Source organism: Phyllobates terribilis, unplaced genomic scaffold (genome assembly GCF_046119375.1).
Source record: "Phyllobates terribilis strain yellow unplaced genomic scaffold, ASM4611937v1 Scaffold_14__1_contigs__length_39327217, whole genome shotgun sequence".
Lineage (NCBI taxonomy): Eukaryota > Metazoa > Chordata > Amphibia > Anura > Dendrobatidae > Phyllobates > Phyllobates terribilis.
Window position 1 is genome coordinate 13,671,899 of NW_027362774.1, and position 115,826 is coordinate 13,787,724.

The following is a 115,826-nucleotide window of genomic DNA, read 5'->3' on the forward strand; positions in this document are numbered from 1 at the left end:
ATGCACCTGAGCCTGCAGGAAAGTTTGAATATCTTTAGACCTTGATTGCGGCTGCTTATCCACCATCCGGACTATCCTGCGTTGCAACCTATCATCAATATTTCTCTGCCATCCACATCCAGGGAGATTAGCTACAGTGCCATGGGTTGTAAATTTCTTGATTTTGTTGGACACCATGGACAAAGGAACATCAAGATCTCTGGAGATGGACTTGTAACCTTGAGATTATTCAACAACTTTGGTTCTCAAGTCCTCAGACAGTTCTCTTGTCCTCTTTCTGTTCTTCATGCTTAGTGTGAGACACACAGACACACGATGCAAAGATTGAGGCAACTTCTCCCCTTTTTATCTTTTTCAGGTGTGATTTTCATATTGTTACTTGCCACAGGTGAGTCTGAACGAGCATCACATGCTTTAAACCAAGTTTACCCACAATTTTGTAAATGTTCCAACAATTTTATTGGCCCATTTTTGGGATTTAGTGTGAAATTATACCCAATCTGCCTTTTTTTTTTCTCTGTTTTTGTTGGTGTTGTTCCAATACACAGAAAGAAAATAAACACGTGTATAACAAAACATGTGTAAGTGCAATCATTTTCTGAGAAATACTTCATTTTCTGGAACAATTTTAAGGGTGCCAACACTTTCGGCCATGACTGTATATGCCTATGAAGCTGTAAGATCCGGTCTGTAGACCCAGAACCGGTCCGTACATGCATTGGGTTTCACGGACTTCTGAACTTGGCCTTATTCCAACATTTGGTAATTAAAAAAAAAGCTGGAAAACCTGCATAAGAGGGGGTTTAGTGGTTGGACCCCCACCAGTTCGCCATTTATCTTAACAACTCCCTTGAGAGCTGAAAGCACGAAATGTAAAAGATTTTTTGCTCTGAATATTGTGGAAGCAGTGGAAAATTTTCTTCGAAGTCTAATTACGTTGAAGTATTTACTACTGAAGTCGTGTTTGCGAGATGCAAATAAATCTCAGATCTTTGGCAGCATTAAGGCGTAAAGCAGATGTGCGATGCTATCAGGCGGAGAAAGAAGGGGGATTCTGCCAGAAACCGGGGCTCGCTGAATCACTAATGCTGGCCATACACATTAGATGGCCGTCAGCGGAACGATACACCAGCCGATCATTCAGCCATCTCTCCCCTACACAGGAACGCTCATCTCCAGTCACCCTCTTTCATAACGAAGGACGGATGAAGAATTTTGCTCGGCCACTTTTCACCTTCTGGATGTAGATATTAATATCCACTGACAGCAAGCGGAGATCTGGAAAATAGTGACGGCTGTGGGCAGATGACCCACCCAAAAGTGGATGACATACTCCGCCCTGCTGCAAGGATCTCGCTACAAAATATGGGCGAGATCTCAAGAACATCACATACCCACGTTACCAAGTATCTGTCAAATGTCTCTGTAGATTGTGAGAAATTCTTATCATATCCTATGGACATTTGTAGAGACTCGCAGACTTTCCTTTATGGACTATTATCAAAATGATTTCTACGTCCTGCAACCTAAGCCTTTCTCTAGGGTGCGTATAATCTATCCGTGTGCGCCAAGGACCTATTTTATCCAGTGCACAAGGCCGATATTCCATGTAGACCAATGGTTTGCATGGAAAAAAGATCACAGCGTTCACCTTTCTGGTCTATTTCAGAAAATCGGCCTATTTTCCAATACAGCTGTCTGAGCCCGGCCTTATTCTACTCTGCCTGTTCGTCAGTGTTCACTGTAGTTCTTATTCTCTTCATGAACCAGGAAGATCAGGTTGAAAATGTGACTGTCACGGGTGTGTCAGAAGTGACAGACAGTCACCCTGCAGTTGGTTGTAGGAGATCTCTACATTTGGCATTACAGACACCTTCTTAGAGGCTGTCTCTAGGAACCAGCTGCTACCTTCCTCTGTCTAATTAACACCCTGGCCTGGGTGTATAAATACCTGCTGTGTGTCAGAGGGAGATGCTGGCAATATTCATTACTCTTTGTGAAGGCTTGAGCGAGAGTAGCACTTCTTCCTCTCTGGAGCTTGAGGACATGTGTGCATTTGTCTGGAGTCATCTAAAGCCAAGCAATTTTCCCTTGTTTGTCCTCCCTTGTTGTCTTTAGTGTTCAGTGCGGATTGACTAGTGCCCATCCCTTTCCTTCCCTAGACAGGGCCAAACGCCAGGGAAAGACAGGGCGAGGCATGCGTGCGGCGATTGGTGAAGAGCCAATATATGGACGTTAGGGAAGACAGGCTGATATTCTATCAGCCTGGAGGTCTCCCCTTCCCCCTGTTCCTAGAGTCTGGGCTTTCTTCCTCTCTTCCCTTTGTCTTGCACTAAGTCTTTCCCACACCTTGCGTGACAGTTACACTTATTTATGGACATCCATCAGTTCAGTTACATTATGGCCGGTGGTTAATTGGAGCTCAGCCTTGCTGACCACACGCAGAGGAGTCAGGCATGTCCCATCATAGCACCAGCTCCTAAGCAAACACAATACCTGATTAGGAAAAACACAATGGTATCTGATTAATCAATAGAAATGATTCCTTATATCAGACATGGATGATAACAGGTTACAACTTGTCTGCAGAAGGCTCTGCTGTCACCTCGCCAATAAGGTTGCTATTCATTATTTTGCAATTATCTGCAATAATAGAGAAGACCCTGGATGGGGTCGCACAATGTCCCTCACTAAAGTTGGTCATACACCTTAGATATGTCGGCCATGAACCCTTTTGGCTGCCCTTGCAACCTCTGTGTTTTTTTTTCTTTAACAGCCTTCTGCTCAACCTCGAGCCATGATGACTTAATGGATCTGTAGGAAGATCGGTCTTTTAGAAGCCTAGATTGGTCCACCAGGGTCTTCTCCAACGTTATCTTAATCGTATCAAGCCATTGGATTGCTGGTCTTCCTCTTCACCTTGTTTCTTTGATTCTTCTGTCCATGAAGTCCTTCAACCTACCTGTAAATTTGCACTTTGATCTTGATTTATTTAGCTTGTTTTCTTATCAGAGATGCTCCCAGACGCCTCTGACAACAGCTTATCTCCAAACCCAATATCCTGATCCTTATCTTCGCCAACATTTTCAGTATCCCTTGGAGGGTTTAGTTGACAATGTAACACTGCAACCATAAGAGAGGTGCAAACTTCTCCTTCCACTCCATATTATCCTCCACATTAGCAAACAATGGAGGAGGGAACGCGATTGTTCCTCTACCTTTCTCCCCCAGGGTCGGTGTATTTTACACTTATATGTTAGCTGCACGTTTCCTTTTTTTTCCACTATTGTGCTTGTACCTGGAAAGTTTAGCTGACATGTATCATTAGAGGCTGACAAGACAATTAGGAGCTTTCGTCTTCCCGCTTCCTATTCAGCGTTGACAACAGTTACTCTTGTATTGTGAGACAATCTACATGGATTGTGTGTGAGGACGTCAGGCCTCGGGCAGCAGCTGATCTTATCTGTATGGGATTATATTTCTCAGCAATGGAGGAGGAGGAGAATAAGCAAAGCGCTCCATACATTAGACATTTTAGAATTACAATGTCACGGGTGTGTCAGAGGTAATAGACAGTTGCCCTGCAGTTGGTTGCAGGAGATCTCTTTGTTTGGCATTAGACACCTTCTTAGAAGCTGTCTCTCTAGGACCCAGCGGCAACCTTCCTCTGGCTAATTAACACCCTGGCCTGGGAGTATAAATGCCTGCTGTTTGCTAGAGGGAGGTGCCGACGATACTCACATTACCCTTTGTGAAGGCTCGGAGCAAGTGCATTACTTCTTCCTCTCTGGTGCTAAGAGGATGTGTGTTCATCTCTCTGAAGTCGACTAAAGCTAAGCTATCTTCCCTTGTTTGTTCCCCCTCATTGTATTTTGTTGTCAGTGGGGATTGACTAGCGTTCATCACCTCCCTTTCCTAGCCAGGGCCAAGCACCAGGGAAAGACAGGGCGAGGTTCCTGTGCGACGATTGGTGTGGAACCAATATAGGGATGTCAGGGGAGACAGCGTGATATAAGGTCAGCCTAGGAGGTCTCCACTATCCCCTTTCCCACTTCCCTTTGTGTTGCACTTAGTCTTTCCAACACCTTGTGTGACATACAAAAAGGCAGATTTGGACCCTTTTCTCCAGCTTTTTGAGCATCGACCGTCAGAGACTGAAGTGACAAGTTGTTGTCAGAAATCCCAAATGTTTGGTCAATTTAGGGCTCTATTCACGTTAGTGTTCCTCTGATAAAGGCCGATGTATAGACAACATCTATGCGAAGATCTGGTAAAAACAACAACAAAAAAAAACGAACAACCCCAAAGCCAGGAGAATCGGATGATATGCCCCCCCTATTTTTGGCCAGGTCCAGTATCGAGAAGAATACCATGTGTTGATCCAAAGCACCATCTACATCAATGTTCACACCCATATACTTATAACTTACTAGTCAAGGGAGGATGTATATATTGATTTGGATGTAAAGGAGAAAATATTATTCTGGAGCTCTTTATACGTTTTTGAGCTTCAGTTCTTAGAAGTCCTCGTTCACAGAAAAGCAAGGACAGAAAAACTGACGCCGTGACACAATCTCACAGCGCATAATTAGCTCAGCTGCTCCGCCAATATAAACATACAGAGGAGAGGATTCCTCCTCGGGTTTTGTTACGGCACCACAGGCGGCGGTGAGGTACAATTTTCCCTTTTGCAAAATCCAGTGACATTATAACTACATGTAATTAAGACTCTGCTGAGAGTCAGCGGAAACGCAGATCAGTTTTTGTATTTATGGTTTTTCAGACTTAGAAAAGGAAGAAAACTATGGTGTGTCTGTGAGACTAAGCTCACACGAGCAAAAAAAAGTCAGAAAAAAACAGGCAATTTTTCATCTCACTTGTCATCCGTATGGCTTCCGTTTTTATACATCTGCGGTTCTAAAGATTTACAAGACAGTGATGTGCGGCTGATGACATGACTGTACTGCCGATCATTCTGTTCCTGTCATCCAGTGCCGATGGTCTTGTAGATGATCAAATGTCACTCATTATTAGGTCAATATCATCTATATGAAAGCAGCTTCTGGAGTTTAATTAATTGCATTTAACCCGCGTTCATGTGAGACTACAACAGACTTAATCTTTCACATGTTTAATACCGTCATGGCCGAAAGTGTTGGCACCTTTGAAATTGTTCCAGAAAATGAAGTATTTCTCCCAGAAAATGATTGCAATTGCACGTTTTGTTGGTGTGTATTGGAACAACAACAAAAAAATGAGAGAGAGGCAAATTGGACATAATTTCACATAAAAAATAACAAAATGGGCCAAACAAAATTGTTGACACCTTTCCAAAATTCTGGGTTAACAACTTTGTTGCAAGCATGTGTTGCTCGTTCACACTCACCTGTGGAAAGTAACAGGTGTGGGAAATATGAAAATCACAGCTGAAACCAGATAAAAAGGGGAGAATCTGTGCATTGTGTGTATGTGTGTCTCACACTAAGCATGGAGAACAGAAAGAGGAGAAGAGAACTGTCTGAGGACTTGAGACCCAAAATGGTTGACAAATATCAACAATCTCAAGATTACAAGTTCATCTCCAGAGATCTTGATGTTCCTTTGTCCACGTTGCGCAACGTAATGAAGAAGTTTACAACCCATGGCACTGTAGCTAATCTCCCTGGATGTGAACGGGAGAGAAAAATTGATGAAAGGTTGTAATGCAGGATAGTCCGGATGGAGGATAAGCCCTAATCAAGGTCTAAAGAAATTCAAGCTGTCCTGCAGGGTCAGGGTGCATCAGTGTCAGCACGAACTATCTGTCCACATGTGAATTAAATGAAACGCTATGGCAGGAGACCCAGGAGGACCTCACTGCTCACACCGAGACATAAAAAACTAGACTGCAGTTTGCTAAAATGTACATGAGTAAGCCAAAATCCTTCCGGGAAAGCGTCTTGTTGACAGAAGAGACCAAGATAGAGCTTTGTGGTAAAGCACATTATTCTACTGTTTAACGAAAACGGAATGAGGTGTACAAAGAAAAGACCACAATACCTACAGTCAAATATGGTGGAGGGTCACATAAGTTTTGAGGTTGTTTTACTACCTCTGGCACTGTGTGCCTTGACTGTGTGCAAGGCATCATGAAATCTAAAGATTACCAAAGGATTTTTTGTCACAATGTAGTGCCCAGTGTCATGAAGGGGGGTAGGGACTTTGGGCGTTAACCAGGTCCCTAGAACTAGGGGCCCCCAGATTACTCCTGAAGATGGAAACGCCAGGTTCTCATGCCTTGCTATACTCCTATGTCTACCCTGATCTTTCCCCTGCCCCACCCAGAGTAGTGGGGAGCTGAAGAGTATAGGAACACACTAACCAGACAAACAAGGGAAGACGGACAGGGATAAATGAAAATACAAACCAAACTAAATACAGACATCAAACAACAGAGTGGGACACAGAGGAGTTAGAGGAAGGAGAAACCAAATAAGAGAGGATGAGGATGTGCACACAGACAAAACTCCAAGCAACAATCTCCTGAACACTCTCCAAACACCTACTCCAACCACGAACAACACCTCCAACTCCAGAACCAGTCTGCAAGAACTAACACTGGCAATCCCTAAGTACCAGTGGCGAGCATATATAGTAGAAGGGAGTGGCCAACACAGAACAGCTCAGACAATCCAAGTAGGAAAGCTCCAGGAGATTCCACTGAACAGATTAACTCTTGCACTACTAGCAAAGAAAAAAACTGCACTATTTAATATGATGGTAAAGTATTTCTAACCAGTGCAGGAGTTCGTGAAACCAGACACGGCGATCTTCTGGCCCCTCTCTGTCGCGGTATCCCCATGACAGCTGGGTTTTCATCCTAGGTCAATGGTCTTCCAGCAGGACAATGATGTCAAACATACTTCAAGAAGCCCCCAGGAATGGATGGAAACAAAGCGCTGGAGAGATCTGAAGAGACAGCAATGAGTCGGGATCTAAAACTAATTGATCACCTGTGGAGAGATCTTACAATTGCTGTTGGAAGAAGACGCCTTCACGTATGAGAGACCTGGAGCAGATAGTAGGAAGAGTCCAAGATCCCAGCTGAGAGGAGTAAGAAGCTGATGGTTATAGGAAGTGATTGAATGCAGTTATTTATTCCAAATGGTGCAACCAAATATTGAGGAGGGGGACAACAATTTTGTCCAGCCCATGTTCAGGGTTTTGTGTGAAATTATAAAAAAATTAGCTTTTTTTCTCATTTGTTTTTGGGTTGTTCCAATACACACAAAGGAAATAAACCTGTGTATAAGAAAACATGTAACTGCTAGAAATTTCTGGGAGAAATACATTAAGATTTGAGAGTCCTCAGTGGTTGATACCTTTTAATGGCTAACTGAAAAGATGGTAACAAGTTGCAAGCTTTTGAGACTACTCAGGCCTCTTCATCAGGAATAGTATAAGGCAAAATCTGAAGAGTCACATATTTATACACAATAGGACACAGAAATAATACAATAGATGAGACAGGTAACGTAAAGCAGAACCATTACTGTGGGAGAAAGATAAACAGTCTGCTGGGAGAAATACTTCATTTTTCTGGAACAATTTCAAGGGTTCCAACACTTTCAGCCATGACTGTATATGCTTGGGGCTGCACCAGTTACACTAGTGGTGGTCATCACCCTCCTTTACGCAGATCACACATGCCGTATTGTGTCTTGCAAAATCTTCTGTGCTGATGTGGGTAAAAATGAAATGTTCAATTTTTATAGGGGTTGGTATCAAAGACATTTATGGCAGTCTGTTTGCTGGATAGGAGCCCTGCGAACCTCCTCAAACCTGCTGGCATGTCCAGCACCTTTTCTGATTATCAGTCCTGGCCTGGCGCGTGTCATGCCGGGCTAAATAGGCGGCACGGTGGCACAGTGGTTAGCACTGCATTCTTGCAGCCCTGGGTTCATATCCCACCAAGGACAACATCTGCAAGGAGTTTGTATGTTCTCCCCGTGTTTGCGTGGGTTTCCTCGTGGGTTTGCCACAGCCCCACTATCAGTATTCGGTCAGTATTTTTCTCAGGAGTGGGAGCCAAAACCAGAAGTGGGTGATAAATGCAGAATTGGTGACTTGTTTCTATTATACCTTTTCTCTGATTGTTCCTCAACTGGTTTTGAATAAGTGAATACATAATGTATTATATATATGCAGTGCATTATTTTCATTGTTTATAGTTATAATGCAAAGCGGTGAGAAATAAAAGCCACCAGTGAGATATATATAAATAGTCAACAATTAAAACAAAATAAAAATGAATAAATCTGTGGAAAATACGTCTACAAAAAGGATGCAAAACGATGTGCCTCATTCATAAGTAGGACCTCTGGATCCAAAAGGATTGAAATGGTCGTGGTGAATAGCAAACTATGAGGTCTATATTACAGACAGACCCCCTTCCTAGCCGCACATCTATCGGATGTCCCATTGATGACACCAAAACGTTGCAAAAATCGTAAAGATCTACTTGTTACAAGTCACTACAATCCTTTTTTCATACCCAATAGCTGAATCAGCATTGTAAAAAATGTCCCCGGCAGATTTGTTTAGCAATCGTAGCCTTGTGTAAGCTCGCAGCGGTTGCACCATCAATGAGAATCTGCATGTTGGGTCTGAGAGACGAAAAATAATCGTTGGACTACGTTTTATTCCAAAGGTAAACAACAGGTATCTACTAATAGCTATGGGACGCAATAGGCGGAAACACCTTGAAAGTGATTGATACTCCGATAAAACAAACTACTGGTGGATATAAACGTTTCTAACTCATTATTACCAGTTTATCTTCACGTCTAAGGTGGCCTTAGGTTGTTAGGAGCAGAACAGGTGGGGAATCATATAGCGTGCCCATCAAGATTGAGATAGCGTTTCAGCGATGGAAGGAGGAATGGACTTAAGACGACGGCTTCTTCTCATCTAAGGGACACTCCCCGAGAGGGTGGGGAATGTTGAATTTAATAAGGCCGGGTTTGCACCGGTGATCGTGGACTGTACTTCTGATGAGCACAGATCTGTTTACATTGCATATTATTGGGAAAGGAGCAATCCTAGGGCAATCATCGTGCGGTGCATGGGTAGGCTAATCATGGGCTTGACGTGACTCTTTCTCAACATTGCCGGTCGTCAAGGTGGGGCTGTTGTGACAGGACCTGCATTCTTCGGGGATAGCTTTGTTTTGTTTGCATGTTTTCGTCAAGTCATTTGCGAGAAGCTGTCAAGACGATGAAACATAATAAAATGCAGATTTTTTACCCTGAGGATGTGATAAAAGCTACTGCACAGAGACACGAAAACAAGATCATTTGTAGCCTTGATTCATCCCCGATTACTTCACATCCCCCCCCTCCTCCATACACAGATGGGAGCCATTTAGTAATAGTAAAATTGGTAACACGACCCGAGAGAGTGTCGAGCCATCTAGGTGGATGTGGAGACCCTCGTTTCGTGGCAAGCGCAATGCTTTCATCATGGATTCTGTTTGGGTCTTGGGTTTCCAGCTCAGGTTTCACAACTTAAATGGTCGAAATTCAGTGAGTGACGAGGTGAAAGTGGAGGTTTTCGGTCTGTGACACATTACAGAGTGGCCTCCAACGCTACAGTCTACGTTGGATATTATGTTACGCTGAACTGCAGCTCAGAGGTCTGAGGTTAAGGAGCCGATTTGCTTGACATCAGCAGACATGTGATAATTGTAACCGAAAATATGCAGTGATGTCACCCAGAGGGGGAGAATTTGGAGTGAGGGGGGTGACGGAGGCAAATGTGGACGACTAGAAGACAGGTGTGAATGGAAATAAAAATGTATGAAGACGGTACAACGTTATGAAGGTCGTGTATAATTAAAGAGCCGTCATTCAATTCTTTCAAAACTCCACTGTAAAAACCCGATTGCTAAACCGTGACTTATTAATAAAGCTGTTCCTAGAAAGAGTCCTACGGGAAATCGGGGTTAAGGATTCAGCCTTTCTATTTAGGGGTAACAACTGGGTTTGGAGATGAATCCTTCATATAGACACCGCAGAACTTTATCTGTCTCGTATCTGGGATAAAAGCATGGCATTGAGGGTTAATGGTCAATGCATCAGGTCCTATTGCTTCCGACAGGAGAAGGAGCCCGAGGCCAAAAGGATCCTTCATTCTAATCTCAATGGCGCACTGCTAGTGACCAACCTCTGACAAGAGGAGCAAAGCCGGACCCCTGTGCATGACCTGAGACATTGAGGGTGGAAGGTAAGGAAACTTTTGAAAAAGAATATTTCTGAGTTCTTTATATTCCTATTATAAACACATCTTACAATACTCTACTCATACCGCCCCTCCCCCACAAAAGATACTAGAATAGTGCACACACCGGACCTGTCAATTCTTCATCTGTCATTACTTCTATATCGCCTGAACCTGAAAATTCAGTAAAAAAGTATAACCTTAGGTAGAAAGACCGTCCTAGAATATCAGGTGTCCGCAGAGGATAGGGGCCCAGACGGGCGGAGGACGGGGGCCCAGACGGGCGGAGGACAGGGGCCCAGACGCGAGGAGGACGGGGGCCCAGACGCGAGGAGGACGGGGGCCCACAAGCGAGGAGGACTGGGGCCCACAAGCGAGGAGGACGGGGCCCAGACGGGAGGAGGACGGGGGCCCAGACGCGAGGAGGACAGGGCCCAGACGGGAGGAGGACAGGGCCCAGAAAGGGAGGAGGACGGGGGCCCAGACGGGAGGAGGACGGGGGCCCAGACGGGAGGAGGACGGGGGCCCAGACGAAAGGAGGACGGAGGCCCAGACGCGAGGAGGACGGGGCCCAGACGAAAGGAGGACTGGGGCCCAGACGGGCAGAGAACGGGGCCCAGACGCGAGGAGGACCGGGGGCCCAGACGCGAGGAGGACCGGGGGCCCAGACGCGAGGAGGACCGGGGGCCCACACGCGAGGAGGACGGGGGCCCACACGCGAGGAGGACGGGGGCCCACATGCGAGGAGGACGGGGGCCCACATGCGAGGAGGACGGGGCCCAGACGGGAGGAGGACAGGGCCCAGACGGGCGGAGGACGGGGGCCCAGACGCGAGGAGGACGGGGCCCAGACGGGAGGAGGACGGGGCCCAGACGGGAGGAGGAGGGGGGCCCAGACGAAAGGAGGACGGAGGCCCAGACGCGAGGAGGACTGGGGCCCAGACGGGCAGAGGACCGGGGGCCCAGACGCGAGGAGGACCGGGGGCCCAGACGCGAGGAGGACCGGGGGCCCAGACGCGAGGAGGACCGGGGGCCCAGACGCGAGGAGGACCGGGGGCCCAGAAGGGAGGAGGACGGGGCCCAGACGGGAGGAGGATGGGGGCCAAGACAGGAGGACGGAGGCCCAGATGCGAGGAGGACGGGGGCCCAGACGCGAGGAGGACGGGGGCCCAGACGCGAGATGGACGGGGGCCCAGACGGGCAGAGAATGGGGCCCAGACGCGAGGAGGACCGGGGGCCCAGACGGGCAGAGGACGAGGCCCAGACGCGAGGAGAACCGGGGTCCAGACGCAAGGCGGACGAGGGCCCAGACGCGAGGAGGACCGGGGGCCCAGACGCGAGGACCTTGTGAGGTCTAGCTTTGACAGCTCAGAATTACCCTTATGGATAACATCCGTGAGATGATGGGGAGTGCAGGTCATTACCGCCTGTTACCAAAGGCCCCATGTACCACGGGAACTGTCACAAAGGGACAGTTGCACTCTCACACTGACGGTCTCTATGGCTCTCCCCTTCGGGGCCGTCTCTACATGTCTCTCCTCAGTGGCATTATATCACGGTTTCTCCTCAGCCCTCCCTTCAGTGACGATCTCTCCATCCCTCTCTCCTCAGTACACCTGTCTCGTTCCAATGAGTCTCTCACCGTCTCCCCCTCAGTCTCTCTGTCTCCCTCTCTCTCTCTCTCTCTCGGTCCCCCTCGCTCTCTGTCTGTCCCCCTCTCTCTTTGTCCCCCTCTCTCGCTGTCCCTCTCTCTCTCTGTCCGTCTGTCTCTCTGTCTGTCCCTCTCTCCGTCCCCCTCTCTCTCTCCGTCCCTCTCTCTCTGTCCCCCTTTCATTCTTTCTGTACCCCTCTCTGTCTCCCCCCTCAGTCTCTCTCTGTGTCCCCCTCATTCTCCTCAGCCGCTCTGTCCCTCTCTCTAACATTCTCCTCAGCCTCTCTGTCCCTCTCTCTAACATTCTCCTCAGCCTCTCTGTCCCTCTCTCTGTGACATTCTCCTCAGCCTCTCTGTGACATTCTCCTCAGCCTCTGTCCCTCTCTCTGTGACATTCTCTTCAGCCTTCACTGTCCCTCTCTCTGTGACATTCTCCTCAGCCTCTCTGTGACATTCTCCTCAGACTCTCTGCCCCTCTCTCTGACATTCTCCTCAGCCTCTCTCTGTCCCTCTCTCTGTGACATTCTCCTCAGCCTCTCTCTGTCCCTCTCTCTGTGACATTCTCCTCAGCCTCTCTCTGTGACATTCTCCTCAGGCTCTCTCTGTCCCTCTCTCTGTGACATTCTCCTCAGCCTCTCTCTGTGACATTCTCCTCAGCCTCTCTCTGTCCCTCTCTCTGTGACATTCTCCTCAGCCTCTCTGTGACATTCTCCTCAGCCTCTCAGTCCCTCTCGCTAACATTCTCCTCAGCCTCTCTGTCCCTCTCTCTGTGACATTCTCCTCAGCCTCTGTCCCTCTCTGTGACATTCTCCTCAGCCTCTGTCCCTCTCTGTGACATTCTCCTCAGCCTCTCTGTCTCTCTCTGTGACATTCTCCTCAGCCTCTCTGTCCCTCTCTCTGTGACATTCTCCTCAGCCTCTCTCAGTCCCTCTCTCTGACATTCTCCTCAGCCTCTCAGTCCCTCTCTCTGACATTCTCCTCAGCCTCTCTCAGTCCCTCTCTCTGACATTCTCCTCAGCCTCTCTGTCCGTCTCTGTGACATTCTCCTCAGCCTCTCTGTCCCTCTCTCTGTGACATTCTCCTCAGCCTCTCTCTGTCCCTCTCTCTCTGACATTCTCCTCAGCCTCTCTCTGTCCCTCTCTCTGACATTCTCCTCAGCCTCTCAGTCCCTCTCTCTCTGACATTCTCCTCAGCCTCTCTCTGTGACATTCTCCTCAGCCTCTCTGTCCCTCTCTCTCTGACATTCTCCTCAGCCTCTCTGTCTCTCTCTGTGACATTCTACTCAGCCTCTCTCTGTGACATTCTCCTCAGCCTCTCTCTGTCCCTCTCTCTGTGACATTCTCCTCAGCCTCTCTCAGTCCCTCTCTGACATTCTCCTCAGCCTCTCTCAGTCCCTCTCTGACATTCTCCTCAGCCTCTCTGTCCCTCTCTCTGTGACATTCTCCTCAGCCTCTCTGTCCCTCTCTCTCTGACATTCTCCTCAGCCTCTCTGTCCCTCTCTCTGACATTCTCCTCAGGCTCTCAGTCCCTCTCTCTCTGACATTCTCCTCAGCCTCTCTCTGTGACATTCTCCTCAGCCTCTCTGTCTCTCTCTGTGACATTCTCCTCAGCCTCTCTGTCTCTCTCTCTGTGACATTCTCCTCAGCCTCTGTCCCTCTGTGACATTCTCCTCAGCCTCTCTGTCTCTCTCTGTGACATTCTCCTCAGCCTCTCTCTGTGACATTCTCCTCAGCCTCTCTCTGTCCCTCTCTCTGTGACATTCTCCTCAGCCTCTCTCAGTCCCTCTCTGACATTCTCCTCAGCCTCTCTGTCCGTCTCTGTGACATTCTCCTCAGCCTCTCTGTCCCTCTCTCTGTGACATTCTCCTCAGCCTCTCTCTGTCCCTCTCTCTCTGACATTCTCCTCAGCCTCTCTCTGTCCCTCTCTCTGACATTCTCCTCAGCCTCTTTCTGTGACATTCTCCTCAGCCTCTCTGTTCCTCTCTCTGACATTCTCCTCAGCCTCTCTGTCCCTCTCTCTGACATTCTCCTCAGCCTCTCAGTCCCTCTCTCTCTGACATTCTCCTTAGCCTCTCTCTGTGACATTCTCCTCAGCCTCTCTGTCCCTCTCTGTGACATTCTCCTCAGCCTCTCTGTCCCTCTCTCTCTGACATTCTCCTCAGCCTCTCTGTCCCTCTCTCTGACATTCTCCTCAGCCTCTTTCTGTGACATTCTCCTCAGCCTCTCTGTTCCTCTCTCTGACATTCTCCTCAGCCTCTCTGTCCCTCTCTCTGACATTCTCCTCAGCCTCTCAGTCCCTCTCTCTCTGACATTCTCCTTAGCCTCTCTCTGTGACATTCTCCTCAGCCTCTCTGTCCCTCTCTGTGACATTCTCCTCAGCCTCTCTGTCCCTCTCTCTCTGACATTCTCCTCAGCCTCTCTGTCCCTCTCTCTGACATTCTCCTCAGCCTCTCAGTCCCTCTCTCTCTGACATTCTCCTCAGCCTCTCTCTCTGACATTCTCCTCAGCCTCTCTCTCTGACATTCTCCTCAGCCTCTCTCAGTGACATTCTCCTCAGCCTCTCTGTCCCTCTCTCTGTGCCATTCACCTCAGTCTCTCTGTCCCTCTCTCTGTGACATTCTCCTCAGCCTCTGTCCCTCTCTCTGTGACATTCTCCTCAGCCTCCCTCCCTCTCTCTGTGACATTCTCCTCAGCCTCTCTGTCCCTCTCTGTGACATTCTCCTCAGCCTCTCTGTCCCTCTCTCTGTGACATTCTCCTCAGCCTCTCTGTCCCTCTCTCTGTGACATTCTCCTCAGCCTCTGTCCCTCTGTGACATTCTCCTCAGCCTCTCTGTCTCTCTCTGTGACATTCTCCTCAGCCTCTCTCTGTGACATTCTCCTCAGCCTCTCTCTGTCCCTCTCTCTGTGACATTCTCCTCAGCCTCTCTCAGTCCCTCTCTCTGACATTCTCCTCAGCCTCTCTCAGTCCCTCTCTGACATTCTCCTCAGCCTCTCTGTCCGTCTCTGTGACATTCTCCTCAGCCTCTCTGTGACATTCTCCTCAGCCTCTCTCTGTCCCTCTCTCTCTGACATTCTCCTCAGCCTCTCTCTGTCCCTCTCTCTGACATTCTCCTCAGCCTCTTTCTGTGACATTCTCCTCAGTGTTATGTTCTGCTACCAGAGCTAAGGAAAGAGAGGAGATCTGTCCCTACAATAGAACTCAGCTTTATCCCTACGATGTAACAGGGGACCTGATCCTGCGATCAGACCTGCTAAAGTCCTAAGCTAGTCTGTACGGAGACCTATAGATGTGGGGAAGGAATCCCTACAAGTACTAAGGACTGGGAGGAAAATGGGACACCTCCTAACAGAAATAGTAGCAGACAGACAAACAAACAAAATATATAGAACACTGAGGTCCGTAGACCAAGCAAACTAACAGAGTTAGATACAGAGCACAGGCTAGCTAGAAAGTAGTTATACAATGTAGTCCAGCAAAGCCAGAAGGGCGGAGCAGGATTAAATAGGCCAACAAGGTCATGTGACCAGCAAAGGAAAAAAACTAAGAGCAAGGTTCTAACAGTACCCCCCCTTCTAAGAGGATCCTCCGGATCCCCTAGGACCAGGCTTATCAGGAAATCTCCTGTGAAACGCTCTGATAAGTCTGGACGCGGAAACATCATCTGACCTCACCCAAGAGTTATCCTCGGGTCCGAAACCTTTCCAGGCCACAAGATACTGCAAACTACCTCTATACCGTCTAGAGTTAAGGATGCGAGAAATTTCATATTCCCCGTCCTCCACCACCGGAGGAACAGAGGCAGAGGCGTCACCATCCGACACAACAGCTTTTTTAACAGAGAGACATGAAATACCGGATTAATTCTCCAGGAGGTAGGAACCTCCAACCTAACAGCAGATTGGTTGACAACCTGAAGCACCTTAAAGGGCCCTACAAACTTGGGACCCAATTTCTTAGAAGGAATCCTCAACCGCAGATTCCTAGAGGACAACCAAACCATGTCACCAACAGCGAACAAAACCTCCTGTCGTTTCCTATCAAAGTAGTCTTTAGATTTTCTGTTGGCCTCCTGAAGATTACCACGCACATCCGTCCAAACTCTCTCCAAATCACCGGAAAAATTCTCCTCCTCAGGCACGGCAGATCCCAACTTGGAGAACGACCCAAACGACGGATGTCTCCCAGAACAACAAAAAAAAGGCGAACAACCAGCAGAAGAAGATGTATGATTGTTCAGAGCAAATTCAGCAAGTGGCAGAAACTCAGACCACCCCTCTTGATTGTCTGCCACAAAACAACGCAAGAACTGCTCAACATCCTGGTTTTTCCTTTCTGTCTGGCCATTAGATTCAGGATGATATCCGGACGAGAACGATAAATGAACTCCCAACCTGTCACAAAAGGCACGCCAAAAACGAGCCACGAACTGAGGACCCCTATCAGAAACAATGTCAGTAGGAACGCCATGAAGTCTGACAATTTCCTTGACAAAGGCCTTAGCGAGAGTTTTAGCGCAGGGCAGTTTGACGAAGGGAACCAAGTGACACATCTTGCTAAAACGGTCCACGACCACCCAGATGACAGTAAAACCCTCAGAGGGGGGAAGGTCAGTTATAAAGTCCATAGCCAAATGTGTCCAAGGAGCACTGGGAACCTCCAAAGGACAAAGCAACCCCGCAGCAGGAGTATGTGAGGACTTAGATCTAGCACATATAGTACATTGACGCACCCACTTAATGACTTCCATCTGCCATCCAGGCCACCAAAAACTGCGACCCACCAGTCTCTTGGTCTCAGAGATTCCGGGATGACCTGCCAACCGAGATTCGTGACACTCAACAAACAAATCTCTCCTAAAGATCCCAGGCACAAACAACCTCCCATGAGGAGTGTTAGATGGGGCATTCTCCTGTGCTTTAAGAATCTCATCTTCCAAAATGGAGTCCAAAGCAGCTATCACAACACCTTCTTGTAAAATGTTCTCCTCTTTCTCAGCACCGACTATGGGAGAAAAACTGCGAGATAAGGCATCCGCCTTAACATTCTTAGTACCAGGGATGTAAGTAACGGAGAAATTAAACCGCGAGAAAAACAGTGCCCACCTAGCCTGACGGGCATTCAGGCGCTTGGCAGCATCAAGATATATCAGATTTTTATGATCCGTAAGAACCTGAACGGGAAATTCCGCACCTTCCAAGAAGTGGCGCCAGTGTTCAAATGCGAGTTTAATAGCCAATAATTCCCGATTACCAATATCGTAATTCAGTTCAGTCTCCGAAAATTTTTTTGAAAAAAAGGCACAGGGATGTAATCCATCCCCGTTATCCTGAGACAATACTGCGCCAACCCCCACAGAGGAAGCATCAACCTCAACCAAAAACGGCTTAGTCACATCAGGCTGCATAAGGATGGGAGCAGAGGTGAACCTCTCCTTGAGATACACAAAAGCTTCAATAGCCTCAGAAGACCACTGAACCGCATCAGCACCTTTCCTGGTGAGATCGGTCAGAGGTTTGACAATACTAGAAAAATTTTTTATGAATTTTCTGTAATAATTGGCGAAACCTAAAAACCTCTGTATCGATTTCAAACCAATAGGCCTAGGCCATTCCTGTACAGCTTGAACTTTAACCGGGTCCATCTCAAAACCTTCGCTGGAGATAATGTAACCCAAAAAACTAATTCTCTGTACAGCGAACTCACATTTCTCCAGCTTAGCAAAAAGCGAATTGTCCATTAACAACTGTAATACCTCACGTACGCTCCGCCAATGAGACTCCAGATCCGGCGAATAAATCAAAATGTCATCCAAATACACAACCACATTTTTGCCGATCAAAGGTCTAAGGATGTCATTAATAAGATTCTGAAAAAATGCAGGAGCATTAGTAAGACCAAAAGGCATAACCAGATTCTCAAAATGACCCACAGGAGTGTTAAAAGCAGTCTTCCATTCGTCACCCTCCTTCATGCGCAACAGATTGTATGCCCACTTAAGGTCAATTTTAGAGAACCACTTGGCCCCCATTAACTGGTTAAATAAATCAGGAATCAATGGCAGTGGGTAAGGATTGCGTACAGTAATTTTGTTAATCTCACGAAAATCCAGACAAGGACGTAAACCGCCGTCCTTTTTTTTTTACAAAAAAAAAATCCAACCGCCACAGGAGACTTAGAGGGCCTAATGTGACCGGCGGCCAAACTTGTCTGTATGTATTCCTCCAAAGCCTTCCTCTCAGGAATAGTAAGGTTAAATAAACGACTTTTAGGAAGAGTCGCTCCAGGGACAAATTCAATAGAACAATCATAGTCTCTATGGGGAGGCAAAACCTGCGATTCCTTCTCAGAAAAAACTCTCCAAAAATCCTGAATAGGAACAGGCAATTCTCCCCTATCCAAAGCTGCAATACGCCCGTTACAACACTTGTCATAACATTTATGGCTCCAGGATTTAATTTCACTGGTAGACCAATCCAGTACAGGATTGTGAAATTTTAACCAGGGCAATCCCAATATTACTGGAGAAGGCAAGTTATTCAAAACTACCAAATCCAATTTCTCATGGTGAACACCATTAATAGTGAGAGGAAATTCACAGACCTTGAGAGTAATATTCTTCAAAGGGGAACCATCCACAGAAACCACAGCAATGGGGGATGATAAAGGTTCAGGTTTTAAATTGAGTCTTTCCAAGAATCCCCCATCAATTACATTCAGAGTAGACCCACAATCGACAAACACCCGAAATTCCATTAATTTTTCCTGAGCAATCGTGGAAGCAGCTAAAAATACACCCTTGGAATTTAAACAGGCAATACGGGCATGACTGACCATTTTTTTTTCTTTCTTCATACGAAGCTCACAGCCTTTAATCAAATGACCAGATTTTCCGCAATAGAAACACAAGTCTTCAAAAAATCTGCGGTCCTTTTCCTGAGAGCGAGGTGCCACCGCTCCAATCTCACCACTGTTAGTACACACATTCTCATAACCAGAAACTGACATAGCAGAGGATTTGCTCTCATTAACCCTTGCACGCAGTCTCCTATCCACCCGTATAGCTAATTGCATAGCCTGTTGCAAATCTTCAGGTGTAGGATAAGCAATTAGCAGGTCTTTAACCCTTTCATTGAGCCCAGCAAGAAATAGACTTTTCAGAGCAGAATCGTTCCACCCTGTTTGAGTAGACCATCGACGGAAATGAGTACAATATTTTTCCACATTACCTGATCCCTGTCTCAAACGTCTTAACTCAGTCTCAGCTGATGCGACACGGTCAGGATCATCATATAATAGCCCCAAAGCAGAAAAAAAACTATCCACTGATCTGAAGCATGTATCACTAGGTTGCAAAGAAAAGGCCCACTCCTGAGGCTCTTTGCGCAAAAGTGACATTATGAACCCTATGCGCTGGGATTCATCCCCAGAGGACTTGGGTCTCAAACGAAAATACAATAAGCAAGCATTTTTAAATGAAAAAAATTCTCGGTGTTCACCAAAAAATAAATCCGGCAAACATACCTTAGGCTCCAAGAAATGTGCTCCAGGACAGTTACTCACGTGCTGACGGAGCTCGGCCACCTCCAGAGAGAGTCCCTGCAGGCGATGAGCCAAATCCTGAACCGACACCATGATGGAACAGAAAAATCTTTCCTTAGAGAATTTGCAGGCTGGACTTACTGTTATGTTCTGCTACCAGAGCTAAGGAAAGAGAGGAGATCTGTCCCTACAATAGAACTCAGCTTTATCCCTACGATGTAACAGGGGACCTGATCCTGCGATCAGACCTGCTAAAGTCCTAAGCTAGTCTGTACGGAGACCTATAGATGTGGGGAAGGAATCCCTACAAGTACTAAGGACTGGGAGGAAAATGGGACACCTCCTAACAGAAATAGTAGCAGACAGACAAACAAACAAAATATATAGAACACTGAGGTCCGTAGACCAAGCAAACTAACAGAGTTAGATACAGAGCACAGGCTAGCTAGAAAGTAGTTATACAATGTAGTCCAGCAAAGCCAGAAGGGCGGAGCAGGATTAAATAGGCCAACAAGGTCATGTGACCAGCAAAGGAAAAAAACTAAGAGCAAGGTTCTAACACTCAGCCTCTCTGTTCCTCTCTCTGACATTCTCCTCAGCCTCTCTGTCCCTCTCTCTGACATTCTCCTCAGCCTCTCAGTCCCTCTCTCTCTGACATTCTCCTTAGCCTCTCTCTGTGACATTCTCCTCAGCCTCTCTCAGTCCCTCTCTGTGACATTCTCCTCAGCCTCTCTGTCCCTCTCTGGGACATTCTCCTCAGCCTCTCTGTCCCTCTCTCTCTGACATTCTCCTCAGCCTCTCTGTCCCTCTCTCTGACATTCTCCTCAGCCTCTCAGTCCCTCTCTCTCTGACATTCTCCTCAGCCTCTCAGTCCCTCTCTCTCTGACATTCTCCTCAGCCTCTCTCTCTGACATTCTCCTCAGCCTCTCTCAGTCCCTCTCTGTGACATTCTCCTCAGCCTCTCTGTCCCTCTCTCTGTGCCATTCTCCTCAGTCTCTCTGTCCCTCTCTCTGTGACATTCTCCTCAGCCTCTGTCCCTCTCTCTGTGACATTCTCCTCAGCCTCCCTCTGTCTCTCTCTCTGTGACATTCTCCTCAGCCTCTCTGTCCCTCTCTCTGTGACATTCTCCTCAGCCTCTCTGTCCCTCTCTCTGTGACATTCTCCTCAGCCTCTCTGTCCCTCTCTCTGTGACATTCTCCTCAGCCTCTCTCAGTCCCTCTCTGTGACATTCTCCTCAGCCTCTGTCCCTCTCTCTGTGACATTCTCCTCAGTCTCTCTGTCCCTCTCTCTGTGACATTCTCCTCAGCCTCTGTCCCTCTCTCTGTGACATTCTCCTCAGCCTCTCTGCCCCTCTCTCTGTGACATTCCCCTCAGCCTCTCTGCCCCTCTCTCTGTGACATTCTCCTCAGCCTCTCTGTGACATTCTCCTCAGCCTCTGTCCCTCTCTCTGACATTCTCCTCAGTCTCTCTGTCCCTCTCTCTGTGACATTCTCCTCAGCCTCTGTCCCTCTCTCTGTGACATTCTCCTCAGCCTCTCTGTCCCTCTCTCTGTGACATTCTCCTCAGCCTCTCTGTCCCTCTCTCTGTGACATTCTCCTCAGCCTCTCTGTCCCTCTCTCTGTGACATTCTCCTCAGCCTCTGTCCCTCTCTCTGACATTCTCCTCAGCCTCTGTCCCTCTCTCTGTGACATTCTCCTCAGCTTCTCTGTCCCTCTCTCTGTGACATTCTCCTCAGCCTCTCTGTCCCTCTCTCTGTGACATTCTCCTCAGCTTCTCAGTCCCTCTCTCTGTGACATTCTCCTCAGCCTCTCTCTGTGACATTCTCCTCAGCCTCTGTCCCTCTCTCTGTGACATTCTCCTCAGACTCTCTGTCCCTCTCTCTGTGACATTCTCCTCAGCCTCTCTCTGTCACTCTCTCTGACATTCTCCTCAGCCTCTCTGTCCCTCTCTCTGACATTCTCCTCAGCCTCTCAGTCCCTCTCTCTCTGACATTCTCCTCAGCCTCTCTCTGTGACATTCTCCTCAGCCTCTCTGTCTGTGACATTCTCCTCAGCCTCTCTGTCTCTCTCTGTGACATTCTCCTCAGCCTCTCTGTCTCTCTCTGTGACATTCTCCTCAGCCTCTCTCAGGCCCTCTCTGTGACATTCTCCTCAGCCTCTCTGTCCCTCTCTCTGTGACATTCTCCTCAGCCTCCCTGTGACATTCTCCTCAGCCTCTCTGTCCCTCTCTCTGTGACATTCTCCTCAGTCTCTCTGTCCCTCTCTCTGTGACATTCTCCTCAGCCTCTGTCCCTCTCTCTGTGACATTCTCCTCAGCCTCTCTGTCCCTCTCTCTGTGACATTCTCCTCAGCCTCTCTGTGACATTCTCCTCAGCCTCTCTGTCCCTCTCTCTGTGACATTCTCCTCAGTCTCTCTGTCCCTCTCTCTGTGACATTCTCCTCAGCCTCTGTCCCTCTCTCTGTGACATTCTCCTCAGCCTCCCTCTGTCTCTCTCTCTGTGACATTCTCCTCAGCCTCTCTGTCCCTCTCTCTGTGACATTCTCCTCAGCCTCTCTGTCCCTCTCTCTGTGACATTCTCCTCAGCCTCTCTGTCCCTCTCTCTGTGACATTCTCCTCAGCCTCTCTCAGTCCCTCTCTGTGACATTCTCCTCAGCCTCTGTCCCTCTCTCTGTGACATTCTCCTCAGTCTCTCTGTCCCTCTCTTTGTGACATTCTCCTCAGCCTCTGTCCCTCTCTCTGTGACATTATCCTCAGCCTCTCTGTCCCTCTCTCTGTGACATTCTCCTCAGCCTCTCTGTCCCTCTCTTTGTGACATTCTCCTCAGCCTCTCTTTCCCTCTCTCTGTGACATTCTCCTCAGCCTCTCTGTCCCTCTCTCTGTGACATTCTCCTCAGCCTCTCTGTCCCTCTCTCTGTGACATTCTCCTCAGCCTCTCTGTCCCTCTCTCTGTGACATTCTCCTCAGTCTCTCTGTCCCTCTCTCTGTGACATTCTCCTCAGCCTCTGTCCCTCTCTCTGTGACATTCTCCTCAGCCTCTCTGTCCCTCTCTCTGTGACATTCTCCTCAGTCTCTCTGTCCCTCTCTCTGTGACATTCTCCTCAGCCTCTGTCCCTCTCTCTGTGACATTCTCCTCAGCCTCCCTCTGTCTCTCTCTCTGTGACATTCTCCTCAGCCTCTCTGTCCCTCTCTCTGTGACATTCTCCTCAGCCTCTCTGTCCCTCTCTCTGTGACATTCTCCTCAGCCTCTCTGTCCCTCTCTCTGTGACATTCTCCTCAGCCTCTCTGTCCCTCTCTCTGTGACATTCTCCTCAGCCTCTCTGTCCCTCTCTCTGTGACATTCTCCTCAGCCTCTCTCAGTCCCTCTCTGTGACATTCTCCTCAGCCTCTCTCAGTCCCTCTCTGTGACATTCTCCTCAGCCTCTGTCCCTCTCTCTGTGACATTCTCCTCAGCCTCTCTGTCCCTCTCTCTGTGACATTCTCCTCAGCCTCTGTCCCTCTCTCTGTGACATTCTCCTCAGCCTCTCTGTCCCTCTCTCTGTGACATTCTCCTCAGCCTCTCTGTCCCTCTCTTTGTGACATTCTCCTCAGCCTCTCTTTCCCTCTCTCTGTGACATTCTCCTCAGCCTCTCTGTCCCTCTCTGTGACATTCTCCTCAGCCTCTCTGTCCCTCTCTCTGTGACATTCTCCTCAGCCTCTGTCCCTCTCTCTGTGACATTCTCCTCAGTCTCTCTGTCCCTCTCTCTGTGACATTCTCCTCAGCCTCTGTCCCTCTCTCTGTGACATTCTCCTCAGACTCTCTGCCCCTCTCTCTGTGACATTCTCCTCAGCCTCTCTGTCCCTCTCTCTGTGACATTCTCCTCAGCCTCTCTGTCCCTCTCTCTGTGACATTCTCCTCAGCCTCTCTGTCCCTCTCTCTGTGACATTCTCCTCAGCCTCTCTCTGTCCCTCTCTCTGTGACATTCTCCTCAGCCTCTCTCTGTCTCTCTCTCTCTGTGACATTCTCCTCAGCCTCCCTCTGTCTCTCTCTCTGTGACATTCTCCTCAGCCTCTCTCTGTCCCTCTCTCTGTGACATTCTTCTCAGCCTCTCTCTGTGACATTCTCCTCAGCCTCTGTCCCTCTCTCTGTGACATTCTCCTCAGCCTCTCTCTGTCCCTCTCTCTGTGATATTCTCCTCAGCCTCTCTCTGTGACATTCTCCTCAGCCTCCCTCTGTCTCTCTCTCTGTGACATTCTCCTCTGTCTCTCTCTCTGTGACATTCTCCTCAGCCTCTCTCTGTCCCTCTCTCTGTGACATTCTCCTCAGCCTCCCTCTGTCTCTCTCTCTGTGACATTCTCCTCAGCCTCCCTCTGTCTCTCTCTCTGTGACATTCTCCTCTGTCTCTCTCTCTGTGACATTCTCCTCAGCCTCTCTCTGTCCCTCTCTCTGTGACATTCTCCTCAGCCTCTCTCTGTCCCTCTCTCTGTGACATTCTCCTCAGCCTCTGTCCCTCTCTCTGTGACATTCTCCTCAGCCTCTGTCCCTCTCTCTGTGACATTCTCCTCAGCCTCTGTCCCTCTCTCTGTGACATTCTCCTCTGTCTCTCTCTCTGTGACATTCTCCTCAGCCTCCCTCTGTCCCTCTCTCTGTGACATTCTCCTCTGTCCCTCTCTCTGTGACATTCTCCTCAGCCTCTGTCCCTCTCTTTGTGACATTCTCCTCAGCCTCTGTCCCTCTCTCTGTGACATTCTCCTCAGCCTCTGTCCCTCTCTCTGTGACATTCTCCTCAGCCTCTGTCCCTCTCTCTGTGACATTCTCCTCAGCCTCTCTGTCCCTCTCTCTGTGACATTCTCCTCAGCCTCTCTGTCCCTCTCTCTGTGACATTCTCCTCAGCCTCTCTGTCCCTCTCTCTGTGACATTCTCCTCAGCCTCCCTGTGACATTCTCCTCAGCCTCTCTGTCCCTCTCTCTGTGACATTCTCCTCAGTCTCTCTGTCCCTCTCTCTGTGACATTCTCCTCAGCCTCTGTCCCTCTCTCTGTGACATTCTCCTCAGCCTCTCTGTCCCTCTCTCTGTGACATTCTCCTCAGCCTCTCTGTGACATTCTCCTCAGCCTCTCTGTCCCTCTCTCTGTGACATTCTCCTCAGTCTCTCTGTCCCTCTCTCTGTGACATTCTCCTCAGCCTCTGTCCCTCTCTCTGTGACATTCTCCTCAGCCTCCCTCTGTCTCTCTCTCTGTGACATTCTCCTCAGCCTCTCTGTCCCTCTCTCTGTGACATTCTCCTCAGCCTCTCTGTCCCTCTCTCTGTGACATTCTCCTCAGCCTCTCTGTCCCTCTCTCTGTGACATTCTCCTCAGCCTCTCTCAGTCCCTCTCTGTGACATTCTCCTCAGCCTCTGTCCCTCTCTCTGTGACATTCTCCTCAGTCTCTCTGTCCCTCTCTCTGTGACATTCTCCTCAGCCTCTGTCCCTCTCTCTGTGACATTATCCTCAGCCTCTCTGTCCCTCTCTCTGTGACATTCTCCTCAGCCTCTCTGTCCCTCTCTTTGTGACATTCTCCTCAGCCTCTCTTTCCCTCTCTCTGTGACATTCTCCTCAGCCTCTCTGTCCCTCTCTCTGTGACATTCTCCTCAGCCTCTCTGTCCCTCTCTCTGTGACATTCTCCTCAGCCTCTCTGTGACATTCTCCTCAGCCTCTCTGTCCCTCTCTCTGTGACATTCTCCTCAGCCTCTCTGTGACATTCTCCTCAGCCTCTCTGTCCCTCTCTTTGTGACATTCTCCTCAGCCTCTCTTTCCCTCTCTCTGTGACATTCTCCTCAGCCTCTCTGTCCCTCTCTCTGTGACATTCTCCTCAGTCTCTCTGTCCCTCTCTCTGTGACATTCTCCTCAGCCTCTCTGTGACATTCTCCTCAGCCTCTCTGTCCCTCTCTCTGTGACATTCTCCTCAGTCTCTCTGTCCCTCTCTCTGTGACATTCTCCTCAGTCTCTCTGTCCCTCTCTCTGTGACATTCTCCTCAGCCTCTGTCCCTCTCTCTGTGACATTCTCCTCAGCCTCCCTCTGTCTCTCTCTCTGTGACATTCTCCTCAGCCTCTCTGTCCCTCTCTCTGTGACATTCTCCTCAGCCTCTCTGTCCCTCTCTCTGTGACATTCTCCTCAGCCTCTCTGTCCCTCTCTCTGTGACATTCTCCTCAGCCTCTCTCAGTCCCTCTCTGTGACATTCTCCTCAGCCTCTCTCAGTCCCTCTCTGTGACATTCTCCTCAGCCTCTCTGTCCCTCTCTCTGTGACATTCTCCTCAGCCTCTCTCAGTCCCTCTCTGTGACATTCTCCTCAGCCTCTCTCAGTCCCTCTCTGTGACATTCTCCTCAGCCTCTGTCCCTCTCTCTGTGACATTCTCCTCAGCCTCTCTGTCCCTCTCTCTGTGACATTCTCCTCAGCCTCTGTCCCTCTCTCTGTGACATTCTCCTCAGCCTCTCTGTCCCTCTCTCTGTGACATTCTCCTCAGCCTCTCTGTCCCTCTCTTTGTGACATTCTCCTCAGCCTCTCTTTCCCTCTCTCTGTGACATTCTCCTCAGCCTCTCTGTCCCTCTCTCTGTGACATTCTCCTCAGCCTCTCTGTCCCTCTCTCTGTGACATTCTCCTCAGTCTCTCTGTCCCTCTCTCTGTGACATTCTCCTCAGCCTCTGTCCCTCTCTCTGTGACATTCTCCTCAGCCTCTGTCCCTCTCTCTGTGACATTCTCCTCAGACTCTCTGCCCCTCTCTCTGTGACATTCTCCTCAGCCTCTCTGTCCCTCTCTCTGTGACATTCTCCTCAGCCTCTCTGTCCCTCTCTCTGTGACATTCTCCTCAGCCTCTCTGTCCCTCTCTCTGTGACATTCTCCTCAGCCTCTCTCTGTCCCTCTCTCTGTGACATTCTCCTCAGCCTCTCTCTGTCTCTCTCTCTCTGTGACATTCTCCTCAGCCTCCCTCTGTCTCTCTCTCTGTGACATTCTCCTCAGCCTCTCTCTGTCCCTCTCTCTGTGACATTCTTCTCAGCCTCTCTCTGTGACATTCTCCTCAGCCTCTGTCCCTCTCTCTGTGACATTCTCCTCAGCCTCTCTCTGTGACATTCTCCTCAGCCTCTCTCTGTGACATTCTCCTCAGCCTCCCTCTGTCTCTCTCTCTGTGACATTCTCCTCTGTCTCTCTCTCTGTGACATTCTCCTCAGCCTCTCTCTGTCCCTCTCTCTGTGACATTCTCCTCAGCCTCCCTCTGTCTCTCTCTCTGTGACATTCTCCTCAGCCTCCCTCTGTCTCTCTGTGACATTCTCCTCAGCCTCTCTGTCCCTCTCTCTGTGACATTCTCCTCAGCCTCTCTCTGTGACATTCTCCTCAGCCTCTGTCCCTCTCTCTGTGACATTCTCCTCAGCCTCTGTCCCTCTCTCTGTGACATTCTCCTCAGCCTCTGTCCCTCTCTCTGTGACATTCTCCTCTGTCTCTCTCTCTGTGACATTCTCCTCAGCCTCCCTCTGTCCCTCTCTCTGTGACATTCTCCTCTGTCCCTCTCTCTGTGACATTCTCCTCAGCCTCTGTCCCTCTCTTTGTGACATTCTCCTCAGCCTCTGTCCCTCTCTCTGTGACATTCTCCTCAGCCTCTGTCCCTCTCTCTGTGACATTCTCCTCAGCCTCTGTCCCTCTCTCTGTGACATTCTCCTCAGCCTCTCTGTCCCTCTCTCTGTGACATTCTCCTCAGCCTCTCTGTCCCTCTCTCTGTGACATTCTCCTCAGCGCCTGTCTCGCGCTCTGTCGCTCTTTATACCCGCAGTTCCCGCCCTCGGTGACGTCACGGCCCCGCCTCGGCTCCCGGTGAGAGCGGCGGCGCTGTCCTGCCGCCCGTGTGAGCAGTGACCGGGGAGCCGGGCGGAGGTCTGTCGGTCGGTCTCAGGCTCCGCCGCTATGGCGTCTGTCCAGTGCCGGGTGCAGTACCTGGATGACATGGATCCTTTCATCTGCACCAACTTCCCGGAGCCGCGGAGACCCCCGGTGTACAACTTCCCGGAGAGCGCCGTCCTGAGCGAGCATCTGCCGGCCCTGCACAAACTGCTGGAGGCCCCGCTGAAGGTACCGGGACCGGGGGGGAGGTCAGAGGTCACGGGGGTCGCACTGCAGTATTGGGGTTGAGTGTAAGCTCTGGGGTCACACTGCAGTATTGGGGGGGGGGGGGAGTGTAAGCTCTGGGGTCACACTGCAGTATTGGGGGGGGGAGTGTAAGCTCTGGGGTCACACTGCAGTATTGGGGGGGAGTGTAAGCTCTGGGGTCACACTGCAGTATTGGGGGGGAGTGTAAGCTCTGGGGTCACACTGCAGTATTGGGGGGGAGTGTAAGCTCTGGGGTCACACTGCAGTATTGGGGGGGAGTGTAAGCTCTGGGGTCACACTGCAGTATTGGGGGGGAGTGTAAGCTCTGGGGTCACACTGCAGTATTGGGGGGGGGGGAGTGTAAGCTCTGGGGTCACACTGCAGTATTGGGGGAGGAGTGTAAGCTCTGGGGTCACACTGCAGTATTGGGGGGGAGTGTAAGCTCTGGGGTCACACTGCAGTATTGGGGGGGGAGTGTAAGCTCTGGGGTCACACTGCAGTATTGGGGGGGAGTGTAAGCTCTGGGGTCACACTGCAGTATTGGGGGGGAGTGTAAGCTCTGGGGTCACACTGCAGTATTGGGGGGGAGTGTAAGCTCTGGGGTCACACTGCAGTATTGGGGGGGAGTGTAAGCTCTGGGGTCACACTGCAGTATTGGGGGGGAGTGTAAGCTCTGGGGTCACACTGCAGTATTGGGGGGGAGTGTAAGCTCTGGGGTCACACTGCAGTATTGGGGGGGAGTGTAAGCTCTGGGGTCACGCTGCAGTATTGGGGGGGAGTGTAAGCTCGGGTCACACTGCAGTATTGGGGGGGAGTGTAAGCTCGGGTCACACTGCAGTATTGGGGGGGGAGTGTAAGCTCTGGGGTCACACTGCAGTATTGGGGGGGAGTGTAAGCTCTGGGGTCACACTGCTGTATTGGGGGGGGAGTGTAAGCTCTGGGGTCACACTGCAGTATTGGGGGGGAGTGTAAGCTCGGGTCACACTGCAGTATTGGGGGGGGAGTGTAAGCTCTGGGGTCACACTGCAGTATTGGGGGGGAGTGTAAGCTCGGGTCACACTGCAGTATTGGGGGGGAGTGTAAGCTCGGGTCACACTGCAGTATTGGGGGGGGGGAGTGTAAGCTCGGGTCACACTGCAGTATTGGGGGGGAGTGTAAGCTCGGGTCACACTGCATTATTGGGGGGGAGTGTAAGCTCGGGTCACACTGCAGTATTGGGGGGGAGTGGAAGCTCTGGGGTCACACTGCAGTATTGGGGGGGAGTGGAAGCTCTGGGGTCACACTGCAGTATTGGGGGGGAGTGTAAGCTTGGGTCACACTGCAGTATTGGGGTTGAGTGTAAGCTCTGGGGTCACACTGCAGTATTGGGGGGGAGTGTAAGCTCTGGGGTCACACTGCAGTATTGGGGGGGGGAGTGTAAGCTCTGGGGTCACACTGCAGTATTGGGGGGGAGTGTAAGCTCTGGGGTCACACTGCAGTATTGGGGGGGGGGAGTGTAAGCTCTGGGGTCACACTGCAGTATTCGGGGGGAGTGTAAGCTCTGGGGTCACACTGCAGTATTCGGGGGGAGTGTAAGCTCTGGGGTCACACTGCAGTATTGGGGGGGAGTGTAAGCTCGGGTCACACTGCAGTATTGGGGGGGAGTGTAAGCTCTGGGGTCACACTGCAGTATTGGGGGGGAGTGTAAGCTCTGGGGTCACACTGCAGTATTGGGGGGGGAGTGTAAGCTCTGGGGTCACACTGCAGTATTGGGGGGGAGTGTAAGCTCGGGTCACACTGCAGTATTGGGGGGGGGAGTGTAAGCTCGGGTCACACTGCAGTATTGGGGGGGAGTGTAAGCTCTGGGGTCACACTGCAGTATTGGGGGGGAGTGTAAGCTCGGGTCACACTGCAGTATTGGGGGGGGAGTGTAAGCTCGGGTCACACTGCAGTATTGGGGGGGAGTGTAAGCTCGGGTCACACTGCAGTATTGGGGGGGGAGTGTAAGCTCTGGGGTCACACTGCAGTATTGGGGGGGAGTGTAAGCTCTGGGGTCACACTGCAGTATTGGGGGGGGAGTGTAAGCTCTGGGGTCACACTGCAGTATTGGGGGGGGAGTGTAAGCTCTGGGGTCACACTGCAGTATTGGGGGGGGAGTGTAAGCTCGGGTCACACTGCAGTATTGGGGGGGAGTGTAAGCTCGGGTCACACTGCAGTATTGGGGGGGGGAGTGTAAGCTCTGGGGTCACACTGCAGTATTGGGGGGGAGTGTAAGCTCGGGTCACACTGCAGTATTGGGGGGGGGAGTGTAAGCTCGGGTCACACTGCAGTATTGGGGGGGGGAGTGTAAGCTCGGGTCACACTGCAGTATTGGGGGGGGGAGTGTAAGCTCGGGTCACACTGCAGTATTGGGGGGGAGTGTAAGCTCGGGTCACACTGCATTATTGGGGGGGAGTGTAAGCTCGGGTCACACTGCAGTATTGGGGGGGAGTGTAAGCTCTGGGGTCACACTGCAGTATTGGGGGGGAGTGGAAGCTCTGGGGTCACACTGCAGTATTGGGGGGGAGTGTAAGCTTGGGTCACACTGCAGTATTGGGGGGGAGTGTAAGCTCGGGTCACACTGCAGTATTGGGGGGGAGTGTAAGCTCTGGGGTCACACTGCAGTATTGGGGGGGAGTGTAAGCTCTGGGGTCACACTGCAGTATTGGGGGGGAGTGTAAGCTCTGGGGTCACTGCAGTATTGGGGGGGAGTGTAAGTTCTGGGGTCACACTGCAGTATTGGGGGGGAGTGTAAGCTCTCGGGTCACTGCAGTATTGGGGGGAGTGTAAGCTCTGGGGTCACTGCAGTATTGGGGGGGTGCACGCTCTGGTGGTCACGTGCTTTGTGTCACATGATGATTTTTCTTCTTTCATCCATAGAGAGGTCACATGACTTCTGCTCGCGGCATCCGTTGACATCTGTGTACAGTCATTTTCCATCGGTCCTCAGCCGCCATACTTGTTGTCATCCACGTTGGCTGCTTGTTGTTCGCCTATCTCGTGTGTGACGCTGCCTCGGGTGCTATGCGTTTATATTGGGGGGGGGGGGCTGAGTAAAGCGATATCGATCACACCCCAATATTATATGCCACTTTCCTCGATCTTGTGGGTTATCGTGGCATTGCACTGCGGTGGTCGTGCCCCCCTTTGCTCCTCCTGGTTTCTGCCCCCTCCACGGCTATTTCTGGCTCTGCAAGTCACTGCTTGTAATGTTTTCCGCTGATGCCCCTTAGTGACCCTCCCGCCTGCAATCCCTATAATAATCCTCTGCTGCCGGGAAAGCCTCCTGTGCAGTGATCTGCAGGCCTAGCGTCCCTTCTCCCTGGAGGTCTCGGCCCCTGTCCTGTATGGGGTACAATAGAGGGGGTATATGGTGGTACGCCGGGGTATCCTGCGTCTCTGCCACAATGGCACAGAGGCTCCGGATCACGTGCCGTGTTGCAGGTTCTTGGTTTTGTGTCTTTTCTTGCAGTTGAATCCTCTCTAATCCGTCTCCTAGCTAATCCCGAGGAGGCGAGCAGCATGGCAGAGCCGGCTACTGCCAGGTGAAAGGGTTAAGCCTTGTGTCTGGGGCTACGACTTGATCACGCCCTTCTTCCATATAAGTGTCTATCCCAAATTTAGCTGAAGTAACTGTTGGCAGGCCTGGCTCAGTCTGCTGGCTCCCGGGAACATACCTCTCTCCATGACCCCTGTGATCGCGCCTCTCTGCCTTTACTTAAATCTTTCCTGGCTCATAAGTTGTATTAAAGTCTCCACGAAGACCAGACCCGCTTTCCCCAAGGCCCATTTGCCCGGAGATTCGCTTTCCCCGAGGTTTGCTTGCCCGGGGATCCTCTTTCCCCGAAATTTTGCTTGTCCGGGGATCTTCTTTCCCTGAGGTTTGCTTGCCTGGGGATCCGCTTTCCCTGAGGTTTGCTTGCCCGGGGATCCGCTTTCCCTGAGGTTTGCTTGCCCGGGGATCCGCTTTCCCTGAGGTTTGCTTGCCCGGGGATCCGCTTTCCCTGAGGTTTGCTTGCCCGGGGATCCGCTTTCCCTGAGGTTTGCTTGCCCGGAGATCCGCTTTCCCTGAGGTTTGCTTGCCCGGGGATCCGCTTTCCCTGAGGTTTGCTTGCCCGGGGATCCGCTTTCCCTGAGGTTTGCTTGCCCGGGGATCCGCTTTCCCCGAGGTTTGCTTGCCCGGGGATCCGCTTTCCCCGAGGTTTGCTTGCCCGGGGATCCGCTTTCCCCGAGGTTTGCTTGCCCGGGGATCTTCTTTCCCTGAGGTTTGCTTTCCCGGGGATCTTCTTTCCCCGAGGTTTGCTTTCCCGGGGATCTTCTTTCCCCGAGGTTTGCTTTCCTGGGGATCTTCTTTCCCCGAGGTTTGCTTGCCCGGGGATCTTCTTTCCCCGAGGTTTGCTTGCCCGGGGATCTTCTTTCCCCGAGGTTTGCTTGCCCGGGGATCTTCTTTCCCCGAGGTTTGCTTGCCCGGGGATCTTCTTTCCCCGAGGTTTGCTTGCCCGGGGATCTTCTTTCCCCGAGGTTTGCTTGCCCGGGGATCTTCTTTCCCCGAGGTTTGCTTGCCCGGGGATCTTCTTTCGCCGAGGTTTGCTTGCCCGGGGATCTTCTTTCCCCGAGGTTTGCTTGCCCGGGGATCTTCTTTCCCCGAGGTTTGCTTGCCCGGGGATCTTCTTTCCCCGAGGTTTGCTTGCCCGGGGATCTTCTTTCCCCGAGGTTTGCTTGCCCGGGGATCCGCTTTCCCCGAGGTTTGCTTGCCCGGGGATCCGCTTTCCCCGAGGTTTGCTTGCCCGGGGATCCACTCGCTTGCCCCAGGATCCGCTCGCTTTCCCTGGGGGTCCGTTTGTCCCGGGTTCCGCTCGCTTTCCCCGGGGGTCCGCTTGCCCCAGGGATCCGCTCGCTTTCCCCGGAGGTCCGCTTGCCCCAGGGATCTGCTCGCTTTCCCCGGGGGTCCGCTTGCCCCAGGGATCCGCTCGCTTTCCCCGGGGGTCCGCTTGCCCCAGGGATCCGCTCGCTTTCCCCGGGGGTCCGCTTGCCCCAGGGATCCGCTCGCTTTCCCCGGAGGTCCGCTTGCCCCAGGGATCTGCTCGCTTTCCCCGGGGGTCCGCTTGCCCCAGGGATCCGCTCGCTTTCCCCGGGGGTCCGCTTGCCCCAGGGATCCGCTCGCTTTCCCCGGGGGTCCGCTTGCCCCAGGGATCCGCTCGCTTTCCCCGGAGGTCCGCTTGCCCCAGGGATCCGCTCGCTTTCCCCGGGGGTCTGCTTGCCCCAGGGATCCGCTAGCTTTCCCTGAGGCCCCTTAGTGACGGGCCTGAGCTAGCTCTGAATACTGTCATCAGCAAAACAAATTTCTCTCCTGTCCTGAGCTTTTGTTACAGTGTGTCGGTCCTGCCTGTGTATTTTGTGGATTATTTGAAAAGACCTCATGCAGTTTGTTACCATTGTATCCAGTCTGTTCAATTCTCCTGAATTTTGCTTCTGACATGTTTAGATCACAGCTGGTTGTCTACAGTGGATACAATTGTAGCAAATCCTCAGCTACTGAGAATTATTAGGGATGTGCAAGTATTCCGCCTGTTGCTGTAAAAATAGTGTTACAGGACAGGAGATCACTTCCTGATTGTTCGGTGATCCCCACCGATCCCATGTCCGGGCTCCTTTTTATTTTGCTTGGGACAGGTGGAGATAGCCGGGCGCTGATTGATCGCTTGTCATTCATTATGTTTGCTGGTGTAAGAAGACCCCTGTTCATTGACTGCAAGCAGAGATTTATATCACAACAAAATTAAAACACAAAGGCCGCGATTCTGCAAATAATTTTTGCCAAAAGTCATGCAGAAAACTATTTGAAATGTAGATTCCCTAAAGTGACAGGCGATCTCTCTCCCAGTGTCAGGATGTGGTCGGAGGTCCTATATTACCGCTGTAACCTCTGTGAGGCCTCGGGTAAAGGGGTGAATGTTCACATTCAGTATACGGCTCGGAGGTATTGGGGGGCTGCTGTGCGTGTTTACCTAGCCCTGGCATCAGATTCCCCTTCGAAGACCAAGCTGCCCCAGTGATGGATTGCAGACCCTAACTCCATCTTGTTCTCATTAACATTGCCCTCATTATAAATCTGAGACCCCCGGGATCTGGTGATGCAAGAACGAGGCAGACCCCCAACTGCTGCTGTATTACAGGGTCTATCAGTGGTATCAGTCCAATTATTGTGAAACTACAACCCCCAGCATGCTCTGACATGTATGCTCTGTTAGCAGTGGCGTCTCGTCTTGTATGGTGGATCCCTTGGAGTAAGAACGAGTCCAGTTTCCGCACCATCTTGGGTTTCCTGGGGACATCATGTGATCCTGCAGTTAGCGCCATAGTACCCACCTCGGGGCACCGCGGCAGAACCTGTTTGGTCACACGTGTCGTGGACGGGTTTATGGTAATGTTTCTGGAGTAAAGGAAAGTTAGGAATGTGTGTAATGAGCGATGGCTGGGATTACTGAGTAACGTTCACTCACAGGCTCCGCACTGTAAATACATCGCCTACTTATTACTCCCCGGAGCCTTTGATGTTGCTTCACACCTGAAAAAAAATCACAAGCGAAAAGTAACGAAAAGTTCTGCAACTTTTTTAATCTACTTTTGTCTTTCGTTGCCATTTTCAAAATCTCTGCTTACTGATAGACCCGGGGTCTTCCGTGGGTGTAGTAGTACTCAAGACATCACAGGGTGCGGGTAAAACAGCGTGGCAATGCTTTATTGAACCACAAAATAGACAATAAACACATAGAACAGTCCCAGCAAATACCCAAGATGGTGCAACATTACACAGTCCTCACCTTTCCGCTGGCTTGTCTGGGATAGAACAGCTGCGACTTTGGGACTTCCAGGGCCAACTACCTCAACCAGTGGCCCCACGCTTCTGGCGGGCCCCCACAGAGAGAAGGTAGCGCCAAGCTTAGGAAGGCAGCAGTCCATCGAAGTACAAGGCCAGGAGACCCGAGGGTCCCACCATGGCCTCTCCGAAAGTTTCCATGGGGCCAGATGACCGGCTGGTCCAAATCTGGCTTCTCTGAATGTCTCGATGGGTTCCAGGCGATCGGAGGGTCCCACCTGGCGACCCCAAACACCATATCCATGAGCCCAGGTGACTTCATCGCCCCAACCTGGTCTCCCCAAATGTATCCATGGGCTCTCTGATGGTCAATGGAGCAGATCCGTATCTTTCCAGTCAGGGCCATATACCCGTAGACCGGAATCACGTAGAATCCAAATCTGTGTCTGTTTGGGTAAAGGCATGCTTCCAAGCTGATGGTCTCAAGAGAGTCTGATCTTTGATTCTCCTTGAAAAGTCTCCTTACAATTTCTCTCTCAAGTCTGACTGGTACAGAAGCATATATCCTTTTTTAAGCACACATCCACAGGTCAAGGGGTTAGGGAGGGCATTACTCACAGGGCTCAGGTCTCATTGTTTGAGCTAATCAATTTACATAGTTGGTATCGGAGGGGCTTTTGTAAATAAACATCATTGTTTCAGAATCAGAGAAGACAACATTCAGGGTTATACAAATACTGTTCTGTCCTTCTTGACCAGCCACAGAAATGCTCAAGTCAACACAAACACAATAGTGTATTTCTCTTGGATTAACAAATCTAAACATCTGGCTGATTAAGATTATAGGCTGTTTTGTCACAAATGGGATCGCTCACATTTACATGCAGAGGCTGAAAACTCCCCCACCCGAAAATAACAAGCTATCACTTATCCACAATTGCTGATGGCTGGGGTACCATCCGCTGCGATTCCAGTGCAAACATGGGGTCTGCTGTCAGTGATGTGACTAGTTTTGGGGGCAGGTGGATGTCTCCATGCTCTCATACGATGAGTGTGCAGCATGCGGCGGACCCTCCTCTCTGCAGTGCTTGATCACTCGTGTCCTGGGCCGCAGCTCCATCCTCCTGTCGATCTCAGTGCAGCCTGTGATAGTAGAAAGCCGTTAATGCGTCTGCTGTATATTTCCCCGGCTGTCATGTGACTGTCACTGACTGTCCGTCTTATCTGTCAGCTGCTTCCGCCCTGACGTGGGCCTGGCCATTATGGGATGACGGCATTAGCTTTTTGCAGGATTTTGCTGCGCAGAATGAATTGTTTTGTGCTGCTGCATCGTTATTGATCTGCACTTGCTCCGATCCTGCCGTAGACGTCTGATAGCCCACGGGTTGTGTCTGGTGTTACAGTTGATTGGGGCAATGCAGCGACACGGGTCGTGCCGTCAAAGATCGGTGTATACAACGGCAATATTACATACACCACTATACCGCACGGACTGGGACAAGTCTGGTTCCCACTTTTTGCGACTTGCTTGTCGCGCTTGCTGCACCTGGCAGGTTGCAATGTGACCCCGTTCACTTGCATTAATCTGTGGCTTATATCGGGGGCAAAATCGCCCTGTAACCCCTCCCTGAATGGAGCTGAGCTGCAATACCACTCACAGCCTGTGGAGGGATGTGGCGCTGTGTTTACGGGAAAAAAAATATGTCATGTTTTCTCGTCTTGGACAACTCCTTTAGTCATTGCTACTCTCTCTAATATACTTTGTTTCATTTGTTTTGTCCAGTCTGACCATTATTTACATTGCCCCCGATACTTCTTCTCCCAGCTGAGGGTTTGTTACAATGTATCAGTCTAGACCCTACTGTGTGAAGGGATTAGCCTGCACTCCAGACTGATACAATGTAACAACCCATCAGCATGAATGGGATTCTCTAATTGCCGGATTATCAGATATTCTGTATTACTGGATGTATATGAATCCTTCCTGGAGTGTAATCGGCACCTTCTCTCCCAGGTGCCGGATTATCAGACTCTGTACTATACACGTCTGTATTTTGGTGTTGCATTGTGGGATTGTTCTCTGGAGCTGCCGGCTCCTTGTAGCTGGTGTTGGGTCTTCCTCGTCCCCGGGGGGGCTCTGCAGGAGGTCACCACTCACTTCCTATTGTGACTGTAGCACATCCTGCTCCGCGGCCGCTCGTAACATTTTCCTAATTTCTGCCGGATGATTTGTTTGTTTTCTCTGCTTCTTGCGTAATCTCCTCCGAGATTGGAACTTATTTCGGTGATTTTTCTTTTTCCGCACCTCTTCTTCTCAACCAAACACCATTGTTATTACATCAGCGGGGCATGCTGGGAGTTGTAGTTTCACCCGTATCTGTGGAGCCATGGGTTGCAGGTCCGCTGGCTTTATCTCTTGGGTATTCAGAGGTAAAGACCTCTGCTGTCCCATGTGTCCGGTGGATGCAAACATTTACTATGCGGGTCCGTAGTGCCAGCCTTGTTCTGCAGGTGGAGACCAGTCACTGAATGACCAATAGTCCAGCATTTCCAGTAATCCGGCATGTTGGCCCCCATTACTCCCGGCGTCACTTGTGCAAAATCTTCAGTGCGGTCCTCAACTAACCCAGGTGTTTTAATAGTAATAGTCTTTTCATATGGTGCAAAGGACTTTTGGGGCCCCTCTAGTCTCCAGGTCCCGGGTGCGATTGCATTGCAACCCCCTGCTTGCTGCCTGTTCCTCCATCGCCTGCCATTACCTGAGTCCTGCAGGATGTGGTCACGTCCGTCTGATGACACATCTGCTGCTTTTATATCTATGTGCAGAGGTTTTGAAGTGTTATTTTGCCACATCACCATCTGGTGATTTCATAATCCGCGTTGCTCACTTTGCAGATGATTAAAGCAATTACTTCATTGTCAAATAGAAAGCGGCAAAAGACGCAATGACGGCGCTGCAGACCTCCTCCGCTACCGCACTGGACTAGTACCCCCAAAATTTCCTGACAGTGCAAGTCATTAAAATATATTAAACTTCCCAATATCTATACAGAGGGTCACCAAAAACCCCTCCTTGTTAATTGTGATGTTCGGTGCCAGTCTCTGCGGCCTCAGTTGTATGCCACCTGAAGACATGATGTCATAGAATCATAGAATCATAGAATGGTAGAGTTGGAAGGGACCTCCTGGGTCATCTGGTCCAACCCCCTGCTAAAAGCAGGATTCACTAGATCATCTCAGACAGATGTCTGTCCAGCCTCTGTTTGAAGATGTCCATTGAAGGGGAACTCACCACCTCTCGTGGCAGCCTGTTCCACTCATTAATCACCCTAACTGTCAAAAAGTTTTTTCTAATATCTAATCTGTGTCTCCTCCCATTTAGTTTCATCCCATTGCTTCTAGTCTTTCCTTGTGCAAATGAGAATAAAGATGATCCTTCTACAATGTGACAGCCCTTGACATATTTGTAGACAGCTATTAAGTCTCCTCTCAGTCTTCTTTTTTGCAAGCTAAACATTCCCAAATCCTGCAACCTGTCGCCCTGTGTTGACCCCTGTAAAGTTGAAAAGTGGATACATCCTATTTTTATTTCACAAAATCTTAACAGTTTAGGAATCCCCCTTTAAGCACTCTGCAGCTGCACTTTCTGTAAGGTTTGTAAGAGCCGCATTGTCCTGGCCGGGGGAGATTATCGTGCCCTGTTGTTCCTGGGCCTCCGCGCTATCTGCTCCTTCACACGCGTGATTGCTCCCATACACAGAACTTATCATGGCAGGTTCACAGCTCATGATACTGCAGTGCCCATGGCTCAACGCTTTATGGCTGGAGCTGCTGCAAACGTTACCAGTATGACATGGTAATCACCCAGAGAATAGATCCTTGACGTGCTAATCATGGGGTCTAAACCCAAAGCAGTAATAACACACCCCATTTATTGTCTACATGGACCTGTTCTTCCTGAGCTCCTTGGCTCATGAATGGAATACCAGAAGTGCAGTGTAAACCGACACTTTTCAGTATGAGAGCGGTTTCTCCTACAGAAGGGTGTGTAAGAAGCTGGAGGGCAACAATCGCTATTAATAAAATGACCTTTGTTGATGATACAGGTGACATCGGTCGGCCCCAGGAGTGTTATATGTTTGTGTTTCTTAGAAATCGGGGGTAGTTAAGGGATGCAGTCCTTGGAGTTTACCTGACCTCCTTTCTGTCACAATCTTGGGCATGTCTGCCTTTATTATGGTCTTAAGTCTCAGACAAGGTTACAAGGATGTGCTGTTCCTCCATCACGGATTTGAAATTATTGTGTTTTCTTCACTTAAGCTTCTTGAGTTTCGCAGAAACGTTTTGTAAGCGAACATCCCGACCGTAGCAAAGGCGCCCCGACATGAAGCGATTGCCGATGAGCAACGATCGTGGGCGCCCGGGGCGGACCGACCGACCCCGCGCGAGAGAGGGGGCGCCCGGGGCGGACCGACCGACTGACCCCGCGCGAGAGAGGGGGCGCCCGGGGCGGACCGACCGACTGACCCCGCGCGAGAGAGGGGGCGCCCGGGGCGGACCGACCGACTGACCCCGCGCGAGAGAGGGGGCGCCCGGGGCGGACCGACCGACTGACCCCGCGCGAGAGAGGGGGCGCCCGGGGCGGACCGACCGACTGACCCCGCGTGAGAGAGGGGGCGCCCGGGGCGGACCGACCGACCCCGCGCGAGAGAGGGGGCGCCCGGGGCGGACCGACCGACTGACCCCGCGTGAGAGAGGGGGCGCCCGGGGCGGACCGACCGACCCCGCGCGAGAGAGGGGGCGCCCGGGGCGGACCGACCGACCCCGCGCGAGAGAGGGGGCGCCCGGACCGACCGACCCCGCGCGAGAGAGGGGGTGCCCGGGGCGGACCGACCGACCCCCCGCGCGAGAGAGGGGGCGCCCGGGGCGGACCGACCCCCCGCGCGAGAGAGGGGGCGCCCGGGGCGGACCGACCGACCCCCCGCGCGAGAGAGGGGGCGCCCGGGGCGGACCGACCGACCCCCCCGCGCGAGAGAGGGGGCGCCCGGGGCGGACCGACCGACCCCCCCGCGCGAGAGAGGGGGCGCCCGGGGCGGACCGACCGACCCCCCGCGCGAGAGAGGGGGCGCCCGGGGCGGACCGACCGACCCCCCGCGCGAGAGAGGGGGCGCCCGGGGCGGACCGACCGACCCCCCGCGCGAGAGAGGGGGCGCCCGGGGCGGACCGACCGACCCCCCGCGCGAGAGAGGGGGCGCCCGGGGCGGACCGACCGACCCCCCGCGCGAGAGAGGGGGCGCCCGGGGCGGACCGACCGACCCCCCGCGCGAGAGAGGGGGCGCCCGGGGCGGACCGACCGACCCCCCGCGCGAGAGAGGGGGCGCCCGGGGCGGACCGACCGACCCCCCGCGCGAGAGAGGGGGCGCCCGGGGCGGACCGACCGACCCCCCGCGCGAGAGAGGGGGCGCCCGGGGCGGACCGACCGACCCCCCGCGCGAGAGAGGGGGCGCCCGGGGCGGACCGACCGACCCCCCGCGCGAGAGAGGGGGCGCCCGGGGCGGACCGACCGACCCCCCGCGCGAGAGAGGGGGCGCCCGGGGCGGACCGACCGACCCCCCGCGCGAGAGAGGGGGCGCCCGGGGCGGACCGACCGACCCCCCGCGCGAGAGAGGGGGCGCCCGGGGCGGACCGACCGACCCCCCGCGCGAGAGAGGGGGCGCCCGGGGCGGACCGACCGACCGACCCCCCGCGCGAGAGAGGGGGCGCCCGGGGCGGACCGACCGACCGACCCCCCGCGCGAGAGAGGGGGCGCCCGGGGCGGACCGACCGACCGACCCCCCGCGCGAGAGAGGGGGCGCCCGGGGCGGACCGACCGACCCCCCGCGCGAGAGAGGGGGCGCCCGGGGCGGACCGACCGACCCCCCGCGCGAGAGAGGGGGCGCCCGGGGCGGACCGACCGACCCCCCGCGCGAGAGAGGGGGCGCCCGGGGCGGACCGACCCCCCGCGCGAGAGAGGGGGCGCCCGGGGCGGACCGACCGACCCCCCGCGCGAGAGAGGGGGCGCCCGGACCGACCCCCCGCGCGAGAGAGGGGGCGCCCGGACCGACCCCCCGCGCGAGAGAGGGGGCGCCCGGGGCGGACCGACCGACCCCCCGCGCGAGAGAGGGGGCGCCCGGGGCGGACCGACCGACCGACCCCCCGCGCGAGAGAGGGGGCGCCCGGGGCGGACCGACCGACCGACCCCCCGCGCGAGAGAGGGGGCGCCCGGGGCGGACCGACCGACCCCCCGCGCGAGAGAGGGGGCGCCCGGACCGACCCCCCGCGCGAGAGAGGGGGCGCCCGGGGCGGACCGACCGACCCCCCGCGCGAGAGAGGGGGCGCCCGGGGCGGACCGACCGACCGACCCCCCGCGCGAGAGAGGGGGCGCCCGGGGCGGACCGACCGACCCCCCGCGCGAGAGAGGGGGCGCCCGGACCGACCCCCCGCGCGAGAGAGGGGGCGCCCGGACCGACCCCCCGCGCGAGAGAGGGGGCGCCCCGACCGACCCCCCGCGCGAGAGAGGGGGCGCCCGGGGCGGACCGACCGACCCCCCGCGCGAGAGAGGGGGCGCCCGGGGCGGACCGACCGACCCCCCGCGCGAGAGAGGGGGCGCCCGGACCGACCGACCCCCCGCGCGAGAGAGGGGGCGCCCGGACCGACCGACCCCCCGCGCGAGAGAGGGGGCGCACCGACCGACCCCCCGCGCGGACCGACCGACCCCCGTGAGCTGATCACCTTGTTACCTTTTATCTGATACAATGTAACAGTCGGAGTCCGGCTGCCACTCACAGACTGGTTGTACTTTTTTTTAGGTTTTCCGCCTGTTTCCATTCCCTGACAGCCAGCAGTGGTTGTGGATCCTCCGCACTTCTCTGCCGCACATATATTTCTGCATTTTCCGGTGTGGCGGACGTTCCCATCGCCCGTACCTCAGATATGTCACCAGACTGGTCCTCTTCTGATCGCCCAGAAATGGAGAGCACGGCTACATTTTAACCCTTTAGTAGCAGAGGAACCTGATCGCGGCTCACTAGGAAGCCAAATAGTTACTGATCCACCATAGCTGGCCTCTAGGAGCGATGTGCAGGGTGACGTCCCCGCCCGCTCTCTGATTTCGTGCCCTGTAGACTTTCATTACAAGGTGTGTAACCCAACATCCCGCTAACAATGGTGATGAGATCGCCCGCAGCGGGTACCGGATTGTTCCTGGTGGAGGTCAGGGGTCGTGTTTGCCCCCCCCCCCCTGCTGACAACCTGCTGCTCCTGGGTCTGTTTTGTTGTCGCTCAGAACCATTGACGTCATGTGTCGCTTCTGTCTCTAGAAACCCCACGTACAATGTTATCAGGATGGCGGCTCTAGGGGCACAAGTCTATGCACCCAGCTGTGTACAATTGTGGGGTGCCTTTTAGGGATCCCCCCGCAGTGATCCAACATAGTCTCTGCCTTGTTGAGCTGCACAGCAGTGTAAAGCATGGAGGCCCAGATGTCCTTCTTTTATAACAATAAGCCATTATACAACTTTTTTTTTTTCTCTTTTCTTCCTGTTTGGGTAAATCCTGAACATCCCCTTCTTTAAGTAGAAAGCACAATCCTAGTTGTACATTTTATCTTTTCCCTTCGCTGAAAGCAAGCCGAGATCTTGAAAATGATGACTTGAAACAACTGAGGTTTTCTCTACTACTTGATGACTCCTTTTAAGCTGTTCTCTGCCGCGGTGATTTCTGTGGTTGTGAAGGACGTCATCCGTTTTCTACAGTGGTCTCTTAGGAACGTGTTGTTGTTTTGGTCAGAGCGCCCCCCTCCTCCTTTCCCCGGAGCATGTGAAGCCGGACCCGGTGCCTCCTCTCCGGCGCATTAGTCATCGGCCTGTTTGCAGCATCGCTCGCTCGCTCTGGCCGCCACATCTGTTACGGGTTATGTTCCCCCTGAAGTTCCCATTTTTAGTTGCTCTCTGGCACATACTGAGCTTTTCGAGCAGAGTCTGGCATCTGGGTTTTGAGGATGGGGTCCCTGGCACGGGGACGTGGTTGGGAAATCGCTGCAAGAAGTCTTGACATGATCCTGGCGGGGAAGACGATGGCTCTGCAGCGCTGATAACGTCTCGCCACCCCCTACCCAAAATCCTAAAAAGTCCATTTCTTAGCATTTCTTTTTTTTTCTTCTAGTCCAGCAACCAATCTGACCGCTCCACAAGAGTAGTCACCCAGCTTCTCCAGGCTCCTGAATGGCACTATTACCTTGTATTACCTCTCCCTCCAATTTGTTAGATTTGCTTTTCAGGAGCTTAAGAAAGTTGGGTGGCATTCATCATCAGTCGTCATCCAGCTTCTCTATCACATAGTTCATCATATGATGGGTCAGTACCTGGGACTGTCCACAGACGTCTGCTTGCGCTGTAATTACTGGGGGCGGTGAGGACCGCCGTAGATAAAACCTTTCCATTGATGAGTCCTCTAATCTGTATGGGGGTCTCCAAATCAGCCGATCATCAGCCAACGCTCGTTCTACAGGGGATCAGACCGTTTATGCCGACGCTAAACCCTTGTTATCGGCAGCACATCGCCGCCTGTAAGTGGGGAATGTGCTAGCGACAATGTGGTGTATGGAGGCAGAAAACGAGGTCTGGTCAATCTGTATATAACTGATCGCCGCTCGTTAACGGGCTGAGAGTGGCCCATCTAAAGGTTCTGTAAATTACCCTGACGGATGACATCGGGGAGGTATCAGACAGGTAAGTCCGGTCATCCATCCTTTTGTTTTCAGAGAAGATCTGGAGAAGGAGTGACGGAGGGGGGATCTGGAGAAGGAGTGACGGAGGGGGGATCTGGAGAAGGAGTGACGGAGGGGGGATCTGGAGAAGGAGTGACGGAGGGGGGATCTGGAGAAGGAGTGACGGAGGGGGGATCTGGAGAAGGAGTGACGGAGGGGGGATCTGGAGAAGGAGTGACGGAGGGGGGATCTGGAGAAGGAGTGACGGAGGGGGGATCTGAAGAAGGAGTGACGGAGGGGGGATCTGGAGAAGGAGTGACGGAGGGGGGATCTGGAGAAGGAGTGACGGAGGGGGGGGATCTGTAGAAGGAGTGACGGAGGGGGGGGATCTGTAGAAGGAGTGACGGAGGGGGGGGATCTGTAGAAGGAGTGACGGAGGGGGGGGATCTGTAGAAGGAGTGACGGAGGGGGGGATCTGTAGAAGGAGTGACGGAGGGGGGGGATCTGTAGAAGGAGTGACGGAGGGGGGGGATCTGTAGAAGGAGTGACGGAGGGGGGGGATCTGTAGAAGGAGTGACGGAGGGGGGGGATCTGTAGAAGGAGTGACGGAGGGGGATCTGGCCTTGAAAGGAGTGACGGCGGAGGGATCTGGCCTTGAAAGGAGTGACGGCGGAGGGACGGTGAGGGATCTGGTGGAGAAGGAGGGGCGGAGGAGGTTCTGGAGGAGGGACGGGAGGGGTTTAGGGGAGACTGGTGTCTGGCAGCGGTCTTTTCCCCTCTGCCCATTGGAAACACATGAATGATCTAAGCCTGTGGCGGTGCATCGGGAGATTTATCAGGTTATCTGGGGGTCTCCTTTTCCCAGGAAGCTCCCTGAAAGACCATAAGACTTGTGGGGTATGATGTGGATTATGGCATTACTCGGAGCGACTCCTCTCGGCTGGGGGGGGGTTTATCTCGCGGATTATTACATGTCACTTCTGCTTCAGGTGAACTTGGTATTAAAGGGTCGGGACGTGCTCTGTGATTTCTCTGGTCTGGCTGTGAACAGTAATGAGGGATTTAAAGGGGCCGCAGACGGGTCAATGTGATCCGAGGATTAAGCTGATCAGATAGCGGCGTCCCTTTAAGACTGCGCCTCCACCCGGGTGATAATCATTGCCTTACACTGGGGCACCCCATCCCGTCCTTGTCTGTGTAATGTCTTCAGTAATGACGCAGGGCCGCGCCGACACACACCTTTGACCTCTTCATGTTTGGTGTCGTGTTGTGTATGCAAATCTACTCTTGGTAGCTAAGGAGGTGTGATCCTTCACAAGAGATGAAGGCCACGCCCACTTTGATTAAAGGACTAGAAGAGTGCCAGTATGGCCGCCATTACATCTTATCCATGCAGAAGTTTGGTAAAGCTGGGTGACCCCCTGATTGCTTTCCTGAGTCCAGAGACACACTGAGTGGGCGCCATGCCATCTGAGTGGGAAAGCTGGGTGAGCCCCTGCGCTGCTGCCCGCCCAGCTTTCCGAGGTTCCCCTTTATTCCTGCGCTTTCATGATGACGGCGCGTCTCTCTGGCAGCTGACTGCTCCATTGTTCCTGTATTTCTGCCCCGCGGTGCGCTCTTCCCACTAGGACGGGATAAACCAGTTTAATGTTTGCAGGAAGCGGAGTCCCTTGTATTAATGATGTTTTTTGTTCTTCCTTTCATTATACTCCATTATCTGTACGAGAGGAGTCGGGATGTGGCGATACGCGGGCATGGCGGGGGGCGGTTATGTGGCGGCTAATGATGTGATCCTTCTTGTATAATGGAGCGTCCTTGGCTTTTCTGCTCTGCGAATACATAAACAGTCGTCATTCACAGCGGCCGTAACACGAAGATCACCAGTCACCGTATATTCACCTGTGATATCCGCCATCATCCAGATCTTACCCCTCGCCCTGCGTCCTCCTCTGTATCACCACGGCCGGCCACTCCGTCCATTGGCCTCTCTTCACGTCGGTACGGAAAGTATTCAGACCCCTTTACATTTTTCACTCTTTGTTTCATTGCAGCCATTTGGTAAATTCTAAAAAGTTCATTTTTTTCTCGTTAAAGTCCACTCTGCACCCCATCTTGACTGAAAATACAGAAATGTAGAAATGTTTGCAAATTGATTAAAAAAGAAAAACTGAAATATCACGTGGTCATAAGTATTCAGACCCTTTGCTCAGACACTCATGTTTAAGTCACATGCTGTCCATTTCCTTGTGATCCTCCTTGAGATGGTTCTACTCCTTCATTGGAGTCCAGCTGTGTTTAATTAAACTGATAGGACTTGATTTGGAAAGGCACACACCTGTCTATATAAGACCTCACAGCTCACAGTGCATGTCAGACCAAATGAGAATCATGAGCTCAAAGGAACTGCCCAAGGAGCTCAGAGACAGAATTGTGGCAAGGCACAGATCTGGCCAAGGTTACAAAAGAATTTCTGCATTACTCAAGGTTCCTAAGAGCACAGTGGCCTCCATAATCCTTAAATAGAAGAAGTTTGGGACGACCAGAAGTCTTCCTAGACCTGGCTGTCCAGCCAAACTGAGCAATCGTGGGAGAAGAGCCTTGGTGAGAGAGGTAAAGAAGAACCCCAAGATCACTGTGGCTGAGCTCCAGAGATGCAGTAGGGAGATGGGAGAAAGTTCCACAAAGTCAACTATCACTGCAGCCCTCCACCAGTCGGGCCTTTATGGCAGAGTGGCCCGACGGAAGGCTCTCATCAGTGCAAGACGTATGAAAGCCCGCATAGAGTTTGCTCAAAAACACATGAAGGACTCCCAAACTATGAGAAATACGATTCTCTTTTACCCCGCAATCCTGGTATGTGTGGTACCCCTCATCCTGGTATGCATGATCCCCTCACCCCACAATCCTGGTATGTGTGGCCCCCTCACCCCAAAATCCTGGTATGTGTGGCCCCCTCATCCCTTTCACACTATACACACATACAACAAAATAAACACTTATACTCACCTTTCTTCCTTGTGCTTCAGCTCTGCTGTGTCCTGTTCTACTTGAGGCCGGGGGAGGAGTGCGGCGTCTGAGCACTGCTCTGTCCGGCGCCATTTTGCTGAAGTCACACTGCAAATGTGTCTTCAGTAAAATGGCGCCGGATAGCGCTATGCGCATGCGCCCATCCGACGCCTTCACACCTGCCCCGGTCTCCGGCGAAGAGAGGCGCCGCGGCAACGCTCCTCCCGGTCAGGTAAGTATGTAAGTATGGCGCCGGAGATCGCGGTATGCGTTCAGTGTCTACACGTACCGCGATCTCCGGCGCCATACACATCCTCTTACCTGTAACGGCTCCATGCGTTCCTCTGTCTGGAGCCAGACTGCGCGTCGTACATACTCAGTCTATAAAGGCTTCAGACAGAGGGACGCATCCCCCATTATATTATAGATATAACTTTTTTTTTCTTAGATGGTAAATCCCTTTTTTTAAATGGTATTATTGGTCCCTTTAGATCCCTGGGTTGTACAGTACATTAATGCCTTACTATGACGCCCAGGCTCAGGTGTACAAACGCCTTCAATAGGCCCCTCCGCTGCCATGACGGTGCCATCCGCACCTCCCAGGTGTGCAGCAAGGTGGTCGATTGACGTTATAGCGGGCAACTTTCCCCATTTACGACTCTTCCGATTGCTCCAGAATCGCACAATGTTCCGCAGCTCTTTTTATTTTATTTTCATATTCTAAGTTTTTAGTTATTTTTTTTCCCCCCTTTTTGCCTTCAGTCTTCTGATCCAGGAAGTGATCGCTGCTATCATCCAGCTCTCTCCATTCCTCCGCCCCGTCGTCGTCTTCTGCGGCCGCTCCTGCTATTCTGGTCCTGGCCTCGGAGGCTGAGAATAGCTGCGGCCTCCGCCCTCCTCGTGGCCGCTGATATTCTGTGTCACTGGCCTCCTGTGTAAACAATGACATTTTCTATAGGGAGAAGCTCGGGGAAAGCCGCTGCTTTTCGAAGGAGGCGATGTCCTAAAATCTGAAACTCCTTTAAAAAAAAAATTCAGATTTATCAGATCAAAACTTTTTAATAATAATAATAATATATATTTTTAATAAATCCAAAATGCGACGGCAGCAAGCACTTATGACTGCTTTGCAAAAGTATCTGACAATTACCCGTCTGGGAAGATCGGGATTTTCCTGTTCTGAGTTAAATCAAACATTTTAATAAAGAAGAATTCTGCAACTTTCCAATACAAATTGTTTTAGTTTCTCATAATTAGTATCTCTGCTTGCTGTCATAAAATTCACCTTCGCAGCTGATATTCTGGTGCAGTGTCTTGAGTTACCGGAGTTTGGCTGTAAAGGCATGCTGAGCCTTGTAGCCCTGGGGAGGCACAGTTTGCTGTTGAGGAAGGCAGTCAGGACATGCTGGGACTTGTAGTGATACAACTAAAATCAAACGGGTTAAACTAAAGTCTGCGCCTCCTGTCAGCTGCTTTTCCGATCAGACTTTTTTTTTTTCCCCTCCTGTTTCATGTAAAGATTTCTTTCTTAATCTGTAAGGAATGACTTATCTCAGGATGATCCCGTGATGTTCCCCAGTCTCTCCGCCCCCCCCCCCGTAGTCAGTTCCATCCCCGCCTGCGGATCCGTGTCCTGCGGCTCTCCAGCGCCATAAAACAATTATCGCTATTTGCTCAGCTTGAGAAGTTTTTCTTCAGATTTTCTGATGCTCGGCCAAGGTGCGGAGTGATGAAAAGATGCAGACATCTCCCTCCCGGAGCCGTGAAAATGTGCATAACCCTCCATCCAGCGATGCTCTCCCCTCCCCCACCCCCCCCCGGCGAGACATTTAACAAGTGGACTACTTGTGGTCACACATGCTCAGTACCGTCACACAGGGGACACAGGACCCATAGCAGCGGTGGTCACACATGCTCAGTACCTTCACACAGGGGACACAGGACCCATAGTAGCGGTGGTCACACATGCTTAGTACTGTCACACAGGGGACATTGGACCCATAGCAGCGGTGGTCACACATGCTCAGTATCGTCACACAGGGGACACAGGACCCATAGCAGCGGGGGTCACACATGCTCAGTAACGTCACACAGGGGACTCAGGACCCATAGTAGCGGTGATCACTTGCTCAGTACTGTCATACAGGGAACGCAGGACCCATAGTAGCGGTGGTCGCACATGCTCAATACCGTCACACAGGGGACGCAGGACCCATAGTAGCGGTGGTCACTTGCTCAGTACTGTCATACAGGAAACGCAGGACCCATAGTAGCGGTGGTCGCACATGCTCAGTACCGTCACACGGGACGCAGAACCCATAGTAGCGGTGGTCGCACATGCTCAGTCCTGTCACACGGGACGCGGGACCCATAGTAGCGGTGGTCATACGTGCTCAGTATCAGTACCGTCACAGAGGAGATGCAGAACCCATAGTAGCGGTGGTCACACTTGCTCAGTACCGACACACAGGGGACGCAGGACCCATAGCAGCGGTGGTCACACATGCTCAGTACCGACACACAGGGGACGCAGGACCCATAGTAGCGGTGGTCACACATGCTCAGTATCGTCACACGGGACACAGGACCCATAGTAGCGGTGGTCACACATGCTCAGTACCGTCACACAGGGGACGCAGGACCCATAGTAGCGGTGGTCACACGTGCTCAGTACCGTCACACAGGGGACGCAGGACCCATAGTAGCGGTGGAAACAGATGCTCAGTACCGTCACACAGGGGACGCAGGGCCCATAGTAGCGGTGGTCACACATGCTCAGTAACGTCACACAGGAGACACAGGACCCATAGTAGCGGTGGTCACACATGCTCAGTACCGACACACAGGGGACGCAGGACCCATAGTAGCGGTGGTCACTCGTGCTCAGTACCGTCACACAGGGGACGCAGGACCCATAGTAGCGGTGGTCACTCATGCTCAGTACCGTCACACAGGGGACTCAGGACCCATAGTAGCGGTGGTCACACGTGCTCAGTACTGACACACAGGGGACGCAGGACCCATAGTAGCGGTGGCCACACGTGCTCAGTACCGTCACACAGGGGACACAGGACCCATAGTAGCGGTGGAAACAGATGCTCAGTACCGTCACACAGGGGACGCAGAACCCATAGTAGCGGTGGTCACACATGCTCAGTACCGTCACACAGGGGACGCAGGACCCATAGTAGCGGTGGTCACACGTGCTCAGTACCGACACACAGGGGACGCAGGACCCATAGTAGCGGTGGTCACACGTGCTCAGTGCCGTCACACAGGAGACACAGGACCCATAGTAGCGGTGGTCACATGTGCTCAGTACCGACACACAGGGGACGCAGGACCCATAGTAGCGGTGGTCACACGTGCTCAGTACCGTCACACAGGGGACACAGGACCCATAGTAGCGGTGGTCACACGTGCTCAGTACCGTCACACAGGGGACGCAGGACCCATAGTAGCGGTGGTCACACGTGCTCAGTACCGTCACACAGGGGACGCAGGACCCATAGTAGCGGTGGTCACACGTGTTCAGTACCGTCACACAGGGGACGCAGGACCCCCCATTCTCATGTCGGCCATCTTTATTAGATGCCATCTTTTGCAGCAGTGACGTCGCTGCCATCGCCTCGTCTCCTCCTGTGTTCTCCAGACGTTTTCTTGTATTTGTTCACCCTGTCGGGGCCGTTACATAATGGAACAGGACTCCTCGTAACCGTCGTCTCGCTGCCATGTGCTCCGCGCCAGCAACGCCTCGGGATCTGGCAGAGCCGACAGCGGCTGTGGGAATGTTGTTGTATGGCTCTGAACCCCGGGGTCTATTGTCGGGGGTAAACCATTACGACGCGACATTTTACTACAACATGGCCGCCGCGGTCACTGATTTACAGCAGCAGCCATTTAAAGGGGCATACACTCTAGTCTATTCCGATGACCGGTAAGAAGTGTCATGGCTGACTGGCCAGAACGGCCGCCTTCCCTGTAAATCTCGTCCTGCACCTCGTGACCGTGCACACGGGGCTAATCACCAAGTCAATGAGGATGTGACCTGTGCGCTGGAGACTCCGCACGGCAAGGTGACTCCCCCCGCAGAGCTGCGGTGCTCGTCGCTGTGTTGCAGGGATTGACCGCTTCTCTCCGTCTCTCTTCTAGCTGGAGGATTGCACCCTGCAGCTGTCCACGAACGGGAACTACCTGGACATCGAGCTCTCCCTGGCCGAGCAGCGCGACTACCTGGAAGCTTTCTTCGAAGACATAAGGTACCGGCGGCACTTTATTCCGGATCCATATTTTTATGCATGTTGTGCACCTTGTGAGAACGGAGGGATTCTTAACTCTACAGTTGCCTTAGTTACCGGTCACCTCTGCAGTCCGGGTGGTCGGTTACCCCGGTAAGGAGTGTGCACTGCTAGAAGGTTCTGTGCAAGCTCGGCCCTGAACCTGACCGGACCCCCGACACTGCAGGGGTCTTATAGAGCACAATGGGGGGGGGGCTCTCAGTTTGGACCATCGTCGTGTCCGCCATGCTGGTTGTCCAAACGGAATCGGGGGGGTCAGTGGACGGGGGTGCGCTCCTGAAGACAGAAGATTAGAACACCCCTTTAATTCTTTGGTCCTCATCGGTTTTCTCTACTTTCTTGGAGCGACAATGTGCTGCACATCTATGTGACCGCTGCAGCCAATCACAGGTTGATGCAATCAGCTGATTGCATGCAGCAGTCACATGGATGTACGGCGTTAAGGAAAATACACAAAGAACGGTCCCTTCCACTTCGGGAGGCGAGCGGCCCGGATGTCGCCCCTGCACGGTTTGCCTGTCCTGTATGCCGCTAAGCTTCAGGCCCATCTGTAGTTAGCAATCATTTCCTGTGTAAGCAGGAAGCTGTATGAGCGCTGCTCCTGCTGCTAAGGAGTGTCCTCATAGATGAGCCGCAGATATGTCTCACTTGTCTCTCCAGCGTTCCTTTTCTTTACTAACCGTGTAGGCACTTCACTGTCTCCAAGATCTCTGCTTGCTGCTGTCATTGGATAAGAACTTTTTTGGTTTACTCCTAGAATTGAGCAAAAAAAAGTTTTGCAGGACCTCGGTCCGACGTCCACATCACGTCGGGGTCCTGCGAACTTCCTCAAGAGCTGACATCTTGGTCTCCTCCATAACGTCATTATGTCTCCAGGGCCTAGTAGATCCCACAGACGTCCATGATATCAGCTCTCGAGTGCCGGCTGAGGACGTTCGCAGGAGCAGGAACCCTGAATTCATTTTTACTTAAACCGGTGCCTGTCTCTTTAAGCATAGGTTTCCAGGTGAATGTTCTGGGATCTCCCGTCTTGGCCGACCTTTACATCCGTGATCCCCCGGGACGTGTCGCACAGAGCCCTGTGTTGTTGGTTGGGGCGGTGCAGCGGAGCGGTTGCCTGGCATCGTTGGCACAGATGTCCTGCGAGCGCCGTGCTGCCAGCTTGCGGCTTCTGATAACTATTCCCACCTGCTGCCGACATGCGGGGAGGATTCCCCTGAGATCTGGGGGATCTTGTGGGGGCGTACGGACAAGCCATGGCTGCCGGGCTTCACCACCTAGAGAATGTTTTATCTTCTAATTTAAAGGGGAGCTCTCCCCCACACTTAGCATTGCTAATACCTGCGGCTCCAGTTGTCAGGTTCTGAGTGACTCCCCCTTTAAGATCGGTTCCGGACGTGATACATAACGGCTCCACCGTTGTAGGGGGGCTCCGGCGTGATGTAAATGAGCGGTTCTGTGGTTTATAGCCCCCCCCCCCCCGGCCATTATTACAGGAGGAAGGGATCTGCAGGGAGGACGCGGCTTGTGGTTTGGGCTGATAGAAATATCACATGCAGGAAGCAACTGGTGCGGGGGGATAACAGCAGAGGATGTGGGGGCTGTAATTAGGGAGGTTGGTGCCTCTTGATGTGGCATATCGTCCCCCAAAAATGCAGGTGAAAATTAACAAATCCTCAGCGGCCGCCTCATGGCATATTTCTGCCTGAGCCTGTAGAGCAATTATGGAACTACAACTCCCAGCAGATCAGGAGACTGCAGGATCCTAAAACAGTTCTTTGCTCTGCACTTGGGTCTCTTTTCTAGGAAGCCCTTTAATTCTGTTCATACTGAGCCTCCTGGTTCATGCTTGCTGAGGGAACTACCTCCATTCCCCCTCCGCTCCAGGCAGCCCATTTAGTGGATAGTTTGCTTATCAATGTGGTGTTAGTGCAGTTGACCCCTAATGGGGGCTTACAGGACCCCCTCCCCCCACAGTCAGCCTTACCCTGGGGGGTTTACGGACTGAAAAACAGTTGTTCAAAATGGGCAATAACAGGAGCAGGTTGTGGGGGACCGGTCATGAGAGAGGGGCTTCTCCCACGGGAAATGCCGCCTCTGTGATGAAGTGTGACACATGGGGAGAGCAGGCTGCCAAGATAAGAGCTCAGTCTGTGTCCCGGGGAGGATGAGGAGGACCGTCAGTGCTGGCAGGATGACGCAGGGAAGAGGGTGAGTGCTGCTCTGACATCACTGCAGCCAGCGGACTGCCTGGAGACGGCGGGACCCCGCTATATATGGGGGGGATCGGGGGATGGAATAGATGGCAGCTCATTACTGCTGTGTAGTTGGGTGATTGACAAGAGGGAGGAGTTGGATTTTTTGTGGGGGTTGGGGGTGTCCTTGCTGATCTTCAGGAGTTCTGCAGCTTTCTAATATACTCAATCCTAAAAAACCCTAATATTTCTCGCAGCTGAGAGTCTGGTACAATGTGTCCAATCTGCACAATCCTGGTGAGCCAGAGCCTTCAGCAGTCTGATAGTTTGTTACATTGTGTCAGTCTGGGGCAGGAGTCGGATACTCGTTACAATGTGTCAGTCTGGGGCAGGAGTCGGATACTGGTTACAATGTGTCAGTCTGGAGCAGGAGTCGGATACTGGTTACAATGTGTCAGTCTGGAGCAGGAGTCGGATACTCTTTACAATGTGTCAGTCTGGAGCAGGAGTCGGATACTCTTTACAATGTGTCAGTCTGGGGCAGGAGTCGGATACTCGTTACAATGTGTCAGTCTGGGGCAGGAGTCGGATACTCTTTACAATGTGTCAGTCTGGAGCAGGAGTCGGATACTGGTTACAATGTGTCAGTCTGGGGCGGGAGTCGGATACTGGTTACAATGTGTCAGTCTGGAGCAGGAGTCGGATACTCTTTACAATGTGTCAGTCTGGAGCAGGAGTTGGATACTCGTTACAATGTGTCAGTCTGGGGCGGGAGTCGGATACTGGTTACAATGTGTCAGTATGGGGCGGGAGTCGGATACTCGTTACAATGTGTCAGTCTGGAGCAGGAGTCGGATACTCTTTACAATGTGTCAGTCTGGAGCAGGAGTCGGATACTCGTTACAATGTGTCAGTCTGGAGCAGGAGTCGGATACTCTTTACAATGTGTCAGTCTGGAGCAGGAGTCGGATACTCTTTACAATGTGTCAGTCTGGAGCAGGAGTCGGATACTCTTTACAATGTGTCAGTCTGGAGCAGGAGTCGGATACTCTTTACAATGTGTCAGTCTGGAGCAGGAGTCGGATACTCTTTACAATGTGTCAGTCTGGGGCAGGAGTCGGATACTCGTTACAATGTGTCAGTCTGGGGCAGGAGTCGGATACTCGTTACAATGTGTCAGTCTGGGGCAGGAGTCGGATACTCGTTACAATGTGTCAGTCTGTGGAGGGAGTCGGATACTCGTTACAATGTGTCAGTCTGGAGCAGGAGTCGGATACTCTTTACAATGTGTCAGTCTGGAGCAGGAGTCGGATACTCTTTACAATGTGTCAGTCTGGAGCAGGAGTCGGATACTCTTTACAATGTGTCAGTCTGGAGCAGGAGTCGGATACTCTTTACAATGTGTCAGTCTGGAGCAGGAGTCGGATACTCTTTACAATGTGTCAGTCTGGAGCAGGAGTCGGATACTCTTTACAATGTGTCAGTCTGGAGCAGGAGTCGGATACTCTTTACAATGTGTCAGTCTGGAGCAGGAGTCGGATACTCTTTACAATGTGTCAGTCTGGGGCAGGAGTCGGATACTCGTTACATTGTGTCAGTCTGGGGAGGGAGTCGGATAATCGTTACAATGTGTCAGTCTGGGGCAGGAGTCGGATACTGGTTACAATGTGTCAGTCTGGGGGCCAGGAGTTGGGCGACTCTGGGGGGCCAGGAGTCGGGCGACTCTGGGGGGCCAGGAGTCGGGCGACTCTGGGGGGCCAGGAGTCGGGCGACTCTGGGGGGCCAGGAGTCGGGTGACTCGTTATTCTCGGTTGCAGACAGGACTTGGTTTTATATTTTCAGCTTCTGAATGGAAAATAAAATGTTCTGATTCGCTAACAGAATGCGGATCTGGAATATAAATTCTTACAGTGATTTAAAGGGGTCGTCTAAGATCACTATAGCTGCAGTAATTTGCTCATTACTCACCAGGTAAATGCCCCGCCGGTGGTCTCAGCTGCTGTGGTGGGCTCCTACCGGTTTCGTTTACTTCCCATAGTGGCATGTAATCACTGCAGCCAATCACGGGCCACGGCAGACACGTACCGCTGCCGAGGCCAGTGATTGGCTGCCAGTAGGGACCACTAGTGTGGTGGGCATTTAACAGATGAGTAATCATTGTTCTTGGGTTTTATAACTTTCTCTGACAACTTTATTATTTTGTGCTCAGGTCCCGTACAGCGCGGCCGTAGACCCTCATCCTAGTGATGTCCGTTTTATGATTGTGACTTGTCCTCCCCTCTGTCTATAGGACCCCGGTGGGAGCTCTGTCCTTGTCCGTCACTGGGAGATACATCCCCGCACATCTGCTCCGACTTGTCACTTATTTTAAGTGTTGTCAGTGCTGGACTAGAGTATATATGTATATATAGCAACTGTGACTGCAGGAGTGATGTGCAGTAATGGGGGCTCCCCGGGGTCGTAACTGACCCCTGCTGGAGTGTACGTCTATTGCTCCATGTGCTTATTCTACTCACTATGTCAAATGTACTGTGATCCCAAATCTATCAACAACACTGGACTCATTGTATATACATGTTATATTCTAGTGAGTGCAGCTCTGGAGTATAATAAAGGATGTAACTCAGGATCAGTAATGTATGTACACAGTGACTGCACCAGCAGAATAGTGAGTGCAGCTCTGGAGTATAATACAGGATGTAACTCAGGATCAGTAATGTAATGTATGTACACAGTGACTGCACCAGCAGAATAGCGAGTACCGCTCTGGAGTATAATACAGGATGTAACTCAGGATCAGTAATGTAATGTATGTACACAGTGACTGCACCAGCAGAATAGTGAGTGCAGCTCTGGGGTATAATACAGGATGTAACTCAGGATCAGTAATGTAATGTATGTACACAGTGACTGCACCAGCAGAATAGTGAGTACAGCTCTGGGGTATAATACAGGAGATTAATCAGGATCAGTAATGTAATGTATGTACACAGTGACTGCACCAGCAGAATAGTGAGTGCAGCTCTGGAGTATAATACAGGATGTAACTCAGGATCAGTAATGTAATGTATGTACACAGTGACTGCACCAGCAGAATAGTGAGCGCAGCTCTGGAGTATAATACAGGATGTAACTCAGGATCAGTAATGTAATGTATGTACACAGTGACTGCACCAGCAGAATAGTGAGTGCAGCTCTGGAGTATAATACAGGAGGTAACTCAGAATCAGTAATGTAATGTATGTACACAGTGACTGCACCAGCAGAATAGTGAGTGCAGCTCTGGAGTATAATACAGGAGGTAACTCAGGATCAGTAATGTAATGTATGTACACAGTGACTGCACCAGCAGAATAGTGAGTGCAGCTCTGGGGTATAATACAGGATGTAACTCAGGATCAGTAATGTAATGTATGTACATAGTGACTGCACCAGCAGAATAGTGAGTACAGCTCTGGGGTATAATACAGGAGGTAACTCAGGATCAGTAATGTAATGTATGTACACAGTGACTGCACCAGCAGAATAGTGAGTGCAGCTCTGGAGTATAATAGAGGATGTAACTCAGGATCAGTAATGTAATGTATGTACACAGTGACTGCACCAGCAGAATAGTGAGCGCAGCTCTGGAGTATAATACAGGATGTAACTCAGGATCAGTAATGTAATGTATGTACACAGTGACTGCACCAGCAGAATAGTGAGTGCAGCTCTGGAGTATAATACAGGAGGTAACTCAGGATCAGTAATGTAATGTGTGTACAGAGTGACTGCACCAGCAGAATAGTGAGTGCAGCTCTGGAGTATAATACAGGATGTAACTCAGGATCAGTAATGTGTGTACACATTGACTGCACCAGCAGAACAGTGAGTGCAGCTCTGGGGTATTAGCCCTCGTGTAGACAGGTATAGGTCGGTGCTTCTTGCTTTCGGCTGCACCTGTTATTAGAGGGAGATGGTCTTGTTTTTGGCAGGAGGGCTGGGGCTTGTTTTATAGATCTCGCTCTTTACTTTAGAAGTGTCGTCCTTGATGACTGATCCTTTCCACAAAAGCTTTTAGAGTAAATAGTTTACACTCGGTTCCTACCAACTGTGGAGGGTTTATAGCCTCCGGGGTGATAATATTCCAGGACTGGTCATTATCCTGCGCTCAGGAGCAGGACGTTGGCCAAGTGCTCCTTTCTTTTCTTCTTTAATGGCTATAGAATACACAAGATTGAACCCTTCTCTCAATATTTGTTTAGCCCTGTGCCCCGGAATCTAGACTTCCCGTGAGAGTGCCAGCGCTCCGGGCCGCAGGAATGCAGCGATTCAGTAATGACCCGAGGCAGACATCTTCCTGTTCTGTCCCCAGATTCAGAAACTGTCGGGACAATGGAGGCATTGATAGTCTATCATCACATAATTACATTTATATCCATGCGTGAATCCTGCGGAGTGTGACGACACGCACATGGATGGACATTATGTATATGGGGACAACGATGACCTATATGACCCCACTCCATGTTGAATATGTCACCACCACCCAAATACTTCCCATGTGGTGAGGTGGCCCCCCCCCTCCAATCCTCCTTCCTGTGCGGAGCGGCAAGGTGCTTCCTCCCCTCCCCCCTCATCATCCTTCCCTCACCAAGAGGTGTCAATTATCCTTCCCTCGCAGAGAGGTGTCCTCCCCCCTGATTATCCTTCCCTTGCGGAGAGGTGCCCCCCTCCCTCCCCCCGATCATCCTTCCCTCGCGGAGAGGTGTCCCCCACCTCCCCCCGATCATCCTTCCTGTGCGGAGAGGTGGTCGCCCCACCCCCTTCCCTGATCATCCTTCCCTCGCGGAGGGATGTCGTCCTGCCCCCTTCCCTGATCATCCTTCCCTCGCGGAGGGATGTCGTCCTGCCCCTTTCCCTGATCATCCTTCCCTCGCGGAGGGGTGTCGTCCCGCCCCTTTCCCTGATCATCCTTCCCTCGCGGAGGGATGTCGTCCCGCCCCCTTCCCTGATCATCCTTCCCTCGCGGAGGGATGTCGTCCCGCCCCCTTCCCTGATCATCCTTCCCTCGCGGAGGGGTGTTTTCCCGCCCCTTTCCCTGATCATCCTTCCCTCGCGGAGGGATGTCGTCCCGCCCCCTTCCCTGATCATCCTTCCCTCGCGGAGGGATGTCGCCCCGCCCCCTTCCCTGATCATCCTTCCCTCGCGGAGGGGTGTCGTCCCGCCCCCTTCCCTGATCATCCTTCCCTCGCGGAGGGGTGTCGCCCCGCCCCCTTCCCTGATCATCTTTCCCTCGTGGAGGGGTGTCGCCCCGCCCCCTTCCCTGATCATTCTTCCCTTGCGGATTGGTGTCACCCCGCCCCCTTCCCTGATCATCCTTCCCTCGTGGAGGGGTGTCGCCCCGCCCCCTTCCCTGATCATCCTTCCCTCGCGGAGGGGTGTCGCCCCGCCCCCTTCCCTGATCATCCTTCCCTCGCGGAGGGGTGTCGCCCCACCCCCTTCCCTGATCATCCTTACCTCGCGGAGGGGTGTCGCCCCGCCCCCTTCCCTAATCATCCTTCCCTCGCGGAGGGGTGTCGCCCCACCCCCTTCCCTGATCATCCTTCCCTCGTGGAGGGGTGTCGCCCCGCCCCCTTCCCTGATCATCCTTCCCTCGCGGAGGGGTGTCGCCCCGCCCCCTTCCCTGATCATCCTTCCCTCGCGGAGGGGTGTCGCCCCGCCCCCTTCCCTGATCATCCTTCCCTCGCGGAGGGGTGTCGCCCCGCCCCCTTCCCTGATCATCCTTCCCTCACGGAGGGATGTCGCCCCGCCCCCTTCCCTGATCATCCTTCCCTCGCGGAGGGATGTCGCCCCGCCCCCTTCCCTGATCATCCTTCCCTCGCAGAGGGGTGTCGCCCCACCCCCTTCCCTGAGCATCCTTCCCTCGCGGAGAGGTGAGGTGCCCCCTCCCCTTGCAGTAGAAGAGCCAGTTATATATGTGTATATATTATATTCTATTATAATATAATACACATTATAATTATATATGTGCTCGCCTTCCTCCCCTCCCCCCTCATCATCCTTCCCTCACCAAGAGGTGTCAATTATCCTTCCCTCGCAGAGAGGTGTCCTCCCCCCTGATTATCCTTCCCTTGCGGAGAGGTGCCCCCCTCCCTCCCCCCGATCATCCTTCCCTCACGGAGAGGTGTCCCCCACCTCCCCCCGATCATCCTTCCTGTGCGGAGAGGTGGTCGCCCCACCCCCTTCCCTGATCATCCTTCCCTCGCGGAGGGGTGTCGCCCCGCCCCCTTCGCTGATCATCCTTCCCTCGCGGAGGGGTGTCGCCCCGCCCCCTTCCCTGATCATCCTTCCCTCGCGGAGGGGTGTCGCCCCGCCCCCTTCCCTGATCATCCTTCCCTCGCGGAGGGGTGTCGCCCCGCCCCCTTCCCTGATCATCCTTCCCTCGCGGAGGGGTGTCGCCCCGCCCCCTTCCCTGATCATCCTTCCCTCGTGGAGGGGTGTCGCCCCGCCCCCTTCCCTGATCATTCTTCCCTTGCGGATTGGTGTCACCCCGCCCCCTTCCCTGATCATCCTTCCCTCGCGGAGGGGTGTCGCCCCGCCCCCTTCCCTGATCATCCTTCCCTCGCGGAGGGGTGTCGCCCCACCCCTTTCCCTGATCATCCTTCCCTCGCGGAGGGGTGTCGCCCCGCCCCCTTCCCTAATCATCCTTCCCTCGCGGAGGGGTGTCGCCCCGCCCCCTTCCCTAATCATCCTTCCCTCGCGGAGGGGTGTCGCCCCACCCCCTTCCCTGATCATCCTTCCCTCGCGGAGGGGTGTCGCCCCGCCCCCTTCCCTGATCATCCTTCCCTCGCGGAGGGGTGTCGCCCCGCCCCCTTCCCTGATCATCCTTCCCTCGCGGAGGGGTGTCGCCCCGCCCCCTTCCCTGATCATCCTTCCCTCGCGGAGGGGTGTCGCCCCGCCCCCTTCCCTGATCATCCTTCCCTCGCGGAGGGGTGTCGCCCCGCCCCCTTCCCTGATCATCCTTCCCTTGCGGAGGGATGTCGCCCCGCCCCCTTCCCTGATCATCCTTCCCTCGCGGAGGGGTGTCGTCCCGCCCCCTTCCCTGATCATCCTTCCCTCGCGGAGGGGTGTCGCCCCGCCCCCTTCCCTGATCATCCTTCCCTCGCAGAGGGGTGTCGTCCCGCCCCCTTCCCTGATCATCCTTCCCTCGCAGAGGGGTGTCGCCCCACCCCCTTCCCTGAGCATCCTTCCCTCGCGGAGAGGTGTCGTCCCACCCCCTTCCCTGAGCATCCTTCCCTCGCGGAGAGGTGTCGTCCCGCCCCCTTCCCTGATCATCCTTCCCTCGCGGAGAGGTGAGGTGCCCCCTCCCCTTGCAGTAGAAGAGCCAGTTATATATGTGTATATATATTATATTCTATTATAATATAATACACATTATAATTATATATGTGCTCGCCTTCCTCCCATCACTTTCCGCTGGAGCAGCATTTCTCCTCACATACGCTCTTCTCCTGGAGGTCTCTGGGAAGCAATTAGTCGTGTGGCGTTTCCCCTAATTACATGTTCTGTTCCTTTCCAGAACCCACTGAATAATAACCCTGCAGCGTGCCGGCGGGGGCTTCCTGGGGGTGGGATTGCAGCGTCCGTCTCCTTTTATTCCGTGTTCTGGTTGGTTCAGAGCCGTCCGATGGCGACGTTCTGCGCAGATCACCTGTCCGTCCTCTCCCCATCGCTCCCTGGTGATGGATTTCGGCAGTAGCCCCCCGCGCTCCCCACATCTCTCCGAACATCGTGTTCTCTTTCTGCCGTATCTGGATTTCTGTCTCCCAGCGCGACGTACATTACTTCCATATGAAGAAAACTCAGGAAATCCCTCGTGGCCTGCAAAGAGGATGGACGCTTCGTGTTACTAAATATTTTGGCATGCCGCGGCTCTTAATTTTAGCTTTTATGAGTAATGTCTTGAAGGCCTCGGTGCATCTGAGATGGAGGAGGGGGGGATGATGGGAGTATTCCTCTGTATATAGTGTCGGGTAGTCTGCGCTCTGTCAGCGTATAGCAGCTGGTGGATGGGAGCTCCTGCCATATACCAGGGTCTGCGCCCAATCTGTTACTTAGGGGTAACATTCACTCTCTACGTATCTATACACACTTACTCCGTCCATGTATACAGGGCGTCCGGCCTCCGTCTCCTACAAGGCGAGATCATTTGTCATCTTAATGAAAGTTCCTGGGTAATGGCGAGAGGGACAGATGGAAAAAGTGGCTCATTTTCCATCATTCCGGTCTACAATCACATAAGTGCTTGGCTGAAATAAACTGCGCCCCCCTATCGGGTAGCAAACTTCTTTCCGAATTAGTTGCACAATGTGGCGTTAATAATTCTGACTTCCGGCAAAATTATCTGCTTGGAGGGTGTAAAAGCCTGTCCTCTTATTTTGCAAATGGCACAATTTTCCCACCTTGTAGCTCGCTGCAAAATTTGGACACGTTTTAAGCAACTGGTGCTGCAGATTTCACCTTTGCTAGATTGGAGACCGCGCTGAAAATCATCCACAATCGTTTTTCGAACCCCCTTTTAATCTGGACGGCTGGTCCCAAATTTTGCATTTCGCAGTTGCATATAAAGCCCCTGGCATTGGGGCTGGAGGGGAGGGATCGAGCCCCAGTAATAGCGACACTTGTCGTCGGCAGCCGCCTGGCTTATGTCAAGGGAAATTCGGAGGAAGGGTCACTCCAAGTTCAAGGTAGGATTCCTATAGAAGCACCACATGGAACCCGTTATCCAGTACATGTGTTCAGCGTGTCGTGTGTAATTGTCCGTCTGTGCGCTGATGACAGGAGAAGTCATTGAAATGAGTTATTTTATCTCCTCCCGATCTAATCTGCATGGCTCCGAGCCAGCGCCGGCTGTGATCATTTATAGAGCCGGGTCTATCGGCATCATCTATAACGGTTTGAGCAGAGGTGATGAATGGAGGGATCCAGAGATCTTGTCTTCCTGTGTTACTTATCGCATGTAATATGGAACAAGTAACTCGTGGCCTCCAGTAAGGATGTGACGCCCGGGAACACGGTAGCAGCAATCCGACTTTTCTAGGCGTTTTTTAGATCAAAATTAATTGTTGAGCTTTTGATTAGAGTCTGCTTTTTCGCGAACCTGCAGCTATCGGCCGTTCAGCTAGGACAAGCTGTCCTAGCCACCAGATAATCACAATGGGGGGTCAAAATCAGACGCAAAGGGTTTTTTTTTCCAAGAAGAGTAGGTGGATATTAATATTTGGCCTAAGGTTTGGAAAAACGCTCATTGAAGGGTTTTCTCTCAAGGATTCAACATTTCCCCTTGTGGCCATTCAAATGAATACATGGAAGCACCTGATTCACTCTCTGACGTCAAGACGAATAAATAACCCCTATAAAACAAAATTTGCAGCATGTTCTGCCATGTCTCATATAGCAGTGACCATTTTACTTTCATCTTTGGTTACCCAAGAAGGGTTTAGTAATGACCATGGCTTGAAAACCTAGCAAAAGCTTTATCTTCTGGACATATTGAGAAGACTCTGCTCATTGGAGAAGACCATGATGCTTGAAGACCTTGGTGGACCCGACCAAGTCTGTGGAGTAGGCCTCGGTGGACCCGACCAAGTCTGTGGAGGAGGCCTCGGTGGACCCGACCAAGTCTGTGGAGGAGGCCTCGGTGGACCTGACCAAGTCTGTGGAGGAGGCCTCGGTGGACCTGACCAAGTCTGTGGAGGAGGCCTCGGTGGACCCGACCAAGTCTGTGGAGTAGGCCTCGGTGGACCCGACCAAGTCTGTGGAGGAGGCCTCGGTGGACCCGACCAAGTCTGTGGAGGAGGCCTCGGTGGACCCGACCAAGTCTGTGGAGGAGGCCTCGGTGCACCCGACCAAGTCTGTGGAGGAGGCCTCGGTGGACCCGACCAAGTCTGTGGAGGAGGCCTCGGTGGACCCGACCAAGTCTGTGGAGGAGGCCTCGGTGGACCCGACCAAGTCTGTGGAGGAGGCCTCGGTGGACCCGACCAAGTCTGTGGAGGAGGCCTCGGTGGACCCGACCAAGTCTGTGGAGGAGGCCTCGGTGGACCCGACCAAGTCTGTGGAGGAGGCCTCGGTGGACCCGACCAAGTCTGTGGAGGAGGCCTCGGTGGACCCGACCAAGTCTGTGGAGGAGGCCTCGGTGGACCCGACCAAGTCTGTGGAGGAGGCCTCGGTGGACCCGACCAAGTCTGTGGAGGAGGCCTCGGTGGACCCGACCAAGTCTGTGGAGGAGGCCTCGGTGGACCCGACCAAGTCTGTGGAGGAGGCCTCGGTGGACCCGACCAAGTCTGTGGAGGAGGCCTCGGTGGACCCGACCAAGTCTGGAGGAGGCCTCGGTGGACCCGACCAAGTCTGTGGAGGAGGCCTCGGTGGACCCGACCAAGTCTGTGGAGGAGGCCTCGGTGGACCCGACCAAGTCTGTGGAGGAGGCCTCGGTGGACCCGACCAAGTCTGTGGAGGAGGCCTCGGTGGACCCGACCAAGTCTGTGGAGGAGGCCTCGGTGGACCCGACCAAGTCTGTGGAGGAGGCCTCGGTGGACCCGGATTACTACACTCAGATGGATGTGAAGGATTGTTCAAGTTTAGAAGAAGGATTGATCTCCAGCTCATTGTATGAAAAGTTAAATGTTCATGTGCTGCTTCTGACATCCCATGAGCATGTCTTCCATCATCCAGCCTGGAGTTGAGCGTTACCATTCCACCCACATAACTAAAGAAAGTCTTTGTGTGCATTGTTTATCCGTGATATCAGCAGAGGACACCTTACATTGACATGTGGGAATCATACTTTGTCTTTGTTGGATATCGTCCAATGATGTCACCTGCACATTGCTGGTAAACAGGTAGAAAACACCTGGGACAGCCATGTTCTTCTTCCATGGAAATTCATCATTTGGACCTGAAAGAAATCTGTGTTGTGCAGAAAGCAAATATCCTGTAGGGCAGAAAGGCTTGGAGTACATGCGATTTGGTGGTCACCCATATGAGATGACCGCTTCAAAGCTAGGCAACCTGATGAAAACTTTGAGGGGCTTCAAGGAGAAAAGAAACTAAAGGGTTTTGTTTTTTTTTTTATTAATGGGTTTGTCTTGTGAAGAAAAGTCTTCTGTAATTGATGTTGGCGCAATGATCGTCTGATCACTGTGGATTCTGATTTAGAGACCCCCATCTACTGTCAATGTGCGGGGGAAGCTGTGCCCAACTAGGCTTTACATGGTGGCCATCCAAATAAAGGCTTCGGATGTGTCACCAGAGTGGGAACCGCTCACTGTTGGTTTGTTTAAGAGGATATTCCATGTGGGGGCACCCCTCTAGAAGGGTCCATATGTCCTATCCTGTCTCAGGAGAGAAAATAGGGGGGGGGGGGGGGGGAGTCTCAACTCTGATTCCTGGGCCCCTTATACTCGGTGCCGCTAGGAGACGACACTTTGCTGCGTTCTCGCTCACCTTGCTCCTGTGGGCAGTGCAGCCAGCAGTGGAATATGAGGCAGCCTCCCAGTACACACCAGTGCGTGGCACACTCTGCCAGGCTCATAGTGGTTGTGTGCGAGGAATACAATAGGCGCAGTGTATATAGAGATAATTATAGGTATCGTTGTGTCATTCCATCACTCCCAGCTCTGTGGGAAATATCCAGCGGCTTGTGGGAGTCACCGGAGAGACGTCTGTCCACACAAGCCCGCAGTCTTATATTTATATATACCACATCTCCGGGGCAGAATAAAATGGCGGTGTCTGGGAAATGCCAAAAAGTTAGGCACTAAGGCAACATTTCCAGATGCATGCTTGGTTGTATGGATAAACCCATTTGGCCAAAGCTAGGACCTCAAAGTCATGAGCAGACTTCCATGAAAGATTGGGGGTCCTTTCGTATATTAACGACCCACCACCAAACCTACGAATTCCTCAGATGTGAAGTCTGACAGTTGGTTTTAGGCAAAGAGATAACTTCATGATGGGATTCTCCCGAAGTTCTGTGGAGTCCAAAACAGGTCTCTGAGCACCATGGGTTCATGCCTTTGACATTTTGGCCCTTTCTCACCTTAGGAGATAAGACGTAACCTCAGAGTGGAATCCACTCATGGTCCAAAAGATTGGACCCAGTAAGTGACTTCATGGTGGGTTCCTCTGAGAATTGCAAGGTCATGTGTTGAATGGTTGAGGTGTACTCATCATGGCACTTAAAACATGAGTTTATGGTGGCTCCATGGTCCATAGTACTCAGTAGGGTTTGTGTTCCCTTACAGCCTCCATAATGGTCGCGTGACTCTACATATCTGCCCTGTGCTGGTGTCCTGCCCGGTCTTGACTCTCTCGCTTGAGATGTGTGATTGTCAGGAACATGCAGGGTTCCTGTCGTTGTGATACATCGTTTCCAGCACTTGTTGGCCAACTTTTGGGCCTTTCCCTATTAATTGTTTCTTAGTCCTCTTCTGTATGCACAGGACATTCCTCGGAGAGCCCACCTTCCCCACCAGAGGACATTTGAACTTGTGCTTTTCCTGTTCCGTGAGTCATTTTTCTCTAGTCAGCGGTGGTATTCATAGAAGACTTGAGTCACTGTGGGAAGCCGCGATCCCCAGAGACATCGCCAAGAGCCGATATGTGAAGGATAAGGGGACAGGAACAGCTGGACGGGCGGCTTAAAGCCACAGAGCCGCACTCGCACTATTCCATGGCTGTTTTCACATGCCGGTTTTGGCTGCAGGAGCCGCGTGATCTATCATGTAATAACCGATATCGGCCCTCTCCACTTATTGTCATGTAATCAAGAAGAGGCTCTCCGGTATAATGCTTCACATCATGTCAGCCACATATACCACGGGGTCGTCCCATCACAGCACGAAAGGGAATAGGGAAAGCCTCGGCGCGATGTGTAGATCATATCTTCTTTTATTTTCCCGAAGCTTCAGACATGAAATAATCATTTCCTTCATATGTGACCATCAAAAGTAAATAAGAAATAATGGCTCATTATTATACCGGAGGGAGAATGCTAGCCATAACATAGAGCGCAGCTCTGGAGTATAATGCAGGGTGTGACTCCGGATCAGTAATGTAATGTACGTACACAGTGACTGCACCAGCAGAATAGTGAGTGCAGCTCTGGGGTATAATACAGGATGTAACTCAGGATCAGTAATGTATGTGACGCGCCCCCTGGGCCATGCTTGGGGAATAACCGGAGCCGGATCTGTTGGGGGTAGTAGTCCTCGTGGCGGTGACCCGGTCCGTGCCCAGGGTGTCAAACTCAGTGGCGGATTTTAGTATAAGTTGTTATATTGTTCGACTACGCCACCCGTTGAATGCGGTTTTGAAACCGCCGCTGCAGGGCAGACCGCTGAGGCCGGTGGTACAGTTGTGCAGCGTGGGTAGTATAACCCCCAACGGGAGGGGTATGGCCTCAGGGCAGCGGACGTGGATGATGGGGATGGTAGAATTGCACGCAGGCACCAGGAACCACTCAGAGACGGTGCGGTGTAGTTCAGGGTCTTTACTGGTGACAAAGATAGACCCTCCCGGGAGTACTGGCTAGCGATCGGGGCCTGGTCAGTCCGTGAGCAGACAGGATCTCCCCTGGCCAGGCGGAGTTGTAGGCCTCCCCAACTAACTGTACTCTTCTTGGCTACCTTGCTAGAAGCGGGTAAAAGTAGCCCACGTCCCTGAGTGTACCGTGTGGTGCTCACCCGTATGGCCGGTGACTCTGGGCCTTCTGGTAGCCTCCGCTCCAGGACGGCGGTGCTGGTCCCTTGCGTGTGACCGTGCCTTCGGGTTTCTTGGCCAGAGGACCTGAAATCCCCTGCCGGTCGGTTTCTGCTGCTGGGTATGGAACAGTCCCCACAGCCTCGGACTCCGTGTCCGGTGAGATCTCTTCAGTCAGGACGAGCTCTACAGCTTCCAGTCTCTGACCCCTTTTATCACTGCTCCCACAGAGCTCCTGATCTTACTCTCCCTGTATCAGCTCCACTCCAGACCAGACTGTGTCTCTGTCTGTGTTCTCTTCTAACCCTACCTCAGCCCCAGTTCATATAGGGGAAGTGCTTCCCCTCCCAGGACTGGGCAGGAGGTGTGGCATGCTCAGGATTCCTGACCAGGAGACCTCCCACCTGCTCACAGACGTAATATTGCTATTACTGTGGTAACCAGACCCCTGGGGTTCCACATTCCCCCCTAGTAAAATTTAGTACTCCGGGACTAAACATATTTTTGAAAACATAACAGGGTATTAACAGGAACAATACAATAAGGAAAAACATGTTAAAGTGGTCACGGCGTGTCCGCAACCGGGTGCAATTTTTGAAGCAAAAAGGGTGTCCATTTCACCAAAGAACAGGGAGCCGTAACCAGGTAGGGGCCTGTTCTGCCCCGAGTCTTTAACAGTCTTTAGTCCGTTCCTGGGTTAATTATTTACAAGCAACAGTAAACAGGTAAATATTAATAAAACAGTCTTAACACTTTAGATCCTCCAACGTACGGGCAACTGGCCTCTAGTGGCTCTAGTGGACCTACGGAGCTGACTAACTGGTCCTGCACTACAGGGTGTAGGAGCTGTTAAAGGTAAGCTGGGCAGCTGTCTACGGACTCTTTGGCTCACTAGGGGCACGGCAGGCTCACTATAAGCAGAGGGTCGATTCTCCTGGTCTGCTTGTGTGGTGTCTTCTGCCTCCTGGACCGGCTGCTCTTCCAGCTCTACCTGTTTTTCCGTAGGCACTTGGGGTGCTGGCTGGAGGAAGGTGAGGACGGGTACCACAACAGCGCCATTTACTTGTGTCCAAGACCGAGGGAAGTCTCCGAGTACAGTACTGACCATCTCTTCCCTTTCCTCTGCGGGTCGAGGGTTTTCTTGATCTTCTTCAGGGTTTCGTAGCTGCTCGGGACACTTCTTCAGGTGATCTCGGGAGACAATGGCTGTGGTTTCTCCTCCATCCTTACTGATTGTGCAGACTTTCGGGTTTTCATGGCTTGATGGCAGTACGGTGTACGGGTCCTTCTCCCACTGGTCGTCCAACTTGTGGAGCCGTCTTTTCCTCTTCAAGACCTGCTCTCCAGGTACCAGGGGAACAGCGGGAGCATACTGGTTGTAAGTCTTCTCCTGTCTTTCTCTTGCTTGACGGAGACTTCGCTCAACGCTCTCCTGTACTTTCCGGTACTGCTGCTGCCTCTCTGTGTCCCAGTCTGCTTCTGGTGAAGTGTCCTCGGGTGTCAGGACTCCCATATCCAGATCAACAGGCAGCTTACCAGGTCTTGCTCTCATTAGGTAAGCCGGGGTACAGTTGGTAGAACCTACAGGGATGTGGTTGTATAGGTCCACCAGATCAGGCAGTTTCTCAGGCCACAGACTGCGTTCTTCCAGGGGCAATGTTTTCAGAAGGTCTATCACCACCTGGTTCATCTTCTCGCAGAGTCCATTGGTTTGCGGATGATAGGGTGTTGTTCTTATCTTCCGGCAGCCATACAGAGTGCAGAACTCCTGGAAGACTTCCGCTTCAAAGGCAGGTCCTTGGTCCGTCAGCACCTGCTCTGGGTATCCGTGTGGACGGCAGAAGTGCTGCTGGAAGGCTCTAGCTGCTGTTTGAGCCGTTAAGTCCTTGACGGGGACTACAACCAAGAACCGGGAATAGTGATCCACGATGGTCAACGCATAGACGTAGCCACTTCTGCTGGGGGTCAGTTTTACATGGTCCAAGGCTACCAGTTCCAACGGCTGCCTGGTGACGATGGACTGCAGGGGAGTCTTCTGGCTGGCACGGTCCTTCCTTCTTAGGTTGCATGGGCCACAGTCTCTGCACCACCTCTCGATGGTTCCTCTCATGCCTACCCAGTGGAACCGCCCGCGCAGCAGGAACTCCAGCTTCTTCCATCCGAAGTGCCCAGCTCCGTCGTGGTATGCCTCCAGTACCATAGCCGCGTTTCTTCTTGGCACCACTACTTGCCAGACCAGTTCATGCGTCCGGGAGTTAACCATTCTGCGGCACAACTTCCCCTTGTAAAGAAACAGTCGACTCTTCTCAGCCCACAGTTGCTTGGTCTCCTCCGGAGCGTCTGGGTCAAGGCGGGCATCTGGCTGAGTCAGCATCTCCTTCACCCGTCGGACGGCGGGGTCACTGTCCTGCGTTTCCGCCCAGTTGTAATGAGGTAAGGGGTTGAACGTAGTGGATTGCTTACCCCTTACACGGTGGGAATACTGGGTAGTCCCATGACGGTGAAACGCGGGGAGTTCAACTTCTTCCAATTCCTCTGGATCTTCCCCTACGTCCGGTAGGTTTGGCATTCTGGACAAGGCATCCGCGTTGGTATTGGAGCGTCCTGCCCGGTATTTAATCGTGAACTCATAGTTGGACAGGCGGGCCATCCATCTCTGCTGCAGGGCACCGAGTCTTGCAGTGTCCAGGTGTGTCAACGGGTTGTTATCCGTGTACACGGTGAACCGGGAAGAGGCGAGGTAGTGCTTAAAGCGTTCGGTGACTGCCCACACCACTGCCAGGAACTCTAGCTTAAATGAGCTGTAATTCTCAGGGTTTCTTTCGGTGGGTCGCAGTTTTCGGCTGGCGTAAGCAATTACCCGTTCTCTCCCCTGCTGGATCTGGGACAGTACGGCTCCTAGCCCGATGTTACTTGCGTCGGTGTAGAGGATAAAGGGCTGGCTGTAATCAGGGTACGCCAGGATTTCATCCCCCGTGAGGGCCATCTTCAGCTGGCGGAAGGACTCTTCTTCCAGCTTCTCCCATCTGAAGGGCGGCTTCTGGTTCTTGGCCTTCCTGGACTGGCCTATCAGGAGGTCCTGCATAGGAGCTGCCTTTTTGGTGAAACCGGGAATGAATCTTCGGTAGTAGCCTACCAACCCGAGGAACTGCCGCACTTCCTTTACGCTGGAGGGTCTTGGCCATTCCTTAATCGCGGTGATCTTATCAGGGTCGGGGGCCACTCCGTTAGCACTCACCACGTGTCCCAGGTACTGCACTTTTGGTTTTAGCAGGTGACACTTCGACGGTTTCACCTTCAGACCGTAGTTTGCCAGGGCTTCAAACACCTCCGCCAGGTGTTTCAGGTGGTCCTCGTAGGTTTTGGAATAAACTATAACATCGTCCAGGTACAGCAGGACCGTCTCAAAGTTCCGGTGTCCCAGACAGCATTCCATCAATCGTTGGAAGGTTCCTGGTGCGTTGCAGAGTCCGAACGGCATGCAGGTAAACTCGCTAAGTCCCATCGGGGTGGTGAATGCGGTCTTCTCCCGGTCCGCCTCTGCTACAGGAACCTGCCAGTACCCGCTAGTGAGATCCAAAGTGGAGAAGAAGTTAGCAGATTTTAAAGCAGCCAAAGACTCCTCTATTCTTGGTAAGGGGTACGCATCTTTGTGTGTGATACGGTTGATTTTCCGGTAATCTACACACATTCTCATGGTGTTGTCTTTCTTTTTAACCAAGACTAGTGGAGCTGCCCAGGGACTACAGCTATCCCTGATTACCCCAGCCTCCTTCATGTCTCTAAGCATCCCCTTGGCGTGTTGGTAGTGTGCAGGGGGTACGGGACGATACCTCTCCTTTATGGGAGGATGGTCTCCCGTGGGGATGTGATGTTCCACTCCCTTCACTCGCCCGAAGTCTAGCGGGTGTTTACTGAACACTCTCTCGTATTCCTGGATCACCCGGTAGACTCCCTGCTTTTGGTGAGCGGGTGTGGAGTCAGTACCCAAATGCAGTTGCTGACACCAGTCCTCCATTTGTTGCTTAGAGCCGTTACCTTCCTCTGGATGAGATGGAGGCAAGGATTCCACGGACTGTACAGAATTTTGGTTGATGGTATACAATTTGGCTAGCGTAGCATACCGGGGCAGGTACACTTCCCTCTTCCCTATATTTATTATGCGAACGGGCACCCTCCCATGGCGTACATCAACCACCCCCCGTGCCGTCAAAATGTTGGGCCTACTATCTGAGTAGACTGGTTCTACCATTGCCTGGTAATCTCTACCTCTCAGACCAATAGCTGCCCGGCATCAAATCATCATTTCACTTTTTGGGGGCATGGCAATAGGGAACGGGTCACACATCCTCACGCTACCAATCTCACCACCGGAGAGTTCCACCTGTTGCCGTCGCATCAGTGCCCGGATCTCTTTTTGGAGCACTCGCTGCTGGCCGGAGCTGGCGTTCTTGGCAACCTGCTGTAAAATAAGAATCACCTCTGCAAGACAATTTTCAATCACATTAGTTCCTAGAGTTATCTTTGGGTGACTCTCGCGCTTGTCAATGTCCACAATGATCAGTCCCTGTGCTGCCAGTTCGACTTCACAGATTTTAATGGTCATCTCTTTAAATCCGATCTGTGGCACGGGTTGACCATTGGTGGCGATGATACTCAAGTCGTCGTCTGGGTAGCGGGTGATATCCGAGTCATTCCAGTACTGCTTGAAGAGCACGTACGGGATGGTGGTGACCTGTGACCCGGTGTCAAGTAGGGCACTCATAGGAATGCCATCCAGTACTACAGGCAAGACTGGACGTCCTCCCACGTATTTGTCACGCCAGTTCGATGGGCCTGGTGATCTTATTCCTAGGGGTTGGCCCTCTACCCCAGGTTGTGCCAGTTTTAAAGGACAGTACCTTGCCATATGTCCGGGTTGATTGCAGCGGCGGCAGATGGGTTGTCCGTCCTCGTTGTATCGGTCGCTGGGTCTTCCTCTGGCCGGTGGGGTCCTCCTTGGTCGGCGCCACGGGATATCCTCCGGTCCGGATGCCAGCTGGATCTTCTCTGGAGTAGAAACCTGTAAAGACTGCACAGTTCGGGTTAGCGCGGCAACGCTTTTAGTTAGCTCTTGGACCTGATGGTGCAGGTCTGTAGCCGGGTCACTGTTTAAAGCCTGCGCATCAGCTCCCACAGGCCCTGCAGACAAGGGCGCCGTCTCCTGGTGGTAAGTGATAGCAGGGCGCCTGTGGGTCACAGCGCCACCTGGTGCCGGTTCTCGGAGCACCCGGATGGCTCTGTCCTTGAACTGTGCAAAGTCCAGGTCAGGGTCCTGTAAGGCCATTGCCCGCAACTGGGTTCGGTGGGCATTGCACAGTAGACCCTCAATAAATTGTTCAGTCAACAGCTTATCTTCATTTCCCACGCTGTCAGGGTCTGCCTGCTTAATGGCTCTCAGGGCCTCTTGTAGGTTTAAAGCATAGTCTCTTATACTCTCATGTGCTCGCTGCTTGCACCCGTAAAATCGAAGCTTTATTTCGGCTGAGGTGCGGGTGTCAAATGTGTCTTTCAGCCGGGCTAGTATCTCTCTGACAGTCCTCTTCCTCCCAGGTGGCCAGGACTTTACCTCCCTTTGGGCTGCCCCTGTTAATTGAGCCACCAGGATGCTCACTTTTTGCTCTTCTGTGAGGGTGTACACCTGGAAGAGGCTATCCAGCCTTTCTCTGAAGTCATTTAGGGTATGTGACTCCCCTGAGTACTGGGGTAGCCAGGCTGCCCCCGGGATATAGGGCATGGTGAAAGGCATGACCGCAGCAGCGGTGGTGCTGGCGGTGGCTGTGGCAGTGAAGCTCTCCTCCGTATCCGACATCCTCCTCCCCCCTAGTGGACCGTGGTCTACCTTGCGATGATCCTCTTCCGTAGGCCGCGGCTCCGCAGTAGATCGTCAGGGTTGAGGACCTTCCGTCGCGCTCCTGTGACGTCGGCCTCTGCTGGGCTCCTTCCAGGACCTTACGCAACGTCCGGACGTGAGGCGGGGCTTCAGTTCTCGCGCGCTTTCGGAGTCCACGCCCCTCTTCTTCCCGCGCGGCGTCCTCGAGATGGCGTCCAACGGCGGGAAAGCTCCACGGATGGCGGGAAGAAGGCAAAAGATGGCGTCGGATGGCGGGAAGAAGGCAAAAGATGGCGTCGGATGGCGGGAATCTTCACCACAGGTAAGTTTATCAGTCTTTTTCAGGCACGCAGTACCCGGTGGTTGCGGGCACGGAATCCTGCCGACTACGCCAAAAGTTGACGCGCCCCCTGGGCCATGCTTGGGGAATAACCGGAGCCGGATCTGTTGGGGGTAGTAGTCCTCGTGGCGGTGACCCGGTCCGTGCCCAGGGTGTCAAACTCAGTGGCGGATTTTAGTATAAGTTGTTATATTGTTCGACTACGCCACCCGTTGAATGCGGTTATGAAACCGCCGCTGCAGGGCAGACCGCTGAGGCCGGTGGTACAGTTGTGCAGCGTGGGTAGTATAACCCCCAACGGGAGGGGTATGGCCTCAGGGCAGCGGACGTGGATGATGGGGATGGTAGAATTGCACGCAGGCACCAGGAACCACTCAGAGACGGTGCGGTGTAGTTCAGGGTCTTTACTGGTGACAAAGATAGACCCTCCCGGGAGTACTGGCTAGCGATCGGGGCCTGGTCAGTCCGTGAGCAGACAGGATCTCCCCTGGCCAGGCGGAGTTGTAGGCCTCCCCAACTAACTGTACTCTTCTTGGCTACCTTGCTAGAAGCGGGTAAAAGTAGCCCACGTCCCTGAGTGTACCGTGTGGTGCTCACCCGTATGGCCGGTGACTCGGGGCCTTCTGGTAGCCTCCGCTCCACGACAGCGGTGCTGGTCCCTTGCGTGTGACCGTGCCTTCGGGTTTCTTGGCCAGAGGACCTGAAATCCCCTGCCGGTCGGTTTCTGCTGCTGGGTATGGAACAGTCCCCACAGCCTCGGACTCCGTGTCCGGTGAGATCTCTTCAGTCAGGACGAGCTCTACAGCTTCCAGTCTCTGACCCCTTTTATCACTGCTCCCACAGAGCTCCTGATCTTACTCTCCCTGTATCAGCTCCACCCCAGACCAGACTGTGTCTCTGTCTGTGTTCTCTTCTAACCCTACCTCAGCCCCAGTTCATATAGGGGAAGTGCTTCCCCTCCCAGGACTGGGCAGGAGGTGTGGCATGCATAGGATTCCTGACCAGGAGACCTCCCACCTGCTCACAGACGTAATATTGCTATTACTGTGGTAACCAGACCCCTGGGGTTCCACATATGTACACAGTGACTGCACCAGCAGAATAGTGAGTGCAGCTCTGGAGTATAATACAGGATGTAACTCAGGATCAGTAATGTAAGGTATCTACACAGTGACTGCACCAGCAGAATAGTGAGCGCAGCTCTGGAGTATAATACAGGATGTAACTCAGGATCAGTAATGTAATGTATGTACACAGTGACTGCACCAGCAGACTAGTGAGTGAAGCTCTGGAGTATAATACAGGATGTAACTCAGGATCAGTAATGTAATGTATGTACACAGTGACTGCACCAGCAGAATAGTGAGCGCAGCTCTGGAGTATAATACAGGATATAACTCAGGATCAGTAATGTAATGTATGTACACAGTGACTGCACCAGCAGAATAGTGAGTGCAGCTCTGGAGTATAATACAGGATGTAACTCAGGATCAGTAATGTAATATATATACACAGTGACTGCACCAGCAGAATAGTGAGCGCAGCTCTGGAGTATAATACAGGATATAACTCAGGATCAGTAATGTAATGTATGCACACAGTGACTGCACCAGCAGAATAGTGAGCGCAGCTCTGGAGTATAATACAGGATGTAACTCAGGATCAGTAATGTAATGTATGTACACAGTGACTGAACCAGCAGAATAGTGAGTGCAGCTCTGGAGTATAATACAGGATATAACTCAGGATCAGTAATGTAATGTATGTACACAGTGACTGCACCAGCAGAATAGTGAGTGCAGCTCTGGAGTGTAATGCAGGATAAGTAACGTTTGTATATAATATTTGTAGTGAAGGTTACTTGTATATTTATGTTTAGTTTATACTTTTTCTGTGTTTCCGGAGCTTTCCGTTCTCGCTCTCTGTTGTATATTTATGGGTATAAGCTGTTTGGGTGCAGTCAGATTTAGGAAATCATCTCCTCACTGTTCAGTTGACCCCCATTTCCTTCCCTGCTGGTTCTGCTCGGGCCCCTTGAGCCATACTTGACCCATTGTTTGGGGCTGGCTAAGAATAGCTGGAGGCTTCTACACCATCATATTGGCTCTTGACTTTGGATAAGTGTTGGGCCAGAAGATAATGATCGCTGAGCAAATAAACCAGATCCACCCATCACGTTCTAGAGCCGCTCGCTCCGCGCCAAGGTAAACAGCGGCTGCAAGTGTTTCCTTGAGTACGTACTATATCCCAGGTAATGTCCCACAGCCGGCACCGGCCATTGTCGTGACGGATCGGCCATTGTCGTGACGGAGTGGTCTATTAAAGTGATATTACCGGCTTTTCTGCAGTGCTGTGGGTGACTGATATGAGGGGTCGTCTCCTGTGTCGGGAGGAGGCACGTGAATTCCTGAGGACCCACTATAGGAGCCATCTTTTTCTGTCCTTGGGTTGTCAGATCAGTGATGTCATGAGTTGGCGCTCTTCTAAATGATACACGGTGCTCGCTTCCCTGGCCGTGTGAGACATAAGAGGGGGATCCTGCGGTCCGCCGGTCTCCTCATGTCGTACTTTACTGCGTGTAGTAAATATGCTGCGTTCTCCTTTAGGATGGAGATTGAGAGCAGTAGTGCCTCTGATGAGCAGCATATGGCCTCTGGGTGGGTGTCCGATTTCCTGGCAGGTGGTATATTGAGGAGTTCGCCTGCAAACTCATCACTGCTCAGACCTTGAAATACAGGAGGAGCAGCTGTCTGACACCGAGCGGCCATGTCTGTGTAATGTAGATATTTATAGATGGAGAAGATGTTCTGCCACAGCCGAGACCTGACGAGCCGGGAGAGGGGTGCGCTGCCGGCGGCAAAGGGGAAAAGGGGGTGCGCTGCCGGCGGCCAGGAGGAAAAGGGGGTGCGCTGCCGGCGGCCAGGAGGAAAAGGGGGTGCGCTGCCGGCGGCCAGGAGGAAAAGGGGGTGCGCTGCCGGCGGCCAGCAGGAAAAGGGGTTGCATGGCCAGGGAAAAGGGGGTGCGCTGCCGGCAACCAGGGAGAAGGTGAGTGCGCTGCTGGTGGCCAGGGAGAAGGTGAGTGCGCTGCCGGCGGCCAGGGAGAAGGGGGTGCCAAATGAAAAGGCTTTATCCATGTGGCTTGTCTTATTATCCTACCCCCCCCCCCCCACCGGTTGTTGACTCACCTTTTTTTCCACCCCCCTACCTCCAAGTGTAGGCGTGCCACCGTCCTGCCCCCCGAGTGCCAGGGGGAAAGGGGGTGTGCTGCCGGCGGCCGCTGCCAGGTGGAAATGGGGTGCGCTGTATGTGGGAAGGGGGTGCGCTGCCAGGGGGAAGGAAGATGCGCTGCTGGCGGTCAGGGGGAAGGGGGTCCGCTGCCGGCAGCTAGGGAAAAGGGGGTGCAATGTCAGCGGTCAGGTGGTCCCCCCCAAGTGTCAGCGTGCCACCGTGTTGCCCCCCGAGTGTCGGCGGCGCGCCACCGTCCTGCCCCCCCGAGTGTCAGATCTCCTGTTCCCGCTGATCAGGATAAGTGCAGGACTGGCTGTGATAAGCCGGGGTCCGCAGCGCTCACAGCCGGGACGACATCTGCTGGGCTAAGTCCTAATCCCATTTCCTGCGGCCCGGTCACATCATCACCGCCGCCTCCTGCGCCTCCATTTCTTCCTTGTTCATAACAAAGGGTAAGGAATCCGATCTTGTGAAATATTAGGACTGTTCCGGGAAGGTAGCGGAGACCTCGGTGCCCCCCCGGCCCGTGACCTGCTGACATGGCAAGTATTAGGTGTAATCGATGGCGTGTGCTCCCCGGTTACACATCAGTCTGCTCCATCAGCGCTGACCTATAAGCTAGCATACTATAGCCCTCATCATGTCCTGACAGCCTCCGCAGCTCTGCCCTGGGCAATCACTGTCTTATAGACCAGTCTGACCGGTCCCAGGCGTTCAGCCCACGCTAATGGCCCTAACAATGGCCGGCTTCCTGTTACTAAAGCCATTGTGTCCTGATCCTCCTCCTGGAGTGCTCAGAAGACGGAGGCGGACTAAGTGTCCCAGCACAACCAGCCAGCACACAGCGCAGATCTGTACTGATCTCATGATAGGCTATATGATACCCGCCCGCTCTGTACACTGTGTGACTGCAGCACCCCTAGAGGTGGCCCCCTGCACTGCGGCAGGATATTGCTGTGATTCATGGTGTGTAATCAGGGTAATGGCTTTATGTCACATCCATGATGGTAACCAGTGATACACGTTTCCTGTGACATCACCGGCAGGACCTTAAAAATAGCAAAAAAGCAACGTAAAACCTTCACCGACTGCGGGACGAGTCCAAGGTGACAGACGCAGGATAAGACCCGAGTAGCGTCATGTAATAGCCGCTCATGTCAGGGAATAGAAACCTCACCGCTCCGACGCAGACTGAAAATCCTCTCCGGCCTAATACTTGTCACAGCTGAGGGTTTGTCACAGTCATATCCAGATCTGGGCAGATTGATACTTGAGGCCGTGTTCACACTTTGCATTCGCAGTGCGTTTTATTTGCTGGCAATTTTCAAAAAACGCATTTTTTTTTATCTCTAAAGATGACACTAAAAATCTGCATCGTAAATGCATGGTGTGAACACTGATACATTGCAACAAGCAGAAGTTTCTGCTGTGTAGACCTCTGTGTACTAGACTGGACACGTTGTAACAAACCCTCAGCTGCGCAAAGTATTTTACGGTTTCAGCTTTTGGATATAAACAATGTAATTTTCATTCTCTGACAGCAAGCGGAGGAGGAGCAGCTTACAACTTACTCTGCTGCATTCTGTGACTTGTAGTTCTACAGGAGTTGCCTGATATGGACTCCTTCATGACAGTCAGCTTCACTTCTGCGCCTGGCATTGTGCGCCATGACATCACTGAGCCGAGTAAGGATTAGAGGAGCCCAGGATGCTAGGCGCAGAATTGAGGAGCGGATGCTGGAGGTAGAGGTGAGGAGGAGCGGATGCCGGGGGGGCAGAGGTGAGGAGGAGCGGATGCCGGGGGGGGGGGCAGAGGTGAGGAGAAGCGGCTGCCGGGGGGGCAGAGGTGAGGAGGAGTGGCTGCCGGGGGGGGGGGCAGAGGTGAGGAGGAGTGGCTGCCGGGGGGGGGGCAGAGTTGAGGAGGAGCCGATGCCGGGGGGGGGCAGAGGTGAGGAGGAGCCGATGCCGGGGGGGGGGGGGGGCAGAGGTGAGAAGGAGCCGATGCCGGGGGGGGGGGCAGAGGTGAGAAGGAGCCGATGCCGGGGGGGGGGGGCAGAGGTGAGAAGGAGCCGATGCCGGGGGGGGGGGGGGGGCAGAGGTGAGGAGGAGCCGATGCCGGGGGGGGGGGGGCAGAGGTGAGGAGGAGCCGATGCCGGGGGGGGCAGAGGTGAGGAGGAGCCGATGCCGGGGGGGGGGCAGAGGTGAGGAGGAGCCGATGCCGGGGGGGGGGGGGGCAGAGGTGAGGAGGAGCCGATGCCGGGGGGGGGGGGGCAGAGGTGAGAAGGAGCCGATGCCGGGGGGGGGGGCAGAGGTGAGAAGGAGCCGATGCCGGGGGGGGGGGGCAGAGGTGAGGAGGAGCCGATGCCGGGGGGGGGGGCAGAGGTGAGGAGGAGCCGATGCCGGGGGGGGGCAGAGGTGAGGAGGAGCCGATGCCGGGGGGGGGCAGAGGTGAGGAGGAGCCGATGCTGGGGGGGGGGCAGAGGTGAGGAGGAGCCGATGCCGGGGGTGGGGGGCAGAGGTGAGGAGGAGCCGATGCCGGGGGTGGGGGGCAGAGGTGAGGAGGAGCCAATGCCGGGGGGGGGGGCAGAGGTGAGAAGGAGCCGATGCCGGGGGGGGGGGGGCAGAGGTGAGAAGGAGCCGATGCCGGGGGGGGGGGGCCAGAGGTGAGAAGGAGCCGATGCCGGGGGGGGGGGCAGAGGTGAGGAGGAGCCGATGCCCGGGGGGGGGGGGGGGGCAGAGGTGAGGAGGAGCCGATGCCGGGGGGGGGGGGGGGGGGGCAGAGGTGAGGAGGAGCCGATGCCGGGGGGGGGGGGGCAGAGGTGAGGAGGAGCCGATGCCGGGGGGGGCAGAGGTGAGGAGGAGCCGATGCCGGGGGGGGGGCAGAGGTGAGGAGGAGCCGATGCCGGGGGGGGGGGGGCAGAGGTGAGGAGGAGCCGATGCCGGGGGGGGGGGGGCAGAGGTGAGAAGGAGCCGATGCCGGGGGGGGGGGCAGAGGTGAGAAGGAGCCGATGCCGGGGGGGGGGGGCAGAGGTGAGGAGGAGCCGATGCCGGGAAGGGGGGCAGAGGTGAGGAGGAGCCGATGCCGGGGGGGGGCAGAGGTGAGGAGGAGCCGATGCCGGGGGGGTGCAGAGGTGAGGAGGAGCCGATGCTGGGGGGGGGGGCAGAGGTGAGGAGGAGCCGATGCCGGGGGTGGGGGGCAGAGGTGAGGAGGAGCCGATGCCGGGGGTGGGGGGCAGAGGTGAGGAGGAGCCGATGCCGGGGGGGGGGGCAGAGGTGAGAAGGAGCCGATGCCGGGGGGGGGGGGGGGCAGAGGTGAGAAGGAGCCGATGCCGGGGGGGGGGGGCCAGAGGTGAGAAGGAGCCGATGCCGGGGGGGGGGGCAGAGGTGAGGAGGAGCCGATGCCCGGGGGGGGGGGGGCAGAGGTGAGGAGGAGCCGATGCCGGGGGGGGGGGGGGGGGGGCAGAGGTGAGGAGGAGCCGATGCCGGGGGGGGGGGGGGCAGAGGTGAGGAGGAGCCGATGCCGGGGGGGGGGGGGGCAGAGGTGAGAAGGAGCCGATGCCGGGGGGGGGGGGGGGGCAGAGGTGAGAAGGAGCCGATGCCGGGGGGGGGGGGGGGGGGGGGGGCAGAGGTGAGAAGGAGCCGATGCCGGGGGGGGCAGAGGTGAGAAGGAGCCGATGCCGGGGGGGGGGGGGGGCCAGAGGTGAGAAGGAGCCGATGCCGGGGGGGGCAGAGGTGAGAAGGAGCCGATGCCGGGGGGGGGGGGGGGGGCAGAGGTGAGAAGGAGCCGATGCCGGGGGGGGGGGGGGGCAGAGGTGAGAAGGAGCCGATGCCGGGGGGGGGGGGGGCAGAGGTGAGAAGGAGCCGATGCCGGGGGGGGGGGGGGCAGAGGTGAGAAGGAGCCGATGCCGGGGGGGGGGCAGAGGTGAGAAGGAGCCGATGCCGGGGGGGGGGGGCCAGAGGTGAGAAGGAGCCGATGCCGGGGGGGGGGGGGGGGGCAGAGGTGAGGAGGAGCCGATGCCGGGGGGGGGGGGGCAGAGGTGAGGAGGAGCCGATGCCGGGGGGGGGGGGGGGCAGAGGTGAGGAGGAGCCGATGCCGGGGGGGGGGGGGGCAGAGGTGAGGAGGAGCCGATGCCGGGGGGGGGGGGGGGGCAGAGGTGAGGAGGAGCCGATGCCGGGGGGGGGGGGGGCAGAGGTGAGGAGGAGCCGATGCCGGGGGGGGGGGGGGCAGAGGTGAGGAGGAGCCGGGGAGGGGGGGGGGCAGAGGTGAGGAGGAGCCGATGCCGGGGGGGGGGGCAGAGGTGAGGAGGAGCCGATGCCGGGGGTGGGGGGCAGAGGTGAGGAGGAGCCGATGCCGGGGGGGGGGGGCAGAGGTGAGAAGGAGCCGATGCCGGGGGGGGGGCAGAGGTGAGAAGGAGCCGATGCCGGGGGGGGGGGGGCCAGAGGTGAGAAGGAGCCGATGCCGGGGGGGGGGGGGGGGGGGGGCAGAGGTGAGGAGGAGCTGATGCCGGGGGGGGGGGGGGGCAGAGGTGAGGAGGAGCCGATGCCGGGGGGGGGGGGGCAGAGGTGAGGAGGAGCCGATGCCGGGGGGGGGGGGGGGGGGGCAGAGGTGAGGAGGAGCCGATGCCGGGGGGGGGGGGGGGGGCAGAGGTGAGGAGGAGCCGATGCCGGGGGGGGGGGGGGGGCAGAGGTGAGGAGGAGCCGATGCCGGGGGGGGGGGGGGCAGAGGTGAGGAGGAGCCGATGCCGGGGGGGGGGGGCAGAGGTGAGGAGGAGCCGATGCCGGGGGGGGGGGCAGAGGTGAGGAGGAGCCGATGCCGGGGGTGGGGGGCAGAGGTGAGGAGGAGCCGATGCCGGGGGGGGGGGGCAGAGGTGAGGAGGAGCCGATGCCGGGGGGGGGGCAGAGGTGAGGACTGGCTGCCATGGAGGGGCGGATGCTGGACCCCAGCAGCACCAATCAGCATGCTAGTTTCTCCATACACTGTATAATCTGCGCAGGGAATCTACCGCGGCGTTTCATTCATGGGAATTCCTTTTTTTTTTTTTCCAGCAAAGGCAGACGTCCGACACTGATCCTCCGGACCCAGCTGTCAGTGAGAGTGCACGCCATCCTAGGTGAGACCCCATGAAATCACACCAGACGGAGTCTTGGCAGCATCTCCGCTCACAGGCGGATTAGTATCTGCAGATGTTCTGCAGCGGCCGGGTGTCACAGGACAGGAGGGAAGATGACGTGGAGCAGACGCCCCCTTATTAGCGCCGCTGCTCCCAGTGTTGTGGGGGGATCACCGCGGGGCAGAGGTGGGATGTGAAGTCCTCGGCGCAGGATGAATCTGTGACGCGGCTCCTAATTGCTTCTTTCCATCTCACTCCACAGAAAAGTTATACAACTCCAATGGCCCCGAGTTACGGAGGTCGCTCTTCTCACTCAAGCAGCTGTTCCAGGTAAGATTTCTCCACTGAATGTGTAGTGGGGTCACAGAAATGTGTACCCCGATTCTGAGTCCGTATTATCCTGCACCCTGAGTGTCGGCGTCACTGCTGGTTTCGTCCTTTCGCAGGAGGATAAGGATCTGGTCCCGGAGTTTGTGAATTCAGAGGGGCTGACGTGTCTTATCAAGGTCGGGGCTGAGGCCGACCAGAACTACCAGAACTACATCCTGAGGGGTAAGTCCCCAGCGTCGGACCCTCTGGGGGGCACCACACTGGCGTCTCTCCGCCCGGTCTGGGGGTGACCTGTATAACCTGATGCTTTGTGTTCTTCTGCAGCGCTGAGTCAGATCATGCTCTTTGTGGATGGGATGAATGGAGTGATCAATCACAATGAGACAGTGCAGTGGCTGTACACGCTGTGCGGCAGTCCGGTGAGTCCGTCACTGTCCACCGTCCCCGCACAACGCTAAAACGCTGGGTCCTAACGCTCCTCCTCTGCCCGCAGTACCGCCTGGTGGTGAAGACGGCCCTCAAGCTGCTGATCGTATTCGTGGAGTACACAGAATCCAACGCCCCGCTGCTCATCAGAGCCGTGAACATCGTGGATCACAACCGGGGTGAGTCTGTGCTCTGATCCTGGAGCGGCTGGGGGTCCTCACATGTCCAGGACCCCCGTGTGTCTGGCTCACACCAGTCAGGACCCCACATCTGCTGCTTACGTCACGTCGCCCTCTCTTAACCCCATAATCGACAGTCAGCTATAAACCTGACACGTCCAGCATTGTATCGTCACAATGTGTCAGGATGTAGAAGTGACCACCCGTTGTTTTACCCCTTGTACCCAGGTACCAACCCGTGGTCAAACCTCATAGATATCCTGGAGGAGAAGAATGGGGCGGACTCGGAGCTGCTGGTGTTTGCCATGACCCTCATCAACAAGGTAGGCAAGAGGTGGTGGCCCCGCACTGAGCATGTAGGGGGCCACAATGACTGACATGGCCGCCGGGTTATTGCGAATGTGGACATGGCGGCTTTTCTTGGGCACACAGGATGGCACTCGCTCTTGTATCCCTGCACCTACCTCTGCATGCCCAGCATCGCTTCCACAGCGCTTCTCCCCCTCTGCGCATGTTATGGGGTCACTCCGTGCACTGTGCAGAAGCAGAGGACCTTTCTTCTGGGGTCCGGTCAGCTGTGCAGAAGCAGAGGACCCTTCTTCAGGGATCCGGTCAGCCGTGCACTGCGCAGAAGCAGAGGACCCTTCTTCAGGGATCCGGTCAGCCGTGCACTGTGCAGAAGCAGAGGACCCTTCTGAAGGGGGTCCGGTCAGCCATGCACTTTGCAGAAGCAGAGGACCCTTCTGAGGGTGAACCAAGCCAATAATCCAGATCTGGAGTTGTGCAGGACTAGATGAGCCGCCATTCTTTTGGGTTTGCCCCTGTATCGTGCCGTCCATAGTGAGACCCCACAACTCATGAGTGACGTACTGCGGACCCCCTGGGACCTTAATATCTGGAATAATATGAGACGCTCTCCTATTTGTGTAGAAGTCTCCCTCTTTGTAGTGAGTCCAAGCGGTCGGTACTTGGCGGACAGCGAGTGCCACACCATATATTCTCAGGAGGGATCTGGAAAGATGCAGGGAACTATTATTGCAACTTTCTAAGATACTTTATAGAATGTCTTCTTATTTTCTTGCTGTCAGTGAATTGCAACTTTGCATCATTACATTGGCTCAAGCCAATCACAGCTGAGAGTTTGTTACAATTGTATCCAGTCGAGACAAACAAAAGCCTGGAATGATGATTCTAACTCAGAGGATTTGTCCAGACTGGACACAATTGTAGCAAACTCTCAGCTGTGATAAATTATTAGATCTGGACATCAAGAAGAGATCTTGAAAGTGGTGAGGAGATAAAATGCAGAGAGGGGGATTTATCATCCTTGCAAAATTTGGTGCAAAAAAATTAGCAACTTTTTGCACCCCCCTTCCCCCCCCCAGCGCGCTGCGGATTACGTGTCCCCGCTCCCTCTATGTCTGGAGAATTAATACAGAATAAATGACTATATCAGATCCTGTCGGTGTGTGTCGGCCGCGGCGCTCTCTGCACAGGGTTTATAGCGGCACCGTCACCTCATCAGACGCCGCTTGTGTTTTACATCTGCAGTCTGCAGAGCTGGGATCGCGTCCATCAGCCGCAGCCAACCGGGGGGGGGGGGGATGAGACGGGCTTAGAGGGGAAGTCTAGTCTGATGTTTAAAGGGCAAATACACCCATGATGTCCCTTAAAGGGGACGCACATCACTAGGATCTATCATCGCTTTATGACTGAGAATCTCTCACCCATTCTGACAATGAGCTTTTTCAGCCCCCTTACTGGTTTTCTGAGCAGGGGGCTGGAGTCATGTATATGTGGCTTTTATTTTCAGGAGGTCGCTCATAAAATGATGGCATATCCCAGTGATATATTATAGATGGGAATGCTGGTTTAAATTAACCCCTCATGCTTCAGGATGACACTGTCGCCCCCTGCTGGGTATTTGCCGAATTAAATGATCATATTTTTTATGATCGAAGGGCGGATTGGGGACCATCTGAGTCTTGTAATTAGCCATAAACAGCGCCCCACAGTGGTCAGATTTCCATGAAACACCATAGAAGACTAGTTAGTTTTCCTATAGGGGGGGTCCGTGCCCGCTCGAGAGCGCTCCTGCTGCTGTGTGTGCTACGGCATTGTGCATGAATGTGACATGTGCCGACCGTTCTGTGCTGAGCTTCTAATCCAGCTGTTGTCTTTTTTAGCAAATCCAATTTTCAGGAAAGCAGGTGAGTGCGACCCCCTGTGGCACCCCCTTACTGTCTGGTGTGACGAGGGGGCTGTATGTATATATATATATATATATCTATATCTATATATATCCCCATAGAATAGAGCCTTGTAGACCTTGCGGATCCTATAAGGGGCCGGTAATTTACGGATGACGCTTTTTGCAGACGCTGGGGGCGCTCCCGGACCAGGACTCCTTCTACGACGTGACGGACTGTCTGGAGCAGCTGGGGATGGAGCGTCTCATCCAGAGACACATGAACAACAAGGGGACGGACCCCGACCTGAAGCAGCGGCTGGCTCTGTACGAGGTGAGTCCGGCCTGGGAGACGTCTCCTGCCATATCTGCACTGATGAGCTGCTACCGAGAAGGAAATCCTCCTGCGTCTCGTAGCGATGTGAGCCGTCACTATCTCCTTACTGACTCTGCATTCCTCACATGCTTTCCATACACGCAGACGTCTTCAGGACTGCAACGAGCTGTGAGTGGGAATTCTCATTTCTCTGAATGCCCCTCAGAGCTCCCGCAGCTTAAAAGATTGTACTAATGCTACTATTACATTAGGAAACTGTTACTTGAGCAATTTCCTAACATTCTGACTTCCTGCAGTCACCACAAGAGGGAGCACAGGAGCTTCCTGCATACACACCGCAGGCTCCCCCTAGTGGTGACTGCAGGCAGATACCATTTTATTTGGCTGTTTTACCCACTATCACCATCTGTTCCCTCTTTCTACACCACAGCATAACTAAATGTCATGGTTTGGACTAACCTGCAGTTATGGTGCACGCACAAGAGCTGCGCCTGCACCAATAGTAGCAGATGCCACAAAAATAAATGCATATTTAAAAAAAATAAATAAATGAAAAGACTTGCAGGACATGCGTCCAGTAGCCACGTCGGTAGTCCATGGCCACTGGGCCAGAGCACTGCGAACCTCACAGGGGACTACTGATCAGAATAGGTGCCAGGGGGGTTGCAGTGCACTTGCTACGGACCACTGATATGGCCACTGGACTGGGGTCCTGACAATATTTTTGCTCAACTCTAATTTTAAGTGTTTTTTTTTTAAATAAAAAATATAATTAAAATTAATTTTCCTTTTAAAACGTGGTTTTATTTTACAAAAGTGGAAAAATAATACATATGGTTTCGCCCCAATTGTTGGCATTGCTTAAAAAATAACAGGTTTGCTTTTTCCCAGTGTCCCCCTCCTCTTCAAAAAATAATAATAATTTATATGTACCCAAAAATTTAACCCAAAATCAAACTTTCATTTGGATATTTAACAGGAAAAAAAAAAAAGTTGTAAAAACTGAAGGGAAAAAAATTATCCCAATAAATAGATAATATTGGACCTAAAAGCAACAAGGGGTTAAAAGTAAAAGTCTTTACCCTTTTTTGTGATTTTTTTAGAGCAGAAAGTCGCACGATCTGTTAAAACATCGCACGCGAGAAACATTTCTGAATATGTGCAACGTAAAAGAAGAATTTGGCCAATGCAATGAAAAAAAATCAGGACTGAAAACTTTTAAGAAAGTTGCAAAACTTTTATTTTGCAGGAGACCCTTTAAGATTGCAGGGGGGATGTATAGGTTTCTGCATAGGAAAAGCTGGGAGAAAGTTTTTGGCTGGAGTTTTTTACCTTTTTAATAGTTTTTCTGGCCTCATCCCGGAAGTTTCTTGTGTCACCTGAGCTGTTACCTGGAGGCAGAGTATATAATGTACAGACAGGTTACATGTAGCCGTGACAGAAGAGTCATCCGTCTTGTAGACACTGGCCTGGAGCCTCCGCAGTCTGACAGAAGCGCCCTCCCCAGGGGGGCTCGGTGACGTTATGTCATAGATGGAGATGGAAACACCTGATTACAGGTGACCTCCGCCTCCCAGATCGTAGGGTTGAGGTCACTTTATGTAGAATGATGCATCCCATGGTGGCGCATCTAAGGAAAGCTCCGCAGCTGCCGAAAGTCTTTTCTTTAGTCCTCGCTCCTCTTGACTTGTTGGGGGTCCTGGAATCTGCCTCTTGTCATTGCTAAAGCAAGTCAAATGCAGATTACACGGCAGTCTTAGACCGTGTTCTCACAGAACATATTTACTGTGGACCTCTGGCAGTGACCCCCGCAGCGGTACATACCTCTGTAACTATCATTGCCAAAAAGGATCTGAGGAGTCGCACATATCACCCTGCTGCACATACTGCAAATCTCAAATCTGAAGCTCCTGCCGTTTTATGCTGTGGATATATGATGTATTAAAACACAGTGGAAAATCCTGCGGCCCTCTGGCAGTGACCCCCGCAGCAGTATGTGCCTCTGTGGATATCATTGCCAAAAAAAAAGGAGCTCATTTCACCATTTACACAACACATGCAGCTCAACATTAGACAATCTTTTAGTGATGGCTGTGGACAGGCTTGGCGCTATTTTTGGTGTTTTTCTTACCCTGGACAACCCCTTTAAATATCAAAATCTCCCATCATCCCCTGCATGTGCAGTACTTGCTCTTGTAGTTTGCTTTTTTGCAGACGCCATTACTGCAGTCATGTGATGTCGGAGCAGCGAGCCGTCGTGCTCTGTCCACCTGCTTGTTGACTGTTTCCAGTGAGTGTGATGACGTCATCTCTTGGGTATAACACCGGTCGTATATTATATTATGGCCTCGGACGCGGTGAACTTTGCTTCCTTCCTATATTTGCTCTTGTAATAATCATGGCTGGGTGGTGCCCGCTGTTATCTAGGACACGTACCATCCTGCGAAGTACCTGCAGCGTCAGTGCCGGACGCAGATGGCGCGGCCATTGTACCGGAGGGTCTTGTGCTACATTCACACTGAGTATTAATAGTGATGACTGCACCAGGCGTTCACCCTCCTCATAGCGTTCTTCTGGGGGCACGGCTGCTGCAGAACATCGCATGGTTTATGTTGTGTCCTGGTCCTGCTCGCACAGCGCCGGGTATCCGCGCCTCCTCACCCGGCATCCGTCATATTACATCATGTTTGCAATTCCCCAAATGTCTCTTATTAATGAGGGGCCTTCTGTGTTTGGTGCAGAGCGCTTTAAGACTGGAGGACGGCGACAGCGAGGAATCGTCCGGCGTACCCCGCAAGGATCGGCGGAAAAATTCCCTGGGGGTAGAAGAGGGACGACGCTCCAGACGTTCCCTGGGAAACAGCGCCGAAGTATGGGCAAAGATCAGCACCCCCACCACACCTGTAGTGCCCCCTATTGAAAACTGCATTAACCTAAAGAATGGCACTAAACCATGCACCGTGCAGAAGCCCACCGTATGCATCGTACCACCGTCTCCGCCAGCAGAGAAGACGCTTCCCCCCAGCACGCCAAGGTGTGACGTGGAGCCGCTGAGCCCGGATGTGACCCCACCGAGCGAGCAGTGAGTGCAAACTTACAACACCCCATACACCGCACAGGAGCCACTGTACTATAGGGCGCAGGCGTCCTGTAACCGCCCCATGCACCACACAGGAGCCGCTGTACTATAGGGAGCAGGCGTCCTGTAACCGCCCCATGCACCACACAGGAGCCGCTGTACTATAGGGAGCAGGTGTCCTGTAACCGCCCCGTACACCGCACAGGAGCCACTGTACTATAGGGTGCAGGCGTCCTGTAACCGCCCCATGCACCACACAGGAGCCGCTGTACTATAGAGAGCAGGCGTCCTGTAACCGCCCCATACACCGCACAGGAGCCGCTGTACTATGGGCGCAGGCGTCCTGTAATCACCTCATACACCGCACAGGAGCATCTGTACTATAGGGAGCAGGCATTCTGTAACCGCCCCATGCACCACACAGGAGCCGCTGTACTATAGGGAGCAGGCGTCCTGTAACCGCCCCATACACCGCACAGGAGCCGCTGTACTATAGGGAGCAGGCATTCTGTAATCACCTCATACACCGCACAGGAGCCGCTGTACTATAGGGAGCAGGCATTCTGTAACCGCCCCATGCACCACACAGGAGCCGCTGTACTATAGGGAGCAGGCGTCCTGTAACCGCCCCATACACCGCACAGGAGCCGCTGTACTGTGGGCGCAGGCGTCCTGTAATCACCTCATACACCGCACAGGAGCCGCTGTACTATAGGGAGCAGGCGTCCTGTAACCACCCCATACACCACACAGGAGCCGCTGTACTATAGGGCGCAGGTGTCCTGTAACTGCCCCATACACCGCACAGGAGCAGGTGTCCTGTAACCACCCCATACACCGCACAGGAGCCGCTGTACTATAGGGAGCAGGCATTCTGTAACTGCCCCATACACCGGACAGGAGCAGGTGTCCTGTAACAGCCCCGTACACCGCCCAGGAGCATCTGTACTATAGGGCGCAGGCGTCCTGTAACAAGCCCATACACCGCACAGGAGCATCTGTACTATAGGGCGCAGGCGTCCTGTAACCACCCCGTACACCGCCCAGGAGCATCTGTACTATAGGGAGCAGGCGTCCTGTAACCACCCCGTACACCGCACAGGAGCCGCTGTACTATAGGGAGCAGGCGTCCTGTAACAGCCCCGTACACCGCCCAGGAGCATCTGTACTATAGGGAGCAGGCGTCCTGTAACCACCTCGTACACCGCCCAGGAGCATCTGTACTATAGGGAGCAGGCGTCCTGTAACCAACCCGTACACCGCTCAGGAGCATCTGTACTATAGGGAGCAGGCGTCCTGTAACCACCCCGTACACCGTACAGGAGCATCTGTACTATAGGGAGCAGGCGTCCTGTAACAACCCCATATACCGCACAGGAGCCCCTGTACTATAGGGAGCAGGCGTCCTGTAACAACCCCATATACCGCACAGGAGCCCCTGTACTATAGGGAGCAGGCATCCTGTAACCACCCCGTACACCGCACAGGAGCCGCTGTACTATAGGGAGCAGGCGTCCTGTAACAACCCCATATACCGCACGGGAGCCCCTGTACTATAGGGAGCAGGCGTCCTGTAACAACCCCATATACCGCACAGGAGCCCCTGTACTATAGGGAGCAGGCGTCCTGTAACAACCCCATATACCGCACAGGAGCCCCTGTACGATAGGGAGCAGGCGTCCTGTAACAACCCCATATACCGCACAGGAGCCGCTGTACTATAGGGAGCAGGCGTCCTGTAACAACCCCATATACCGCACAGGAGCCGCTGTACTATAGGGCACAGGCGTCCTGTAACAACCCCGTACACCGCACAGGATCCGCTGTACTATAGGGAGCAGTTGTCCTGTAACCACCCCGTACACCGCACAGGAGCATCTGTACTATAGGGAGCAGGCGTCCTGTAACCACCCCGTACACCGCACCAGAGCATCTGTACTATAGGGAGCAGGCGTCCTGTAACCACCCCGTACACCGCACAGGAGCCCCTGTACTATAGGGAGCAGGCGTCCTGTAACCACCCCATATACCGCACAGGAGCCCCTGTACTATAGGGAGCAGGCGTCCTGTAACAACCCCATATACCGCACAGGAGCCCCTGTACGATAGGGAGCAGGCGTCCTGTAACAACCCCGTACACCGCACAGGAGCCGCTGTACTATAGGGAGCAGGCGTCCTGTAACAACCCCATATACCGCACAGGAGCCGCTGTACTATAGGGAGCAGTTGTCCTGTAACCACCCCGTACACCGCACCAGAGCATCTGTACTATAGGGAGCAGGCGTCCTGTAACCACCCCGTACACCGCACAGGATCCGCTGTACTATAGGGAGCAGGCGTCCTGTAACCACCCCGTACACCGCACCAGAGCATCTGTACTATAGGGAGCAGGCGTCCTGTAACCACCCCGTACACCGCACAGGAGCATCTGTACTATAGGGAGCAGGCGTCCTGTAACCACCCCGTACACCGCACAGGAGCCCCTGTACTATAGGGAGCAGGCGTCCTGTAACCACCCCGTACACCGCACAGGAGCATCTGTACTATAGGGAGCAGGCGTCCTGTAACAACCCCATATACCGCACAGGAGCCGCTGTACTATAGGGCGCAGGCGTCCTGTAACCACCCCATACACCGCACCGGAGCATCTGTACTATAGGGCGCAGGCGTCCTGTAACCACCCCATACACCGCACCGGAGCATCTGTACTATAGGGCGCAGGCGTCCTGTAACCAGAGGGCCCTTCATTGTCTGTGCAGCAAAATATGCAATTAGTGTCACATTGGAGTTTTTACTTTTAGGAAAATTATTTTTTTCTAGTTCTGTTTATTGCAAACTTTTACATTGCAGAAAAATATCACAATTTTTTTTTCTGTGAAGTTTGTCGACTTCTCTACTATTTTCCTAAATATACTGCTATGCCGCCCCCTAGTGCCCAGCGGAGGTGATACAATCTCTTCCATTCGGCGATATTACCCCTCACTGTGTCACTAAACATCTCCATGTTCTCCCTGTACAGACCGACCCCCGAGACTGGCAGCACGCACAGCAGCTCCGCCAACATCTGCCTGTCCAAATCCCCCCCGGAGGTGGAGAAGACCCCCGTAGTCAATGACCGGAGTATATTTAAGTAAGTAGTGACGACACGACATTGCGGCTTATACTTTATATCACATCAGTGACGGTTATAAGATAAAAACTTTTTTTTTACTATGGGGAATAATAGAGGGTGGAAGCAACTTGAAAAACTAATGCAGAAAGTTAATAAACTTTTCATGAACTTTTTTTCACATTCTTTTGGAGCTGCATTGATAAGTGTGTGACTTTAAGCTGCAGCACAGAGTATTACAGCAATATAATGTGCCGCTGACAGCTGACGTGATCCTCGGGGCGGCCGGTCAGGTTGTAAACCACTGGGCTGCTTGCTGTCGGCTCTTGTAAAGTTCCCAGAGCGGGGGCTGGGAGTGGAGAGGGGGAACCTTTTGTCTCGCACTTGTTTCCATAGTAGTGGCCGGGGCGCTCTCCGCAGGCCTCTATTCAGGACATCGACCCGCAGACATGATGTGAAGGTGAGTACTGCGGTGGTTGGGGGGACATGGGACCCCGGAGGTGCGAGGACCGGGAGCCGCTGGTATGTGGCGGGTGCAGCGCCGGTCCCCGCTCCTGGATTACAAGCTCAGATCAATGGCCATTGTGCAGAAACCCTACAGAAGAAAAAAGGAGCGAGTGCAAGACACAGAGTACTGCGAGGAGGTGGGGAGGGGGTGGGGCATACAGTGGCTCTCACTGGGTGGGCTACCAGAAAGAACGAGGGACCCTGCCTACCATTACCCTCAAAGAGGTGCCTGAGCTTTCTACCCGCATCTCCTATAGCCTGCAATGGACGGCAGCCAACAGTCTGCTCACAGTGGTAAAGGTGGGCCGCGTGCCCTCCATCTCTGCGCTGATGGTAATGGTGGGTGGGTGCCCTCCGTCTCTGCACTGATGGTAATGGTGGGTGCCCTCCGTCTCTGCGCTGATGGTAATGGTGGATGGGTGCCCTCCATCTCTGCGCTGATGGTAATGGTGGGTGGGTGCCCTCCATCTCTGCACTGATGGTAATCGTTGGTGGGTGGGTGCCCTCCGTCTCTGCGCTGATGGTAATGGTTGGTGGGTGGGTGCCCTCCGTCTCTGCCCTGATGGTAATGGTGGGTGGGTGCCCTCCGTCTCTGCGCTGATGGTAATGGTGGGTGGGTGCCCTCCGTCTCTGCGCTGATGGTAATGGTGGGTGGGTGTCCTCTGTCTCTGCGCTGATGGTAATGGTGGATGGGTGCCCTCCATCTCTGCGCTGATGGTAATGGTGGGTGGGTGCCCTCCGTCTCTGCGCTGATGGTAATGGTTGGTGGGTGGGTGCCCTCCGTCTCTGCGCTGATGGTAATGGTTGGTGGGTGGGTGCCCTCCGTCTCTGCCCTGATGGTAATGGTGGGTGGGTGCCCTCCGTCTCTGCGCTGATGGTAATGGTGGGTGGGTGCCCTCCGTCTCTGCGCTGATGGTAATGGTGGGTGGGTGTCCTCTGTCTCTGCGCTGATGGTAATGGTGGGTGGGTGCCCTCCGTCTCTGCGCTGATGGTAATGGTGGGTGGGTGCCCTCCGCCTCTGCGCTGATGGTAATGGTGGGTGGGTGCCCTCCGTCTCTGCGCTGATGGTAATGGTTGGTGGGTGGGTGCCCTCCGTCTCTGCGCTGATGGTAATGGTTGGTGGGTGGGTGCCCTCCGTCTCTGCGCTGATGGTAATGGTTGGTGGGTGGGTGCCCTCCGTCTCTGCGCTGATGGTAATGGTTGGTGGGTGGGTGCCCTCCGTCTCTGCGCTGATGGTAATGGTTGGTGGGTGGGTGCCCTCCGTCTCTGCGCTGATGGTAATGGTTGGTGGGTGGGTGCCCTCCGTCTCTGCGCTGATGGTAATGGTTGGTGGGTGGGTGCCTTCCGTCTCTGCGCTGATGGTAATGGTTGGTGGGTGGGTGCCCTCCGTCTCTGCGCTGATGGTAATGGTTGGTGGGTGGGTGCCCTCCGTCTCTGCGCTGATGGTAATGGTTGGTGGGTGGGTGCCCTCCGTCTCTGCAGTAATGGTGGGTGTCCTCTGTCTCTGCGCTGATGGTAATCGTGAATGGGTGCCCTCCGTCTCTGTGCTGTTGGTAATGGTGGGTGGGTGTCCTCTGTCTCTGCCCTGATGGTAATGGTGGGTGGGTGCCCTCCATCTCTGCGCTGATGGTAATGGTGGATGGGTGCCCTCTGTCTCTGCGCTGATGGTAATGGTGGGTGCCCTCCGTCTCTGCGCTGATGGTAATGGTGGGTGGGTGCCCTCCGTCTCTGCGCTGATGGTAATGGTGGGTGGGTGCCCTCCGTCTCTGCGCTGATGGTAATGGTGGGTGGGTGCCCTCCGTCTCTGCGCTGATGGTAATGGTTGGTGGGTGGGTGCCCTCCGTCTCTGCGGTAATGGTGGGTGGGTGCCCTCTGTCTCTGCGCTGATGGTAATGGTGGGTGCCCTCCGTCTCTGCGCTGATGGTAATGGTGGGTGGGTGCCCTCCGTCTCTGCGCTGATGGTAATGGTGGGTGGGTGCCCTCCGTCTCTGCGCTGATGGTAATGGTGGGTGGGTGCCCTTCGTCTCTGCCCTTATGGTAATGGTGGGTGCCCTCCGTCTCTACCCTGATGGTAATGGTGGGTGGGTGCCCTTCGTCTCTGCCCTGATGGTAATGGTGGATGGGTTCTCTCCGTCTCTACCCTGATGGTAATGGTGGGTGGGTGCCCTTCGTCTCTGCCCTGATGATAATGGTGGGTGCCATCCGTCTCTGCCCTGATGGTAATGGTGGGTGCCCTTTGTCTCTGCCCTGATGGTAATGGTGGATGGGTGCCCTCCGTCTCTATCCTGATGGTAATGGTGGGTGGGTGCCCTTTGTCTCTGCCCTGATGGTAATGGTGGGTGCCATCCGTCTCTGCGCTGATGGTAATGGTGGGTGGGTGCCCTCCGTCTCTGCCCTGATGGTAATGGTGGGTGGGTGCCCTCCGTCTCTGCCCTGATGGTAATGGTGGGTGGGTGCCCTCCGTCTCTGCCCTGATGGTAATGGTGGGTGGGTGGGTGCCCACCGTCTCTGCACTGATGGTAATGGTGGGTGGGTGCCCTCCGTCTCTGCCCTGATGGTAATGGTGGGTGGGTGCCCACCGTCTCTGCGCTGATGGTAATGGTGGTCCAGTTGCCCTCTGTCTGTGCGCTGATGGTAATGGTGGGCCGCGCATCCTCCATCTCTGCCCTGATGGTAATTGTGGGCCGGATGCCTTCTGTCTGTGCATTATTGGGGACCCTCACCGTCTGATGTGCCGCGCATCCTTTTATCACAGCGCGCCCCTGTACGCATCGTCCTCTCCTTCGTATAATGAAAGTTTTGCCGCCTTTCACCATTTTCAAGATCTGTTCCTGGTCTGTGAGACCCCCCCCCCCCCCCACACACACACACACCTTCCTTTCCCCCTGTCCTGACCCGTCCTTCCCCCCCCCCCCCCCCCCCGTCCTGCTCGCACAGCTGCAGGTTTGTTACAGTTGCATGCAGCAGCCTGGGTACTGTTCTCAGCTGTGAGACGTGACAGGACCAGACTGTTATTCCCCCCGACAGAGACGATCGGCTGCCCCCCCCCAGTCTGCAGCGCTTGTCTCTGTCTTTTAACCCTTTATCTTCAGTATCGGGGTCTGGACGACTCTTTCGTTATCTCTTAACGTTAACCCTTTCTCTTCCAGAATGAACCAAACAGATCCTGTTTGGTAAGTGCCCGGACAGCGAGTGCCCCCTCTTTAACCCTTGCGTTGCTGATATCTGTGCCCACACGGGCAGCCGCCTCTTAAGTGACTGCCGGGATTTTGCTGTGACATCATCTGACCTAATAATCCGGCGTTTATACCGCGCCGCTGCCCCTTGTCTGTGTGTTTTGGGTTTACGTCCTAATTCTGCGTCTTCCTCGCATTAACCCTTTTCTGACCAGTGTTTCATCTTCCTCAAGATTCTAACTGAAATGTGTGATAGAAGAGAACAATAGCGGCGGCGACATTAACCCTTCATTGTCCCAGCAAAGATAAATCCGTATATGGCATCTTCGATCCCCATATTCAGGGAAAGCTGGGTGCCCACTGATACGGCCGCCATCACTGCTCCTAGAGGGGTCTTCACTCAGCTTCCCACAGCCCCTTAACGACACATAACGAGGCAGAGGCCAGTCGGGACCCTAGGAAAGCTGGGTGATCACGTGTCATCCACCTTGGTGTTAGAAAGATGGAAGGTTTGAGGCTGAATGGAGACACATAACGACATCAGATCCATCAACAGCAGCTTGCTGATGGTTTCCAAGTAAAAACGGAAATGACAAAGTAAGAGAAAAGGTGACGAAATGATCAGATTGTAAAGTGAGACCCCCGTCTCCATGGTCCGTGTGCAGGACGCATGCCCCCGTTACTAACCTGCGTGTGGCATGCCGCCTGTCCCCCCCCCCCCCGGCTGTTACCCCCCGATAACCAATTCTTCCTGCAGGGAGGACAACAATCATCACGTGTATGGGGACAAACCCATCCTGAAGAAATTCCAGTAAGTATTGATATAAAATATACATATAAGCTATATATCGGCGCCCGGCGTGTATTTTGCTCCCGATAGGACTGGTGTCTTAGGGGAACGCGAACCGGATATGAAATCCGTGAAGATCTGGCGGTGTCGTCCTCTAATCGTTATCGCTGTAATCTGCAGGATATTTATTACTTTCCTCGCTGTTTTCGTGCTTTCGGCTTTACAGTCGTGACAGCTGCCGTCTCTCCTTGCGGAGCATTCGTTCACTTTCTTGCCATTTCAGGATCGCTGCTCGCTGTCAGCAAATGATCAGAAGCTGAAAACGTTCACAAATCTCATTCCTATTACAGCTGAGGGTTTGGTGCAATTGCATCCAGTCTGGACAATCCTCTGTGAGCGAAACGCATCAGCACAAGTCTCTGTCCTGTCCTGATTTTTCTTTGTTAAATTGTATCAGTCTGGGGGGGTCATCTGTGCTGATACATTGTATCAGTCTGGGGGGAGGGGCTGTCATCTGCGCTGATACATTGTATCAATCTGGGGGGGGGGTCACCTGTGCTGATACATTGTATCAATCTGGGGGGGGGGTCATCTACTGATACATTGTATCAGTGTGTGGGGGGGTCCATCTGTGCTGATACATTGTATCAGTCTGGGGGGGGGGGTCATCTGTGCTGATACATTGTATCAGTCTGGGGGGTCATCTGCGCTGATACATTGTATCAATCGGGGGGGTCATCTGCTGATACATTGTGTGTGGGGTCATCTGTGCTAATACATTGTTTCAGTCTGGGGGGGTGTCATCTGTGCTGATACATTGTTTCAGTCTGGGGGGGATGTCATCTGTGCTGATACATTGTTTCAGTCTGGGGGGGATGTCATCTGTGCTGGTACATTGTATCAGTCTGGGGGGATGTCATCTGTGCTGGTACATTGTATCAGTCTGGGGGGGGTCATCTGTGCTGGTACATTGTATCAGTCTGGGGGGTCATCTGCGCTCGTACATTGTATCAGTATGGGGGCTGTCATCTGTGCTGATACATTGTATCAGTCTGGGGGGGGTCATCTGCACTGATACATTGTATCAGTCTGGGGGGGGGTCATCTGCGCTGATACATTGTATCAGTCTGGGGGGGTCATCTGCGCTGATACATTGTATCAGTATGGGGGTCATCTGCGCTGGTACATTGTATCGGTCTGGGGGGGTCATCTGCGCTGGTACATTGTATCTGTAAGGGGCGGTCATCTGTGCTGATACATTGTATCAGTCTGGGGGGGGTCATCTGTGCTGATACATTGTATCACTCTGGGGGGGTCCTCATCTGCGCTGATACATTGTATCAGTCTGGGGGGGGTCGCATCTGCCCTGATACATTGTATCAGTCTGGGGGAGTAATCTGCGCTGGTACATTGTATCAGTATGGGGGGGTCATCTGTGCTGATACATTGTATCAGTATGGGGGGGGTCATCTGCGCTGATACATTGTATCAGTATGGGGGTCATCTGCGCTGGTACATTGTATCGGTCTGGGGGGGTCATCTGCGCTGGTACATTGTATCTGTAAGGGGCGGTCATCTGTGCTGATACATTGTATCAGTCTGGGGGGGTCATCTGTGCTGATACATTGTATCACTCTGGGGGGGTCCTCTTCTGCGCTGATACATTGTATCAGTCTGGGGGGGGTCGCATCTGCCCTGATACATTGTATCAGTCTGGGGGAGTAATCTGCGCTGGTACATTGTATCAGTATGGGGAGACATCTGTGCTGATGCATTGTATCAGTATGGGGGGGGGTCATCTGCACTGATACATTGTATCAGTATGGGGGTCATCTGCGCTGATGCATTGTATCAGTCTGGGGGGGGTTAATATTTGGCTCACAGAGGATTGGATACAATTGTAACGAACGTTCAGCTGTGAGAAGAAGATCTGGAGTCTTTCCCATCCTCCGGTTGTAATACATTGTTCCCATTCACAGCGAGCAGAGGTCTTGAAAGCGTTGTGGATTTTTTTTTTTTAAATGCACTCGATACTGGATGACCCCAGAGTATTGATGGACTGGTAATGGTGGGACGCGTCGGCTCATTTACCAATCTGTCATTTCAGAAACCGATTTCTGGAGAATTTGGCCGCCACAGAGCTGGAGAAGATGTCGGCGCTGTCCAAAGGTCGACAGGAGGTGCTGGCTGAAGCCGTGCGAAACGGGGGCGACTCCGATGACGAAACCTCCCCGGAGCAGAACACCGAAAGCAGCGGGGAGGAGAGTAAGTTATAACCTGCCCGGCTAGGCTTACTACAGGGGAACCATCTGTCATGGGGGACCGGCCGGAGTCGACTGCTGAAACACAAGGGGCACAACCGTATGAAGCCCACCAGGCACGGTCATAATGCAATCTATAGGTGCTGATCTCATATGGACAATCCCTTTAATAGTCACATGACTCATTTGTCTGCTTATTTGCATCTGGTGCCCGTGCACCCCCCCTCTATATTGGTGGATAGTTTACCTTATGCATAATGCAGGGGGGGCTTTTATTTATTTTTTTGCATGGATAAAAAACGCGGCGCTTTGCAGGAATCCTGGTAATATAGCATGAGCGGAGATATGTATTTATAGCCTAACTCCTCCCACCTGCATGATAACCCCGCCCCTGCTTAGTCCTGACACGCCCCCTCCTATGTACGTGCCTATAACACACATCCTCAGCCTTGTCTGCATGCACGGCACCCCCCGTCTGTAAGCATGCCGGAGGTCTGTAAGCATGCCGGAGGTCTGTAAGCATGCCGGAGGTCTGTAAGCATGCCGGAGGTCTGTAAGCATGCTGGAGGTCTGTAAGCATGCCGGAGGTCTGTAGGCATGCCGGAGGCCTGTCCGCGCCCAGGCAGACGTATAACCACTGCCCGCCCCTCTGTTGGACACAGGAAAAGGGGATCTGAGTGAGAAGGAAGAGAAAAGTGACAGTGTGAATGAGAAGGATCTGTGCTCGGGGTCCAGCGATTCCTCCGCCAGCAGCACCCTGGAGAGAGAGGAGAAAGGAGGCGACCGAGAGGAGCCTGAAGCAGAACCAGGCAAGACCCGGCGGCGCTGCATGCACCAGGCTCCGCGTCTCCGGAAATCACACAGAGGGGAAGACAGGGGTCCTGCTCTTAAAGCGGATGTCAATAAAACGTAAAGTGCCCGGCCCCATCTGGCCAAGAATGGTGCACAGGTCCTAATAACTAGTAGACGACCCGTGCACAATACCGGGGGAGGGGTGGTGGAAAACTTTTATCATTGTGTAAGGAAAGTTCTACAAGTTACTGCTATCATTCCTTTCATCTCTTTACAGTTTTCCTTCTACGGCTATAAAAAAACTGACAGCAAGAAAAGTTCTAAAGGGGATATAAAATAATCTAAAAAAATAAATGACCTATTTAAGCCCCCATTGTTCCAGCACTGCCGCCCCTGGTCCTGCAGCGATGACGTCACGTCTGTCGTTCACAATTCCTGACACATTGGGTCGGCCTGACTACTTGCACCTTGTAGTTGTTTTAGGAGCTAATTCTAGGGTGCAAAAAATGGTCGCTGCTGCCAATCACTGACCTTAGCGGCCATATTGGCATCTGCTACTGAGTCAGGTGATTGCCTGCAGCGGTCACATGACATCAGCGCTGTAGTATCTGCTGGAAAGCAGAGTATATATACGCCTGGAGGAAGAAAACGGATCTGACGTAGCGTCTGTAGGTCGGCACCAGATGTGTAACCATTGTGATTAATCGCCCACGTGTGATGATCCGATAACTTCACCTTCGCGCTAACACCGAGGCTCCGCACCCACCATGTGACCGGGCACCGCCCAGGGCATAGATGAAGGACTCGTCGTATGAGTCGTATCGCTTTCTAAAGTCGGTTTATTAGCAAAGTTTACAAACTTTCTGCTGTTTGCAATAAACTTATGAGACCAGAATGAACGGCAGAAATTTGGACATTTTGGTAACTGTAAATAGACAACGTTACTGACGATTTTCTTCTTCTCCTTCTCCTTCTTCTTCTCCTTCTTCTCCTTCTTCTTCTTCTCCTTCTCCTTCTTCTTCTCCTCCTTCTTCTCCTTCTCCTTCTTCTTCTCCTCCTTCTCCTCCTTCTTCTTCTTCTTCTCCTTCTCCTTCTTCTCCTTCTTCTTCTTCTTCTCCTTCTTCTCCTTCTTCTTCTCCTTCTTCTCCTTCTCCTTCTTCTCCTTCTTCTTCTCCTTCTCCTTCTTCTTCTCCTCCTTCTCCTTCTTCTCCTTCTCCTTCTTCTCCTTCTCCTCCTCCTTCTCCTCCTTCTCCTCCTCCTTCTTCTCCTTCTCCTCCTTCTCCTCCTTCTCCTCCTTCTCCTCCTTCTCCTTCTCCTTCTTCTTTTCCTTCTTCTTTTCCTTCTTTTCCCTGCAGCAAGTCCTGGTGTCTCCCCTCCTCCAACCATGGACCGGAGCAGCTCTAAGTTGTTCATGCTGGACATGCTCTATACAAAAAAACAGAGCGAGACCGAAGCCGAAATTCTCAACGCAAAGAACGCAGCGTCTACCGACCCAGGGAAGCCCCCGAGAGACAAGAGACCTCCAGCAGCCAGGATGGAAATTTTCGAGCCTGAGACGTCTCCCACCAATGTGCCCATAGAGAACGGCTCAGACTCCCGAAAAAGTGTGAGGGCTCAGTACAGCATCGATGCCGAAACCAACGCCAAGAACCTGGAGAAGACCCTCATGACCCCCTTCAAAAAACCTGCTGAGACTTTATGGGAGCAGACTCCGCACCCCCCAGAGATAGACCTGAAGATTAAAGACTTGGACTTCACGGACTTATGCGAGGAGGAGGATTTTGATGTCCTTGACTTCGAGACTGCAGAGACCATTGCTCCTTCCCGCTTACCCAATTTAAATCATTCTTCGCCGTCCATTTTGGGGTTGCCCCTTCCACCGCCTCCTCCTCTGCCGCCACTTGGCAGTTGTCCTGGTTTTCCTGTTCCCATCCCTCCTCCTCCAATGTGTCCTCCACCCCCAATGGGAAGGAGCCCCCATTTCCCTCCGCCTCCTCCTGCGCCCCCCAGCTTCAGCACTGTCGCACCGAACTCCTTTAACACGACGCTAAACAAGAAGAGGAAGACTGTGAAGCTGTTCTGGAAGGAGGTGAAGGAGACGGACGGCAGCAGCCGCGGGAAATTTGGCAAAGGGACTTTGTGGGAGTCGCTGGACAAAATCTGCGTGGACACCGAGAAACTGGAACATCTCTTTGAGTCTAAAGCCAAAGAACTCGTTTCTTCCAAGGTGAGAAGGTGTGAGAGTCACTATGTCTACTCCAGATGGATGTGGGATTGTGCGGGGTCCGACCACTGGGACTCCCACCAATCCCAAAGTCCTTCGGATCCTTTCACGAAGGGTCTTGTATGGCATGGCACAACTTATATTCTGCCAGCATGTACTGTAGCCGCCCTGTTGAGGGTGGGCAGGGGTCCACCATGTCTGTAACGGTGGGACCCCACCAGTATGACATGTCCGTCTTCTACAGACCCTGCACGGTAGATTATTATGATTTATCTTGGTTCTTATAGAAAGGGGCAGATGTAAAGAAGCAGGCTCTGGTCGTGCTGGACCCCAAAAGAAGCAACGCTATCAACATCGGCCTCACGGTGCTCCCCACTGTCCACATCATCAAGACGGCCATCCTGAACTTTGACGAGTACGCAATCAGCAAAGAGGGGATCGAGGTAAACCCACGTCCTGCTATAGACCCTCGACGACGGGTGTATAATATGTATGTCATGTGTTCATCTCTCCCTGCAGAAAATCCTCACCATGGTCCCAACAGAGGAGGAGAAGCAGAAGATCCAGGAGGCGACTATCGCCAACCCCGACATCCCCTTAGGATCGGCAGAACAGTTCCTGCTCACCCTGTCCTCCATCAGCGGCCTCACCTCCCGCCTCCAGCTCTGGGCCTTCAAGTTGGATTATGAGACCATGGAGAAGGTAGACTCAGGAGCGCAGGATTTCCACCATGCTGATTTATTATAAGGCTGAAGGACGATAGATGGGGGCGCTATTAATATGTAGTGAGCTTGCGACACGTATGATATAGCCACACGTGATGGCGGACGAGCTGCAGCTGTTGTATCTCCTGCTCCCACGCTGCGCGCAGGGGCTCAGTACACGAATATAAACCCTAGAGACTAATGTGTTCCCGCAGGAGGAGGGGGCATGCATCCTGTTTATAGTTACTGGCCTTTGTACTGTATTCCCCCCCCCCCCCCCCCAAAAAAAGTCCACATTGGGGCAGGGGATTATCAGGAACGGCGCAATTCACTGCTGAAGACGTTCAAATTATTAGACTTTCCCTTCTTGTGATATTGCGCCGCAGAGTTTACGCTCTATAGGGATCACTAACCGTCCTGGTGGTTCTTCTCGTAGGAAATTGCGGAGCCGCTGTTTGACCTGAAGCAGGGGATGGAGCAGCTATCGAAGAATAAGACGTTCAAGGTGATCCTGGCCTCGCTGCTAGCCGTCGGGAACTTCCTGAACGGCTCAAGTGTAAGTCTGCTCCGCTCTCCCTCTCTCTCGCTCTCCGGGGCCCCTCGCTCTCCTGGGCCCCTCGCTCTCGCTCTCCTGGGCCGCTCTCGCTCTCCCGGGCCTCCCTCGCTCTCCTGGGCCCCTCTCCCTCGCTCTCCTGGGCCCCTCTCCCTCGCTCTCCTGGGCCCCTCTCCCTCGCTCTCCTGGGCCCCTCTCCCTCGCTCTCCTGGGCCCCTCTCCCTCGCTCTCCTGGGCCCCTCTCCCTCGCTCTCCTGGGCCCCTCTCCCTCGCTCTCCTGGGCCCCTCTCCCTCGCTCTCCTGGGCCCCTCTCCCTCGCTCTCCTGGGCCCCTCTCCCTCGCTCTCCTGGGCCCCACTCCCTCGCTCTCCTGGGCCCCACTCCCTCGCTCTCCTGGGCCCCTCTCCCTCGCTCTCCTGGGCCCCTCTGCCTCGCTCTCCTGGGCCCCTCTGCCTCGCTCTCGCTCGCCCCTCGCTCTCCCATGCTCTCCTGGGCCCCTCACTCTCGCTCTCCTGGGCCCCTCACTCTCGCTCTCCTGGGCCCCTCACTCTCGCTCTCCTGGGCCCCTCTCCCTCGCTCTCCTGGGCCCCTCTCCCTCGCTCTCCTGGGCCCCTCTCCCTCGCTCTCCTGGGCCCCTCTCCCTCGCTCTCCTGGGCCCCTCTCCCTCGCTCTCCTGGGCCCCTCTCCCTCGCTCTCCTGGGCCCCTCTCCCTCGCTCTCCTGGGCCCCTCTCCCTCGCTCTCGCTCGCCCCTCGCTCTCCCATGCTCTCCTGGGCCCCTCACTCTCGCTCTCCTGGGCCCCTCTCCCTCGCTCTCGCTCGCCCCTCGCTCTCCCATGCTCTCCTGGGCCCCTCTCCCTCACTCTCCTGGGCCCCTCGCTCTCGCTCGCCCCTCGCTCTCCCATGCTCTCCTGGGCCCCTCACTCTCGCTCTCCTGGGCCCCTCACCCTCGCTCTCCTGGGCCCCTCACCCTCGCTCTCCTGGGCCCCTCACCCTCGCTCTCCTGGGCCCCTCACCCTCGCTCTCCTGGGCCCCTCACCCTCGCTCTCCTGGGCCCCTCACCCTCGCTCTCCTGGGCCCCTCACCCTCGCTCTCCTGGGCCCCTCTCCCTCGCTCTCCTGGGCCCCTCTCCCTCGCTCTCCTGGGCCCCTCTCCCTCGCTCTCCTGGGCCCCTCTCCCTCGCTCTCCTGGGCCCCTCTCCCTCGCTCGCCCCTCGCTCTCCCATGCTCTCCTGGGCCCCTCACTCTCGCTCTCCTGGGCCCCTCACTCTCGCTCTCCTGGGCCCCTCACTCTCGCTCTCCTGGGCCCCTCTCCCTCGCTCTCCTGGGCCCCTCTCCCTCGCTCTCCTGGGCCCCTTTCTCTCGCTCTCCCTTGCTCTCCTGGACCCCTCGCTCTCTCTCGCTCTCCTGGGCCCCTCGCTCTCTCTCGCTCTCCTGGGCCCCTCGCTCTCTCTCGCTCTCCTGGGCCCCTCGCTCTCTCTCGCTCTCCTGGGCCCCTCGCTCTCTCTCGCTCTCCTGGGCCCCTCGCTCTCTCTCTCGCTCTCCTGGGCCCCTCGCTCTCTCTCGCTCTCCTGGGCCCCTTGCTCTCGCTCTCCCTCGCTCTCCTGGGCCCCTCGCTCTCGCTCTCCCTCGCTCTCCTGGGCCCCTCGCTCTCCTGGGCCCCTCGCTCTCGCTCTCCCTCGCTCTCCTGGGCCGCTCTCCCTCTCCCTTTCTCTCCTGGGCCCCTCGCTCTCCCATGCTCTCCTGGGCCCCTCGCTCTCCTGGGCCCCTCGCTCTCTCTCTCTCTCTCGCTCTCCTGGGCCCCTCGCTCTCCTGGGCCCCTCGCTCTCTCTCTCTCTCTCGCTCTCCTGGGCCCCTCTCCCTCGCTCTCCTGGGCCCCTCTCCCTCCACTGCAATGTCACATTATAATTAGTCCTAATGGCATTAACTCAGAGGTGACTAGACAAGTGAGTTAAAGGGGTTGTCCCCTGGCTGCAGTTTGAAAAAAAAAGCCTTTCTCACTCTCCCCAGGTCCAGCAGAGTTTCCTCTAGTGTCTGTTATTGACTGCAGCCAATCAGTAGCTTTAAGCGTCGCGTTCTGTCTATACAGGCAGAGCTCACCGATTCAGCACTGCAGCCAATAACAGACACTGGGAGCAGCGGCAGAGACTTAGCATTGGATCTGGGGATGGTAATTAAGGTGTGGTTGGTTTGGTGTTTTGTTTGTTTTTATAAAATCTGACCAGAATTTCCTGAAGACCTGAACAAACCTAAATCTTCTCACAGCTGAGCGTTTGTTACAGTTGCATCCAATGTAATAAACTGATCATCTCCCGACTGATACATTGTAATGCATGATCAGTACATGACAGATTAGTGCTGCTGTGATTAGTGGACAAATAATTATCTAAACTGGATACAACTGTGACAAACCCGCATCTGTGAGAAGTTTCTGGATGCAAAGTAGAAGAATGATCCCAGTTACTGACAACCGGCAGATTTTATGATTAATATTCCCCACCTCCTCTGCACAGACGTCTCACCATACCCCTGCAGATTACTTTGCAGTCAGTGACATTTATCTGCGCTTTTCTCTCCTCCTTCTCAGGCCAAGGGCTTTGATCTCAGTTACTTGGAGAAGGTCTCGGAGGTGAAGGACACGGTCCACAGACAGACGCTCCTCCACCACATGTGTAACATAGTCATCGAAAAGTTCCCCGACACCTCCGACCTGTACTCGGAAATCGCGGCCATCACTCGATCGTCAAAGGTGAGTCCTACGGTCGTGTGATCACGGCAGCCTCTGCAACCGAGTCCTACGGTCGTTGTGATCACGGCAGCCTCTGCAACCGAGTCCCATGGTCGCGTGATCACGGCAGCCTCTGCAACCGAGTCCCATGGTCGCGTGATCACGGCAGCCTCTGCAACCGAGTCCCATGGTCGCGTGATCACGGCAGCCTCTGCAACAGAGTCCCATGGTCGCGTGATCACGGCAGCCTCTGCAACAGAGTCCCATGGTCGCGTGATCACGGCAGCCTCTGCAACAGAGTCCCATGGTCGCGTGATCACGGCAGCCTCTGCAACAGAGTCCCATGGTCGCGTGATCACGGCAGCCTCTGCAGCAGAGTCCCATGGTCGCGTGATCACGGCAGCCTCTGCAGCAGAGTCCCATGGTCGCGTGATCACGGCAGCCTCTGCAGCAGAGTCCCATGGTCGGGTGATCACGGCAGCCTCTGCAGCAGAGTCCCATGGTCGGGTGATCACGGCAGCCTCTGCAGCAGAGTCCCATGGTCGGGTGATCACGGCAGCCTCTGCAGCAGAGTCCCATGGTCGGGTGATCACGGCAGCCTCTGCAGCAGAGTCCCATGGTCGGGTGATCACGGCAGCCTCTGCAGCAGAGTCCCATGGTCGGGTGATCACGGCAGCCTCTGCAGCAGAGTCCCATGGTCGGGTGATCACGGCAGCCTCTGCAGCAGAGTCCCATGGTCGGGTGATCACGGCAGCCTCTGCAGCAGAGTCCCATGGTCGGGTGATCACGGCAGCCTCTGCAGCAGAGTCCCATGGTCGGGTGATCACGGCAGCCTCTGCAGCAGAGTCCCATGGTCGGGTGATCACGGCAGCCTCTGCAGCAGAGTCCCATGGTCGGGTGATCACGGCAGCCTCTGCAGCAGAGTCCCATGGTCGGGTGATCACGGCAGCCTCTGCAGCAGAGTCCCATGGTCGGGTGATCACGGCAGCCTCTGCAGCAGAGTCCCATGGTCGGGTGATCACGGCAGCCTCTGCAGCAGAGTCCCATGGTCGGGTGATCACGGCAGCCCCTGCAGCAGAGTCCCATGGTCGGGTGATCACGGCAGCCTCTGCAGCAGAGTCCCATGGTCGGGTGATCACGGCAGCCTCTGCAGCAGAGTCCCATGGTCGGGTGATCACGGCAGCCTCTGCAGCAGAGTCCCATGGTCGGGTGATCACGGCAGCCTCTGCAGCAGAGTCCCATGGTCGGGTGATCACGGCAGCCTCTGCAGCAGAGTCCCATGGTCGGGTGATCACGGCAGCCTCTGCAGCAGAGTCCCATGGTCGGGTGATCACGGCAGCCTCTGCAGCAGAGTCCCATGGTCGGGTGATCACGGCAGCCTCTGCAGCAGAGTCCCATGGTCGGGTGATCACGGCAGCCTCTGCAGCAGAGTCCCATGGTCGGGTGATCACGGCAGCCTCTGCAGCAGAGTCCCATGGTCGGGTGATCACGGCAGCCTCTGCAGCAGAGTCCCATGGTCGGGTGATCACGGCAGCCTCTGCAGCAGAGTCCCATGGTCGGGTGATCACGGCAGCCTCTGCAGCAGAGTCCCATGGTCGGGTGATCACGGCAGCCTCTGCAGCAGAGTCCCATGGTCGGGTGATCACGGCAGCCTCTGCAGCAGAGTCCCATGGTCGGGTGATCACGGCAGCCTCTGCAGCAGAGTCCCATGGTCGGGTGATCACGGCAGCCTCTGCAGCAGAGTCCCATGGTCGGGTGATCACGGCAGCCTCTGCAACCGACCAAAACTAAGTTCTTCAAAGTTCTTCAACTTTCTGATCTACTTGGTGTTTTAGGACGTCTGCTTGTTGTCAGTGAATAGGAAGTACATAGATATCTACAATGTATCATCACAGGATTAAAAATACCAAACGATCAGGAGTGGGAGAGAGAATTGTGATGTGTGATACTTCTCACGGCTTCAGGTTTGTTACAATGTATCAGATCAGAATGGGTCTTCAGAGTGAAAGCAAGCAGAGGAGGAACGTGAAACTTATGACCTAAAGCCAGAACAGATTGAGTCGTTTATATGAAACTCGTCTAATATTTAATCCAATGTTGATCCGGATGTTTCTCTGCTAAACAGGTGGATTTTGATGATCTGGCGGACAGCCTGGCGCAGCTGGAGAAGAGGTGCCGGGAATCCTGGGAAAGCCTCAAAGTCATCGCCAAACACGAGACAAAACCCGGCCTAAAGAACAAGATGACCGACTTCCTGAAGAACAGCACCGACAAGATCGTCATCCTGAAGATCGTGCACCGGAGGATTCTCAATCGGTAAGAAGCGAGAGCGAGCTGGCACAGGAAGGGTTAAACACCGGCTACAATCTTAGAGCAGTTGGACTTGCAGGACCCTGGTCCAGCGGCCATGTCAATAGTCCTTGGCTACTGGACCAGAGCCCTGCGAAGCTCCGACTGTCTGCAGCATTTTTGCTCAACTCCACTTGTAGTTCCACCAAACGGCCTGATAACTTCCATACAAACCAATGCAACAGCGCCCCCAGGATTAATCGGGAGGTTAGGATTTTCTGAAGTTTGCTTTTTCTGAAACTTTTCTTGAAGTCAGATTTTTTTTTTTTTTCCCTGATGAGTGCGGCGTCCGTCTTTCTGCAGGTTCCGCTCCTTCTTGCTCTATCTGGGCTATTCCTACTCGTCTGCCAGAGACATGAAGATAACACGATTTTGCAGAATACTCAGCGAGTTCGCTCTGGAGTACCGGACGGCCCGAGAGAGAGTGCTGCAGCAGAAACAGAAGAGAGCTGCGTACAGAGAACGGAACAAGACGCGAGGGAGGATGATCACAGAGGTAAGCGGCGCTCCGGTGCTCCATACGGGTGGGTGGGATCGAGAGCTCGCTGACTACAATACTTTTTCTTCACAGACCGCCAAGTTCTCCAGCGCGGCCACAACATCAGCAACGGCGGCAATGGAGAATAACATCACGTTGAGCAGCAACAGGTTACAGACCCAGTCATCCGAGGAAGGGCACGAAAACATGACCAACATACTGATCTCCTCCGGGGAGCCGCACACCCGCCGGAGCCGCGGCGTCCGAAGTAAGAACCGTACTTATGGGAAACAGTCAGCAAGCTGGACCCCTAAGCCACTGAATTTCTCAGCATAACCCAGTTCTTCTCTGTTTCAGGTTTGGGCCGGGCCAGTCCTCCAGACCTGTCGGGTAACAAGGAGGAGCAAGGAGGGTCCCCCGTGGACGCCTCGGACGAGATCATGGACAGACTGGTGCAGTCGGTGACCCAGAACCCAAACCCAAGAGTGGTGGCCCCCAAAGAACGGAAGCGATCGAGAGCCAATAGGAAGTCCTGTGAGTGTCCTCCACCAGGGGGCGATACTACAACTCCCAGTGTTCCACTCTTGGGTCCATACTAGGAGTTGTAGTTGCTGACACGTCTGTTCCTTTTTTACAGTGAGAAGAACCCTGAAGAGCGGGCTGAGCGACGACCTAGTCCAGGCGCTGGGACTGACCAAAACATCGGAGGTGTCGGTGTGATCGGCGCCGGTGTAGACTGCTTACACACAAGTCCGCTGCCCCCTGTGGTGGGATATGAAGTTACAGCCCATTGAGAGGGTCTTGACTGCAATGAACTGAGCAGAGAGCACCACTTCATGGGACTGCGTCACTCCACGGGAGAATCCGATCTATCCGTCCACAAGGAGATCCGCTACTACATTTGCAATAAAGACAGATATCCGATCCAAGGATCACCGGGATCTCTGGCCGCCGGCACACTACGGAGGGGGCGCGCAGAACAGCACAAAACCGTCATGGACTCCATATAGCCCTCACGTATGGCTGACGTGCTGGGATGGTAATCCATCGAGGAAGTCTCTGCCGACCGGCTGGTGCACATGCTCCTAAATACAGCACTCCAAGAGTTAACTATATAAAAAAAAAAGTGGCGCCACCTGCTGGTTGGAAGTTTTTGCACATCCCATTATTCTTAATAAGCTGCAATTCTTGGAGTTTGATAAACTGCAAGTCCCAGCATGCCCTGACACCGCAGCCCTGTGCCTGCTCAGTACAGGATAGGACAGGTTTCCTGTGCTCTCTGGTGTCAGGCGGAGGCTTGACAGCACCGTCATTACATGGGCAGCGGAGGCGCCGCTCTGCTCCCCGCAGAAAATACTACCCAGCTCACTCGGGCGGCCATATTTAACTGGTTCACCTCCTCTTGTACCACTCCCTTTACCCGGGGGACCCATAAAACCACTGATCCGGCTGCACCGTGGTTCTGATCTGTGTATAATGAGAGAAGGGAGCGGCGCGGGGTCATCCTGCTCTCATCCAAGAAGCCATGAAGTGGGCGAGGAGATGTCGGAGCCTCTGTCCAAGGCGTCGCTACTTCTGCAATTTCAGATTCTGCCCTTGGGGGTAAAGCATTGTCCACCTTTTGGGGAAATTTTTCTCAAATGCATGAATATAAGGCTTAAAACTAATTTTTGCAGTTGGGTTTAATTAAAAATGTTGCATCATTCCTCTTCTATAGCTGCTGGCTGCAGAATGAGTTTAGTGAGAATCCTTCAGTGAGCTCACTCTTATCGGTCTTTTTATGAGCACAGTTGAATTTGAAGGGAAACAAAGAGCCTAGAAAAGCCAAACGGTGTAAGATTTTTAATGGAACCCAATTGCAAAAATAATTTTTAGCCCCAAAGACATGGCATTTAGGGGAAAGGAAGTTGTCCCCAAAAAGTGGACAATCCTTTTTAATAGATATAATGCATCTTTTTAATTCAGGGAACAAGTCTTACTTTCCCATGACAGTGAACAAATAGAGCGGAACTCTGGCCCCCCCGGCCGGAGCGGAACTCTGGCCCCCCCGGCCGGAGCGGAACTCTGGCCCCCCCGGCCGGAGCGGAACTCTGGCCCCCCCGGCCGGAGCGGAACTCTGGCCCCCCCGGCCGGAGCGGAACTCTGGCCCCCCCGGCCGGAGCGGAACCGCTGTTTTTGTTTCCAGGCCCTGTGCAGTGCCCCTGCTGGTTGCATATGATATCACATCCCCACCAAGACTTCGCCTCTTACCACTCGTCTTGCCTCGTGCTGCACATTATGGGGTTAACGCACTAGGAATCCTGGGTAAACTTTGTATTTAATGTATTTTATCGCTCACCTTTATATTTATTTTTTAAAAGGGCTTTAGTCAGGAGAAAGTTTAGTGCCTTGACCCGTGTATGATGGCCGCTCGCCGCCGTCTTTTTAGCGTAGATTTGTTTTTGTAATGAAGAACGCGGCTTGTGATGAGATCGCCCGTCCCGCTGACGTCCGGGGGCGAGCGACGCACAAGTTGCGATCAGTATTACGAAGCCGCCGTACCACTGTCTGTAAGGTCACAACGCCGAGGAAACGGCGACTCTTCTACACACTTTGTTTCAATAAAATGAATTAAAACCTGTTACTTTTTTATTATTATTTTAGGTCTATGTAAATAATTTGCTTTCATTCCAATAGGAAAACGCGTCTATAGAGCTCTCTGCCCGGGGAAAAGGAAGCAACGTCAATTCTTGAGACATTTCTGTTTGTAAAAAAAAACAAAAAAAAAAAAAACACATTTGACTACTAAATTAATTGAAGCAGAAAAAAAAAAAAAAAGCCAAAAAATATTAAAGTGCTTTTTTTCTTGTGTTTTTTTTCAGCCAGAGTAGAACTAACAATCAGGCTATGATCCCAAGGAGTGTTTTGAAACATATTCGCTCCAATATCTTCCTTAAAAAAAAAAAAAAATTAAAAATGCTTACGACTCTTCCTACTCATTTCTATGGGAAATTCACTTTCCTGTTGATATCCAGAGGATTTCTTATGCATTTTATTTTTTCTCCACCAGAAAAAGCTGTCAGTTCTTTGAAGCGGAAACTCATTTAATCCTCTCTAAAATACTCACTTTCAAAAAAAAAGTTCCAAAACTTTTTAAGAAAAAGAGAAACAAATAGGAGCGTTTCCTGGAGCTCCTCATTTCTCCTGATGTGTCTGGTAATTTGGATCAGTACAAGTTCTCGGGACTAACCTGGAGCTGAAAAGTTGGAATATTTCAGTAGTGCAGCCTCAATCGTTTGCTCTATGACTTCCAAGACTGCCCCTTGCAGTACCACTTTTTCACCACTTCTTTGACATAGACAGTAGTGCAACAGCGCCTCCCCCATTCCTGCCTACATCACTCCAAACTTTCCTGTTTAAAGAGAGATAATTGTGTATCCGGCGTCCAGGGCGGCTCCTTTAATTAATGGGTGAACAGCACAATATATCTATTATCTATCACACCCCTCCCCTGATGGAATATATGACTCACAGTCATGGCTCCTGGATTGAAAACTATAAGAAGTCAAGTGACTGCCGTTATGGCCGGACTCTGCCCTCGGAGTCATCCCTTACCCACCACTTACCATATCTGTAAAGTATCGGGAAAACTGCAATAATGTGAACAAACCGACAGATGGAGCGACGCCTACTGGTCCCTTCATATTAATATACCCCTCTCCTGAAATACTCTGTGCTGCTGAGACTCTACTCCTCTCCTTACATGCAGCTCTGGATGTGACTGGAGTATAACATTCATTATATGTACATTAACCCTGTAAAATGCATCTTGATCTGGGTGGTGGCATGACCCCCCCCCCCAAGAGGGGTTTATTGGGTGCTATGACGTAACGGGGGTAGAGGACGGTGTGAAGTTTTCTACTGGAGATATCTTATCTAAGGAATGAGCAAATAAAAGATTGCTGTTCTGCCGATGACAAAGGGATGGGCTGCGAAGAATTCACATCCCGACTGTGGTGCTGCGAGCTACAGCTTGGGGTTGGGGGCGTACGGCGTGAAGAGGGGCTCCATTGTGTAGATAGGATCCATTTTCAAGGGGTATTTCCATCTTCTTAGATTGATATTGTCTGATAAAGCATGAAAAATACAAACACTTTTGCAATTTACTGCTTATTAAAATTTGCAGCCGTTCTTGAGATATTCGCCCTTTTCTCTTTTGTTTACAGCTGGTTGCCTTGGAGACGGAATTGTAAACAGAATGTAAACGAAATGTAAACAAAAGAGAAAAGGGTGAATATCTCAAGAACGGCTGAAAATTTTAATAAGCAGTAAATTACAAAAGTGCTCGTATTTACAAGCGCTATCCGACATTATCCATCTACAAATATGGGAGGAACCCCTTTAATTTCACATATGCAACAATGTATCAGGTCGGTGACGCAATTGTTTCCAGGAAGTTTTTTTTTTATGACAAAGGTCGAGATCATCTATCACACACACAAGTCCTAAAAACAGCAATTACAGCCTGCTGTAAGGGTGCGGGGAGGGGGTCTCTGCTGTGAACCCCGAAATCTGACAATCAAGAACTAGAAGTGTAATCTCCCCTGGTGGGTAACAATGCAATGATGAAATCCATGGGGGTAAGGGAAATTTAGAGGGACAGTCCACCCAAAAACTTTCGTCTTGATGCTGGTGATACAATGTTACAAAAATCTTAACTAGTGGGTCTTTTCACAAGCCCAGGAGTGAGGGGGTCACCTAGCTTTCCCAGATACCTGAATGGTAAATCAGCCAGGTACGTGGTGAAATATCCCTCTGTCCCATATTACCTCTCACCAGCTTTCCCAGACACAGATATAACCCTCAAAAAAGTTTGGGACTTTGATAGAAGTAAATTGCAACAGGACTTTCCCCATAGGAGCCAGACTTTCCTCGCCCAGAGCAATCAGATCACCAACAATACCGGGAGGCTGGAGCCTGTGAGAAATCTACGTCCAACACCGGAAGAAAGTGAACGAAAACTGAAGAAAAGTCCCAGCAGATTCCGACCTTCACCGACCAACAACACTAAAATAACCCAAGACTTCTATAGAATTACTGTAAGTAACGATGTGCTGCCGATCAATGTCACAAAACTATAAAGGACAAGAAGCCGTTCCACATCTCTGACGTCCCATCAATGTCTCCAACCCGTGTGCAAGCCGCAAAGCCCAGCACGTCTGTCACTGGGCAAATCTGGGTATACTGAGGGTTACAATGTACCCTAAATACACTGCCCCCTATGTACAAGAATATAACTACTATAATACTGCTCCCTATGTACAAGAATATAACTACTATAATACTGCCCCTATGTACAAGAATATAACTACTATAATACTGCTCCTATGTACAAGAATATAACTACTATAATACTGCCCCCTATGTACAAGAATATAACTACTATAATACTGCCCCCTATGTACAAGAATATAACTACTATAATACTGCCCCTATGTACAAGAATATAACTACTATAATACTGCTCCTATGTACAAGAATATAACTACTATAATACTGCCCCCTATGTACAAGAATATAACTACTATAATACTGCCCCTATGTACAAGAATATAACTACTATAATACTGCCCCCTATGTACAAGAATATAACTACTATAATACTGCCCCTATGTACAAGAATATAACTACTATAATACTGCTCCTATGTACAAGAATATAACTACTATAATACTGCCCCCTATGTACAAGAATATAACTACTATAATACTGCCCCTATGTACAAGAATATAACTACTATAATACTGCCCCTATGTACAAGAATATAACTACTATAATACTGCTCCTATGTACAAGAATATAACTACTATAATACTGCCCCCTATGTACAAGAATATAACTACTATAATACTGCCCCCTATGTACAAGAATATAACTACTATAATACTGTCCGCTATGTACTTGAATATAACTACTATAATACTGCTCCTATGTACAAGAATATAACTACTATAATACTGCTCCCTATGTACAAGAATATAACTACTATAATACTGCCCCCTATGTACAAGAATATAACTACTATAATACTGCCTCCTATGTACAAGAATATAACTACTATAATACTGCCCCCTAGGTACTAGAATATAACTACTATAATACTGCCCCCTATGTACAAGAATATAACTACTATAATACTGCTCCCTATGTACAAGAATATAACTACTATAATACTGTCCCCTATGTACAAGAATACAACTACTATAATACTGCCTCCTATGTACAAGAATATAACTACTATAATACTGCCCCTATGTACAAGAATATAACTACTATAATACTGCCCCTATGTACAAGAATATAACTACTATAATACTGCCCCCTATATACAAGAATATAACTACTATAATACTGCCCCTATGTACAAGAATATAACTACTATAATACTGCTCCTATGTACAAGAATATAACTACTATAATACTGCCCCCTATATACAAGAATATAACTACTATAATACTGCCCCCTATGTACAAGAATATAACTACTATAATACTGCTCCTATGTACAAGAATATAACTACTATAATACTGCCTCCTATGTACAAGAATATAACTACTATAATACTGCTCCTATGTACAAGAATATAACTACTATAATACTGCCCCCTATGTACTAGAATATAACTACTATAATACTGTCCCCTATGTACAAGAATATAACTACTATAATACTGCCCCCTATGTACAAGAATATAACTACTATAATACTGCCCCCTATGTATAAGAATATAACTACTATAATACTGCTCCAATGTACAAGAATATAAATACTATAATACTGCCCCCTATGTACAAGAATATAACTACTATAATACTGCCCATAAGTACAAGAATATAACTACTATAATACTGCCCCCTATGTACAAGAATATAACTACTATAATACTGTTCCTATGTACAAGAATATAACTACTATAATACTGCCCCCTATGTACAAGAATATAACTACTATAATACTGCCCCCTATGTACAAGAATATAACTACTATAATACTGCCCATATGTACAAGAATATAACTACTATAATACTGCCCCCTATGTACAAGAATATAACTACTATAATACTGTTCCTATGTACAAGAATATAACTACTATAATACTGCCCCCTATGTACAAGAATATAACTACTATAATACTGCCCCTATGTACAAGAATATAACTACTATAATACTGCCCCCTATGTACTAGAATATAACTACTATAATACTGTCCCCTATGTACAAGAATACAACTACTATAATACTGCCTCCTATATACAAGAATATATCTACTATAATACTGCCCCTATGTACAAGAATATAACTACTATAATACTGCTCCCTCTGTACAAGAATATAACTACTATAATACTGCCCCCTATATACAAGAATATAACTACTATAATACTGCTCCTATGTACAAGAATATAACTACTATAATACTGTCCCCTATGTACAAGAATACAACTACTATAATACTGCCTCCTATATACAAGAATATATCTACTATAATACTGCCCCCTATGTACAAGAATATAACTACTATAATACTGCTCCCTCTGTACAAGAATATAACTACTATAATACTGCCCCTATGTACAAGAATATAACTACTATAATACTGCTCCTATGTACAAGAATATAACTACTATAATACTGCTCCTATGTACAAGAATATAACTTCTATAATACTGCCCCTATGTACAAGAATATAACTACTATAATACTGCTCCTATGTACAAGAATATAACTTCTATAATACTGCCCTCTATGTACAGGAATATAACTACTATAATACTGCCCCCTATGTACTAGAATATAACTACTATAATACTGTCCCCTATGTACAAGAATACAACTACTATAATACTGCCTCCTATATACAAGAATATATCTACTATAATACTGCCCCTATGTACAAGAATATAACTACTATAATACTGCCCCTATGTACAAGAATATAACTACTATAATACTGCCCCTATGTACAAGAATATAACTACTATAATACTGCTCCTATGTACAAGAATATAACTTCTATAATACTGCCCTCTATGTACAGGAATATAACTACTATAATACTGTCCCCTATGTACAAGAATACAACTACTATAATACTGCCCCCTATGTACAAGAATATAACTACTATAATACTGCCCCCTATGTACAAGAATATAACTACTATAATACTGCCCCTATGTACAAGAATATAACTACTATAATACTGCCCCCTATGTACAAGAATATAACTACTATAATACTGCCCCTATGTACAAGAATATAACTACTATAATACTGCCCCCTATGTACAAGAATATAACTACTATAATACTGCCCCCTATGTACAAGAATATAACTACTATAATACTGCCTCCTATGTACAAGAATATAACTACTATAATACTGCTCCTATGTACAAGAATATAACTACTATAATACTGCCCCTATGTACAAGAATATAACTACTATAATACTGCCCCCTATGTACAAGAATATAACTACTATAATACTGCCCCCTATGTACAAGAATATAACTACTATAATACTGCCCCCTATGTACAAGAATATAACTACTATAATACTGCTCCTATGTACAAGAATATAACTACTATAATACTGCCCCCTATGTACAAGAATATAACTATTATAGTACTACCCCTCTCCCTGTGTATGATATATATAATGTCACTAT

General features: G+C 52.8%; 1 protein-coding gene across 5 annotated transcripts; it reads left to right on the top strand.

The window, feature by feature from the left end:
• Positions 1-27,216: 27,216 nt before the first annotated feature.
• FHOD1 (formin homology 2 domain containing 1) lies at positions 27,217-109,741 on the top strand. 5 transcript variants are annotated; one of them, XM_073659698.1, is made up of 26 exons: positions 27,217-27,521; positions 50,282-50,388; positions 80,848-80,912; positions 81,175-81,242; positions 81,359-81,464; positions 81,567-81,661; positions 81,736-81,847; positions 82,076-82,170; positions 84,034-84,057; positions 84,226-84,369; positions 87,114-87,454; positions 90,471-90,581; positions 94,217-94,240; positions 95,001-95,054; positions 97,141-97,298; positions 97,957-98,103; positions 99,442-100,313; positions 100,598-100,753; positions 100,830-101,012; positions 101,451-101,570; positions 104,151-104,312; positions 106,417-106,607; positions 106,944-107,136; positions 107,212-107,386; positions 107,476-107,652; positions 107,756-109,741. In XM_073659698.1, exons 1-26 carry the CDS (start codon positions 27,357-27,359, stop codon positions 107,836-107,838), a joined length of 4,128 nt encoding a protein of 1,375 aa, XP_073515799.1. In that variant the 5' UTR covers positions 27,217-27,356; the 3' UTR covers positions 107,839-109,741. The 5 variants fall into 5 exon arrangements, with proteins under 5 accessions (XP_073515799.1, XP_073515803.1, XP_073515800.1 ...); XM_073659702.1 differs by lacking the exon at positions 97,957-98,103; XM_073659699.1 differs by lacking the exon at positions 84,034-84,057.
• The last annotated feature ends 6,085 nt before the right edge of the window (positions 109,742-115,826 follow it).

What these genes read in the sequence shown, in the direction of transcription:
- FHOD1 (XM_073659698.1), top strand. Translation starts at nt 27,357, where the DNA reads ATGGCGTCTGTCCAGTGCCGGGTGCAGTACCTGGATGACATGGATCCT. An exon ending in GAGAGTGCACGCCATCCTAG is followed by an intron (nt 80,913 to 81,174) that starts GTGAGACCCCAT and finishes CTCACTCCACAG; the next exon opens with AAAAGTTATACAACTCCAAT. An exon ending in CATCGTGGATCACAACCGGG is followed by an intron (nt 81,848 to 82,075) that starts GTGAGTCTGTGC and finishes CCTTGTACCCAG; the next exon opens with GTACCAACCCGTGGTCAAAC.